This window comes from Cryptomeria japonica, chromosome 2 (genome assembly GCF_030272615.1).
Source record: "Cryptomeria japonica chromosome 2, Sugi_1.0, whole genome shotgun sequence".
Taxonomy (NCBI): domain Eukaryota; kingdom Viridiplantae; phylum Streptophyta; class Pinopsida; order Cupressales; family Cupressaceae; genus Cryptomeria; species Cryptomeria japonica.
In genome coordinates this window covers 148337132-148481310 of record NC_081406.1, presented here as the reverse complement: position 1 = coordinate 148481310, position 144179 = coordinate 148337132, and the positions used below count along the sequence as shown (strand labels likewise).

Sequence of the window (144179 nt, the reverse complement as noted above, 5' to 3'; positions counted from 1 at the left end):
CAGGACTTGGAGCTACTTGATGAGAAGCGACAAGCTGCATACAACCATCTCAAAGCCTATCAGCAGCGCATGAGTAGAAGCTACAATCACCGAGTTAGATCTCGTACATTTGAGGTAGGTGATCTTGTTCTATGAGAGAATCCTCGCAACCAACCAAACGGAGAACATCAGGGCAAGTTTGAATCAAACTGGCTGGGCCCATATGTTGTCACTGCTGTATTCGGGTCTGGGGCATATCAGTTGGCTACATTAGAAGGAGAACTGCTCGCAGATCCAATCAACAGCATGCACCTCAAATGGTTTTATACCTAAGCTATCCAGAGCATCAGGCTCCCCTGCATATCAGAAAATACCAAAAACATTCAGAAAATGTCCTGAAGAAATACAAAAACATTCAAAAAAAGTAAAGAAAAATCATGCATCCAAACGGTGAACAAACACTCCGGTGGCACCTTGGGTAAGTGCGATGGTGAAAACCTGGCAAACAGGCGCCACTCGTAAAGACAATGGCTCCAGTATCTTTCAGGCTCGTTGTGATCACATCCACTACATACACACATCCATCCGTCCAAACCATGGCTTGTTATTAATCTACAACAAAGATAGTACTTCATGCGTCTTGCATCCCACTTTTTCATAGTCATGTCTACACTTGGGGGCAATACCCTTAAAATCTAGATAATGGAAGTGGATTCTACATTACTGGTGATTCATTGGCAAAAACATTCAAAATGTCTCACAAAATCCAAAAACAATCAAAATGTCTCGCAAAATCCAAAAACATTCAAAACTATTCCACAAAATCCAAAAACAACGAAAAACCATCAAAAATCAAAACAAAAACATGGCAACACCTTGTACATACTCATCCATACATATACAAAACAAACATTGACACAATACTCACACGATGACCACTTATCAATCGACCAAAACAATCAACATCAACAATCCAAAACTGTCTTAAAAAAAAAGGGATGCATCCTTCCTTATCAAAACAAAGACAAAAGTGATGTTTTCTTTGACAAGAAAATTATGTTAAGATATCAAATACTTGGTTAATTTGTGAGTACAATTCATTTGTTTATCTGTATCGGGATCTCTCAGCATTGTGTTGTATTGTTTGCACATTATTTTCGATGAAGTTCTGGGGCATGTACTAATGGTGTCTACGTGGGAAGTTCACTAGGCTACGTGATCTTATGCCAAATGCAGTCATAGATCATTACGGCTTGCTGACTACAGCATATACCTCGACTGTATGAGCATGAACCATTACCAAGGATCCTTATTCTTTATTCTTTATGTATATATTGTTTGTTTGCAGGTACAATGCTCATTCTTTGGTTCCTCCCCATCCAAATTGGATAAAGGTTTCATTTTTTAGTACGGTATGCACTTGTCTCAGGATCTGATCAGCCTAAGATCAAGGAGGACGATCCAAGTCATGCATGAAAGGAGATAATCCTTGTCTGTTCCGCAAGCAATACTCTGGTCGACTTAACCCTTATATCAAGTCGTTTGTATTAACTTGCTATATAAAATCCATGTAAGGAATACTCAGGTCATCTTGAATCATTATGTCAAGATGCTTGTATTCTCTTCCAACATTTTAAAGCTCAATGATGAAAATAGAGCACTATGGATAGTCATTCCATCTCATCTGTTTATATCTTGCATTCCATTGCATATCACCCATCCATTCATTCATTCATATATAGGATTTACATGCAAAAGTGACCAATAAAGTTGGTCTTGGATACAATCATGACCAAGTACTCTGATACATCATCAATGCATCATGGCAAGTCTCAAAAAAAACCTTGCATTCCTCATGGTCATATCATCATTGCATTTAGGTGCATCTTGCATTAAGTCCATTCATGTCATTTCCAACTTAATATTGCATATAATTCATGTGTGATATTAGTTTTCATTAATCATTTGCATCATTGCATCAATCATAAATAATTAGATTCATTCATGGGATCAAAATTGTCTTTGATTATTTTAAATCATTTTTTAGGCATTCATTTAGTGTCAATTATCCATCATCATTTCATTATCCTTTATCATTTATCATTGCATACATTCATTTATAATTAAAACATTGCATTCATTCATCCAGTTATTAAAGTATTTTATTATGCTCATTTTAGGATTCATTTCACATCACATTCATTATGCTCTTTTTAATTGCATTAAGGTGCAGTTATTAAAAACCATAAGTTATAGTATCATCACATTATCATTCTTACTTAAAACATATTTAAGCATTTAGAATCATCAAATCCATTTGTTTCAAAACATTGGTTCATACCATTACATATATCCATTATACATACACATTCATTTAGGCATTATCATATCAACATTTGTACTTTACATTTTGTTTATCCATATTACATTCATCTACACACATCTAGATGCATACTCATACATAAAATCAATCATTCAACCATTGCATCATCACATAAATCATCGCATCATTATATTACAAAATAGGAAACACCAAAAATCCTGTTCATAAATCATCATCCGCATACATCATCATCATGGCATTACATACATAAAGCATTACATAAAAAAATCAAAAACATCATACACATATAAACCTGCATTCATATGTCAGTATCCCACATCATAAATCATCATAAAAACATGCATAAAAGAAACATCTCATCAAAATGCATACATATACACATATCCATCTAAGCAATCACTCATCATCCTGCATAAACATCCATACATAAATCAACTGCATATCATCCAAATATGGGATCTCCTCATATATCTCATCTCATATATCAGAGTACAATGAAGTCTACAAAATCGGCTACCAAGAGCCATCCAAGATACAGTCCAAAAAATAAACAATGATACAAATACATGTATGCATGAATGCTCTCTCAAATGCCGCTCTGGCCCGATGCTATCCCAACACCTCTACCTGCTCCACCATTGGTGCCTGCACCACCTGATCCATCTCTCCGTGGAGGCCTCATCGAACCCCCACTCCCTCCTACATCCCCTAATCTCTCCTGTCGTAGAGGACCCATCACACCCCCACTGCTCTGCACCCTCTGCGATCGCTCTGACCTGGCTTGCTGCATCTGAGAATAGCTAAGCGCTTGCTAGCTAACAAGCACAACCTGCTCATATAAACCCCACCAGTAGTCTATCTCTTCCTGTGCTCGTTGCATCGCCCTCATCACCTCCCCTGTAGGACCCTGTGCCCCTACTCCAACCCGGACTCTCTCCTGCAGCTCAACCAATCTCTCCACCGCAGTATCTCTCTCCCGCAGCACCACCGTCAGCTCTGACTCTCGTGCAAATAGCTGCACATCCCTAGCTGCCACCTCTGCCTCCAAATCCTCTATCCGCGTCTGCAAGCGTACAATAATGTGATCCCGCAGATCTCCAGTGGCTCCCTCCCCAATGTCCATCGCTGCCTCCCCTGCACCACCCTCTCCAGTAGTCCCCTCTCCTCTATCCATTGGGATCTCTCTCTCCATCCCTCTCCCACTTAGCTGAACTCCCCTCTGTACCAATGGTCCCTGTGATATCTGTAGAGGTAGTGCACCTCTCCCTCTCCGCTGCCTCTGCAACCCTAACCCACCTCCTCCTCCACCTCCTCCACCTCCTCCGCCACCTCCATCTCCTCCTCCTCCTCGACCTCCTGCCCTCCTCTGTCCCCGTCCCCGTCTCCTCTCATCCTCAAACGCTGGGATCGGCTCTGCTGGATCCGATATCTGTGGGATCGGGTGCGCCGCTCGATACTGTGTGTACTCATCTGTCACACCTGCATCAACGACCCTCAATCGTAGGTCCCATGGCCTCGCCTACAGTGTCTGAAACTCTGCCAGTGCCTGATCATAAGGTAGAACTGGACCCCATGCATACCTCTCCCGAATCACCCGCGCATACTCTCCAGATCCACTAGGCAGTCCCTGCTGCCGTTCGAACTGCCTCATTACTCGTCCAGGCACCTGTCTCTCCACATGATATGCAGTCCTCCCAATGAGGAATCGAGTCATAAACACATACGGTAGTGCCTCTGCATCATCATCCCATGGCTCACACTCCAAGTATGGCCGCCATATCACTGCATCTAAATCATCCAATGCTCGCCGCCACCACTCTAACTTCCCCAAGTGGGGCTGACTCATCATACCACTGTACATAAACATGTACGGCTGATCCACCACACGGAATCTAAGACTCACTGGTCGAGTCACTGGTAGGTGCTCCCATGCCCAAATATGTAGCAGTGTCATGCCCACCGCTAAGGAACCCCTCTCCCGGTAAACTACCTCATGAAGCTCCTGATACATGTGCGCCAGCACGCATGGCCCCCATGCAAATCAGGTCCCCTCGGTCATCATCATCTTGATAACCTGTCCCCATCCCACCGCCAAACTATGTGACCGCCTGTCTGGACACAAAAGACCTCCCACAATCCCTGACAAAACCGCTGGAAGAGGCTCATATAGTGCCGCTATATCCTCCCACGCGATCGACCCATCGTCAATATACACCTCCTCATCAAAAATCCTCTGACATGAAAGAGTCCTCCAGGATCTATCGTATGTAACCAGCTCCCCTCGAATCAGAATCCGAAGGATGCGCCACACGTCCTCCAAGGTCACGGTCATCTCCCCTTGTGCCAAATGAAAGGTGCACATCTCACTGTGCCACCGCTCTGCCAGTGCTGTGATCAATCCGTGATTCATACGATCACGGGCATGTGCATCACCTCGTATAAACCTGTCACAGCAATGCAGTCTATCTCAGCCTGTGTCAATCGATCCCATAACTCTTGTGTCGAGGGATGGCGCTCACGTAACTGCAACACGCGTAGCTCCTCCTGCACATGGACATTCATCAATCACCATCAATTGTTTTGTTTTCAAACTTTCTTAAGTTTAAACCTAGACTATCATCAAATACTTTGATTAAGTATCTTTGGGTCTCAACAGGTAAGCAATCATGGCCACCTAGACTTCAATGGACATTTATCCTAACAAATGACCTAAGTCTCAACAGGCTGCTATGGTTCAAAACAACTCCCACTTCACCTCACCCTCCATCAATCATAGGCATCGGGAGATTTTCTTCATCCAAACTGGGGCATCTTTTTTAAGATAAAAGCACTATTTAACCAACAAAAGCACTAGTTTTCAACAATAGCACTACAACCCTAACAAAAGCGCTCAATCAGCTATACAAAAGCGCTACAACTACAAACGCGCTAAAACAGCTATACAATAGCGCTACTTGAAATCAATAGTGCTCAATTAAGCCCTCCATAGCGCTAGAAGTGCAAAAGCGCTAAAACTTGCATACAATAGCGCTAATTAAGAACAACAGCACTCAAACAAGGGGACAATAGCGCTATTTCGGCACAATAGCGCTAGTTTATGGAGCAAAAACACCAAAACCAGAGTTCCAGCGCTCTTGCTCCGACTTGACTTGGACTCAGCTAAAAACTTAGCAAAAATGCCTAAAAGTTAAGTTTTCGAATTTGTGTACCGCTGGTCTGTAGTCATCTGGGCGCTGGAACCGACGGACTCGCTCGAATCTATGCTCGGCTATCGGTATCGACATCCTAGCAGCTACTCTCTCCTCCAAATGTCCCTATTAGAGCTCTGGTTTTCAAATGGTCGCGGTCACAAATGATCCTGTTTTCACCCATTTCACCCCATTTATACCCTTCGCCGTCACCGTAACTTCCCCCAGCTCATCACCATGGTCCCCGTGAACTTCCCGAGCCCCCCATTTCTCCATTCTTCCCCCATTTTCTTCTATTTTTCACCAATATAACCAACTTCTTCTCTTCTACCACCCTGCCAATTTTCATTCTTTTTCGAGAGATCGCCCGATTTTTCAAATTTTTCGGCCCATCTCTCAAAGGGGTATACCACCCATTAAATTTACATTTTATGGGGCATTTCTTCACACCAATTTTTCTTTCTTTGAAACGATGCGATAAACCGCACCATCTCAAAGAGGGGCAAATGTAGTCACACAAATCTGTCTATTTTAATTAAATGAATATTTTGTATTTATTTGATTAAAAATCCACTAGCCATCAGTTAATTAAATTAATATTTAATTAATTCATCCCCAAACATTCTTCTATTAATTAAATAATTTATTCAATTTATTTTAATTAATTCATCAAATCAAATTCCATTCAATTAAATAAATAAAAATCTATTTTTTTAATTAAAATCCCCCTTTTCCTCTTTTAAAATAAATTAATCAAAACATTTATTTAAATCATTATCCCCCCCCCCACTTGCATTTTCCTACAAATGCAACTTGCACACATTTATTGAAATAAATGAATTTTTATTTTAATAAAATCCTATTTTCCCTCACCCACCAAATCCATTTGCAAAATCTAATCCCCTTCTAGATTCTTCTAACCCCTTCCTAATTAGCCTAATCCATCCCCTAATTATTGTCACATTCCTAAGCAAAATGGAGTCACTTATCAAAGACTCCAAAAGTCTTTGAAAAGCATTTAATGTTTTGTGTGTTCAACAAATTAACCCCCAAAGTCTTCCAAGACCACTAATGGCTCTTACATGACCATTTATGGCTCTTACATTACCATTTATGGTTATTTCAAACTTGTCTCCCCAAACATTTATTGTTTTGACCATATTCATCCATTTCACATTTGCACAAGAGTTTATCCATTGGATAAAAGTTTTATTCTTGGAATAAAGAGTTTATTTATTCAACCAACCTTGACTTCAAATCCCAAAGTCATGTCAAGCATTTAATGCTTATTCCCTCTCCTCTCAACCTATCTCACATTGACACTTGTCATCGTGGGATTGGGTTGAAAGCCCTCACATGGATTTGAAATCATTCAATCCTGACCCTTGTTGAGATTACTCAATCTCAACCATCCATTGCTCCATTTTTCCTATAAATAGAGCCCATTTCTTCATAATCCAGATCCTGAAAACTTGTATGCATTTAAGCTATAGGCATTTTTAAAGAGCATTTTAGCATAATTATCTAATAGCTTGTCTTTTTGATAAAATCAATCATTTTAGCATCAATAGCATAGTATTAGCTTCTTTATTTACATTTAGAGCTATACTACAATCTCAATCCTCCATAAGCATCCATAGTGCAAAAAGCTGCTGAGAGCTACACTATTTTGGAACTCGGAGAGGAGAGGAACAAGGGAGAAGGAGCTAAGGCCATGCTAAGAGATAGTTGGAGATGTCTCATAATCTTTGCTTCTTTAGTTAGATATATTAGCATGTTTTTAGTGTCTCTCTTGGTATGCCTTTGTAGATTAGTTTTTGATTGACTAACACTAATGGTTTTGTGTCTTGTGTGTTATTTTATCATTGACTAACCTTGTGCCATTTTGCAGGGCATCATTTACTATAAAACTTTGTTTAGTGTTTAATTATATGTAACGTTGGAATTCAATTTTGTATAGCGTTAGGGTTAGGGTTATTGTTAAAGTCAATTATGAGATTTGAAATTTTGTTTTCGGTTAGGGTTACATTTGGTTATGGACCAGGGTTAAGATTTAGCTTGGTTTTGTGTTAGTGTTTAGTTTTATTTAGTCTTAACTTAGGTTAAGGGTTAGTGTTCAATTATGTTTAAAGTTATCTTTCAGTTTTGAATAGTTTAGGGTTGTGGTTAAATTTGGTTTAGTGTTAGTGTTACACTTTGTTATGGGTTAGGGTTAAGGTTAAAATTTAGTTTTAGTTTTAGTGTTTAGTTTGATTTAGTCTTAAATTACATTAAGGGTTAGCATTTAACTTGACTTAGTTTTAAATTATGTTTAAAGTTAGGATTCAATTTTGTATTGTTTTAGGGTCACAATTCAATTTGATTTAGTGTAAGGTTTAGTATTAATTGAATTTAAGATTCAATTAAATTTATAATTAACATTCAATTAATATTATAATTAGTTTTATAGTTTCAATAATAAAGGCAAAATGTATTTGTCATGGTAGTAACATATATCAAATTTATGAAATTTTTATATTATAATTGTATAAGGATAACTAAAATGAAGCTTTAAACGATTTAAATATTTTTCCATAGAGATTCAAAATAATTTGAAAAGAAAACTAAAACATATTAAATATTAATTTAATGACCTAAAAATTTGCTAATTAGATTGAAGAAAAACAATTTCTATAATTTGAAAACTTAAAAATTCATAGATATAATTGGTGGAAAAGCAATTGAATAATAACAATTTAATTGAAAATTGGGTGCAACTGATTGCAATAGTACTAGCCTAACAAGAAGTACTAATAATATATTCTAGGTATACTCTTTGTAGAAGATTTTACCATAGTAGTTTCACCATATTTTTCAAAGTTAAAAGATATGATATGTAAATAAGAATTCAAAACCTAAAAAATGTTTAACATATTAACAATACTCAAGGATGAAAAATAAGATTATATCTAAAAAGTGTAAAATCAAAATTTTTAATCTAAAACACTAATGATTATGGGAAACCCTAGGAAGAAACTAGATCTTGTAAGATTGAAGTGGCTCATCAGAATATAAGATTTGAAAACACAAGTGCAAAATAGAAACCTTGAAACTAATGTAAAGATGATTAAGATGGTTAAAAGATATAGTATATTAATAAACACACAAAATTCAAAATAAGAACATATTAATGATCTTTGAGATGTGAAATAAAAAAAATACAAATCTGAATAAATAAAGAAATATATTTTAGGTATACATTTTGTAGAAGATTTTACTCTAGTGGTTTCACCACTATTCTCAAAATTAAATGATATTATATGTAAACAAGTGCCACGTAGTGGCGAGTACTTGTTGTGTAGATTTGTAATAGTAATTGAACATGTTTTTTTTGCAAAGAATTAGCAAATAGAAGAAATTATTAATTTATATTGTATTAATTATAATCAATGAATAGGCAATCAATCAAACCAAAATTTTCATTATTCATCTAAGTAGTCATAATCAAAACATCTCCACAATATTATTATTGTATTTTCATTATTTATTTTTTTGATCGGTAATATATATGTTTATTATATTATGAAATAAAGCAGTATAGTAACATCAAAGGTTTTAAATATCAACCACCCTAACCACCTAAGCGAACCACCAAACCAACAAACCACCCATCAAAAACCAAAAATCAGTCCACCAACCAGAAACCCACCAAACCATCATCCCACACCCAAAATATAGTTAATCGAGCTCAAAAAATAGCTCATTACATCATTGCCATACAAAAAGTTAACTGGCAATACGAAGTTCAAATGACACTTCTAAAATAAACCATAAAACATGAAGTTTCCAATATTAACAAACTAAGAAAAAAAAAGAGGTACCCAGGGCCACAACCAAGTCATTCTCGTTCCGCCTCTACCACCTGCACAACCGCAATGCTTACTACATCAACCGTATCACCTCCTCCATCATTCGAGAGAATTGCCAAAGGCACATTTTTCTCTGCCAATTCCGCAAATAAACGCTTGGTCATTGGCCGCAACCTCCTTCCATCCACTTCCTCATCCCCTGCTTCTACCCATGCCTGCCTAATGACCTCTTCTAGCTCCATAATATGGACATACAACTTCAGAGCCTCCCATCCCCATTGTGCGTCTCTCAAAATCGAGCCTTCACTTCTTCTCTTCGTCTAAGGAAGGGAATGTGAATATGTTGACCCCTAAGTTCAACTAGTTGCTTCAGAATTCCTTCCGACATGTCAAAAACCCAACCCGACACTGCCCACTCCAACAAAGACTCCATATTCTCCAGGTATTTGAGTGGCACTATTGCCTGCATAACTCTCCAAACCTCTGTGCATGAGGAATCCAATTCAAGTCCCCACACCATTATAACATAATAGATGTCCACCCTTGTTCTATACCTATGGTCGATAACTGCCACCTCTTCTCCCAGAACCAATTGCAATGCATTCAAAAATAATGGCTCCTGTGACCTAAACATGGTCTTCAACTGTCTCTCCAAAATCGGCCCTCAAAATGTCAACGTCATTTTATTTGTTTTAAGCATGAAATTGGCTTCCATTACTCTTGCCAATCACAAAACTGCCTTTCTCTATCAAAAACCACTCTCGCAGTCCCTAGAGAGCTCCCACCATTTGCATTGAATGTGCATTATGTCTCATTATTTCTATTAATGAGTCTATCTCCGTCTTCATCGTCATTGTAGAGTTCATCGGTATTAATTTCCTGTATCAGCCGAACTTGCCTAGGCTCGTGAGCAGAGAATGAAAACATGCTCTTGCACACTTCAAATTTCTCAGTGGTACTATATGGTACAAGACATTTCAAAAATGCCATTGTGTTATGATGTCATCTTTATCCCACCACCTCATCACTCCTTTATCTAGTTCACATGCCATGTTTGATAAGGCATCGACTAAATCATTTCCACCCCTCCTAATGTGAGATATCCAAAAATCTTGAAAATTGTCCAATTTCGAACAAATCAAAGCTATAAATTTATTTAATCACCAGCTCGGGGTTACTCCTTTTATGATTGCATTCATCATAACCTTAGAATCTCCTTCCAAGTGCACCTTCGGGGTCTTCATGTTAACGACCAATTCAACGACAAATAATGTAGCCTGAACCTCTGCGTCATTATTAGTCTCATCTTGTAGTCTCTTCGCTCCCTTGAAAAGGATCGCCCCATTTTCATCCCACACAAAACATCCTGCCCCAGAAATACCCGAGTTGCCACTAGATGCCCCATCAAAATTTATCTTAACCCACCCCGGCTCCAGCTTAGATCTCTTCTCCTCCTCTTGCCTATGTACCCCACCTAAAGGATTAACCCTTGAAAACCCATGAACGGGTCTAAGTTGAATCAATGATCACCTTGATTGGATGAAGCTATCCGCCATGCTATACGGATGCTTCACAAAATTATGACTAACTATCGCCATTGCCACAACTTCTGAGATTGCCCTTTCTACTCTATCACATAATTTTTCTATCAATTCTTCTTTATCTTGAAAAAATTCTCCTGTTTCTTTCTTTCCATATTTCCCATATAACTATTGATGGTGACACAATCCAAATGTTGGAAAAGGTTGACTTCTTGTACTATGAGAACCAACTCCTAAATAGATAAAAAAAAATTTCTGGAAAAGGGATTTCCCACCCCAATTTGCTTAACATGAATTTCCACACTCCTTGAGCCAGTTCATAATGTAACAATAGATGTTCCAAGGATTCTTCAGAGTCTTTACATGGTACACACTGAAAAGGACCGTTGAAATCAAATCTTTGTTTTATGTCTCTCATCAATATTCTCCTTTTCAAAACTAACCATGAGAATACCCCTGGCTTTAGTAAACATTTGGAGCTCCAACATAGCTTGGATAGCAACTCGATATCAGTCTCTGCATTTTCAATAAGGTTGTATCCTACCTTGACCTAATAATTTCCAGATTTTGATCCACACCATTTTAAAACATCTTCTTTCAGACCAAGATGTGGCTTATATTCATCTAGGATTCTAATAAAAAGATTTTTCTGTTGGGCAGTTAATGACAACAATTCAACATCCTTCCAGTCCCATTCATCCACTTTGTTCTTTCTCACTTTAAACATATAATCCCCCACATTAGATCCCCAATGGGTTTCAACCACTTGTCTGATGTGAGCTACCTCTATTCGCAAGGACATGGTTGGTTTGCCCTCCCACAAATCAATCCAGAAGTTTTCTTTCTCTCCATTCCCCAACTGCCATGTAAGGTGCTCTGTAATCACCTTCCTACAAGACACTAGAAAGTTCCAAACCACCGACCCTCTCGGGGGATCCCTGACTGTAAATATTCTTTCCCTAACATTCGAATCCAAGTATTTATGTTTAAAGATTTGTACCCACTTCTAGTCTGGTTTTTCATACATTTGCCAAATTAATTTTGTTGCCATTGCTTCGTTCAAAAGACTCCAATTTCTTAAGCCTGCACCCCCTAATAGTTTTGGCTGGCATACCTTATCCCATGCAACCAATGGTATCTTATCTTGCTCACTCTTGTCGTTCAATAATTTTTTTCTCATAAACTAGTTAATGCTTTTAACAATTTTCTCTGGGACTTTTAAGCACATCATAGAATAAATAGGCACTAACTTTAACAACAATAATCTACCTACCAAAGTGAGTCGCTTTCTCTTCCAGCCTTCCAATTTATTTACATAGCTATCCATTAACCTATGCCACATACCCGTTCGATTAGCCCCCCCCAAAAGTGGGGTACCTAAGAATCTTCCTAGAAGATTCCCAACCTTAACACCCAAGATCCTAACAATCTCTCTCTACTTCCTCAGGTCCGCATTGAAAAAGAAAATATCTGATTTGGACCAATTCATCTGCTGACCAAATGTCATACATAAAGCATCTAATGTTTTTTTCATAATGTGAGCTTCACAAAGCAAGGCATCACCAAAAAGAATTGTATCATCAACAAATTGTTGATGAGTAACCAGGTCAACTCTCGCCGCAACATGTATCCCTTTCCATTGACCCTCACTCTACAAATTTTGAATGAATCTTCCCAAAACCTCTGCTAGAATAACGAGTAGAAAAGGAGATAATGGATCACCTTGTTGTAGGCCTCGGGACGTTTGAAAAAACCCTTGCTGACTACCATTTACCAATACCGATACCCACGAACCATCAATGCACGCTCTCACCTAATTAATCCAATGGGAGGAAAACCCGAACCTTTCTAGAAATCGGAAGAGAAATCTCCGATCTACCATATCATAATCCTTCCTAATCTCCAACTTAATCAACATCCGTTCTACCTTTTCTTTCCCGACTGTGTTAATGGCTTCATGAGTTATAATAATGCCTTCCACAATCGATCTTCCTAGAACAAATCCACCCTACTCTTCTGATATAATCAGCTTCAAAAGGGGTTTCAGTTTGTTCATGATAACTTTTGTGATCACTATGTACAACACATTACATAATGAGATTGGTCTAAAATCACCAAAGGAACCCAAACTCTCAACCTTATGAATCAAGGCTAAGAAGGTGCGATTAAGTTCTTTGGCAACCCGTGAGCTTTCTCTAGCTTCTTCCACAACCTTCCAAACATCAAGGCCGACCACATCCCAAAACTGTTGATAGAAGAAAGCAGGGAAACCATCTAGCCTCGGGGCCTTATCCCCCTCCATCAAAAAAACCACTTGTCTTATCTCTTCGACAAGGATTGGTCTGCATAGTGATTGGTTCTGGCTATCTAAGATGATGTGGGGAATATGCTCCAATAAGTGGTCTTGTTGTTGAATATTTAAACTTGGATCCTTTGTCAATAGTTCATTAAAAAACTCTACTGCTTCCTTATTAATATTATTTGCCTTAACCAGCACCACATTTGCCTTGCTCCTTATTGATGTCACTCTGTTCTAGGACCTTCTAACCTTCACCGAGTTGTGGAAGAACTTCATGTTTCTATCTCCTTCCTTTAGCCAAAATTCCCATGACTTTTGTTTCCAATACACCTCCTCTCCAGCTAAGATTTCATTATATCCAGATTTTAGGTTTTTCTCCTTGTTAAAGGTATCCATTGTCATGCCATGATCCATGATTTCTTTCTGAATTTCTTCCAATTTTGCCTCTATTTTATCTCTGTCCACGAAAATATTTCCAAACTTCATCCTATTTCATTCTTTTAATTTCCCTTTGAGGAACTGTAATTTCTTAAAGAACTGGAATGCCTTCGACCCATACACCATCGGTGCCTCCTCCCACCAGGATTTGATCAAATCTTTAAAACCATGCTAGCCAGATTTTCTCAAATTTAAAAGGACATCTGATCGGGATACAATCTAGACATACTAGAAATTCCATTGAAAAATGATCCGATGCAACAGTCGATTTGACCCCAACTTCAAAGATTGGCTCGGCTGGACCGGGAATACTAGGAGCACATTAAGCATCGGACATAGGAACTACAAATTCACACTTTCCACCGTCCCAGTAGCTTTCCCTCATCCCCTCCCGCTGGCCAAGAACGAGCGAGCAATCCACCACCTCCACACGTTCAAATGATTCGACTATTGCCGGCTCTCCCGCCTCTCTATCCCTACCACCTCTTTGTACCATTTAATGGTCTAAAAGCCCAATTTATGCCCAAAAAGAAATATCTGTCTAATTTATCAACAATATGATCACCCCCAAATCTATGATTGGACCAGGTAAAGGTTCATTTATTAGTTCTTACATCTCTCAGGCCATTCTCAGTTACAAAGTTTTGGAAGCCAACTTGTGAAGCAGTAAATCCCACTTCTCCTCGTTTCTTATCTGTCATGTCAAGAATTGCATCGAAATCTCCCCTAAGAATTACCAGCTCCTATGAAAAATTACTCATAATCAATGAAAGTTGTTTCCATATCTTCGATTGTAGATTAGCTTTCATCGATCCATACACATTAATGAGGAAGAAGTCACAATTGAGACTGCAAGAATGGATTTTACACAAAGTTGCCAAGCTTGAGTTTTAATGAGTTCCTCCACCTTGACAAGACAAGGAATCCATAGTATACCAAGTCCACCTGAAGAACCCACAATGCTTGAAAAAACCCTTGTCCATGATCACCACGCTCTCATCAAAACCTCTGCCTCCTCCAAGCTCATTTTTGTCTCCTGTAAACATACAAAATATGGTTTCATCTGTTCAAGACCACACTTGATCAGATGACGTTTGTCAGGGGCGTTACATCCCCTGCCATTCCAACTTATGAGTTTCATTTTTCTTCAAGAAGGGGTCCTCCCTTCCCTACTGTAAGTTTGCACTGTCCTTTGGCATTTCTTGCCATAGCAATTCAGATCCTATTTGGTTTCTGTTAGAGTATTCGGGTATTTACTTGATTAATTAAACATTATTTGTTTAATTATTTAAGTTCCCTTTATCTCTTTTGCACTTAAGCTAACTTTAGGTGCATATTGTAGTCACATAAATCTGTCCACTTAATTAAATGAATACTTAGTATTTATTTGATTATTTAACCATCAATCAATAATTAATTAAATTAATATTTAATTAATTCATCTTAACCCTCTTCTCCTATTAATTAAATAAATTATTCAATTTATTTGATTTAATTCACTTAACCAGATTCAGACCATTAATTAAATAAATAAATCATATTTGTTTAATTAAATCTTCTCTCACATTTAAATAAATTAATATTTATTTAAAATCCCCCAAAATCCCACCTCTCACATTTAAATAAATTAACATTTATTTAAATCACCTTTATCCTCCACCCATTTGCATTTTCCTACAAATGCAAGTTGCACAACTATTTTAAATAAATCATTTATTTAAATCACCTTTATCCTCCACCCACTTGCATTTTCCTACAAATGCAAGTTGCACAACTATTTTAAATAAATTATTCATTTAAAATCCTATTTATCCTCACCCACTTGAAACCTTTAATGGTTTCCCTTAAAGTCTTCAAACTTGATGGCTTTAAAGTCTTCAAACTTGATAGCTTCCTTCTATAGTCTTCTTAAGCCTTTAATGGTTTCCCTTAAAGTCTTCAAACTTGATGGCTTTAAAGTCTTCAAACTTAATGGCTTCCCTTAAAGTCTTCTTAAGACTTTAATGGTTTTCCTTAAAGTCTTCAAGCCTTTAATGGTTTCCCTCAAAGTCTTCAAGCATTTTAATGCTTTATCTTCCTTTTTCTCATTTAAATAAATTAATATTTATTTGAATATTTATCCAAATGCAAATTACACCATTTAATTGAAATAAATGATTTTATTTTAATTGAAAATACCAAAATTCCTCCCACTTGCATTTTCCTACAAAATCCACTTGCATGTCTAAACCTCTTCTAGATTCTTCTAAACCCTTCCTAATTAACCTAATCCATCCCCTAAATATTGTCACATTCCTAAGCAAATTGGAGTCACTTCTCAAAGACTCCAAAGTCTTTGAAAAGCAATTAATGATTTGTGTGTTCAACAAATTAGCCTCTAAAGTCTTCCAAACCACTTATGGCTCTTACATGACCATTAATGGTTAATTCCACTTGCACCCATGGTTAAGGACTTTGACCCCTAACTTAACCCTCATGTAACCCATGTGTCTCTTCAAAGCATTTATTTCTTTGACTAGGGTAACCATCATGTCCCCTCAAGCATTTAATGCTCCTTATCTCTCCTCTCAAGCCTCCTCATGGTGACACTTGTCAACATGGGATTGGGTTGAAAGTCTCACATGGATTGAATATCTTTCAATCCTAACCCTTGTTAAGATTGCTCAATCTTAACCCTTCATTTCCCCATTTATTCTATAAATAGAGCCCTTCTCCTCAAGCAAAGGAGAAAGCATTAGAGTATTGTTGTTATACTGCCATTAGCATAGAGCTTTCTCATAGCATCACTATCTACACTTGCATAGCATTTGCTTATCATATTCAACCATCTTGAATCTCCATATGGCATCCATGGCTAGTGCTAAAAGCTGAGAGCTACACTCATTTGGGACTTGGAGAGGAGAGGAACAAGGGAGGAGCAACTATGAGCATCTTGATTAGCTATTTTATTCTATGTTTATATGCTTTCTATTTCATGCTTAATATCTCTCTTGATATGCCTGTTTAGGATAATCTTTTGTTGCTAACACTAACGTTTGTTTCTTGTGCTCTTGTGTGTGTTGCCATCAAACAGATTTTCTAATCTTTTTTGCAGAGCATCACATATAATTAATTATTATGTGCAAACCTAGGTTTTCCCTTTTAAGGTTTCTTGACCTATTAAAGGTTGAGTTCTTTCTTTTCATTGAAAGAATCACATTACATATTTTTATGAATATTGAGCTCTCTCCTTTTGAGCATATTCTCTGTGTATTTATTTTTCTGTATTTGCTTCCTTGCTTCTCCTTGTAATAGGTTTTTCAGCTTGCAGAGATTATTTGGGGCTCCTGTGGTGTTGTATTTTCTCAACTCCTATATGGTATCAGAGCTTCAGATCTGCAACTACTTGTTCTTGTTTTGAGAATTTTTGCTTTGGAAGCAAATTTGGGGTTTCAGGAATTTTTTTTATGTACCTAGGGTTTGACCTTTTTTCTGAGCACTTTGGGCCTAAACGGACCTCACCATCATGCTCAGAAGGCCCGAAAACCCTTATGGTCATATAAAATTCGACCTATTTTGGTTCCTGAGCCTCTGGGAGTATTTTTCTCCAGATCCAGGCTGTATGGCCCTGACACGTAGTTTGAGACAAATTTTTTTCAAAAAATAGATAAATAAATAAAAATATTTTTCCTTTTTATGGCATGCAGGCCAGATTTTGATTTTTTATCAAAAATCTTTTTAAAAAATCAAAAAATAGGGTTTGGAATTTTTTTTTGTTTTTTGGAAAAGTTTTGTTGGGGCCCCCATGGTACGCAGGGTGCCATGGGGCCCCTGCCTTTTTGCAATCCTTGCGGGCATTGGTACGGCACCATCGCCATCTGTGTGGGCCCGGTCCCACCGTCGCCGGCCCTACGGCCTTTGGCACCCTGCCGCCTCCGGTTCCTTGCGCTATCGCTTCTCGGCAACCCTTCCTCCTCGCAACGGCTTCCTCTGCGCCACCGGCCTCCACACGTGCTCCTCCCAGTTCCTCCGTCGTTGCAGTCCCCGACCGCCGCTGCTCCTCGGCCGCCGCCCGTTCTGGTGCTCCACCGCCACCGCCGGAACCCGCCTCCCTGCGTCCCCGGCCGCCGCTCCACTCCCCGACCCGGCCATCCCGCCACCAGATTCCACTGCCCACCACCAGAAACAGCGACCGAGTCACCGAAGTGCCACCCGGCCGCCACCAGTGCTGGCCACCGGATTACCGCCCAGCCATTAGACTCTCTTTTTTTGCCTCTTTCGGGGGGGGTTGGGTTTTTTGGCCATATCTTGGGCATACAGAGTCATTTTTTCGAAAATGAATAGGCATTGGAAAGCTGGTTCTGAGCCCAACCTCATGGTGTTGGTAATTTTTTCCAATTTTTTTGTTTGACTATGTTTTTTTCCAGTCAAAGTGAGGTCTAGTTTTTGCACTCTGGGAGCCATAGAATGAGCATCTGACCTCTGTTTTTCGAAAAATTTATATTTTTGGAAAGCATGTGCTATGTACTTTCCAGATATATAAGTTTTATTTCTATATTCTGATCCATGCATATTTTATTCATTTTTTTGCTTTTCAACACTCTGGTGGATATCTTGGTTGTTTCAGGTCTTGGGATCTCTTCTCTGGGTAGGATGTTTCTATTTTGGTTCTCATTTCTATTTTCAGTCTTCTTATCATTGTAGCTTGTATTTATGCAAATGCACTGAGATAAAGTGCCATCATGCATTGTTTACTTGGGATCTTGCACATCTTGTGCCTTGTTGTACATGCACTATTGATAAAGTGCCATGAGGGGGTTGATGTTTGCCTTGTTTGCCATCTTCCTTTGTCCAATGAGTGTTCCTTCCATGACATTGACCTCATGATGTGTGTCAAGTGAGTGTTCCTTCCATGACACCATGTACTTTTCTTAGCACCTTTGATGTTCCTGGTTCTTAGTCATGCAGTTCTTCTTGGCTATTCTTTTCAGTGTTCCTGTCCCTCTCCCTCTTCCGCATTATGGGGAGGTTTGTCCTATTGGTTCTAATGCTTTCGTGGTTCGATTGATCAGCTCTTCAGGCTTTGGTGTTTTCATGCCATCTATATCTTCGAGTTCAGTGTTTGCCTTGTGATTCGAGTAGTGTCATTTGAGGGCACTCATGTAGATTATAGTCTTCTCTACCTGGTCATGTTCTATTTCAGTGGAGGTTCTTCAGATCAGCAGTTATTCTTCGACAGAGTTTCAGTGGTGTTCTTTTCCATCTCTTTTTGGAGTAGAGTTTTGTTCCCACGTGGTTTCCTCTATTTCTCCAGTTCATAGAGATTTCATTGTATTTGGGTACCTAATCAAGCCTTGTTGCCGGGACCCATCTTTATTGCTTTCAGTAGCTATTATAGGTTTTAGCTTCTCCCTAAGTCTAGCTTAAGGGGGGGTGTTAGAGTATTCGGGTATTTACTTGATTAATTAAATATTATTTGTTTAATTATTTAAGTTCCCTTTATCTCTTTTACACTTAAGCTAACTTTAGGTGCATATAATTAATTATTTTAATTAATTATTATGTGCAAACTTAGGTTTTCCCTTTTAGGGTTTCTTGACCTATTAAAGGTTGAGTTCTTTCTTTTCATTGAAAGAATCACATTACATATTTTTATGAATATTGAGCTCTCTCTTTTTGAGCATATTCTTTGTGTATTTGTTTTTCTATAGTTGCTTCCTTGCTTCTCCTTGTAACAAGTTTTTCAGCTTGCAGATATTATTTGGGCTCCTGTGGTGTTGTATTTTCTCAACTCCTATAGTTTCATACCTCTGGACTTCTTTTCCCCTAGGGAGGCTTTCGCAAGCTGAGAATCAGTTTGGTTGATAGTACAAATTTCTATAATATCTTCCTCATCAAAGGCTCCCCAATCATCCTCCTCATCATCCCAAATCGTGTCAACTGCCTCCTCTTCATAGACAACCCTTTCTTCATTATTCATGTTAGCACATTGAATCTATTCCGATTGGAAATCTTCTTTTGCACTTGGTATCTTCTGGGGTCCTGCCACTCCCACATCCAATATCTTCATAACCGCTTCAACTTTATTTAAAGCCTCTTCCACTAGGTTAACAACTTCAATCTGGTTTTCTATTTTATCGGCATCATTCGAGACTGCCATATATTCATTCCCTATTTTTGCTTCATTCTCCTTAGCAACTTGTACCATCATGGAAAGGGAAGCCCCATCATCTGAAATTTTTTACTACCTCTTCTCCTTCTCCTCATCCGCAAACTTCACCACTGTAACTTCCAATTAAGCATCTACTGACTTACCCTTAGGGCCAATCAGGCACACCTCCACCAAATGTCCTTCCTTGTTACACACATAATATATTTCCAGTTGATCTTCTATCTCGACCTGTTGTACCCAACATCTTGCATTTGTATTTATTTCTAACCAAAGGGAAATAAGGTTTCCACCCAATACATATTCTTGCACACGTACTGAATTTTTTTTTTTCTTCTGTAGACTCATCCGACTTGATATAGAACCCTAACTTATTCCCAATCATTTGGAAACTCTCTACATTCCAATACTCCCTTGGAAGGTTATAAAGTTGTAGCCAAATGGGTACTTCTTCCAGAGGGGCCTTGATAGGATTAAAGTTTGCCTCCCAGTCCCTGATATACAAACCTTGACCTCCCATGAAAAACGACCCATTATTTAAGACCCAGTTCTTATCCTTACTATTCTTTGTGATTACTAAGAAGAAGTCGTTAGGCATTGTCTTTATATCCACTTTGAAAGGCCATTTCTCCTCACACCATTTCTTAACACGGCTGAAAGCCGACCAATCCCCAATCCATTTCATAAAAAAACCCTTTTCTCTGGAGAATGGTACCGAATCATTCCAACTTTTGTTATCTAGAAAGAAAGATAATTTTTGAGCTTCCGATGGTTTAGGGTTTACCTTCCCCGAAGGCTCCATTCTTGGGATCTTATTTGGCCTCCATTCCTTTGCCCAGACCTTCTGTTAGTTCGATTTCTTGCCTGACTGGCTATTATTGCGATTCTTGAAGCTACTTTGGAAGTCGTTTTTGTATCTCTGAAAAATCCTTGCTCCATCCACCGCTTTCCTTTCTCCCCATAAATGGTACAAGAGCTTTGTTTTGATCATCCCAAACCCATTTAGGTTTTGTCCATGAACGAAAAACAAGATTTGCATGGTCCCTTAGCCAATCATTGGGTCTCAAATCCTTGAATTCTCTGGGTTGCAACCCTAACCTCTTGTGCGTCGCCATCTCTTTACATTTATTATCTTCATTATTATATTGTTATTAATTTATTATAATTATAGTATAATATTATTATATAATATATATAATATACTATATTATTGATAATATTATTTTATTATCCAATTTTTATATTATTAAATTATATGAAGATAACTAAAATAATATTATTAATTCATATTTTTTATATTATATATATGTTTATTTATATATAAAAAGCTTTAAAAGACACGGACTCTAAATAATTTGAAAAGAAAATTTAAACATTCTAAATATTATTTTATTGTACCTAAATTTTTTTCAAGAAATTTCATATATTGATTTGTATTCCTAACCTCTTTGAATCCTAATTTGAACTATAATTTTAATTTAACCCTAACTAAAAAATTTCTTTTATAACTTTAATTAAACACTAATTGAATCATAGTCCTAATCCTAATTGAACCCTACTCCTAATTAAACTCTAACACTAAACTAATTGAAAACTCTAACACTAAACTAATTGAATATAAATCTAACCCTAATTGAATTATAATCCGAACCCTAACTATAAATATAATTGAACTATAATTATAATGAATGTATTTGGTAATCTTTCTATTTTTAAGTTAGTTAATTTAATCTTAACTATAATATTTGTAAATATGTGTAATCTTATTGAATATTTGAGAATCTATTTTTTAAATTAACATTCAATTCGTATATATATATATATATATATATAAAGAAAGCCTAGAGATATAGAGGCTTTCAATTTTTAACTTAATAAAATTATTTTATTGAAACATTTATTAATTTACAAGTATAATAATTTATTTAAATATTAGAATTAGAATGTATAGTCCTTAAAATAAACTTTTAATAAATCATAATGAACACTCAAAAAATCATGATAAATTAAATTAAACTAAACTAAACCAAATTCAACCCCAATAACAAAGAAAATTGAACCCTACAAAAATTTGCATTCAAGATTAAGGGTTAGAATTCAACTAGGGTTAGGATTAAAGTTACAATTTTGGTTATGGTTCAATTTGATTTAGTGTTAGATCTAGTGTTCAATTTCATTTATAGTTAAAGCTCAATTTGGTTTATTGTTATGGTTAGGATTTCATATAAATAAGAGTTAGGCTTGGTATTAACACATTAATCCTACTTTAATAATGGTTACAATTGAATTAGGTTTAGTGTTTGATTATTTAACATTGGGATTCATTTTGTATAAGGATAGGGTTAGGATTATTGTTAAATTCAGTTATGGGTTAATTTTGTTTTGGGTTAGGGTTAAATTTGGTTATGGGTCGGGATTAAGATTTAGTTTGGTTTTGTGTAAGGTTTGGGTTCAATGAGCATTACTGTTAGGCAAAATATTATGTATAGATTATGTAACTTGACTTAGTTTTAAATTATTTTTTAAGTTAGTTCATTTAATCTTAACTATAATATCTGCAAATATGTGTAATCCTATTGATTACTAGTGAATCCAATTTTCTAAATTAACATTCAATTAGTATTATAATTAGTTTTATATTTTCAATAATAAAGGCAAAATTTATTTGTCATGGTAATATCATATATCAAATTTATGAAATTTTTATACTATCAAATTGCATGAGGATAACTAAAATAAAGATCTAAAAAATTTAAAGATTTACATAAAGATTCAAAATAAATTGGAAAAAAAACTAAAACATACTAAATATTATTTTAATGACCTAAAAATTTCCCTAAAAAACTCATTTAGAAAGTGGCGGGAAATTCAGTAATAAGATGCAAATTATTTGAGCCAATTAAATTGAAGAAAAATAATTTCTATAAATTGAAAACTTAAAAATCACCATCTAACTATTTAAAAATTAAAAAATAAACATCAAAAGAAAAAAAATCATTGATATAATTGACGGAAAAACAATTGAATAATAATGAGTTAATGAAAATTGGATGCAACTGATTGCAATAGTACTAGCCTAACGACAAGTACTAACAAGAAGTCAAAACAAAAAAATAAAAGAGAATATCTACACTGCTCAAGAATGAAAAGGAAGATTAGATCTGAAAATGAGATGTGAATTCAAAAAATGTATATCTAAAAATTAGAATGATTATGAAAAACTTAGGAATAAGCTAGATCATATAAGATTGAAATTAGATTTGAAATCAAATGTAAAATATAAACCCTAAAACTAATGTAAGGATGATTGAGATAATTAAAAGATATGATTTATAAATAAACATGTGAGTCCTAAATAAGAACTTATCAAAAATTACATCTAAAAAAAGATGTGACATTTAAAAAATACAAATCTAAAAGCACTAATGATGAGAAACCATAGGAAGAAACTAAGTCATGTAAGATTACATTTTATAGGTTTTGCACAAAAAGAACATGGATTTGGTAAGTTTCAGCAGTTTGAGATGTGACATTTAAAAAATACAAATCTAAAAACTCTAATGATGAGAAAACATAGGAAGAAACAAGTCATGTAAGATTAAATTTTATAGGTTTGGCACAAAAAGAATATAGATGGAGTGCACAAGCTTCACCAAATAAGAGAGCAAATTAGTATCAGAATTGTATATTTAATTCTATTATTCTTTGACTGTAGTGTACATTGTATTCTTGCATTGACCTTCCAACTACCTGCTAATAGCTTCATTCTTGTAGACTGCTTATAGCTATTGATCTGACTTTTGGGTAGTAACGATGCACACTGAATTAGTTATGTGCACAAAGGTCAAAATATACACATTTCAAAGTGTCGCTTGATACCTAACTAAAGATGTTCTAGTTCAACTCAAAATCCCTAGTACTTGTTGACAAATGTCCGAATAGTGGTGCACAAATGGGCCAATTATGAACAAAAAACTACAAAAAATGATCCGCTATTGATACAGAACAAATTTATTAATGATATTTTACTATGATGACTATTAAGAGGTCCACATGACACAAAGGTAACTGTTATTGAAACTATGTTATCTATTGGTACTCTTCCCCTACTACGAAACCATTTTTTTTTTTTGGGTGGGAATGTAGTCATAAAAATGGTCGGCATAAATGTTTTATTGAATACTAAGGTCTCCCACCAGCGACCTAGCCACTGCATATAAACTAAACAAACAATGACGTTAAGATTGAATGAGCAGATTATGAAATTTCCTCACCATTATTGAATTGAAGCTTTACCTGTGTAATCGCCATTACAGAGAGAGACATAAAGATGCAGTCAAGAAAGCGATCAGAAATGGACAATGCTGAAAACAATGGGAAGCAGAAGAGAAAACCATACTGAAAGATCCAAAAGATCTCAGATAAGAAAGATCAGGATGATCAGAAAAGAGAAACATTTATGACAGTTCTTCCAGAGGAGGTCATTCTTGAGATATTATCAAGAATTCCTCTTCACAGACATGCCCAATTCAAAGCAAATTGTCCCCAGTGGAGTAAAATCCTTTCGTCTTCTAGGACTCTGTTGCACAATACAGAGGAGTGCCTGGTTATAAATTATTGTGAAACCATTTCACTGTTGGACACCAGGTGAAAGAGATGGATCAATGGAGTTTTTTCAGTGTGTAAAATTGATTCATCTTCCCAACTCAAAGTTGTAGGAGGTGGTCTTTTAGTTTTCAACAGTACCCACAATGGAAGATTTCGAGTTGTGAATCCCTTGACTATGGAATTCAAGGATCTTCCAGACCCAATTCTGAACAGAAAATATGGGCTTTCATATTACATAAAAAGCAACAAATTTGATGTTGCAGTAGAGCTCAAAATCAATTTAAGAGAAAACACATATCAACTATTTGTTATTGGCAGATTTACTCACAACAAATTACATGTTTTGATTTACAGATCAGATCAATAGTCATGGGAAATCAAGAATCATCAAGGCAGAGTATCACTAGCTGAATTTTCTCGAGTTATAATTTGTAATCAAACAGTTTACTGCTTTCCCATTAATGGGCGGCGTTGGGCTTCCTGGGACTTCAATGGGGAAGAGAAATATTTCAGAATTCTTCAGCAATCGAAGTACTGACAGAGAGAATAGAGAATTCAATCTGGCTTAACACTCACTGTGACAGGATTTTTTTGTCACAAGGGTCGAATTATGAGCCTTTTGGTGAACTGGTACAGTGAATTGTTTATCATTCTTGAGTTGGATGATGCCAATAGGAAAATCTCTTGTTTATTGCCTCTTCAAAAGATTGTGCCAGACTCTTAGAGTATTTTCCCTGGTAAATCCTTGTGCAAGTATGTTCTGAGTTGTGACAGTAGTGATGGAGATTGTTTTTGGCTGGCGCCCAAAGGCAACCTTCCTATGATTTCAATCAATCTGGAGAATAATGGGCATTTTTATCTATGGCCATCTTTTCCATCCTACCACAACCATCAAGGTACTGTGGAAAGAACTTTCTTTACTTGCATTTGAAAGGAAACCAGGTAGCAGAATACAACTTCCTACACCAAATTATAGGAAGAGTGAATGCAAAAAAATTCTAAACTCTTTAGCAATTATAGATTCAGATGCACATCTAATTAAACAATAACAAATATTCAAAACTGAATAAACACATAACACAACATATACGTGGGAAAATCCTTTTGGTAAAAACCCCACACTCCAAAAGACAAACTCAATTGTATTATCATCAACAACAGCAGTTACAATACAATGCACAAAGCCAATGCTCTTTAGGAGTCTTCACACTATTAGAGGATTTAGGAGTAATTCCGGCAGCATAATGATGTCTCTCAAAATCTTCAACCTCTCATAAATAATAAGCCAAGGCATCACATATTTATAGAGCTCAACACAAAGTAGTAGGCTTCCATGGTTTCCAAAACCAACTTCAAAGCCTAAGAGGTTACTTGTGTCATAAACAATACAATTACCATTATCATGACATGTTGCACATGACATCCTTCCAAAGCACTAACGCCTACCTCATCCAAAATGGTCATCTTGTCCAATGTAATGCAAGTTCAACGCAACAATTCCCATAACTAGGAATAGGCACTTTCCTTACCTCACACCACTTGTCAAAAGTGAACTCCACCATAAATATTAACTGCTCAAATACAACTCCAATCCATAATAGAAAACACAAGCCAAGACTCTTTAGTCAACATAAGAAATTGTCAAATTAATTTCCACTCCAAACCTGAAATATATGACAACACCTTCCCAAAAATGTAGAATCTTCCAAGTGGACACCAAATTCCTAAAAAACAAGATCATGTCATATCATCACTGCCATGTAAGATGCCACCTCACCAAGAGGACCCACAAAGTGAATGGCAACTTATGAAATTAACAAATTAGAATAAACAATTATTAAATAACCAATGTTAGGACTCCAAGGTTGAGACACCTAATCCCAACAACATTGACTGCCATGGTCATTGGATTTCAAGCACCATGGCTTTACACCTAGCTTTAAAATTCTACCTATCAGGGATAACTTTAAGAAACCACCCCCGGGTAAAAGTGTAAAATCCTAGTGATTCAGACATTATTTTTGAGGGGAAATTTTCATATTGATGGCGAAATGTTTTTTCAAAGTAGGAAAAAAATTTATTTTGTATTGGCAATTTTTTTCTTGGGTACGAAAATTACATAAAATTCTGGCGAATAATACGTTGTTCTGTGGGGAAAATATATATTGTAGGAGGTGGATATTTTTTCGTTTAAAGGTACAAATATATAATTGTATGGGCGAAAATTTTTAGTCCGAAGGAAAAATTATTTAAGAGTATTGCCGATTTTTATCCACAGCTTGAAAATTATTTAATTTGTTTGGCTAATATTTTGTTATTTATGGAAAAATATACATTTTATTGGCAATTTCATGAATTCATTGCCATTAATAGATAAGGCACATTACATCACATTGAGTTCGGACTCTGCACGATGTATAGATAAGTGTGACCTCTTTGACACGTGAAGGGTGACACGTACCTAAAATTCATCAATGATTTTAAACCGTTCGATGATCATAGATCAATGACTAAAGTTTTATTTTGGCCCAAATTTCTGAAGAGAATGTAGTTAAACAGAAAGTGCCCAGAATGGAATTGGATTCAATAGACACGTATCAAATGTCACGGTCAATAATGTTGGTCATTTAATATAATTCTAATCACTAACTGCAATCCACTCTATCCCCATGACTTCCAATGTGGTACTTGGTACTAGTTTATAGTTGTTTCCAATTTCGCACTCTCATGCATTTATGGGAAAGATTTGCAGAGATATACGAAAAATTTAAAAAAATTTAAAGCAATTAATACGGTTAGAGAAGGTATTATTACAATCAAGAGCTTCAACTATCTATATACAATCTCTGCTTCTTTCATCTTCAATTAGCCTTTGGTAGATAAATCGTTGGAGCTTACGGTATTTAAATTCTGCCTTTAGTTTAGGTCTATAGGCTCAGGCTGTTTAATTTGGTAATCTGATTTCTCAAGATGGACACTCCTATCCGCTTGAGAAGCATTTCTGCGGAGGACCAGAGGGCCTTTTTGGGTTCCATTAGAGACCCAACCCTCCAATCAGTCTGCAAGGAAGTTGGGATGTTCACTAATGAGTCTGTGGGGATGGTGTTGAGTAGAGACTTTCTGCGTAACAAAAATAGACACCGTGTTAACATGGACGTTACGTCCTAGTTCTTGGCGTCTCTTCTGGCTCGGAGGAGACAAGGTGGATATGTTGATGTTGTTAAAGAAGGTGTTTAAAGAAGACTTCTTTGGAGATGACATTACTGTTATCGTCTTTGCAGAAGTAGTAGTGGGTATCCCTTGGGCAAATAAATTAACCAAGCTTCTCCTCCCTGACCAAACAATGTCAGTGGCCAGGCAACCGTTTCTTTTGAACCTAAATGCGAAGCAATTGACATGTCATAGGAAATGGATGTGGATTGGTAGGACTTTCTCCGGAAATGGTTCCTCTTGGACAACTTTCCAAACTACAGTTGGCTTGAAGAATTCTCTCAGCTTATAATGTCTGAAGAATTCTACGTGGAGGGAGGGCGAGATTCTTATGGTAAACCATGAATGTGTCCACTACCTGTGTGCTAGCCCTAACCTCCTATTAGTTTTATTTTTTTGGCTATGTCCTCGTAACCTCATAGGCTCACTCATTTTGGCTTTAAAGTTTTTGAGGGACTCAAGTCTCAGACATGTAAAAATTGTAAATTTCTGAAACATAAATATTAATGATAATTTTGTAAATTCCAGTTCATTTCAGTTTGCCTCTTATGGATATAAAAATACTTTCGCAAATGCTTTTTCCCTATGAGCTACGTTATTTCAATATTTTGTTAAACAATGGAAATAAATTTAATATTGTGATCTTTTTTATGTAATGTTTCTTCCTCTATATTTAATTTATAAAAAAAAAATCTAGTTCGTTCCATTAATTATTTGTACATTGATTATTGTTGATTATGATTTTATAAATATATAAAAAAAGAGGTTTATCTCACGAAAAACAAGTGAATTAAAAGTCCAACTTACTTGTTGTTGAAGTTTTGAACTAGTGCATGCAGAGGACCGATAAACATGTTTTGCAAACTTCTAACAGAAGACTTCCATAAACAATAAACATTTAATTAAGTATAGTTAAATTCTATATTTGCAATTGTATACTTAATTAAATCTAATAAGCTCTATTTCGACAAAAGTTGAAAATGATTAAAAAGTCTACTAGATTGAAAAATAGGAGATGTTGGACGCTTTCCTTTGTAAGATGTAGGAGGTGGTATTGCAACATATAATGGAGGAATATAAGGTGTAGGAAAGAGACCGGGTCCATCATGAGGAGGAGGAATATGTCTAGGATCTCTAGGCTTACTCAAAGATAAGATTATATCATTCTTCCATTTTTTATAAGATTGAAAAAGAGCATCACTTCGAGTCTTAAGAGGTTCAAATTGTTTAGGCTAAAAGTAATCAAGATTAACATCTCCATGCCTCACTGTGGGTTGGTACATGCTATGATTTATAGTTACGATTTTGTCATTATGAAGAAATTTGAGACATTTATGAACGGTAGATGGGATTGCTTTCATGGAAGAGAACCAAGGATGTCCCAACTTCGCACAAAATTGATCTGATGTAGGAATGATAGTAAAAATGACATCTAAGAACTTAGTACCAACCTTAACAAGAAGAGTAATAGAACCTATAGTAGGACAAGAGAAACCATTAAAGATCTTAACCACTAAATCAAATTTATTATATGTTACTTCATGCAATTGTAAAGTATAAAGATATTCTTAAGTTATTACATTCACCATACATGTTGGATCAATGAGAACCCCTTGTGAGAGTATGTCTTTGATCTTTGCAATGATATATAGTGGGCCATCAGGTGCTTCAATAGTCTCACTAGGATCAAAGGTAATGCATATTGCATAGGTCCTTAGGAGGTGTAGGTTTATCAATAAGATTCACCACATTATTAGACTCAAGGCCAAGGTCATTAGAAGAAAATTCAAGATTCTCAGACTCAATTAGAGAACAGGATTAGACTCAATTAGATCAACGACTTAGGGTGGATTTCGGCTTGAATGTGGGAAGTAAACACATTTGTGAGAATTTCATCTGGAATTGAACATTTTATATTTAATTAACTATAATTAAGTGTATAAAGCTCTATTTCAGGTGGAAGTTGAAAAGGATTAAAAAGACTTCAAAAACAGTCTGGAAAAGTGACTCGAGTCTGGTGACGTGTCTGAAAAATGGAAAAAGTCATGGGACCCATGATAACTGATAACATATACCATCGTTTGTTGGATGAACATAAATGAACGACTTAGGGTGGATTTCGGCTTGAATGTGGGAAGTAAACACATTTGTGAGAACTTCGCTCAGAATTGAACGTTTTAGATTTAATTAACTATAATTAAGTCTATAAAACTCTATTTCGGGCGGAAGTTGAAAATGATTAAAAAGACTTTAAAAACAGTCCAAAAAAGTGACTCGAGTGTGGTGACGTGCCTAAAAAATGGCAAAAGTCATGGAACCCACGACACCTGACAACAGATACCATCGTTCATTGGATGAGCACAGATCAATGACTTCGGGTGGATTTCGACACGAATGTGGGAAGTAAACACATTTGTGAGAACTTCGTCCGAAATTGAACGTTTTACATTTAATTAAATATAATTAGTCTATAAAGCTCTATTTCGGACCGAAGTTGAAAAGGATTAAAAAGACTTAAAAAACAGTCTAGAAAAGTGACTCGAGTGTGGTGACGTGCCGGAAAAATGGCAAAAGTCATGGGACCCACGGCAACTGACAACATATACCATCGTTCGTTGGATGAGCACAAATCAACGACTTAGGGTGGATTTCAGCCCGAATGTGGGAAGTAAACACATTTTTTAGAACTTGACTCGGAATTGAATGTTTTACATTTAATTATCTATAATGAAGCTCTATTTCGGGCAGAAGTTGAAAATAATTAAAAAGACTTAAAAAAAAGTCTGGAAAAGTGACTCATCACTCGAGTCTGGTGACGTGTTCACTGTCCTCAGAATTTAGGCTGAAGCAATGAATCTTTTGTCCTTCGGCGATGAATAGATATTAATAATAATTTATAAAATTACAAGAAGATTCTAGATATTTTTCTTTTTAGGTATTACTTTTGTCCTTTTCAATGTTTTCAAAATAAGTGACTCATAAATTATAATCGTATTTCATTTCATGGACAAACCAGTAAATCAAGGGAGATTCAGAAATGACTACTAGATTGAGGAATGCAAGTTGCAATAGAGTCTGTCTACGCCAATCTAGTGAAATAGAAATTTCGGGTAAAATCTAGAACACCTACATCCCTCATTTTTAATTTTTTTTAATCTCGTGGTTCAATTTGAGGGTTAGCATTTTTAGGCTTGTATCTAGCATTCTTTTGAATTATTAACAATAACATCGATGGGGAAACCGGGAAGCAGTAGTTCAACAGGAAGCCAAGTGAAAAAAAATAGACCTAACCGAATTGGTTAAAAAACTAGGTTATTACTGATGAATACCATGATAAAATTTACTATTTTCAACACAATGTTAAAACAAAGAACAAATAAAATCGCATTGTGGAATGTTGGATTGGGAAGCATGGTGTTACCTGAAGTATTCCCTTGCCCTGAATATGTCATGGTCTACGCCAAAAGTTATGATGAAGATAAAAAAGCAACTGTCAATAAAAATACAAAAGAGGAAATTCTATCCATAAACGTGGGAGGATTTGCTCATTTGTTGAACCTAGGGTTTGAAGCACAAAACCCAAATGTCCACATTGACCTAGGAAAGTTGGTAGAGAATTATGAGAGCCTCAATCCAAGTCGTAGAGATTCATTTATCAGAGCTCTAATAATGTGTGGTACTCTGTTGGATCTTAATCATAAGCCTCCCTATGATTTTAACATTTTTGTTCCATGGGTTCGGGATACTATTTCCTTGTTGACATTTTGCATGGGATTGGAAAATAATAGGGAAGTGGGTGCTAGCCTTCTTGAAATGGTTTTTAATATCTATTGTGTAAGTCAACCAGTAATTGTTGAACACGTTGTTCAATCCATGCAAAAACAATTACTAATGATAAAAAAAGGTTCCTGTAAGACATTTAGGTTCTCATCCTACTTGTGCTATCTCCTTCTATCCAAGTATCGTGCAATATTCGAGACCAACAATCTTCACATTGTGAACTATAAGATTGATGAGAAGACTCGGTTAAGAACAGAGTGTCCAACATATGAATTGACACTAAAGATAAGTATGCATGATAACCGAAAGAACTACAACCATTTTGTAGACTTCTTTTTGGCACCAATGTATAATGAAATTACAAGCACTCCAATGCCTAAATTTCCTATGTCTTGGAGAGATTGCATTCAACTCGGAAGTCAAATAAAATTGGCTAACTGGTTCTTCATGGAAGAATACACTGTGTTAAGGTTTTACGGATCAACTGGTAAAACCCTACATAGTTCCAATACATGTGACAGAGAGGGTATTTGCATTGGAATATGTACAACAGTTGGAGAGCACGGATAGGCACTTCCATGGTTAGCAAAAGAAGAACATATTTCCTTACTTGTCTTTCTCATGTGGAGGGTTCACATTTGAGAGAAAAGCATTCAATGTGGCACATGATTTTTTGACAGTTTTTAGCTTTGGTGATGAGGGTCTCTGGCAGTATGATCCAATCGATGTAGTTCAAGCAAGTCTTAAGAAAAATGGGAATTCTTCAACGTTATGTCAACATGACAGTAAACCATTGCTAGAAAAGCTTAGAAACATGTACTCCTCGGATGAGGTAAAAAAATAGATGGAGAAAATTTCCGCTGACAATAACATTTCAACAAAAGAAATGTCATCACAAATTATGGCATTGCACACATAGAGGACAATAGAGGAGGGCATCCAAAATATGGGGTCTTACAATTTCTACCCAAAATCTACTAATCCATCTAACAAATCTATTCCCAAAACAATTCTGCAAGAATGTGAAGACAATTATTGGAATCAAACCGAAATAAATGATTTTTGGACTATGAGGAAGAATCTCGGTGAACCAAAGACTAGTACATAATTTGAGTCCATCGATGAGGATGGAGATTTTAGCAAATTGTGGAATATGGAGCATCCCACAACATCATACATGATAGGAGTGAAGATGAAAATAAGTATGAGGTTGAACCCACTCCAACAACTACTACAGTCCCTAATATTAGGTGGAGTCAGTGAGTCCATGAAAGAAAAATATAGCAAAGGGGCAAGCATTGTGAAAAAAATGGGTTTTGAAGGTGGTGGTCTAGGTCCCAGAGGAGAAGGCATTTGGTATCCACTTGAGGTACAACTTCCACTAGATTCAAAATAAAAATATCATGTTAAACTAATCATTGGACTTGATTCTTCAGATTCATCATGAAAAGGTACTACTCATTACCCTTAGGGTCCACCTGAATTTGTTTCAGGTTTAAATCCACAACCACCACCACATCATGGTATTCCCATTGGTGGTGAATCAAGTGACACTGCCACTGCTAGGAAATCTGGGGATAATATTCCTATTAGTGTTTAGTCAAGTGCCACTGCAATTGGTGGGGTTGGCATGGGTACTACTACTGATACTATTTGTCTTGGTGTTGGACAAGTGCAACAAAAAAAGATCTCTCGCAAGAGGCCACTAGTGGTAGATACTCATACTATTCAAAATCCTATATCAAGTGCCACTGACACTACAAATCTATCATTTGCAGCTTCAAATCACACCCCTCAAAAGACTAAAAACTACACATGAAAGTGAAAGTGGGACAAGATCAGGAATGGTTGTTGGTAATCCTCCTAGTGCATTAGTTAAAACCACTGGCATAGGTGGAAATGGAGCCTCTACTATTTCACCTTTCAAATGAAGCCCAAATTTTTAATTTCGTGATTACTATGAAAAAATTGAACACGCAACAAATGTAAATAAAGAAAAAAAGAGAGCATTGCATAGGGTTGCCTTGACTGAAATTTTAGACAAACAACCTGCAAGGAACATGGTATTTCCAACATATGACCCACACAAAGATATGATGGAGCTCATGGTTGTTATGCCCCCAACCAAAGATAAAAATCCACCACACAGTCATATAGATCCCTCTGAATTTCAAGTTAGGACCCTCCAAATGAATTTTTTCAAAGTACAAAATGTGGACAAAATTAGTGTGTCAAAAAGGACTAACGAAGTGGTCTACACTTCATTGCTAAAAGTGGAGAGAGAAAAAAATAAACTGGAGAAACAAATAGAAAAGTTACAGGCAGACCTGACAAATGAAAAATCAAAGAGGAAAGCAACATATAACAAGTGCAATGATATACAAAAAAGGATTAAAAATTCAAGCTCTACAGTAGAAATTGTAGAGTAGGAAAAGATGGATGCATAATTGAAGGACCTGAGTAAAAAACTGGCTAAAAGCAGTAAAAAAATTGATGAGGAAAGAACCAGTTTTAAAAAATTATACAAAATTTATGAGTTTGTTTCTGCCGAAATAAGAAAAATACAAGACCTATTGGATCATGAGAAGGAAAAAGCAAAACATTTGGAAGAGGAAGTAGAGGAAGAAAGGAAAAAAATGTGCACAAATGAAAGAAGACCTGCACAATGCAAATGATAAAATTAAAACTTTGGAGGATAGATTGAAAGATAATATGAAAAACACAACGGAGTATATACAAGAAAATATTTGGGGGCAAATAAAGCAGAGGAGTGACAAGTTGTGTGAATGGTTTGAATTGAATGAAAATCTGAGATTAATTTATATGAAAATCAAAGGGCACATTGAGAAGAACATACATGTTTATTCAAAAGAGGATATGGCAAAACAAAATTTGCAAGTAGTCTACAGTATTAGTGACAACTATTTGGCATCCAAAGGAATTAACAGCCGCATTGATGCCATAGTTAAGACATCATCTATCCTTCAAAAATGTCAGAAACTAAGGAAACATCAGAAGTTATGGATAAATATGGCAAAAAGATATTGAAGCTACAAGAAAAGACAACTACTTTGATTAAAAATGGTTTGCCTAAGACCGTTGACCCATCAAATAAATTCATTGGAAAAGAAGCTTACAAAAAAAACATGGAGATAAAAATGAAGTCTAATTTAGACTTGCTTCCTAATAACACAACTCCCCAAAGCTTTCTGAAATTCATCCAACCACTTACAACTCTGAATGCGGTATTGGGTGAAACAACAATGTCAAGTCACTCTTCTAAATATAGATTGTTGACAAAGTTGTAGTTGAATTTTCATAGTTTAAAGAATATTGACCTTCCATCAGACGAAGAGTGTAGCACCCTACAAAAACTGGCACAAAAATCTTAAGAATCATAATATGTATTGCACAGTTTTCTGCTTTTACTCTTAATTTCAAGGTTTTATGTTTTTTTCTGTTTGGAATTTGGCATCGCTTGAAATAACTCTATTTTATGAACAGGAAAAAACCAGCACTCGTTATTGCTAATCCAGCCTATGAATCTATGATGCACAGTGCAAACCTTCAACCTATAAATTTGTATTCTCAAATTCTCCCAAGTTTTAACATTTCTGCATTTCTCTATTTCTGATTACTGGGTTTTGGGCACTAATATTATCTATATTTAATTTGTCATAACTTGAATTAATATTTAATTTTGAACTCTATTTTTTTAACAGGAGACATCAGACATGTAGCAGTTGTTGAATTGCTAATCCGTCCTATGATGGCCATGTAAATTTATGCTGAGTTTGTGATTTTGATGTCGAGTCTTCACATGTTGCAAATCGACCTGAAGTTGTTGTTTCTCCCTTGTTTCTATAAAAAGGAATTTAGGGTCATTTGCAAAGGGTTCTGAAACTTTGTATTGACTTTTGCATGGAGAATCGCACAGAGTGGTGTATTGAATGAATTGTATCATATGGCTATATTTTGAAAGAATTGATGAAAATATAAGTTCTCAACATGTCTAAATAAATATCTCTGTATCAATAAACACATTATGGTCTTTTATTATGCTATTTTAAATCTGGAAATAGAAAGTTGAAAATACAATTACAAATCAATATTAAATTCTAATTGCAAAAAGTTGACAGACTCATAAAATATCGTCAAGTTATGAACCATAATAATATGCTTTTGTAATATGAATGATGAGATACAGTAATAAGATTAATAAATACCAATCTCTTACAGTTGTCATTCATCCTCATCAAATTCAAATTTTTCTTGATTCTTGTATGTGTTTTCTTCACTCTGAGTCTGCATACCTTCGTTGAACTGCATCTCAATGCTACCAGTAGGTCCAGTACATGAGTCAATAGTCTCACTGTCACTTTGGTTTCAAGTGTTGCCCAAAGATCTTCTTTCACATTTGGACCTTCATATTTTCAGTGCCATATCGTAAGGAAAAGTGTGGACATCATACCTAGATGTATAAAGCCTCAAGCAATTTTCCAAATTTTTGTCTAGTTTGTTTCTTAGCTTTGATTTTAGGAACCCCAAAGCACTGAAAACTCTCTCATCTTCCACTGAACCCAATATCATGGTAAGACATAAATCAAAAAGCTTCAAATATTCTGACATTGAATCATGTAATGCTGCGTTCTCAACTATATATTTCCAAAGCCTTGTTATTGATCCCTCTTTGTGGGGGTTCTCCATTGTGCCATATTGTTCCTTCATAGTGTATGCAAAATAAGATGACTGCTCTCTAAGATGAGTTTCATCTAATATTCCATTTATAGTTACTCCATTCAATTCTTTGGATATGCAAAATTGTTTTATCAAAGTCAGTAGCTTACTTCGAAAATCAGCTACACTGTTGAGGCTCCAATATTGAGGAAACACAATAGACATGGCTTCGAGTAGGTTGTCAGGAGAGAATCTGCTTCTAATTTGTGAGGAAAGCTCATAGGCAATTTTCTTCACAGAAGTAGTTACAGACTCAACAATCTTGTCAAAATCTTCCCTTGTAACTCTTGCTAGTTGCTTCCTGGGGCACTTTCCTGGTTCCTCGAGGTCAATCACGACATAGAAGTGCATTGGTATCTCAACTCCCAGTACATTGGCACATACCTCCCATTTACACCAATTTGTAAAAAGTTATCAAGATTGTTCAAATATGTGAGTGTCAGCCACTTAACAAATTTTTCATCAGATAGTGTTGGTTGATTTCGATAGAGATTGCCAAGGGTCATGCATGTCATCTTACATAGTGTAACATATTATGCAATATACAGAGCTCTTTTTTGGGCAACCTTCATAATATTCCCCATTTCCTCTAGCATGGGCAGAAGAGTTGGTAAAGTTAAGAGTGTCTCTAGATTACTTAACCTTCGAAGAAGGTCAGGAAATTTTGGTTGCTCTCATTCGTCATGAGTTGTGTGAAATAGTCCAATCAAGGATGGATATTCTAAAAAAACTCGATTCGTTGGACCATCCAAAGAGATCCATTTGGTATCATTATCCTTGAGAAGCTTGTTCCCATCAATTAATCCATCAACAAAGTGTTGAAATTCCATAAATTGCTTGGGACTTTGACAAAAGTGTGAGTAGAGCTCTCTGATTAAAATTTCATTTTTTTTTACCGAAACATACTTGCTCACAATTCCAAAAGTTAGATTCATTCTGTGAGCCATGCAATTAATTGCAATAATGTACGGTGTAAATGAATTTTCAATCTTTGTACAAAGACCATTCTTGTGACCTTGCATTACTGAAACTCTATCTACTCCAACACACACCAATTTTTTGACAATTGTCATGTCATCCATACCTCCATATTCAATTAAAATTTTCTTTACTAGTTGAAATAATTTTTCCACTATCGCACTCTCCCATGAGGTTGGCGAGCATGATTCTATATAGTATAAACATGCATGCATACCCATGAAGTATTGTCTACTATCGTAACTTTGTCTAAAGAAAATGCAATAAAGTTTGACTCTCTTATTTTTTCCTTTACATCTTCTTTTTCAACCTCAGCAAGACAACTTGCCCATTCCCATCCATTGTTTATTGACCAATGTCTATTAGGATAGTTAGGAACTTTCAAAAAGTGTAATAAACCACTAATTGATGGGAAATTTGTCATAGCACGCCCTCTGCTCAAAATATAAAAAACAACGTTTAATTGAACAACTTTTCCCAATTGTTCTATTTGCATTGCTTTCCCAAAACTAGCTTCAATAGAACCTTTAACTTCAACAGGCTTCGTCTGTATTTTCTCATGAAAATAATAATCTTCGGCATTCCTCACATGCTTACATTCCTCCTTTGTTTTCCATCTTATCACTAATTTTTCAACTCCGTCTATCATTTGTTTTTCATAAACTTTACCCATATGCTTTTCTATGGTGTCAAATTTTAGCTGCAACCTAATTTCCTTATTATGTTTCCAACTACAAATCTTACACCTGCATTCTATTGGAGGCTTTCCTTCAATTGGATTCTCCACTGGTTCAATGAATGGATACTTTGATGCCCAATTAATTTGAAAATTCCTCACTGACATATCCCACTCCCGATTTTTTTTAATTGTGGTTGATCCTTTTTTGATCTACCTTTTCTTTTCCCCTTTCGTGCATTATCATCAATGACATTATCACCCAAGTCGATTATATCATTCCGGCTAACTTGGGCATCTACCTGATAATCTTCTTCAAGATCATCCTATCTGAGATATCAGGTTCGCCACCATCTTCAACATGAAGTGTAGGTTGTGAATTTTGTACTTGTAGTAGTGATGATGTACCTTCCTGATTTTCACCACAATCTTTTCCAAAGCCAAAGTACGAAGACAACATTTTGTGTTTTGTTGGCCTCTCATGGCCTTCCCCACAGTCAGGTTTCCTACCCTTCTTTCTGTTCGACATCTCCAACGAAATAAAGGCTGCCAAAAAAGTATCAATTTGTTGAAGAAGCAATAATAGACTATAAAGTATAATATATGTTTCATTGGCCCTACGACCTACAATCTAGATGTTTGCGGTTTGAATCTTCTGACTGACCACTTGGCACTGACGGGTCCCCATTGAATAAGAATGAACTCAACAATGCAAACAAATATAGATAAATTCAGAATAATATTATAACACTTCAAAAATATGATCGCTCACCTTTAGGTCACTAGCAATCGCCAATGTAGTCAACAACAATGATTTTCCTTGGTCTGAAACTTCACTATTGATTTGAATTCAAAGCCTAGAACCCACCAGATTGTGTAGAGATAGATCTGATCTTTGAATGTATTTATACCAATCCTTATATGGCGAATTCCACAGGAATTTTATATGGTATACAAATATTTGGTGAATCCCGAGTAACTATAACACGACTTATGTAATTTTTGAGGCAATTATGGGTCGTCCAAATAATTGGCAAATACAATATAGTTGGCGAAATTTGGGGTGATTGGAGACATGCATTAGCAAAATGTTGAGCGAATTGGGTCCTCTTGGCTAACAAATCTTCATATGTCTATAGGCGAATTATGGTCATCTATTAAGGCAACCTCAGAGAGCGTAGGCAAAAAAAATTAAATTTATCGTGTGTCCACCATATATTGTATTGGCAAAATCCTCTCATAGAAACATTTAATTACATAAAACATATTGCGGTCAGGTCATGAATTTGACGAAAATTGATAATGTTCTGGTGACATGGCCACCCCCGGTTGGTACAAAATATTTGCCATTTCCTAGGTTGCCGACGTGAAAAATTTGCCATTGGCGAATATTTGCTACTAAAGTAATCTCTAATACCTATGTCCTTAGAAATAGGGTAGTTATTGTGGAAGAGATTATAGTTTAAAGGAAATTCTGATATTTCTCTATGGATAAGGGAGATAAGACTTCTATAGTTCAATGTGATCATCATTTGGTTTCTGGATTAGTTTTTGTTTGTATAACGTTTTCAATCACACTTCATGATCTATTATCAGAATAAGAGAAGAAGAAAAAGCAAGAGATTTATAGATAGAATCACAAAGTTTTTTATGTATTGGATTGGATCAAATGGGGAGAGTTTTAGATAGTGGTGAGAGAGCATTAGGTTTCAAAATTCAAGAGATTTATAGGTAGAAGCATATATACTGTATATTTTTAATTTGGTTAGGGTTTTTTTAATTTATTGTAATAAAATTTATTTTGAATATATTTATATTTGATAATTATTTGTAATAGTGAAGATTTTCATTTAGTTTTATGTTTATTTTTATTAGAGTGTCTTGATATTATAACAAATGGTGTAGTTTTGTGTAAATTTAGATCCATTGTCTTGTCACCTACCTACTCCATACACATTCATATAGAGATATATCTTACCCCAATTATATGTTTGCACATTCTCATTCATCCACTTAATGCAAATGGTTACGCTAATAGTAAAATATACACTATATAATATATTGGACGATACAAATTGAAGAATGTGAGAATGAATAGATTGGAGGGTAGAGTGAATAGATTTGATTTTGATCATTGATAGTATAAACACATAATTCCATGTTGGTATTGTCATATTGATCAACCACATTTTTGTTCCAAGTTAATTTCATGGTCATGAGTTTGACCTTGAACCACAAAACATGACTCTTTCAAATTCAAATTGCCAATTCTCATCAAAACCTTTCCCTCACTAATTTTATTGTTATGTTGTCATGTTTTAAGTTATTCAATGCATTCATTTTAAACATCTTCTCTAAGCATTTCAAGGCATAGCATTCACATTACATGCTTCAATTGGAACACTAAAAGAATCTAGATATAGACAAGCATTCCAAGGAACATGTGCATGAGTAAAGAGTGCTATTATGTTTATCTTGTATACATTTTTGTGGTTTCCCCTAAGAGTACATATCCTCTTATGACACACTAACATCTCTACCATGCACTATTTCAAATAGTCTTGACTTATTGCAAGTCTAAGTCTCTATAATTAATTCAAAATCATTTTTTATTTTATTCCAAATAAACTACGCCATTTTAAATCAAATGGAATGAATACTATTTTTTAATAAAATAAACTTTAAATATAAAAATACAAGATAATAAACAAGGCATTTTCCAAATAAAATTTTAATATTACACATAAGCTAGAGATATTCCAAATAATCTGTAATAATTTTAAATAATTAAGATTTTAACAAGCAATTATGAGTAGTCTAGATTATATTTGGATGGTAGTCAAGGTTATATGGATGTGTTTCAAATAAAATGGTCATAATGCCATAATGAATCAATTCATTTCAATAAACTAGACTTGTTTATAACACATTTGTATTCACTTATGAGATTACCAAACGCATTTAACATTTATGTCACATAGAAAATATAATAATGTTAGGCTCTATGTGTATAGACCAAGTAATAGAAAAACATAGAAAATATAACAATGTTAAGCTCTGTGTATGGACTAAGTAATAGAAAAACATATGAGATTCCAAAGCTAATTCCTTATAGATTTTGGATACATTTCAATTAATTTCATCTTAAAAAGAAAAGAAAAGGAAATAAATAATTGTAATACTAATATTTTAGAAGGTGATGCATTAAGATTACGATTTTATATGTCCAAGGGGTTGAGCTTAATTGGTTAAAACACTAGGTTCTCACTGTGGAGACCCAAGTTCAATTCCCAATAGGGACATCTGAAGTGGAATTCTAAGCTACGACTCTTGGCCTTCCGTAGGATGGGGAAGGTCTTGGGGTCAATCTAATCAAACATAATAATAATAATAATAATTCAAAGATATATAATGGGGATGGGGCCTCCTACTGTGTCCCCACTAGTTCATAGCTCCAGTCAAAAGCTATTCAGGCTTCGGCCAATTACCGATAAAAATAAAAAAAAAACGATTACGATTTTATATGCATTGGTGAGATATGATAATACATGACCCAATAATTAATAAAAACGAAACTAAGAACATTAATAGTAATGTATAAGGTAAATAGTCATTCACAAATAATAATAGAATTACAAAATCTAACACATACATACAGTTAATTTGTTAATATCTCAAATTCATACACATATGCAAACTACAAAATACCACACACTCTAACATAAGCCAAGGTTTAAATTTAGCCTCAACAAATAATGAGATAAAAAAAAAAGAGGAAATTATAGATAAGGCTTACTGTTGAGAATGCACTTGTAATATTGAATCTCTTAAACAACAAGCAATAAACTCATATTTATAACATCTAATTCTAACATAAAGCCCAAATAGAACAAACAATGGATACCTTGTGATTGAATGCATGATTGATATATAGTTATAGGTGGATAACTGTGCCACATGGTTTGTATTAACATCTCCAGTTGATGTATGAGATCACCATCATTAAGTTTGTAGTGGAGTGTGGATTTGGATATATAATATATATTACATACTAAACATTGAGTAAAACCCTAAATGCTCCCTATAATGAGGAAATTCATTGGTGGGATGATTTATTTTATTAAATGGTTTTCATTGCTTCTCTTGCCTTAAATCCTTATCCATTAGTAGGGTTCGTTGAAAAAATTGCTTGAACTCTAGCCTATCACTTTTGTGTCTATCTCCTCAAAACATCTAGGGTGACACGATAATCCACTTAATCTACAATCAACATATATTAACATATTTGTACTAGGGAATTTTTAAAAAATTTGTGGGCCCATTGAGTATGTTCCTTTCGAATAATAACTTCTCATTGATGCACTAAATACTCATGATACAATAAAAGAAACTAGAACCCACCATGCTAACTGAGGAATGCTTAACCAATCTTGGAGCTCTTGACTACCTAATGATTTTATTTTGGGTCATGAAAACTCTCATGAATTATGTGATCAACTTATAAAAAAATTCTTGTTATGGATCAATTTATATATTTTGGATAGGATGAATCAATAATTTGGATACATAAAATATTTGAGAAAACTAGGATGCAATAAGGTTGTGTTTTACATAACTTATTTTCCATCTAGATAAAAAAAATGTAGAAACATCTTGTAAAAATAGGCAAGGTATGATGAGGTAGGAGAAACTACCCTTAACACAAATATTGAATGCCTCGAGAAAATATTAAATTCCTAGATAACTAAAAGTAAAAAACGAGACATGGTTTCTTTATAAGCTAACCTCTAGAGTGGCACCTAGGAAATAAGGACAACTAACGTAGGATAATGCAACCTAACTTAATATGCAAGGTAAGATCTAAGTAAACTTAACATGTGAATATCTTTCCACTAATAACTAGATAGGTAATAACCTCATTCACATTAACTAATATTAATGTGAAAGGGAGTGTCATTAGGATAGGTAATGAAAACACGAGAGAGAAGAATATTGTTGTCTTAGCTACATAACTTAAAATGTTTTAAACACTTCAAATTGAACTCACAAGATCACTTGACATAATAGAAATATGGAAAATAGAATCAACAAATACAAGAACATTAATAAAATTCAAAATATTTTTCTCCTTATGCTCTCTATCATCTCGATGATGGATCATGGAGTGTGATCCGAAACGTTGATGCAAAAATTCTTACACAATTGACTCCAGAAGCATACACTATCAATCGAATGGATTGAGGAAATTCACTGATATTGATTTGGTAACTTACTAAAAATACCAACATTTAATGAGGAGAAGCAACCAGAGAACTTACAAACACTCTTTATTTAATCAGCCACGTCATCAAATATGATGCCATGTTAGCCTGCATTTTGCTAAGGTGTCCAAAACAACCCAAAAAAAAGTGAGATTGATACTTGTCCAAATGTGAGACCAATACTTGTGCACTGATTTGGCATCACATGATTCATTGCTTTTCAACTCAATTATGGGTAGTCATCATCACAATAATAACTTTAAAGTCACAACTATTAATACAATGTTGTCAAAAATATTGAACATTAAATCAACTAATGTAAATAGTAAATCAACAAATGCTATTACACTCATTAGAACACGCTCAACATAATATCATAATATAATATCTAATAAATATATTTCTTACAAATTATCATTATGATTGACTCCTTGTCCATGTTATAAATGAACAAGTCGATCACCTAGATGAGCTCCTTGTCCATCTTCCAAGCGTTCTAGATTTATCATTCTGATTTGAACCATTAATAATTTTGATGACATCTAACAACAATAATTCTTAAAGTCAATCAGATCGCTATTGTTAACCTATTTTCTTGGCCACGTGTTCTCTGCCAATTCACATAACATTTGTCTTGTTCAAACATACCTACTATTGCTTTAAAAATTCTACGCTTTAAATGTTCATATTTAAGGTGGACTTGAATCATTTATAAATCACATAGGATAGGGACGAATAGGTCCGTCATTAAAATATATTAAAAATGTTCACCATTTTGGACATAATAGGGCAGGTATTTTGGACATCATAGGGCAGGTAAAGTATATACTAGAGTTATTGAGGCTTGGTAAATAGTTATAAATTTTAAGCCTTAGTCATTAAGACTTTTTTTTTTTTCAAAAGAAGGGGTAAGAAAACTCCATACTTTTTTTATGAGACTTTTAGGTTCCAAAAATTCTTTCTTTAGGTACCTAGTGCAAACATTGGGATCCATACATGAGAATTCTATTGGATAAGATATTATAAAATTCATGGGTTTGGATATTTTCTTGAATTTGTATTTTGATTTTACAATACAGTTACACACGAGATTTCTATTGGACAAGATATTATAAAATCTATGAGTTCGGATATTTTCTTGGATTTTTTTGGATTTTGATTTTGATTTTAAAATATAGTTACAAGTCAAGTGATTAGGTAGAATAGACAAGTCCTCTTGAGTTGTAATAATTCAAACTTGAAGTCTTTAAATATCAGATAAGATCTTACTTTTGAATTCAATTTTAGCGGGTTTGGATTTTGATTAATTGAACATTATAGTTGTCTTGGTTTTGGTAATTTAGACTACTTTAAAATATTCTTTTCATAAGATTATTTTTTTAATATATTGAATAAATGTAGATTATAGCAAAAAGTTGTAAAAAACAATTTACTCAAACATAATAGAATTTTTAAAAAAAATATAGCAATCATAAAGAAGACAACAACCAACAATGATGTCTTTATTGAGGTGAATACAAGATCAACATAGAGAATTTTGGAACAATTGAAAAGACAAAGGAAAGTATGAGAGGACCAACCAAAGCAAAGAGAACCAAAAGTAGTTGTTGAATTTGTAAAGAATACCTTAATCCATGTGCTATGCAAAGCCTCTTTTTTTCTCAAAAGTTGCTCCACTTAAATTTTGATTTTTTGAATTTATAAATCTATCTTTAAACTCTTCATGATCTATGAAGATGAGAAAATAAAGAAACAAAACCAAAAAAAAATTAGAGTAAAGCCTTAGAAATACAAACTCCTGGTGATCATTATGGATGTTGAACATAACTTTACATCTATTTAACCACAAATACAACAAAATAATATGCCTAACATCATCAACAATCACATTAGCATGTAGTTCGACCCCAAGTAAGGCCTCTTTCCAACTTAGTTGTGTTAAAAAATAGTAAGTCATTAAAATAGAGTTATGTTATTTTTTAACAAACATACATCCCCCAAAACTGATGCATCATGTTTTCATGTCTATGACAAAAAGAACAATTGGCATGCTTAGTCATAGTACACTTCAACCTATCCCAAATAGGTAGTTTGCAATGTAACATTTTCCAAGCCAATAATTGTGCATCTAAATTGATTTAAAATTGTTCTCCAAATTTGAGTGGTTAATATTGACCAAAACATTTTGCTAAATCTACAATTTTGTTAGAGTAAAGGTATTAGTTTACTTACTTAATTAAATCATATTGATTTAATAATTAAGTCACATTTTCTCTATTTCACTTAAGATAAATTTAGGAATATTAATAATTAATAATTAATTCATTATTAATTATTAATTATTTTTAAGAGTTTATGTTTTTTAGGTTTTGATCTCCTTTTATAAGGATCGATCCCTTTGCAATCCTTACCAATCTGATTATTATTATTGCATATTCTTGCTCTATTTTTTCAAAGCAATCTTTAAACTCTTCATGGTCTATGTCTGAAGCTGAGAAAATAAAGAAACAAAAAAAAAGGAAAAAAAAAGAGTAAACTTAGAAATACAAACTCATGTTGATCATTATGTATGTAGAACATAACTTTACATCTATTTAACCACAAATGCTACAAAATAATATGACTAACATCATCAACAATCACATTAGCATGTAGTTCGACCCCAAGTAAGGCCTCTTTCCAACTTAGTTGTGTTAAAATATGGTAAGCAAGTCATTAAAATAGAGTTCTGTTATTTTTTAACAAACATACATCCCCCAAAAATAATGCCTCATGTTTTCATGTCTATGATAAAAAGGACAATTGACATGGTGGGTCATAGTACACTTCAACCTATCCCAAATGGGTAGTTTGTAATGTATCATTTTCCAAGCCAATAATTGTGCATCTAAATTGATTTAAAATTGTTCTCCAAATTTGAGTGGTTAATATTGACCAAAACTTTTTGCTAAACATACAATTTTGTTAGAGTAAAGGTATTAGTTTACTTAATTAAATAAATCATATTGATTTAATAATTAAGTCACATTTTCTCTATTTCACTTAAGCTAAATTTAGGAATACTAATAATTAATTAATTATTAATTATTAATTGCTTTTTAGGGTTTATGTTTTTAGGTTTTGATCTCCTTTTATAAGGATTGATCCCTTTGCAATCCTTACCAATATGATTATTATTATTGCATATTCTTGCTCTGGTTTTTCAAAGCAATCTTTGTGTTTTGTGTGAATATTCCATTGTTGTGACGGGTTATTTGCATACAAGTGCTCACTGGGTTCTGTGAGGTTGTATTTCTCAACTTTAGCATGGTATCAAAGCTTCAAGCTTGAGGCTTTCCTGTTCTTCAGATTGGGAGATTCTACCTATAACAGGTCTTCTGTGCAATTTGGGTTGATTTGGACCTCACCATTGAATTCGACACGTGTCAAATAGTTAAGATTGACCTTTTGTTTGTCAAATTTTGATTCACGGGGCTAGATCTATAAGGGTTTGAAGATTCAGTTTTTTTTAAATCCAAGGGGAACCTATTTTTCAAAGCAATTTGGGCCCAAAAGGACCTCACGGTTGGCTTTAGAAGACCGATTCCACGAATTTTGATACATAATTCAATTACTTTGGGCATTGTTAACCTCTAAGGCAGAAAAAAATTATCTGTACGACCATACTACCTATGCACGCACTTTGAGAAAAAAAATTGGTTTTTATTTTTATTTTTTTCCTTTCTAGTTTTATTTTCTTCTTCCAGAAATTTTTTAAAAAAAATTATTATTAAAAAAAACCAATGAATTTTTTTTTATTTTAAAAGTTTTTTTTGGTGTTAAAAAAAGTTTATTAAAAACTTGTGAAAGGGGGAGCGTACCCCCTTCTACAGTATGTACAGACTGTAGCCATACGACCTGCAACAGGGCCAATGACTTTGTTGGGCCCCCCACCCATCGTTGGCGCCCTTTCCACGGCCCTCGCATGTTTCTAGCCAATGACCCCCGCATGTCTTCGGTCATTGTCGCTCGTTCTCCTACCCTCTTGCTCCGCCATATAGCTGCCATTGCACACTATCGCCTCCCTTTCAACAGTCACTTTTATGTCCGTCGCCCACCAGTTTCCAGTGATTGCCGATTTTTACTAGCGAAGATTTTTTTATCCGAACAAAGATTTTTTTTTGGTGGAAGAGGAATATTTGGCTAACATTAGCATGACATCAACGATACAAATAGTTGTGCATGACCCTCTTTGACCCTCTTTGTGCCCTAAAAGAGGGTTTTTTTTTTTGGCCATAACTTGGGCATACGATATCGTTTTTTGGCAAATGAGATATCGTCGAAAAGTTGGTTTCATCTACTTTCCAGATATGTGGGTTTCATCACTTGGTTTTGTTGTTGGCACATTCTACAACCATTTGAAGTTAGAGGTGTTGTTTTCAGTCCCGAGCTCGTAACTTTTCACCAGTTTCTCCATTTTTCGCGATTCCAACAACATTGAGATGGTGTTTCAGAGCTCTTCACATCCATCCATGCACTTTTTCTAGATTTTACTCCATGTACATTTTATTCAGGTTTTTGTGTGTTTCACACTCTAGTGAATTACTTAAACATATGAGCTTGTGGAAACACTCGTTTTTTGTTGTTCTTCATATATTTCTAGTCTTATACCTTTTTTTTACATTCTGAGCTTTCATTGTAAGCACTTATGATTTTGTAAATGCACTGAGATAAAGTGCCTCTGTATTGCACATGTATTATGGGATCTTCCACATCAGTTTTATGCTTTATTCTACTTGCACTATGATATAAAGTGACATTGGGGTTTGATGTTTGCCTTTGTTTGCCTTCATACCTTTCTCATGCATGTGTGCCTTGGTTTGCACACCCTTTGTATTTGCTTGTAATTTCATGTCTACACGGTTAGACGATCTTGGTTCTTCTTCATGTACTACATTATGGCTTTCAGATTGAGTGTACCTGTCATACCTCTCCCTTGTAAACATTATGGGGGGGTTTCTACTATTGGTGCAAATGCTTCCTTGGTTTCATATTGGAGTGAGTTATGTATTCAATATTTGTTCTTGTGTACTAGGTAGATGCAACGACTGGTTACCCATGCATTTCAGTGAGATGGAACACTTACCATATGGACACTCTTGCATTCCTATTTCTGGAGGCGACCTTCCATTTTTCACTTGATCAATTCTTCAGACTATTGGTACTTGTGCCATTTGTATCATCGAGTTCCAAATGTTTTGCCTATGTTTTCCATTTGATTCGGATTTGAGTAGTGTCATTGAGGACACTCATGCAGATTCATGTCTTCTTTATCCTGATCATCTTTTGTTCTAGAGGAGGCTCTTATTTTAGCATCATAGCAGTCATTTCGCAACAGAGTTATCTTCTTCATGCTTTAGTGATTCTTCATGCTCGTCTTTTGTTCCTATCTTTTGTAAAATTCTTGTTTGGAGGCTTCTTAGTCCTTCACTTGATCTTTTATCTCTTCTTGGAGAGGAGTTTTGTTCCCACAAGGTTTTCTCTTTTTTCTCCACTTTACAGAGATTTCATTGTACTTGGGTACCTCATCTAGCCTTGTTGTTGAGACCCATTTTTCACTTTCTAGCATCTAGTCCTTAGTTTTTTTAGCTTCTCCCTAACTTCATCTTAAGGGGGGGTGTTAGAGTAAAGGTATTAGTTTAATTAATTAATTAAATAATGTTGATTTAATAATTAAGTCACCTTTTCTCTATTTCACTTAAGCTAAATTTAGGATGCTAAACTTAACAATATTGATAATTAATTCATTATTAATTATTAATTGCTTTTTAGGGTTTATGTTTTTAGGTTTCGATATTCTTTTATAAGGATTGATCCCTTTGTAATCCTTACCAATCTAATTATTATTATTGCATATTCTTGCTTTGGTTTTTCAAAGCAATCTTTGTGTTTTGTGTGAATCTTCCATTGTTGTGACAAGTTATTTGCATATAAGTGTTCACTGGGTTTTGTGAGGTTGTATTTCTCAACTTTAACAAATTCGATTTGAAGTCTAGACAAAGCTTTAAGGGCAAGTTAGGAAACAACTCCAATTATATTTTTCTTTAATGGAAAATATAAAAGAAGCTAAGATGACAACCATAACCAATATTTGAAAATAATGTAATGCATAGGGGAATACACAATTTGATAGATAATTCTTATAGAACCAAAGATTGAACAAAGATTAAAAATTATTTGTATTTGTTGCTCAAACTAAATTGAGCTTTAAATATATGCAATAGTAACTAGCTCAAAGTGGAGAAGTCTATAAGAGGTGTCCAACATTACAAATTCCTTTTCTAAACAAAAAATATTGAATATTTTGAAAACTTTAAAGCAAGGGGCTGCTCTTGATACAAATTAATATTTATTCCACCAAATCGACAAAGTGAAAAAGTTGAACACATGTTGAAGAGAGGCTTCTCTCCATTTTAAGAAATGACTGATATGTTGCCAAGACTTCCAAACAAATTGAAGTGGAGGTGAATCTTTGATTAGGAAAAATGAAACATGAAGATTTTTTTCTATTTATCCCTAAATCTACCGTTTACCTTTGATAGGCAAGGTTAATTCTATTTCGTATGAGAATCTTTCATGGCTCTTCACCTTTGGCAACTCTAATAATTCATTTAGTAGTTAAACAAATTTGTTATGATTTTGGATAAATTAAGCCCGAACCACATTTACATTTATGTTGAAAGCAGTGAGTCCATGATGTGAAAATAAATCTTGTATTAGCATCCCATTTGGCCCAAAAAAACTATCAAATAGTTTTAATTAAGTCTTCATAGCTTTTTTTTGAGGACATCCAACAAGATGAGTAGTGAACATGTGCGATACAAAAAAATATTAGCAACTTGGATTTTATCAATCAAATAAAGTAATTTATTCCCCCAACTGAAAAGCTTATCCTTGACTTTGTTAAAATACGAATTCCACATATCGGAGAGAAAACCCACAATACCAAAGGGTATCCATACGTACCTCACAATATCCACATGTTTGATTTGATACCATTCCCCAAGAATCCATGGAGTAAAAGGACCTTCTTGAACCATTAAGAATTTAATTTTATCATTGGAAGTTTTTTATCCTAAAACAAAATAGTACAACTCCAATATATCCATTATATTGGAGAAATGTTTTTTAGAATTTTGTAAAAACTAATAATCTATCACCAACATTCTGAGAATTAATTACAACACCTTTATGTGTGATAAATATTCCTAATGTAAGCTTCATATTATTGACACTTTGAAGAAAAGAGCCCAAGACATCAGAGCTTTACTAGAACATATAGAGATATGAAGGTAAGAGACAACCTTGATGAACTACTAATTCTCTTTTCCCTTCCTAAAACTGTACTTCTAGGTTTTTAGGTCCCCCTTCCTAATTTTCAAGGTTCTCTATTTTTATTTTATTTTATTTTATTACATACTTTAGGTGTTACTATATCTGGATCATAATCATCCATTCAATTTATTTTCCACATTCCTTGCTCTCTCTATGTTTCTTGTACCTCTTTTCTTTATTCAAACCTTTTGTTTAATTATTTGTGGGAGAAGTGATAACTTCTTTCATTGTTTGCAAGATATTATATATCTATGTGTAATCGGGTCTATAAATTATAATATATTATAAAAGTTAGCTTTTATCATTATCTAAATTTGTGTTTTCCCCCTTTTTCTCCTACCTTATATAGTATGCTTTTACAATGGGGGCTAATGTCCAATAAAATAATTGCTTATGTAATCTCACCTCAATTGCAATCTAGTATTCAACATAGTATTGGATATGTTCCCCTGGGCTACTTATACCATCATATTCCTTAATAACATACCCCTTCTCTTCTTCCTATATATATCTTATTTTTATTAATATAGTTAGTGACATGTAAGTGTGAATCTTAGGTTTGTGGGCATGCCACTATCTTGCCACATTGCACATGATGCTATCATCTAATGCTTATCTCATGAGATCCTCTCTTTTAAAATTTATTTCCAATTTATTCACTTACCACAATAGGTCTCCTATCTTAGAGTATCAAGGTAACTTGATGACTCTCTTGGTTATGTAACAGAGTTTATGGGTTCGTGATATGTTTATTTCTTTTGTAGTAAGTTCTCTCACCTTTTCTGGTATATTATACACTTTTATCATATATTTCCATCCTTTATTTTCTCAATACTTCAGATTAGACACACACACACACACACACACACACATATCCTCTTTCTCGTATTTAAATCTCATTCAGTGGCTAGGATTCCACGACACCATCACTTTCAAAACTATAATCACTAATCATTGTAACAATCTCTCCCCTTGAGCTTGGATCTTCATTAGTTTCTACCTTAGGCATCTTCCTTAGTGAGTATAGATCCCTATGTTCATCTTCTTTATCTATGTTCTCCTCCTCTACCATCTTCTCAATGTATTTGTCACTCTTGTATAAAGGAGTAATTACCCCTATCCTCACCATGGAGTATTAATTCCTTTGTCTACAAGTCAAATATATCATTAAAATTCACAAATCATTATAAATACAGCTTGAGATGCTAAATACATCAAAGGGTTTTTTCATCTCTATTACCTCAATGTCTACCTTCCTTTTTAATTCATAATATATACACCTCTACATTTCTAAAAGTATCTATAGTACACCCTAATGTTTCTAAAATTATCTATAGTACACCCTTTAATGTTTCTAAAAGTATCTATAGTATACCCTATTGTTCCATCTACTAGTGCAATATTGGAGGGAGTATCATGTAAGATCAATTTGCTCAATTTCTCCTAATTTAATCTTGGAATGATGCTTGTGTCTACACTTAAATCTCCTAGTACATTTTTTATTCACTTATCTTGGGCACGTAATTTTTTTTTTTTTTTGGAACGATGCTTGCATCTACACTTAAATATCCTAGTACATATTTTTATTCACTTATCTTGGACACTTAACTCAATAATTTTTTTATTTTTTTCCAAATTTCTTGATCTCTTTATGTTTATTTAATTAATTGTGAGTTTCTTCATCTTCTTATAATATTTTCCTTTCCTTGCAAAAGTGGTTGTTTCCTTTAACAATAAGGCTTATTTTTGAGATAGATATATTTTGTGGTAGTCCTCTCTCTCTTTTTCTTCCTTAATAACTTTTTTTCAACTTTTCTATAACAAGGTGATGACTTCCTTTTGTGGGGTACTCCTTCACATACTCCTCTTCTAGGTATTCACTAACTAGTTCCCCCTTTGTAGTATATGTTTCTCCTCTAATAATTACAACCATTTTATCTTTTTATTATACTCTACAATATATTTCTTCTACAATTGTTCTTTTCTCTCTAAAGACTCCTTTGATTGATATTCCATTGTCAAAGAATTTCCTCCTATTTTATCTTGTCTTCCATCTCTATCATTTGATACATTCATGCATTTGAGGGGTTTTATTTTAGTATTCTTATAAACATTTTTACCCCTTTCACTATATTTGGCCTATAGGGTTCTTCACTTTTAGTAAGTGCTTAATCATTCTTGTAATATTATTGTATCCTTGGATAATCAAGAATGAATTGTGTGTAGAATCTTTAGAAAATATACATGTCTTATTTTTATCATTTCTATATCCATTGGCCATAGAATTCCCCACTTCACTATACTAATAACATGTTACATCTTCTTTTATCATTTTATCATTAGCCTCTATCTCTAGCATATCCTCATCTAGAATAATTTTAGTAACCTTTATCATCATAAGCATTCATATAATTATTATATGGTCTATCATTTGATATTTGGGTTTTCATTTGTATTTATTTATAACTAGTGGACTATTCCTCCATTGCACTTGTATATACCCATGATTTCACATGTGACAGTCTCTTTCTACCAAAAAACCTAGCCTTTTCCATCCCTCTATTGATGGGATAATTATCTTCACCCCTATGATTACTCTTGGTTTTATGCTCAGACTCATCCCCTAGTTAGAGTGATAAGGAAGGTAAATCACTAGTTTGATGGGCATGTCATTCTTTTTGTAATTCCCCACCTGGGAACCCAGAGAATAAACAACTAATAACACAATTTACCTAGCATATATATATATATAATGTTTAACTTAACACATAAATATCTATTCTATGTTCATTTTAAAACACCAAAAGAAAAGCATATATTATTAGTACGAAAACATATGCAAAACACGAAAAACTTGTTAACTTGCTAAACATCCATTGATACACATATTTATTACAACCTTTCCTTTTTGGAATAATATCTGAATGCGAGATTTTAGTGTGATCAAAATACTAAAATTGAAATAAAAAAGCTAACATACCAATGAAACTTTTGAGTACAAAGGCTAACTAATTTAAACTAGTTTAAACAAGTTAACTTCCCAAGATGTGTCTCATTGTTCTCTATCTCATAGAATCCCTCAAGTCAATGTTTTGCTCTCAGATCATTGAGCAAATGACTTAAGAATGACAACTCCAAGAATGAGTGATTAAATGATCTATGTGCATGAATGCATCTAAGATCTATATGATATGTTAATGATGATTAAGATATGATACTAAGCTATGATTATGATGAAGCTATGGTAAAGATATTAACAAACTCTGCTAACATGCTATACTAACATGGATATGCTATGATATGAAATGCTTCTAATAGCTAAAAATGTTATTGTAACAAAGAGAGGCTAAAATGCTTGATATAATTAGACTATAGTGTAGATACATAAAAACTTGGATATGGAGAATGAAGAAAGTGACTCCTATTTATAGAGAAAATAGGGAAATGGATAGTTAAGATTCAATAATCTTAACAAGGGCTAGGATTGAAAGTTACTCAAACCATGCTTACAATTTTCACCAATGAAATGGTGACAATTGTCAACAAGAGGTGGCTTGAGAGGAGATGTAAGAGGCATTAAATTCTTGAGAAGACATGGGGGTCACCCGAGGAGGGTGTGGTTAGGGTTAGGTTAGGGTTAACCAGTGGATAAAGCTTTTACCCAAAGGGTAAACTCTTGTGCAAGGGTTATTAAGATAACTAGGGTCAAAGCAATGAGTGCTTAATGAGACCCATGTGTTAGGTAAGGGTTGAGTTAGAGAGAAAGTCTCTAACCAAGGGGCAAGGTTGAGTTAACTATTAATGGTTTGGGAGACTTTGGAGATGAATTTGTAAGAGGCTTACAAATTTGGGGAACTCAACAAGTTAACTTGTTGAAGAAATAAAGTCTTTAATGCATTTAGAAGACTTTCTTCCAAATTTGGAGAAGTGACTTCCACAAATTTAGGGATGTGACATGATTAGAAGACTTAAGGCTAATTAGGGTGGTTAGAAGAATCTAGAAGGCTCTAGAAGAGGATTAATCATGCAAGTGGATTTGTTAGGATAATGCAAGTGGGAGGTATTTTGGATTTTAATTTTGAACTAAAATGATTTATTCCAAAAAGGATGACAACTTGCCTAATTTAAAGAAAATTTGATTCATTTAAATTGGAAGGAGATTTAATTAAATAAAGTGATTTATTTCATTAAAAGCTAGAAATTGGTTAGATGAATTTAATTAAATAAATTGAATAATTTATTTAATCAAATAGATGAAAGTAGAGGAATTAATTAAATATAATTTAATCAATAGAGGAATGTGGTTTTGATGAATTAAATAATTATTAAATATTTATTTAACTAGACGGTCATATTTATACGTCTACAATCAAAAGATGCCGGTGCCAAGATGTCCTCTTCCATTGATACACATATTTATTACAACCTTTTCCTTTTTAGAATAATATCAATAACTCTCAAGATTACAAATACAAATATGCAAATTACATGTCCTTTACATCATTCTAGAAGATACATTACAACTCATAATCGAGATACGAAGACACTGAAACATATTGAATATGTCCACTAAGCCATTCACATGCAAGTCTTCAAAAGTATTCCCAATGGGTGGAAAAAGCATCACCACCCAACCATGTGGTACCTGTAGGTCCACCCCTCGTGCTAGGAGATAGACACAAGGCCCCAAACAAATGGGCTAGGGAAAATAAACAAGACACACATACTTCCAAAAGATAGAAGATACCATAACACAATAAATGAAAGTATAGATAACATAGAAAACTATTAAAGGGCATCTAAAGAAACTCCTAGAGGGGTTTCACGTAAGACAAACACAATAGGCAACAAGGACACACAAAGGGAAGAGTGTCATCTCATAGTCTCAATAAATCATGCAGAACCATACATTCCTTTCATGAAGACAAGGTAATACACGATCTAGCTAGCTCAACATCTCATTAGATGGACATGCTTGCCAGCTCAACATCTCAACAGACGGACATGCTTGCCAGCTCAACATCTCAACAGACGGAAATGCCTTCCCAATCTCACCCTCTGCCTATATGAGCACACGAGGCATGAGTGGGCACATAATTATCTTGTTATTGTCACACATTGATAACTTTAAGAAACCCCCCCTCAAAGAAATATATAAAATATTGGCAAATTTTTATTTGTTTTGGATAAAAATAATAGTTTTTAATGACGAATGTTTCATTTTTTAAAAGAAATATATTAATTTCATTGGCAAATTTTTTTACTTCAAAATTTTTTGGTATAAAATATTGGGGAATATTAGAAAATAATACACATATGTATTAATTACTATTGCAAATAAATTCATTTAAAAAAATAAATTCTTATAGAAAAGTAGAGACCTAAGGTGGAAATCATTAATGAGTTTAAAGGGTAAACACTACTTTATTCAACTACTAGCATTAATTTAAATTAATCTAATAGCCCTCTTTGTATTTAGTCAAATAAAATGTACTTAAAATTTGTAATATTCATGGGGCCCAAAATTTTTTTATACCATTGCTTTCCATTGAGGCTAACAATTGAAAAGCAACTCAACCTCCACGAGCATTACAACTTGTAGGTACAATTTACCTCATGGAATGTAATGATGGTCATTACATTATATTTTCAATCAATGGTGGCAACTAAAGATTGTTGGTTGAACCCTAAAGTAACTAATAATTATGATGTATTATTGGTGAATTAATTTAATTTTTTACAATAAATTATAAATTTTTGGTGAATTTTATCCAACTACGTATCAAATATTTTGCCGAATCTTTGAGTTCAAAATTTTAATACAATAAATTCTCTGGCAATTTAAATAAGATTGAAATAAAATTTTGTAAAAATGTGGTGATTTAGGTCACCTTAAAACTTGAATTATTAGTCAAATTTTGATTTCCAAATTAAAAAAAATAGCCAATTGGCGAATATTAGCCACTAAAAAAAACACTGTTAGTGTGTAACCCAACCCAAAGTTTATTAATGTTATCACTTATTACTAAACTCACCTATGGGTTACCTTAGCAACCACTTCTAAGCCCCAACCCCCATAGTGAGACACTCCCCCTAAGTGTACCTAGCTAACATATCTCCTAAGGTTTAGGTAAAAAAAATCAATCCAAAAATAGATAAATCATCACAGACACAAAATTAGGCCCAGTTTACAAAAATAAATTATGACTTTCATGTAAACCCAAATCTTGCAAATAACAAATAGAACACAATCATAGATGATAAATATAATTCAATCAAATTGGCCCATTTCTCCCTAATAATCATTTAAAATCAAATTACATAAATCAAGAGTAAAATGAATACCTACTTGAAAACTTGTGAAAGAAAAAAAAGAGAGAAGAGAATGTTGATGATGAATTCTGAAACAAAAAATCTTCTCAAATCAGCAACCAAGTCTTCAAAACATTCAAGATCAAGAAATTTCAACCATTATTCGAAGTAAATCTGAAAACTGCAAATTCCTATCCTCCAATTTTCTCCCTAAGGACACAATAAAAATTCTTCTCCCAAAACTTCGAAAAGAAATAATAATAATAACCTCTAATCAATTCTCATAAAAACTAAATAAATAAAACACAATTTTATAAATAAAACACACAAAAAGCAAAAACCCTAATCCTAAAAATATTAAACTAGCAATTGCACCTTGGTGTGCAATGGGTACGCCGAATAGGTATGGAAGGTCAATTAGGGAAAAAAATGGTTTGTTATTTGCATGCATTTTTGTAGTACATGAGGTCAATTATTTGCATACATTTTTGTAGTACATGATGACAATTGAGGCAATTTAGAAAATAATGATGTTTGTACAACAAAGGTATCAATGGGGATAGATATAAAGAGGAAGAGATAGAGGGGAGGATAGTGTGTGTGTGTGTGTGTGTGTGTGTGTGTGTGTGTGAGAGAGAGAGAGAGAGAGAGAGAGAGAGAGAGAGAGAGAGAGAGAGAGAGAGAGAGAGAGAGAGAGAGAGAGAGAGGGGAAGATGGAGAAGGATATGTAGAGAATGAGAGGGATAGATAAAGAGGGACATGAGAGAGATAGATTGAAATAGAAGAGATAAATATATAGAGAGCCTAGAGAGATATAGTTATAGAGAGGAGGTAATGAGATAGAGATAGAGGGTGAGATGGAAGAGGAAATAGTGAGAGATAGAGCTAGAAAGGTAAAGATATATCAATATAGAGGTCTAGGGAGAGGGAAACATGTCTAGAGATACAAGGGGAGAGTGAGAGGGAGAGTGAGAGGGAGAGAGGAAAACATGTTTAGAGATACAAGAGGATATCGAAGAATAAATATTGAGATAAAGAGATAGAGATAGAGAGGTAAAGATATATAGAGAGGTAGAAATATCTAGAGAGAGAGAGAGAGAGAGAGAGAGAGAGAGAGAGAGAGAGAGAGAGAGAGAGAGAGAGAGAGAGAGAGAGAGAGAGAGAGTTGTGTTTTATGAATTTATTGTCATATTCCCTGAATTGGGGAAAATTCAGTTAGCAACAAGTTTATAAATTTTGGTGTTCCTTTCAAAAATATTAAGATAAATATTGTTAACTAAATCAAGCTTTGCACCTATTGAGATTAATTAGACAAACTATATTAGCTTATATTGTAGAGATTAATTAGATAGACTATATTAGCTTATATTTTATGTTTCATGTAATAAACAAACACAAATTTGAGCTCTAAATTTGTGGCATATGAAATTGATTGAAAATTGCCTTTTTCTCCTATGCAAACAAGAACATTTTGTTCTCTAGAGATATTTACAAAACTTTAGTTTTTATATGACAAGTTATGGATTGAGGGAATAGGAACTCAAACTTCCAAAACTTCAAATGAGATATTTGAGCTATGTTGTAGGTTTATCTAACTATTTCAATTGATCATCTTCTTATGTAATTGCCATTTATTATTGATACAAATGCTAATTCTAGATTTTAAGGATCTATGCTTGATTTATATTTTGGTTGGTGGTGATAAAGTGTAAATGAAAGTAAAAATTGGAGCTACATCAATTTAGTTGATTAAATCTTGGAAACATTTAGCCATATGACAGTTGATAGTCACACATTGTGTTTATATTCTATGTTTGTCTGAGTAGAGGCTTATCAAATTTGGTGTACCCAAGGAAGTTGTGGCACAACAACAAGTTGGATTGGTAGCATACTCCAAAGCTCCCATTTTTGCACAGGAAGGGAGAACACTGGCAAAGGTTGTTAAAATCTAGCTTTACAGCTGCCAAATGCATTTGCTTGAAAGTTTTTAACCAAATCCTTTTTTGTGCATATCCTACAACATTGCAAACCATGAGATCATATTTTTTTAAAGAATACTGTCATGTTTTGTCTATGCTTTGATGGATGTCCATACCCTATTTTTAAACTACCATTTTGACACAGGCAGGGAGGATGCTGGTAAAGGTTATGAAATTTGGATTTACACCTGCCAATTGCATTTTCTTGAAAGTTTCAAAAGCCTTTTCTACAAATCCATTATGTGCATATCGTGCAATCATGGCATTCCACGAGATCACATTTCTTTGAGGCATTTTGTCAAACAGCTTGCATGCCTTGTCGATGCTTCCACATTTTGCATACATCTACCGAAACATTTCTAACTATATCATCTAACAAAAGCTCCCCTTCCATTATGCTTTGGTTATTAATTTTGGCTAGCCTTAAACAACACACACTAAGCATTGACGCTTAGTGTGGGCCCCTCAAAATTCAACACCGTTTCCCCAAAATTGCAACCTCGTTTCCACATTCCGTTTACATACATAAAATTGTCAGACATATGTGTAGAAAATTAAGTGTCGAAACACTTTCCTTACTCTTTTTTATCTTTCTTCATTTTAATCACCCCAGAATAATGTATGCGAAAGAAAAATGTCCGTTAAATTTAGCTAAGTTTGAATTTAGTGTAAAATTGATTTGTTCGTGCAATTTTTTATTCTATTTTATGTTTATGTTTATTTTTTATTAACTTACATTTTTTATTTTCTCTACATAAAGACTATTTAATAACAATAATAGAATATGTTTTTGTATTAAATATATATATATATATATATATATATATATATATATATATATATATATATATATATATATATATATATATATATATATTTATAAATTTAATAATGATTAGAATAAATATTTTTAATTATATATTTTTCAAATATATATTATTTGTAATATCATTAATAAAAATAAATATTTTTAAAATTTAATAATAATTTAATTTTTATATAATTATATTTTATATCATAAGATATTAAAAATAATAATTAATAATATTCTTAACACTACAACTACTCCTTAATTGTATGTGTCTCTAAAATTTACTTCTAACTCTATAGCTAGTCCTAACAGTAACTCTAATTCTAGCCCTAAGCTCCACCATTACCTTAATCCAATGCTAAATAACCTTCATCCTAACCCTAGTTCCAATTGTACCCTAATTAAAATTTTATCCCTAATTATAATCATAATGCTAATTCTAATACTAACTCTAATTCTAACTCTAACTCTAATATTGTTAATATAATCCAAATTTTAATTTAGCCCAACCCTAAACCTACTATAACTTCAATCCTAATTTAGTGATAAAAAGTCAATTCCTAATTTAGTGATTTATTTAGTGATAAAAAGTCAATTCCTAATTTAGTGATTTATTTATTTCAAGATATATATATATATATATATATATATATATATATATATATATATATATATATATATATATATATATGGGGCTTCGGCTCTAGCTCACCCGGTCGTGGATCGCAACTTAAGGCGTGGGTATGCTCCCCATGGTCTTGAGTTCGAGTCCCCGGTTGTGTTAACTCTGTGTGTGTTGCTACCTTGTGAGTGGGTTGTGTGTTGCTACCTTGTGAGTGGGTTGTACACACTGGGGGATTAGTCTTGCTTCGGCAAGGACACCTCCAGATTCCACGATAGTGAATATAAAAATAATAATAATTATATTTATTTAAAATTTCTATTTCAATTTTTTATATACTATAGTAAAGTAAATATCAAAATAGATAATATTAATATTTTTAAAAAATAAACATATAATTTACAATTTATATACCATATTTATTATTTTGTAATTATATATACATTATAATATAATATAATAACTATTTAAATATTAAAAATAAACATTATTAGTCTTGATAATGTAAAAGTAAATAAAAACAAAAATTAAATAGTTCTTTTTAAAAAAAAAATCAATTAAAAATTAGTAGATAACAATAATAATAATAAATGTGGTCACATAACAAATACTTGATAAATAGGACTCTGTATTAAATGAAAAGATTGAAACCCAACTAAATGCCGTAAATAATTTTTGACAATGTCTGACAATTATCTCCATTCTTAACAGAAACAGAAATGGATTTATAATATTGCGGGGCCCACACAACGCTTAGTGCGTGATGTTTAAGCCATGCCATTAAATATTTGCCTTGTTCCAAATTATATTTAATTTGGGTATTATTAAATTTTTAATTGTCATTGGAGCAGTAAAAAGTTCAGGACGTGACGCATAGACTCATTCAAAGGAGCTTGGAGTTAATGCAGACTTTTCCTTAGTGAATAAAACTCAGACGTGACGCATTTCATTCGTTTCAAAGAATGTAAAGCCAATGAGCTGAGGAAAAATCAATGGACTAAACAGTTGCAATGGTCTTGCATTGGTTCTAATGAATTCTGAACCGTTGATTTTGCAATCCAGCCAAGGCATCTCAAATAAGAGACGCCTTCAGTGTAATAAATAATAAATATATATTAAATAATATTAAATAATAAATCACCAATTATAAATCTTCTATAAAAAGTTGACTCCTCCTCAACAATCGGAAAAAGAATAATTAAGTAAATAAATATTTAAAATATAATTATCCACAAAATGAGAAAACTAGTCTCCCCCTAGATCAAATAATTAGTTCCACCTCAGAGAAAAATAAATAAATAATAAAATATTCACTTACACAATAATAATAAACAATAAACAACAAACAATAAACAACAAACAATAAACAATAAACAATAAACAATAAACAATAAACAATAAACAATAAATCATTAATCATAAATCATTTATTAAATATTATCCAATATTAAAATATATTTATTAAATCAAAATTACATTTAAAGCCACAAAAATCATTAATTAATTCTTAATTTAATTTACAACACAAGCTATAATTAATATTAATAGTCACATATAATGCATCACACTCAAACAAATTATAAAATAGTGCCAACATCTAAACAAGACTCACCATTGACAATTGGGTAATCAAATATTGTTCGCATGACAAATTTGATAGGATAAAATGAAAATTAGATAATTATCCCTAAATTAGGACAATGGATAGGGTTAGGTATAATTTGGACCATGCACTATCTCTTTTTAGTAATTTGGAGTTGGACCATGCACTAGCTCCTTTTACCACCATTGAGAATTATAAAGACACGCTTAGGCCTGGGGTACCAGGTGGAGTCGATGTTTAGTACCTACATTCTTGCACAAAAAACATGTTGTACACACACACACACACATCTCTAATCCCAACTAATGATAGGAAGTCGTGACATCATATGAAGCTCATGAATGAGTAATACGAAATCATTCCTATCACCCTAAACCCCACAAGCAATACATAAAATCTCACATCATCAATAATCAAATGATATCATTAGAATATAGATTAACATCACACAATGCATCATAATGAATCATCAAAATATAATCCATGTCATAAGTATCTCAATTCAAACATCAATATCCAACTCAATGAAATATAACAATAGCCATGTCTTGAAATACATAGGCAACATAATATAGTCTAACGACAAGGATCACATGAATGTAATCATTCACATAGATCAGTGAAATGAACCACACAAAATGAATCAAACATAGTCCAATAAATCAAAGTAGCATGTGTCTGAAGTAAAACATGGAGGGGTACTACACTTTTCTTAATCCATAGAAAAAAATTAATCTCATTGGAGGTTCTTCAAATTATATTTTGACTATTGCAACTCTTCTGTTCCCCTCTCTCTCATTCTATCATTCAGATAAAATTTCATCTTCCATTTTTATTTATTTCTATTTTATTTTTTATCTTTTCTATTTTTTTCACTCTCTTCCCTTTCACTTTTCCTTTTTTAGGGTTACACTTTAGTTTTGGAGGTTAACTCCATCACCTTTGCATATGCACTAAAAATTCTACTATCCAAAGATGCTCTAATCCTAGGTAGTAGTATAGAGATAAAACCTTCCACTCTATTTTTGGGTTAGTGGATCTTTTAGTTGTCCAATCACTACTTTTAATATTTGATCAAACTCTTTTACGTTTTCTCCTTTGTTTTGTATTATATCACTCATTTTGTTAATGCTTTTTTAAGGGGCTTACGAGGATACAAAATCATATAAACTCCCCCTTTTATTTTTGTCCATTCTTTATTATGTTCAAGACATAGTTTTATGTACCACTAAAAGACTTCATCCCTGAGTGTTCCTACAAAGTCATACAACTTATTTTGATTCTCAGTTACTCCATTTTTTCTCCATGTGGATTCTAAGATGAATATATGTTTTATAGCTTCTTTAGTGCCCTTGTCAAAGGTTTATAGCTTAATATGGTTTTGTTACATTGTGTTAGTGATAGTACCTTTTATTTTTCATTATTTGGTGATATTTCTCCTTCAAAATATGTCATCTTAGTTTGTCCTTGATTCTTTAAGTTCATTCTCCTTGAAATATTTGGCACTCTCGCTATACTTAAAACTTATTGTTAGTTAACCAACTTTCTTACTCTACCTTTTTCTTAGGTAATTCAAAAATAAAGGATTCTTAGCCTAATAACTCTTCACACAAAAATACAAAATCTTTTCTCTTTGCCTCTTCCTTTATTCAAAATGGTCCAATAAATATATCCTTGGATGAAAATATTCTTAAGTGGCGTGGGTAATTACTCTTATTTGGGGGATCACCTCTTCAAGGATTCATTTTATTTTTATAGATCTAGTATTTGGTAATTTCTCATTTATTAATGGTATTTTGTTAAATAATATAGGTTTCTTTTATCATTCTTTGAGTTCTTCAATTATGTTGATGACTAATTAAACATGTTTCTTGAATCTTTTTTTTTCCGTTTCTTCTCTCTTTCTTGAAACTCCAAGTTTTTCATCATCTTTCCTTTTGTAACCCTAAACTTTTACTTCACACACTATATAAATATTCTACACTAAAGTTCAAAGGTTTCAATTTAGATATAGGGGTTACTAAAGCACCAAACCCTTTAACAATGGTGACCTTGATGTTTGCCAAATATGGTTCATAAGTAAAATATTTAAATGAGGGAGCAACCTTGCTTCATGATTTAGATAAGCACTCTTACTTCTAAGCCCTCCCTTGAATGACTCCTTATATTCATCACATTTATTTATCTGATATATTAGTTTAGTCAAATTTTATTCTTTTCTAAAATAGGTGATTATTTTCTCAAATTTTTTATTATAGTTGAGTGGTATTATATAGCCCTCTAATGGCGAAATCCCAAAACTCTTAACATTCTTAGTAGTAGCTCTTCTAGTGTGCTATGTACAAAGGCTTCCATCACCTTCTCTATTCTCTTGCAATATCTCTTTCATCTCTTTGATTTGTTTCAATTTTCTCACCTCTTCCATTGTTCAATTCATAAGCCATCTTAATTTATTAAAAAAATTCTTTTGCTCTCTTGTTGTCTCCTTTTACCAAAGGTGTTTTTGATTTTCTATTCCATTAGCCCTTTTATTCATCCGTAATGACTTAATCTAGGCCTACTTTAGTGGTTCAATATCTTTAGGATCCTCCTTTCCATTTTTCATCTTGTAGGTGCCTAATGCTTCTCATGAGCTACAATGTATAGTATGTTTTGTACTAAATAATTAATTATTCCTATAAATATCATCATTGCTTCCCAAGGTTCGTTCATATAAAATTTCCACCAACTACCTGGGTCTAGCAATGAAATTACATGCTAGACAAAAAGGGAACACAAACTATATTTTGAAGTCCTATTCTTTACTAATATTGTATTTATACCCTAATGTGACAGATAATAAGATTAGTGCGATGGATTGTGTCATACATAAATTGAATAAAATATTCATACATCCACAATATACAAATATCATATATCTCATGGGGATCACCTTGTAGTGTAGTGGTCATGTGGTTGCACTATTAATAGTACAACCAAGGTTCAAATCCCTTCTTGGCCCAAACAATGTTAATGCTGGTTTGGGCCCACCTTGGTGGACGTGCTGGAGGTTCATGGACGTAGAGAAGGAGACCGGTGGACATGTTAGATGTTGATATACGTGTTGGTGGATGTGGAGGAGGAGATTGGTGGACGTGCAAGAGGTTGGTGGACGTGGACGTGGAGATTGGTGGACGTATAGGAGGTTGGTGGGCGTGTTGTTGGTGGGAGTGGTGGTAAAAAAGAGTAGAGGTAGGGAGTGAAGAGAATAGATAAAGGAGATAGTTAGGAGAGAAGAGGTGGCGAGAGTAGGGTGAGAAATAGTGAATTAGGAATTTAGGAGGAATGTTGTTGGGTTGGGGAAGAGGTCCCCCTTGTGGCCTCTCCTGGTGCAGGCCAGGCTAAAAATACCTACGATTTAACAAGCAAAAAAAAATAAAAATCATATATCTCATATAAATAACCATATATCTCTATTATATCAACACACATTATATAATTTATCTCTCAATTCATCTCTCATATAATATTTTTATATATTAAAACAAAAAATTATATATATTCTCTTATCTCACTTTCCCTTTATTGTTGTGTCTCACTCTATCTTATATCTCTCCCTATACACTTTCTCTCTTATCTATGTAATGTCCCTCTTACTTCCATCTTATGTTGTATATTTTTATCATTTTCACGTGGAAAATATATGTGCAAGTTAGGTGTAGGGATGTATCACTCTTTATGCTCCTTCATTAGTATATTTTTTTGTAAGTATTGTGGACTAGCTATAGGTGCCACACTATTAGTCTTTATCTTGTAGTGACTAGCTTATTTGGTCTTGTTTGGGGACATGTTTGTATGTTATTAGCCTTTGGCACTCTCACAACTTTTCACCATTGGTCTCCATTATGCCATTCTTTTTTATTTTTAGCCTAATGGGAGTGGCATAACTTTGTCTTATCAACAAGGGTTATTAAAAATATAATCAAATGATGCTATCTTGACCTTCCCACACTTCACTTATGTTGCTTATTATTCTTTTTTCTCTATCATAGGAACAAACCTCTTTGAGAAGAATTATCCACAAAATTTATTTTATAGAATTACTTTCAATCCATATTATAGATAAAAAGTTTAATTTTTATTTAGAATGTCAGTAACAATGTGCCCAATTGTTTAAGAATATGTATGTTTCTTTATATTTTAAGTGAATAATTAGTCTAGATTATTTATAATCATGTAAATGAATGTGTCTAGTTTATTTGGAATAAATTTCTCTTCACTCTAGAAAAGGGGGCATAAGTCTAAATTATTTGAAATAACCCATTATTAAGATATTCTTAAATATTGCTAGATCTAATATATTAGAAAACTATGGAAAAAGATAAGGCAAATTAGGTGAAGGTGAAGAATAAAACAAATCTACAATCACAATAGTCTAGTGAGGGTTTGAACCCTAGTAGTACCACACTTGCAATCATAATGGCCTAGCGAGGGTTTGGACCTTGGTGATTACAACAACACCACCACTAGTTAACTAAAATACTGCATGATGAACCCCATTCTTACATATAATTATTATAATTTATTATATTTATTAAGTCCTTGACTCATCATCATATTTATTAAATCCTCAACTCATCATATTTATTAAATCCTTAGCTCAAGCAATTGATTAAATCCCCAACTCATCATATTTATTATATTTATTAAATCCTTAGCTCAAGCAATTGATACCATATATCATCATTAATTAATCAAAATTAGTTTTACCTATATATACATATTATTTATACCTATATGTGCTGTACATATTTTTATATATACTTATATATACACAATAAATCATCATTAATTAATCATAATTATTCTACAATCTTATTACACATTATCCTCTTCATGTGATCCAAAACACAAAAATTCACTAAGATTAGTTTGCCCTCCATAATTTCTTAACATTAATTTTAAGTGTTAATTATGATACAAGTTATCAAGTTGAACCATAAACAACCTTTCTCTCAAACCTTAATCTCTTACAAAGTATACTTGATGCTTTGCTTGCACATTTGGAAGTTATGTGACCTAGTCATTAAGAAATGGCTTTCAACGGTCATCAGCTTGTGTCCGTCACGTATTGAAAAACCCGTAAAAATAAAATAATAGGAAAAATATGGAGTGCAAAATGGACAATAAGTAGAAGACATCTAAACAAATAATGAAAAATACACTGTAAAAAACAAAAGATAATGTTTTTCCCACAGGAGAAAACATCTAAACCAACCATGAGCAGACAGAGTAGTTCGCTCCGCAGGTAAATCCAATAGATGAAACATGAAGAATGGTAGGTGCGAATATTTGCGAGAATATTTGAATGCTTTCCTATTAAGGAGATGCCAACACAATACCTCTGACTGTAGCTCCCCGATCCCATGTTACAGGTTGTCGTGTTTTAATTTGAAATTCAAAGGACGTCAGAAGTGGGGGGTGGGGGCGCATTTTTTGTTTAAACACGAAAACTGTTGATGCACACACAATTTGGAATATTCAAATGCATATACTCATATTTGCCGGCAATCATATGAGTTGTACTTATTTTTGTTATGCTTTGGATATCAATTGGGTCTGAGTGATTTAGATTCAGGAGAGCAAGAATTTACAGACCCGGTTGCTTAAATGTATTGAACCTGATTTGGGTATGAATGATTTTCATTTTGGAAAGCAAAGATGGACAGATTTGGTGATTACATAATCCAGGGTGTAGGTACAGTTGCAGGGCCCCTTCAGCCATTTGGGGGAGCAGTGGACATAATTGTGGTGGAACAACCAGATGGGAGCTTCAGAAGCACTCCATGGTATGTCAAGTTTGGCAAGGTTCTTGGTGTCATCAGGCGCACTGAGAAGATTGTGGATGTAGCTGTGAATGGCCAGGAGGCAAATTTTCATATGTATCTGAATCGCAGTGGACATGCCTACTTCTTGAATGAGGTTGAATCTATTCAAGAAGAACTAAATGCCCAAATAACAGGTGAGAGCAAATATGGAGTTTCCTTAAAATTATTTATCAGAGTGTTTACGCTGATATAGCGGGTCAATTGTAAGGAATAAGACAGAGTTGAGCAATCGTATAGCTAATAACATAAGGTTTTCATAGTCCAGGAGATTGATTAAAGAACTTTTGGAGAAAACTTATTAAAAACTTATTATTTAATTTTTTCTATCAACGTTTTGGATCAGGCTCCTGTCATCCATCACCACGATGAGAATGTAATGAAAACCTGCATAACTTTGGCTTGAGTGAGGAACTGGAAAAAATAGTAAAAATAGGGCCAATCACAACTGATTATACCTACTTTCTCAACAAACTAGAATTGATAGCAGAGAAGAATTTCTAAGAGTAAGCTGTTTTGAGCAACTATATACCAATCTTTCTTAATTGGGGAATTGGGAAAGTGGGAAAAATGAGATCTGATTACCAAATATTCCCTGTTTACGTCATTATTTTCCACACCCAAGGTTCAGGTTTACACAGTTTTACGGAGACCTCGTCCAAATGACTCTAATAAACATGCAATGCTGCGATTACAACGTCAAGACTCAAACTACAATGTTCCCAAATGCAACAAATTGTAAAATTTTGCAGTGATGAAATTTCAAACAATAAATTGAAATGAGCAACTACTTACCAAATTTTGGCTTAATTGGATAAGGAAAAATGGGAAAACTTAGGCTAATTACGTCAACTCACCTCCGCCTTCTTCAATGTTCTCCTGTGGAACACTTCAAGATGAAACTAATTACATCCCATTACTGCGATTTTCCTCGAAGTTCCCTGTTAAAATAAATTATAACGAGGCCGGTTACAACTGTTATATTGTACCTTCCTCGATGTTCCCTAGTTGAACAAATTAAAATGTTACCCATTTCAACAAATTCAAAAAGGATATTAGTGGTGACATATCCAAGATAAATGGGGCTTGGTGGTAAATGCGAGAACTCAGGGTATATTTAGAATGCCATGAATTCGCTGTTTTGAGTATGTTTAACTAAGCAGCATGAGTGCATATATGAGGTATTTTCTTTTTCTTTTTACAGGGCTATAATGTGTTGTAACTGTAAGTGCATATATGAGGTATTTTTATTTTCTTGTTTCAGCCCTAGAAAGTTTTGTAAGCACAAATATGAGGTATTTTGATTTTCTTGTAAGTGCACATATGAAGTATTTTATATTTCTCAATATAGTTAATGTACTGGTGTATCAGTAAAATCAGAGGCATTAAGAGTTTACGTGGTATGCCAATATGGTCAGAGGGCTGACAGTGTAGAAGGGATTGCATAAATAAGGAGCGGTAGTAAAAAATAATAATGGAAGTAATTTAAAGCATATGAACACTATTAGTATTATATGAATATGTTGTAGTAAGTGATCCTGTGTTTTACAGCAGATGCTATGGAAAATGTTCAACCGATTAAGGATGGCTTTCTGGCTATTAAGGCAACAAATGAAATTGCCAGGCTTTCAAGTGAGACTTGTTCTAAGGTTACTCCTGCAAATGACAATATTTCTATTTCTTGGAAGAGGAAGCTTGCAAGGAAACGTTTACGACAACTAAGAACAGTGATTGGATTAATGTTTAGGTACACTGCTCAGAGTTTTTCAAACCCCAAAAATAAAGGGAAAAGGACACCAGATAGGGTAGCCCTTTTGGAAATGGCAGAATTAGCTGCAGAGCTGTTGGAAAGAAAATGGTGTACAGGGTACTCCCAGGTGATGCAGCCCAAGAAACAAATGCTTGATGACGATGAAAAAGCTGGGGCACAATTTCAGAATAACAAAACCCAAACAGATGATTCAGAGGTGCTTTTGGTGAGTGCAGATGGTCATGTGACGGAGGTGCCAGTTTCTTCATTGGATGAACATTTAGATCAGACCCCTGCAATATCATCATTTCATGATCAAGTTATATTTACCAAGTCTGATCCTGATTCGTCTGCCCAATGTTTAAAAAGTTGCCCTTATGATAATATACTTGTAGATAATACAATTTACAATGATGGTCTTATAGAGAATTCTGATTCTCAATTTAAATTAAGCATATTTGAGAGTGTTTATGATATTCACGGGAACCAGGAGGAACAAAATGGAAACCTGGGAAATCTAAATCAAAAGAATGGTACCAAGAGGAAGGATCTTTATGACACGGTACCTTCTCTGCAGGAAGTGGGTGTGCATCATTTTCTTAAATCAAAAACAACAGAAATGGAGGTCACACAGTCAAAAGACATTGTGAATGGGTCTAAATTAGATTCATCACATGGCATTAAGTTCCGAGAAATTCAAATCCCCTCTAATTGTGTACCAGGAAGGCAGGAGCATGTGGTGACTAGTTCAATTTCCATGCAAGGGCATCACTCCTTCAATGCTGAAAGTACAGGTGTGGAAAAACATATCTGGCCTCTCCTTTGAATTTGTTTTTGTTTATCTCAAACAAATAAGTCCTGACATGAAAATCTATCCTTCTTAAAAGTAACTTTAAAATGTTCTGTTGCTACAGAAATTTCAGTTGCAAGTCTGGGAAATGGGAATGAAAGAGAAAACCCAAGTGATTGTATGCAACATGGCACTGGTATTATTGCAGCAAACTTTTACAACTTTATTTGAAATAGGTTGTAAAAATTAAAATGATATCCATGGTGAAATATCATGCTTTTTTATCCCTTGTTTGTTGCTTTGTTTTTACCTAGAAGGTCTCACTCTTGCTTCTACCTTGAATCATGCACATCATGTACGTTGTCTACCTTGTAGGAAAAAGCACTCCTCAGTGCAGTTTCTTACTATTGGAAGGGGTAGAAGCAACTGCTGCTGTTCAGGCCTTTGATCATGAGAATGTCTGCATGAGTGAGCTCAATTGTTCAGGGATAGGTAACTAGAAAAAATAAAGAATTCAAAATTGAACTCGGCATTTCTCTGTGACAGTATCACTTACAATTCTTGGATTGGCTGCATTTGGCTTTTATTCAGCAGATGAATTGGAAAGTGTAATTGCTGCAGATCACATTCAGGCATCTGAAAGTAAGAGGTATTTATTTGATTTAGAGTTGATTTTTGCAGGGGCCAAAAAGTTTCCCATTTCACTTGCAGAAGCCTAATGCTCATCAATGCAAGAACTCTACAATATCAATTTGAATGGATGCGTTGCTAGTTTAACCATAGGTAGTAGGCCTATTCACAAAGAACTGCTCTTACAGGCAACCTGGAAGACAGAAGGCGCAGACAAATACACCAACATCAGAGCAGTTGTCATCCCTGAATCTTAAAGGAGGTCCAAACATAATCACCTTCACTTTTGTATCAAGTGTATTTGGAAAACAGCAGGTTAGTAAGTTTTTGTTGACATGTAATAGTATTTTGGTATTAAATTTCACCATTTTACATGAAATGATAGTTTGATATTAAATTTGGACATTTTACTAGCCTCTTTAATATTGATAGATCTCTCACCTTGTGCAGGTTGAGGCTCGAATCTATTTGTGGAAGTGGAACACCCGAATTGTTATTTCAGATGTTGATGGAACTATTACCAAGTAAGCTCTAAAATTCAAATGAGTTGTTCGGACAGTAAATTCTAATTTACAAGGTTACAAGTACATCAATGTGTCATGGATTGCGTTTCAAGGGATTGGGTTATCAATAGGAGTTTGTAGAAACATTAAATTGTCTATGCTTGTTGAATACCGTGCTCAAATGGGGATGGGAGCAAGGGAAAGGGGAAAATAGTAGTTTGATGTTTATCAGAGTTGGCTGAAATTATAATAATATGTAACCTTTATTTAGTGAGGGGACACAACTATATAATAGGTAAGACTTTTGTGTTTGTTTTCTGTTTTAAAATTATGTTGTTACACTTTTGATTCACTTTTAAGGTATTTCATGTCATTTTGTTTTAATCTTAAGGTATGGTTAGTTCATCTGTTTAGGGTAGCTTGTCTAGCTCTACAGTCCGTTGGGTTGTTGGGTTCTCCTTGTGTGTAAGTGTGTTACTATCAACAAAACCAACTACAAGGTTTTTTGCCCTCCTAGAGGTTAGTTTTTTCTTCTTAACAAAGTGAATGAAGCTATAAATAGACTGGTTCTTCTCAACAGTAGAAGAACTAGAAATTTAGGATAGTAGACAAATGACTAGGGCCCATTCATAGTCCACAACAGATCGGATCCTTTTGTGCTGTAATCTCTTTATCTAGCTTTGTCTTTTTCAAATATCCTCTAAGAGTGGCAATTTTTGTCCATTAGGTACAGATGGTGTTGGCATTTGTAGAATCATATATTTTTCAAATAGCCTTCAAAAACCTCACCTTCATCTCAACATTTTGTATAGGGGTAACTCTACCAAGCCCTTGCATGTGCCACTTTGGGTTCATTACATAGACAACCATGTGCAAGGAAGTGTTGAACTTCCCCCATTTGTGATGAATGATTCGTTGATTATGTTCATTGCAGAATTGCACTGTGAGGTCTTTCTTTCATACAATGGCCTTCATTTGGAGAAGCATATTGTTAATGCGTTCATACATCTCTCCAAGTCTAGGTACATTGGTGTCCCCATAGCTAATGACTTTGAAGACTAGATTAATGATGGCAACAATGTATCTTGCTTAGCCCAATAAGTGTTATTCTTCATCACCTCCTTAACCCTCCTCCCTTACTTTGATTTAGAATTGAGCCACCGATTCCACTTTGTCGTCATGATTGTTAGTTTCAATGCCTTTTGCAACTCAAGCATCCCTCCAAGAGAATGAAGTACGACACATCTAATCTCTATAGGTATTACAAACTCGTTCTTGGAGAAGATCTGAAAGAGTGCAAGTGAAGTGTGGCAATTGTAGATAAACATATTGACATCATGAATAAAATGCTGTTGGCAAAGAAGAATTTTTCAATGGCATCGTCTAACTCATCCTTATTCTGCACATTGAATAACTTTTTCATTGGCATGCAGCATCATTGATGCTACTATGTTTTCCCTTAGGCTTCGTTGCCTCTTAACTAGATGGAAAAGTACAAAGTTATGGCTCTTGGGAAGTCCTAGTACTAGTGGGAGTAGGAACCCTCGATCGTAGTGTAGCATATACAAGTGTTTGGTCTTCACCACAATCCCACAATCTATTTATTTCAATTCTTTTTTCAAGTGACAATTGCTTACATATCTCTACACCTTTGCCTTGAACATGAAGGAGGTGGGTGTTGACTCTTGTAATGCCGCCTTGAGATTCAAGTTGATAGAAATAGCCTCTCCATAGCCTAGTGTTCCTTGTTGCCCCAAGTTTTGCTTGTAATTTGGTTTTAGATTGTCTTATAAGGGATGTCTTATTGAAGGGACCTTTGGCAAATTCTAATAATAAATTGGAAGGGAATTAAAATGTGCATCGTCAATAGAACTAGTTGCTTCACCCATTGGCTCTGACATCTATATTAGGAGTCTTAGATTCAACTCTCATAGGCTCTTGTTAACCCTCTTCACCTCTCATGCTGTGGTAGAACTCATAGTGGCATTTGCAAGAAATGAAGTCTTTGGTTACATGTCATAATGTCAATAAATTTTGATGGGCTCAAGACATAATGATTTATTTTTGTTCTTCTTACTTCAAGTTGCATGAAGCATAGAAGCACGTGATACACAAAAAATTCAAACCCTCATTCTTCAATGAAATCAAGTATTTAGTTCAACAAAGCCTTGTCAACAATTTCTTGTCTTCTCTTCCTACTCTACTTGCTAACTATCTATCTATTGATCTATTAACCATTACAAATGAGAAGGTTGAGCCTTATATAGGCATCCCAATTACAATGAACAACCAAGATTGATTTGGAATCAATGGCCGAGATTACATGATGAAACCCTAATTGGGATTAGTTATAACTAACTCCTCTTCGACCAATGAGAAAATTACATTGCTTAGGGCACGTCCTTTTTAGAATTCAGACCAATGAGAAATAGGGTTAGGTACATTGAACTCAGTGCCTTCCACATGGGTAGTTATCTTCCTCGTAGGATGAGTCAGGTACATTGAACATGGACATATCAAGGTGGCATCTTTTGATTAGTCGATGATGAATAGGTGCCACATCAGCTTGCACCTTGTAGATCATTACAAAGATGTCTTTGTGTTTCGAGCAATATCTCTTGATACTCAACATTTCAAATTGCTTGAAGTGATGATGATGGTTCTTATTCCCAAATTGCATCATCTTTGATGATCAAGTTTCTAACTTTGCTTAACTCTTTTGAAACTATTGTAATGTCCTTGATCGCACTTCACTTGTTGTCACTTGGAAATTCCCCTTTCGGTGATGCACTTCATCTTCATGTTTGGGAATTTTGGACTAGTCCTTTCCTTGATGATGTTTAATCCCTTGGAAGACATCCTTGATATGATTGAACTCCATGTAATAGCTGTGAAATCCTTTGTTGTACTGACCTTGATCTTTGATTTCCGAAGGAAATTCAAGATTGTTGTAACATCTTCCATTTGCAATGTAACTCTTGTTGCAATGTCTTGAACCTTCTTTGGAGTCCTTCCTTGAATGTGCTGAGCTTTTATCCTCCTCATATTGTAGTGCAATCCTTGAATGTTGTGACCTTCTCGAACACTTGAATTTTGATATTATCCTTTGTCTTACTTGCTCCATGTTGTGAAGTCCCTCAAAACCTGAAGAAAGAGAAACATTTGTGAATGAAATGCAAGACAAATAACATTGCATAAAATCATAATTCAATGAAATTTAGTTTCGTGAAACAAATTCATCCCTTAATTCATAAACTCCTTCCTTCCTCAAATTCACATTCTTCTTCTTCAATGCACTCAGAACCGCACTTGTATATTTGCTGATTGCACTACCTCTTTCTGAAATTCGCACCCTCCTCTTGAATTTGCACTGGTTCTTTGATCTTCCCTGGCTTAGAATTGAATTGATTTGATGGTGAAATAAATTGATTTTGCATCCTTCATATATAGGTGAGTTTTCTAGGGCTATGACTCTTCATTCTCTAGGCCGATCTGATATGTCATTTCAAACATTTCCTTCATCTTTCTTCCCTGGGGCAGTAATGAGATGTATGTTGCACTAGCGGGTTCCAAACATACACATGCACAAATTAACCTTGAGTGCATTTGAGAGGTGTGCATGCATAAATTTGATGTTGGGTGCATTTTACACTTGTGCTTGCACAAATTTAATCTTACCTTATTCCTCTTGACACTAGGCACATTTGGGATATAGTTGTGTACAAAGAAAGACTTGACTTGAGCGCACTTGAGGGGTTGTTGTGCACAAAACAATACATGAGCACATTTGACATATAGTTGTGCACAAATGTATGTTGGACTTTGAGAAACGCTGTGTACAAATGAGGCCGGATTTTAAGGGTCCCTATGTACAAAATTGGTCATGCTTTTCTCGTGTTTGTATTGTGAGGGTACATATTAGATGTTTGTTTGCACAACTTTGTACATGCTATAAAGGGGGTTGACTCTTGCCTTAGACAATTTTAGCATCATTTTTTCCTCTTGGGCGGAATTTTACACCCTACATGCACACCTCCTTTCTTGAGTGGGTTTCACATATATCCATGCACAAAACGTGTATAATCTTTGTTCATCAATTCCTTGTGAGAGTGCACTTGAGATAGGTCAATGCACAAACTTGAGTGCATGTACGTGGTGCAAGGGGGTCAATTCTTGACAGTCAAATTTTCATACTATTTCCCCCCACCTTTTTCTTGCACAAATATGGACTTGAAGTTCATGACCTTAAGGAATTACAAGCCAACTTACCACTTCTTGCTCTTATATCCATTCCTAATAAAAATCCTATGCACCTTGGCAACTATGATCAAATTGATAACATTAACAACCTTGACAAGATTTTGCAACATTTGGCAATATTGATAACTTAGCAATTTTGACAAGATTTTACAACTTCACCTTCACTCCTTGGCTCAGACATTTGTTCATGAATTCTGGACTTGACCACACTAAGGACAAGACTTTACAATCTTAAGACATACTAAAGGTTGCTCAACACCACTAACTTGGATCATCAAGACAAACCCTTCTCTCAAGCAGAGGTTAAAGACTAGGCTATTGCCAAGCTAAAGAAGATTTAAACAAAACACCTATCTGTTGATGTGTTTTTTATGCACATGCGAACACATAATAAAATACCAAGGTATCTTATCCTCTCTTGAACAAAATCTCTCGGATGCTGAAGATCTGCTTAAGGATCATTCGAGAAGACTCCAAGGTTCTTATATGTAGGGTCTTGTTAATGTGTATTTTACGCACATAACAATACAGAATAAATTACCAAGATAATTTACCCTCTCTTGAACAAAATCACCTCAGATGCTAAGAATGAGATCAACTAAAATGATTCTAAGGTTTCTACATGTCAGGTCTTGATGAGTGGGTAACTCAATGGTCGATGTGAATTGCTATGTTTCACTTGGGGACTTACGCAAATGTTTGGATTATCATGAATGATGCAGAATAGGTGTGCTGGCAACTTAAGATTTATCAATGTGGCTCTGGATTTACTTCTTACTAAAAAAAGGACAAAAGGAATAGGGTTCAGGAAATCTATTCTAAGCCTAAGAATGTAGGAAATGATGAATGGATCTAGTGGAATCAAACCAGGCAAGGTCTCACAATCAGGTATTGACACAAGCTTAGTGCAATCGTCTAAGGTATACTTAAAGATTTTCAGGCTATCACCATCAAACGTTGACACCATCCAAGTTGATGCTTGTCAAGGGACAAGTGATAGTTGAAGTTATGCTTACCCAAATTCCAGTTGACCACACAAGGCGCACTTACCAACGGCAAGAGGCTAGTGGTATGGATTAAGGATTCCACACAAATGAATACAACAAATCTTCCACTCAATCTAACATACATGAAAATAAATTCTAATCTAACTTGGAGGAATTGAGAACCATGAATGCAAATACAACACTTGAAGAGCAAAATCACCAACAATTGAACAATGATTAGGAAACAAATAGCTGTAGCATATACCAACAATTCTACAAAAACTCTCTCTTACAAATGAGAGACAAGTAGGTATATATAGAGTCTCTTACAAAATGGATGGCCAAGATTGATCCAAGATCAACGGCCGAGATCATGCCAACAAAACCCTAGAATTACCCTAATTAGGGTTACATAAAAAATGGTGCCACCAACATATGGCCCAATGAAAAGATACCTAGTCATCAAATAGAGAATCTTCTAGAAGATTCCTCCCTGCATCTCTTTCTCTTCTAGCATACTCCAAGAATCTAGCCAATACTGAATCTAACTCCTCCATGGAAATGCTAGGCAAGGTATCCTGTTGTAAATCAATCACATCCAGTGAGTCCGAGCAAGCATTCAAAGTATTCTCCCATTCTGGCACGAGCTTCTGTGAACTATGAACATGAATCAACAAAGAGACCAAGTCATCTATCTGACTCTTCTTCAAAGAGTCCAACTGGCAAAAATACATAAATTTCATCTTGTCTCTTAATTCGGCTAAGTGTAAACCACTAGCATCACTAACACCAACACCTAATAATTCCTCAATCGAGGCAAGGATCTTCATCTGAATGTCCTGAATTAATCCTTCCATCTCCATACAACTTGACTGGGCATTCTCATAAGTTGATTTTTTCACGGCTAATGAACAATACCAACCATGGAAATCGTATCTGTCTCCACTGTGCACAATGTTCTCGCTGACCAAGGTGGAATTAGGAATCTTCTTCAAAGCCTGGAGGCGTGGAATAGTCTTGTCTTGGATAGGCCGGAATTCTTCCCAAACTCCCTCCAAATACTGGATTTTGAATACGAGCCCTGTTGTCCTATCATATGCATGGACAAACTGAGTGAGGAAATCATCTGCCTGCTTTCTTGTGCTCTCAATCCACTTTTCCACCCCCGAGTGTGTACTTCTCACTACCTCATAGTGTGAATGTATTCCATGGTCAACTGCAATAGGGGAAATAAGGGTGGGATTTCCACGCCTTGTCCCTGCAATATACTCTTTAAGTCTGATATTCTCTTCTCTGTACCTTTCTTTCTCTGGAACCTCTCTGCCTAACCTTGCATCAATTGCCTTGTGGTTTTCACCAACCTCATGAAATTCCTGCTTTCTGGATGTACGATCAAGGGCAACTGAAGTGATATGGAAATCCATAGGAGTAGCAATGTTCGATGTCACGCCTGCAATAGGAACAACAATCTGCACAATCCGCATTCCTGTCTCTCTAGCTATGTGCGACAAAATCTCCGCTCTCTTGGGCTCCTTCTCCTTAGCACTCCTAGCTAGGTAGTTATCAATGTCGTCGATAGGCTGTACCTCTATCATTTGTTTACTTTTCTCCATACTTCTCATCAGCCATTCAGGAATAGCGGCCATCTCCATACCATCATTGAGACATATTTCTTGATCAAGTCCTCTCAATGCTGAGATAACATCATCATTATCATCAAGACTATTCCTGGTCCAATCATATACCTCATTTCCCAAACTTACTTCCAAAAGGACAGTAGGGGATTCCGGTTGATCATTATTATCATTCGGAGGTGCAGATGTTGCTGTGGCATGGAACTCCTGAATATTCTCTGGTAGTATCACTATGTTGGAACATTGTTGAGTCTCCTTGTTCTATTCTGTTACTTCAATCACTTCGATTGATGAGACACTGGGAGGGGGTGAAGGAATGATAAGTGGAGGAATGATAGTCTTCTGTTTCTTCTTCACCTCATCAATCTTCTTCCTTCTGGCCTTGACTTCTCCTGGCGTGTTCTTCCTTCTCTTGGGAGCTTGAGTCTCTTCGTCTGCATGAATCCTGACATCACTGATAGTCCTCTGATCATCCTCGGAAATAGACTCTTTCGGCTTCATCCTTTCATAAGTGAAGGGAACACCCATGTCAACTAACTTATTCATTTGTATATCTACCCATATGCGGAGAAATTCAAGACCTCTCTCATCAATATATTCAGGTCAATCTCTTCTGACTCTGACCAATTTGGCAATAGGATTGCCTTCTTCATTTCACTCTCATACCGTGGATGTGTATGATCTTTATCATCTAATACTTGATTAGGAATGAGGAAAAGTCCACACTTCCTCATGAAATCCACTGACATTCTGGACCACATTCTTCTCTTCACTGCTTGCTCGTCCATCAGGTTGGCCCAATAATCTTCTATGTCAATTTTGTGAGTGAACCTCTCTCCCATGATCCTTTCGACTTTCTTGTCTGGATCGAATCTTTCTCTCTTCTTATATGTAGCAAATCGATAGAATGCAAGCTCCTCACTCGCAGTGTTGGCAGCTATGGCGGATTGGCAAACCTCTGACGTCTTCCCAACTGAAATAGGGAATGTCATGCCTGTTCTGTGCTTCTCTCTCTGAATAACATCGAACTCTAGAAGCTGCCTGACCACTTCCAATAAGATCATTCTGTCGGTTGGATACCTAGGAAGTTTGTAGGGTTTAGATTGAAACCCATAAATTTTGAGGTATGTGAAAGTGGGAAACTGTATATACCATGATCCATACTTTTCTATTAACTCTGTTGCCTCCTTGGACAATCTTCTGTGGATTCTGCCTTGCAACATCCGTGTGATGTACATAGCGAATGCATCATTCACTCTCTTATAGTCTTCAATTCTATACATGCTTAGCTAGGGGTAGCATTCATGACTCTTGAACTGTCCTTGCCCATTCCTGACTTCACCTTTGCATATTAATCCTCCTTGGTCACATCCTTCATGTCCGTTCCACGTGGAATTCCGAACACCTCTGCAATAGCATCCTCAGCAAGGTAGGCGATGACAACACCCTTAGGAGTCTTGATCATTCTCGTGAGCGGATCGTAACATCGTGCACACTCTAGGATCAGCTCACTGCAATGTATGGACTGTGGGAATCCAGCGGCATGGAAAATGCCACTCTTCATAATGTTCGCATATGCTGGGGAAGGAACTTGATCTCCGACTCCTAACATCTGACGCTGCATCTGGTCGAAGTCTAGGAAATGCATGTTTGTATCAGTGATCTCCTTCCATTTGGATGAAATCCTGAGCTCTGGATAAAATCCAATCTCCAACATCTTCAATAATTCTTTCCTTTCCTTATATCCAGACTTTGACATCGCACCTGTACGAAGCTTGAAGTTAGACTTAGGAAAATAAATAATGCTCGTAATAAAATTCCTGACTTTCTAAAAATTTAGTTAATTTAGAGCATGGAGTCAGGAAAATAATCCATACACTTGGTAAATTTTAGCAATTATGTTCAAAGTGTGACGGCACTAAGGCATGGAAACTTTTCATAAAATTCATTGATACCTCCTTATGCTTAGAAAATATGCAAGCTAAAATGCAAAGGAGTATACCAGATTAATGATGACTAAGGAAAGGTGTGAAAGGTTGTGTTTTCACACAATGAATGTCTGAAGACACCTTCCGCAGTCAACAATGGAGGTCAACAATTTTGAAGACAACCTGAAAATCAGACTTTTAAAACATGTTGCAATCTTAAAAAATGTGCATAAACTCGATAAAAATCAGTTCTAATGATGAAAACAACCATATTCAGGAATATAAGTGTGGCTGGTAAAAATTTAATTTCTGAGGACAAGTCTAAAAATTGATTACTTCAGACTTACTAGCACCTTGCAAAGTAGTTAAAAATCCCTGAAAATGATGAAAAATGGCTAAGGAATCAGCTCCAAGCAAAATCGCCAAAATGGTTAGGTGGCTGGAAATAAAAATTTCTGAAGACAACCGCCTAACAATGGAGTTTTCAGACCTGCAACAGCGATAAGATGGTTCTGAAAATGCACAAAAAACTCCACAAAATACCTCCAAATGCATATTGCCTAAGTTAGAATTGGTTGGGCAATAAAAACTTAAGTCTGAAAATTAATGGTAGCCATTAATGGAGGTCAAATCTGAAGCAAACCTTAGATCTGAAGCGAATCAGCAGGCTGGAAATGATGGCAGCCACCAAGAATGCATGAAAATCACCAAAATGTGGCACAAAACACCTCTCCAAGCAAAATCGAAATTTTCCCAGCTATGGCGCCAATGTCAAATTCTGAAAATGTTGTTAATGGCAGCTTAGATCTGCAATAGCAAGGATGGCAGAAATCTAGAAAATCGCCCAAGTTGGGATTGGATACCCCAAACACAAGAAATCGCCTTCCTTAGCAAAATCGAATTTCACCCAAAAATTGCCATTTTTGCAAAAATCATGGCACTCGATCAACAATGGCAGCAAGGATATATGGCGCTCAGATGGAAAAAGAATGGAATGGCAATGGCAGCCAACAAAGTCTTCAATCACCTTACTTCAATCACTTAGCCAAAATTCGCCAACTTGGAGAAAAATCTCTCATTCATGGAGACACCTAGCAGATTTTAATAATAAAATAATGCTAAGGCTCCTCTTTTATACTTGCTTTCACCTCTTACTTTCACCACACAAGCAATGTGGGATAAAACACTTGCTTAAATACTTGCTTGGTGAAAACCTAACTTGCTTCTAGAAGGTTAAAATATTAAATGATTATTGCAAGTTATTAAATTTTTCTTTTAAAATTTTAAATAATCGTTAATCATTATTTAAAAGCAATTAAATGGGGCTTATTTATTAAAATATTGCAATTTAAATCAAAATTAAGCCTCTAGGGGAAAATCGACTTGGGTTGGGATTGAAAAATCCCTTTAAAAATCATTAAAATTGTCAAAAATTCCCCATAAGGGAAAATCGACCCTAGCTTGGATAAAAATCCATGCTCAAATTCATCAAAAATGCACACAAAACTCCCTAGGGGAAAATCGATGGTAGTCTGGATTGAAAAATTCACACTCCAAACTCACTTAACTTGGAAAAATACTCCCTGGTGGAATTTTGACCTCAGTCTGGATGAAAATCTGGACTTAAAACTCTTCAAAATACTCCCAGTGGAAAATCGATCTTTGTCTGGATGGAAATCTGGACAAAAATCCTTACAAAAATGCTCTCAGGGGAAAATCGACTTCTGTCTGGATGAAAATCCGGACAAAAATCTGCACTTAGTTGTCACAAATATCCTCGTGGAAAATCGACCCAGACATGGAGTCATCCTGAACATTGTCCACACTCCTGGTGGAAAATCGATGGCAGTCTGGATAAATCCTGACACTTAGCCAAATTTTAGCACTTCCAGGAGAAAATCGATCCAGGTATGGATAAATAGTGGGGGAAAATAGTAGCCAGTGTGGATTTTGAGTGGGGGAATGGGTTGGGTAGTTTGGAATGTGAGGGGAAAAGCACCTCTAGCATGGAATTTGACCCTCTAACCCTTGGAATATGGATTTCCCTTAGGATTTTATCATTTTAACCACTCAAAATCACTTTGAAACTTCAAATTTAGACTGGACTTGGGCAAATTTTCCAAAAACATGAGCAAAACGCTAGGAAAATATTGGACTAAAGTGCAAAACCAACTTAAATAATACTTTAGGAGCGAGAAAACAACTCCAAAAGGTCTGTGAATACCTTGGCACTTTAAAATCACTGATGCGCGTGTTTAAAAACACATTAATGCTCCAATGGTCAAACACTTAGACAAAACTTAGGATCATTAAAATATTAACTTTTGAAACTTGATCCTAACACTTCAAAACCCTAGACGGCACTAGGCATGATCAAAACTCCAAGATTCGGGCACGGGAAACGCAAAATTGCCCACTAAGCAACCAAAACCCTAACCTAACAACGCAGAAAGCCGACAAAGAGGGGGTTCCCGTTAGCAATGGGGCGATGTGTGAAAAGGTCACAACAGGTCTCTACGTGTGGATAAGCTCTGTTAGTGTGATGTGATTTTGCTGGAATCACAAGGGGACTTACATTTGAATGCCTGAATGCTTAATTAGCTGGAACTTGAGTCCTAACTACTCACTAGGAGATAAAGAAATATCAAAAGCATAGGGTTTAGAGAATCTATTCTAGGACCTAAAATGTAAGAATATAGATGAATGAGTATGTGGAGTCCTACTGAGCTAGGTCTCACCATCAAACTGAACAATTCAACACTAGCTCAGTGCAATCTTCTAAGGGACATTTTGAATATGTTCAAATCATTTCCATCAAACACTGATCACCATCCAAGTTAATGCATGAACAATGGACGTATAACAATTTGAAATTAAGCTCTTTAATGCTAGTTGACCACGCAAGGCGCACTTACAATCAGTAAGAGGCTAGTGGTATGGACTAGGCGAATTCCACACTAGTGCATTCAACAATTTTCTCCATTCAATCTAATTATCTGTCATCTAATGAAGATTCAACAAGAAACCATGCACATTGCAAAGGGACAACATATTTCACCATACCTTCAATGAAAGATGAAGTGTGTTTACAATTTTAGGCAACAATTTCTTGCCTTCTCTTATTCTACTCTAATTGCTATTCTATTCACTATTGACCATTAGCTATTCTAACCTTTATTAACTAACTATTAACCTTTACAAATGAAGAGCCAGAGCTTTATATAGAGAGCTCTTTACAATTCAATGGCTCTGATTGATTTACAATCAATGGCTAGGATTTCAGGATGAAAACCCTAATTAGGGTTTGTTATAACAAACTCCTTTAGCCAATGAGAAAATTACATTCAATGCTTGAGAACCAATAGGAAACAGGGGTAGGTACATCAGAGTTTGTGCCTTCATGTATAAGTGTGATTCACTGGATCTGGACATGCTGATGTGGACCTATCTGACTGGAGGAACAGTGACTGGGATGCCACCTTGTTCTACACTTGCTTAGTCAAGGAATGTCATATCTCTTGATATTCAATGTGATGATGATGAGAAGATAACTTTGATTAACTCTTCTGAAACTATCTGCTTCTTCAACGTACCCTTGCGCTGACCTTGGTTAATCCTCCTCCTTGATGTACCTGATGAAAGATGTACCTTTCCTTGACTCTCTTGTGCTTGATGAGGATTCTTCATGGTCAAGTCACTCCTCCTCTGGTAGCTCACCTCGCCTTGAAGTGTTTATAAGATCTTTCTTCTCTGCCATCTTGTGATTTCTTTATGTGATAGAATGAGGTCCTTGAAAATATCTTGCTCTATTGCTTGAACACTTGAAGTCTTTAACACTTTAGTCTTCTTCTCCGCACTTAAGGTGTCCTTGATGATGATGAGGTTTGAAGAAGTCATCCTTGTCCTGGCCTGATCTTCCTCCAACTTGATTTTGTTGATCTGGAAAACAAACAAAAATGGTGTTAAGTACACATAATATATTCATTCTAACATAGTATTCCTCACTTCAAACCATCAACAAGAAGGCACTAGAATCAACTTCGCTCTAGATCCTTTGGAAGGGTCAGGAGCAAGTTTTCTCACTTTTCAAATGAAAGCACTCTCAAATTCATAGTTCTTGGGATTGTTCGAACACGAGAATCACCTTTAAGAAGACCTTCAACACAAATTCATTAGCTAAACCCTCTCTCCCAAAGAATTTTGCTTTGGACTCTTTGGAAGGGTCAGGAGCGAATTTGCTCCTTTTGCTCAATTCTTCCTTCATAGACTTCATTTCTCATCCTTTTCTCATCAAAAAACAAGTCTTTTGCCTTTAAAAAAAACTTAGGAATGGGTTGGGTTCAAAGGTTTGAGCAAGGTACAAGGTCTCTTGAAGTTCGCTCTGGACCCTTTGGAAGGGTCAGGAGCGAATTTGCTCCTTTAGGCTCAATTCACACTCCTTTTCACTTAGCTTCATCTTGGACTTGACTTTGATCCTTTTCCTTCCATACTTAAGCCAATCTGGTCTCACTATTGCTCAAAATGACAACCATTAAATGACTTTGATGAAGAATTAGGTCTCCTCAAGGATTTCGCTTAGGTACCTTTGGAAGGTACATGACCCTTTGAGAAAATTTGCTCTGGACCCTTTGGAAGGGTCAGGAGCGAATTTTGCATTTTTGCACAAGTTCTTCACACTTTGTGACCACAACTCACTCAAATTCATGTCTAAGGATGCCTCTAAGTTCAATCAACCTCATTCAACGCTAAGCTTGATGTAAATTAGGAGCAAAAGGAGCTTTCAAGGGAATTCGCTCTGGACCCTTTGGAAGGGACAGGAGCGAAATTGCTATTTGTACTCAAACTCTCATCATTTCCTTCAACTTTGCTCTTAGACTTAGCTTTTGGGCCCTTCCTCCGTCTCAATCAAGTCCATTTGCCCTCAAAGCGATATCCACTCAATGCTTTTGGCGAGAAAATATGCCTTTCTAAGGATTTCGCTCTGGACCCTTTGGAAGGGTCAGGAGCGAATTTTGGCATTTTGCTCAAAACCCTCACACTTTCATCACTTCACTTTGTTGTACACATCAATTGTCTCTCTATCACGCCATAGGAACAAAGATTTTGACCCCAAACAAGGAGCAAATAGGCGTATAGAAAAATTCGCTCTGGACCCTTTGGAAGGGTCAGGAGTGAAATTCATATTTTCACTCAATTTTCACATCATTGCTCATGAATTTTAACAAGTTCAAACCTTTTAAGAGAGTTGAAGCAGAGACTCCTTCAAATTTTTATTGTAAGATGCATGTCTCACCTTGATTCGCTCCAGACCCTTAGCAAGGACAGGATCTATAATGAAATTCGCTCCCGACCCTTTGGAAGGGTCAAGAGCGAAATTGGCAATTTTCACTCAAATTTCTCATCCAATATTGTTGCAACTCATTCCAAGGGCATGGATCGATCAATATTCATTCAATCAAGGCATAGGAGTAAGGTTTATGGTCCAAAGTTAGGACCAAGGGAGGGTATTAGGAGAATTCGCTCTTGTCCCTTTGGAAGGGTTGGGAGCGAAATTCACAATCTAGCTCAAATTCCAAATTTTCCCATGATCCAAGTGCATTCGGCTAGGTTTCAATTCATTCTCAAGGCCTAGATAGATCATCCTCTCCTCAATCATGACTAGAAAGCAAGGTTTGTGGTCTAAACTAGGAGCAAGAGAAGAGTCTAAGGAAATTCGCTCTAGACCCTTTGGAAGGGTCAGGAGCGAATTTTGCAATAATGCTCAAATTCTTGACTTTTCTCCAAATTTCCAAATCTAAGATTGTCAAAGGCATCACCAAGGGTGAATTCAAGCTTATTTCTTCCCAATCCATGCCTTAAAGTGAAGGTTTTGTCCAAAATAGGAGGGCAAAGAGAGCTAAGGAAGATTTCGCTCTTGTACCCTTGAGAGGGACAGGAGCGAACTTGGTGTTCTAGCTCAGATTCTCCATTATCTTCAAGCCTTTGCGTTTGTTCAAGTCTCATTGATATGCTTCTCTAAGGGATAGGTAAGTGGATATTGCATCAAACAAGGCCCCGAGATAGAGTATTTCATCCAGTTTGGGAGGGAAGCTTTCTTTTGAAGAATTCGCTCCTGTATCTCTGGAAGGGTCAAGAGCGAATTTGGTTTTAGGGCTCAAAATCCTCTCATTTTCCTCATCTCACTGACATAGGTCTCAAAAGGCAAGACTCCTAACATGATACACTGACTTCCTCAAACTCAATCAAGACTCAACCCTAGAAGCAAGTCCTAGGCCCAACCAAGAGGAAGCTTTCAACATAGACCCTGATCTGGACCACCTACTGATCCACTTGAGCCTAAGAAGACCATCCTATCCCAACGAGCTCTCTAGAAACTCTCCAATGCAAAGATCAATAGCCAAGAACCCAAAAGACTAAGCCAAGAAAACTAACTCTAGAAAGCAAAAAGTAGGGGTCCCCATTTGCAATGGGGCGATGTGTGAAAACGTCACAACAGGTTGTAGATTTCTTATCACATATTTTGTAAATCCTATAGCTCCATTATCTTGTGGCAAAAACCAACCTTATAGCTGATTGTGCAACCTCTGCTTGGTTATTACTTGGATTAATAGACTGGGTGGGTTTGGCTACAACATAGAAAAATATTTTTATTGGGGCATTTCATTGAGTTTTAAGGTTTCATTCTATAAACTTTAGAAGTGTGTCCTTTGTTAGCCGCATTATTGTATACGGGAATACGAATAGTTAATTAAGTCATAATTGAGTTTGTTGTTAGTTGGCACCCGAGGGGTAGCAGTTGCGATGCGGCGGTTGGCGCTCGCACCCCCTCGGTATCTTTATATACTCCTCATTGTAACTTGTAAAGGACACGAATTATGAATAGAATAACATATCTGATACTTGTTTGATATCTATGGCATTGTTCTGCATTACGTACTTCCTGCTTTAAGTATTCACCCGAGAGGGCAAACATTTGGCGCCGTTGCCTAGACGTACTCGGGAACGGAAGACACGGATGGCGCACAGACACAATGGGCCTACCTGTTGTTGAAATAAACCCAGAGGCCGACGATGCACGAACAAAACTTTACACAGGAGAAGACAGGGCAACGCGAGAATTTTCAATTTTGCTCCAGGTAGCCATTCAGACCTACGTCCGACGAGAGGCGGCGGAGGCAAAAATCCCACCAAGTGTCGTGTGGACAGCGCTGGAGGTTAGCCCGACAGTAAACCGGTTGATGAACCACCTCCCCCGGTTGCTTGCACAGGCATCGCTGGCACAACAGGCCCGCCTGGAGGAGATTGCCCAGGAAGAGCGACGACAACAAATCCTGCAATGCTACGAAGAGAACAGCCGACGGGAAACGGAACGAGATGGCACTAGGCCAGGAGGAAATTGAACCTTGTAATAATCCCGACACATTGCTGATATAAATTGTGGCCGAAAGGCAAAATAAAAATAAAAATAATAAAAGTTTTTTTGTGTACATGGCGTGTGTTTGCTGTGTATGGAAGTGACTTATGCCCAATAGACTAAATAAGGACAAAAATAAAAAAGATACAGAGTGACGAATGTGAAGTGGCACAAATCGTGTTGAATCTCAAACAACAGATAGAACGAAGGCGTAGGCTAAGGCAGCTTGCCGAAGGACGACCGGCCGAGGGGTTGCCCGAAGGGAACCCAGGAGGTGTCACGGAGGTTGCGGAGGCAGAGATAGACGGAGAGAATTACACTATCGTAGGGTTGCCCGAAGGGAATGGAGGAGGAGTCACGGAGGGTGCCGAAGGAGAACTCTACAGTTCGCCAGAATACCACCGTAGGGTAAGAAGTCGGGAAGAGTTGGTGGAACAAACAAGGCGAAGTCTAAACCTGATCGACACTACTAGATACTTGCTAAAGAATTTGTCCATTTTGGAGGACAACCGTAGGGAGACAGCGGAAGGTGACGGTACGACCGAAGGTGCCGAGGGAGCACAAGGGTACCGTACGAGAGGCAATTTGTTCGGTTTGGTGTCAGCAACTTTTTTCGGAGGACCCACGAGTGGAGGTTTAGTTGCAAGAGGTGGAGGATCGTCAGGTACAAGCACACAAGGAATTAGAGGAGCGAGACCCAGCGGTGGGATGGCGAGTAAACAAAAATTGCCAAAGTTCACAGGGGAGGGCAAGGAAGACCCCTTACGACACTGCCGTACATGTGAAACCATTTGGTCCGCCAACGGAGTAACAGACCAGGATGACTGGGTATAGCAGTTCCCAGCCACGTTACGAGGAGTTGCCATAGATTGGTACTCCAATGTGGACAAGCAAAAAGTGGCCACATGGGCCAATCTACAGAAGGAATTCACGGGGGAGTTTTGGTTGCTCCGTGATGACAATGAAATTGTAACGGAGATATACAGTACCAAACAAGGTACCAAGGAGACAGTACGGGCATACAATCGTGTTGTGACCGTTTCACACATCGCCCCATTAAAATGGGGACCCCTCTTTTTGCTTTTGTTTTTGCCTGTTCTTCTCTCTGCTTTTAGGATTTTGAGTAAGTGGGTGAGTCGTCTGGACTAGGGTTAAGTCTTAGGAGTTTCCTGTTGATATTTTCAGGCCGAAGTCCAGTCTATTTTTGAAAGATTATTAAGCATCCTCCCGAAGATTGCAATTTTGAAATAGCTTGAGTCTGTCAGGAAGTCAAGTATGTCTCAGGATGGGTCCAGTTAAGATTTTGAGGGCAATTTCAAGTTAGGTCTAAGGGTTAGCATTTTAATGATGGAATTATACATTTTGTCTGGGCAAACTCTAACCAAATTTTGGAAGCAAGGTAACCGATTCCTGGACTTGAAGACGACCTAACCCTGCATGATGAAGTGATCTGAAGACTTAATTTTTGGTATTTTGGCTTATAAGGGCAAAATAGCTCTTGTCCCTCTCTCAGGGACCAGGGCGAAAGTGATATTTTATGCATCTTGGTTATTGACTTGTTTCAATTGTTTTATGCAGGGTTGCCAGGGGATGTGATCGAGCGTGAATTGAAGATTTTGAAGATTTTGAAGACTCAAAAACGACAAGTTTTAAAAGTTTAAGACCAAATCGCTCCTGTCCTTCACTGAAGGACCAGGGCGAAATGGTTTTCTTAGATCATTTTGGGCCTTGGTTGATCGAACTGAAGCGTCAAGGACGCAATGAAGGATGAAATGAGCATAAAGGAGTATCCAGGCTTCGTCTTTGGCAACGAAAGATTGAACTTTGGGCCTAGCAAGACAAGTTCGCTCCTGTCCCTCACCCAGGGACCAGAGCGATTTTCCTCAAAACACACCTTCTTGGACGTTTTTGGATTTGGGCTCTTGTTCATAGCTTGCAAAATGATGATATCTTTCCCAGCAAAGGAAATTTGAGATGAAAATTATGAAGATTTGACCCTAAGGACCAAAATCGCTCCTGTCCCTCATTGAAGGACCGGAGCTTGTTTTTCAAAGTTGCACTGTTCTTACAGGACCAAGACAATTTTTTGATTGGAAGAGATCAAGGAGGGCATGTTTTGTCCATTGAATATAATTTGAGTAGTCGACAAGCAAGGAAATATACCCAGTTGCAAAAGGGCGCTCCTGTCCCTTGCTGAAGGTCCAAAGCGATTTTCTAAAAAGTGCAAATTTCTTACAAGGACGAAGTAGTTTTGTGATTGAAACGAATGAAAGAGGGTATTTTTAGCCCGTTGAAGATAGTTTGGAAGCCTAACAAAGGACAAGTAAGCTCATAGTTGCAAACTCGCTCCTGTCCCTCACTGAAGGACCGGAGCTTGAATTCCAAGTTTGCCTTATCATTGCAAGATTTAAATGATTTCGCGATTTGAAAAGGACAAGGAAAGTGTGTTTTGCTCATTGAATATAACTTGAATGGACCACAATGGAGAAAATCGATCCAAATTGGCTAAGGCGCTCCTGTCCCTCTCTCAGGGACCAAGGCGATTTTTAAAGGAAGCTTCTGTCCCTCACCCAGGGACCAGAGCGATTTTCCCTCAAGGCAAGTTTTTGGCAAAGGTGAAGCAAGTTTTACGTTTGGGATGAGTAAAGGAAGGCATAATCGCTCTATTGAAGATAATTTTGAAAGATTGCAAAACACAAGTGGAGTCCAAATTGGCCAGGGCGCTCCTGTCCCTCTCCCAGGGACCAAGGCGAAAAATGCATTATCAAGTCTTCACTTCCAAATTTAGTCGAATCCAGGCCAAGGCACATGATGAAGATGATATTTGGAATATTTCAAAGAAGAACAAAGTTGCAAAGACCATAAAAACTTGATGAAATTGGCTAAGGCGCTCCTGTCCCTCACCAAGGGACCAAAGTGAAATCTTCAAATTTGCCTTATTGCCTAACATTTTGGAGTGTTACTTTCGTTTGCAAGACTCAAGATGGATTAAGGAACAATGTTTTACGCCTTGAAGATATTTAGATATTGATATGATTAAGGATTTGTGCCATGGACTAAAGATCGCTCCTGTCCTTCACTGAAGGACCAGGGCGATTTCTATAGAATCAATCATTCCTTTCCTAAACCACGTCAAGGCGAGATGATGCAAAGTGAGAAATGTCTTTAGGAAGGCGATGAACAAGGAGTTAACCTCAAGAATCGACAAATTTAAGCTCAAAAGCAAAAGATCGCTCCTGTCCTTCACTTAAGGACCAGGGCGAATATCCTTGGAAGAGCTCATTTGGTATTGGAGAAACAAGTTTGGCATGCATAGAACAAACAAGGAAGATCATTGATTGCCCTGCAACATGAATTGGCGATTGGAAAAGACAAGAACCAAGAGCAAAGGGTGGGATCGCTCCTGTCCCTCACCAAGGGACTAGGGCGAAAATGTTTTAAGATACACTCCTTCCAAAGATGGAATAAATCAAACTCAAGATTCCAAGCGAAAAGGCCATTCTGGACATCCAGGATAAAACTTTGAATGCGAAAAGCAAGAAATGCAAGGCCAAAGATAAAAGGGCGCTCTTGTCCCTCTCCCAGGGACCAGAGCGATGTTATTGATGTCCCAAATATCTCCCATGCTTAGGCGCCAAATTTTTTGAATTGCATTAAATGCTAAATCCGCTAAAACTTTGGAATATTTTTTTTTAATTAAAATGGGCATTTAATGAGTTCGCATAAGGCATTTAATAATTAATTTAGCCTTTTAAAAAATCGAAATTTTAATTGCAAAGGCATTTAAATTAATTATTATTAAAACTAAATGAAAGGAGTGCGCTTGGGGTGTTATTTTAATATTTTTATAAAGGTTGGCCTCCTCTTTTATTTAATTTTTATTTATTTTAGGCTTATTTTCCAAGTCGGCCTATGGGAATTGCAATGCATGAGCGCCTATATAAGAAAGGTATTTTGAAGCATTTTATTCCATCATTCAATCATTGTTTAAATACGATTTGGAGAAGCAATAGAGGGAGCGAAATCTCATCCAAGGAGAAGTGCGAATTTTGAACCAAGGAGTGCGAATTTTGTTAGAGGTGGGGCGAGCTTTCCTCAAGGCGTTGAAGACCCACAAGGTGGTGAAGTTGATGAAGGAGGCGCATTTGCTAGAAGACTTCGATCTTCATTTTGCCTAGCGAATTTCTTATTTTTTGCATCTTTTTTTAGAGCTAGTTCTCAAAGAGAGGTATGGCAAAATCTCCCTTGTTCAAATTTTGAAATTTTGAATTTCCAATTGCATAATCGTATTTAGGAAATGATAATTCAAAGAATTATCATGAAGTTTCCTAAATTTAAAGCTTAAATCCAATCTATATTTCTACGTTCCAAGGTATATTGCTCATTATGAAATGTTGTGTAGGTGTCAAGATGGCGACCCCGAAGACAGGAGCATCCACTAGTCGTCCGGCCCTCATGAAGGAAGATCAAAGGAATGAAGAAATGGAGACCAAGATCGTGTCAAAATGGAGCAACATTGGAGATACCAACTTGGGAAACTTCAGTGTGAAGAAGTTTCGAGAGGTCCCTTACATTGGAAAGCCATCACCTGTCGCACAGGAGAATAATTGAAAGTGGCATTATCAAGGCGGCCGGCTTCCCTCCAGCAATCCAGTGCCATGAGCTGATGATCGAGTGTGCCCGCCATTATGACCCACAGGCAAGATCGATCGTGTCCAAGGAAGGAAACACTTTGGCTTATCTTTCAGATGAGGCTATCAGTGAAGCTCTCCATCTACCAGAGCATAAAGATATGATTTACAAAAGCTTGGAAGGAGCTAGATCCATGTACGAAGATGATCCAGACACTTGCTTGAGCATCATCAACAAGAATTGGTTACTCAAAAGTCGTCCTCACCTGAGCAAGATTCCCAACACACCACATAGGATTGACTTTCAGGAGGAGTACAGAGATTTGATAACTTTACTCAATCGAGTTACAGGGGCTCCTCAAGCCTTCTATTTTGAGAAGTGGATGTTCTTCTTCATCCAAGTGATAGTTCAAGGAAAAGGAACAATTCATTGGGCTAGAATTATTAGCCATTGCTTGGACGTGCAGTTGAGAAGACTGAAGGCTACTAAATCCTTCCACATGAGCTCGTACATCATGTATGCCTTGATCAGGAGTTTTGAATATGCAGGACTACCTCACAGAGGAGTGATTGGATGAGGACCTGGAGAAGTCAGAGTTTGTGACTCTTATGTTCATTTGCATCATCCACCAGGAAGCAACTACAAGTTAGTCAATGATACCTTCACGATGAACATCACCAGGACATTGCAAGGTGGGATTCACAACCGGATATCTCAAGATGCACAAGAGCTTGTAAAAAGGTATGGTGCTTGGTTTATCCAATTTCAGAAGTTTACATATATTAGAGTTCATGGGTGTCCTTCACCTCCCTATATGTTGCCAAAATATCCGACAGACCGGATAGTACTACTTGAGGTGACTAGGCAGTTGGCAGCTTATGCGAAGGCATTCAAACACAGGCATGGAAATGGGATTCCTGTACCTATCGTACTAGGGAATTCAGTTGAGGTATGTCCTAATGCTCCAGCTTTAGATGATGCAGAAAGAGAGTTGGCCTTATATTCATTTTCATTCTTTTCATTGAGGGAGAATTTTGATCCTTATGGGTATATAGAAGAGACAGTTGGTAGAAAATACAAGCATGAATGTCAGGTAGAGGACTTTTGGATGAATCTCTCAGATGATTTAGAAGTGAAAAGAAAAATGCATTCTAGATTGCCTTTGGATTTCGTCAGGAAATGCAAAGTTTACAGAGTGGCCGATCAAGCTCAGGATAGTGGCAGGCACCTCCAGTCCTCTTATGATAGAGAGGACAAGGCAGTAATGATAGATTGGAATGAACCTGAGGTTGTGGACTTAAAAACTTTGATGGGCCTAGTTTTGTCCTGTACTCGCAGATGGGTTGATGTGCAACATCAAAAGTTGAGAGAGCAAAACATACCTATGACTTTTACTTTGGAGGAAAGGTCGGTAGAGGGAGGAGCAAGCGCAAGTGAAGGCCATCCTCATCCTAGACGCACAAGCGAAGGCAATCCTCACCCCAGAAGCGTAAGTGAAGGCAATCCTCATCCTAGAGGTGCGAAGAGGAAGGAAAGACCTGAGAAAAGAGAATCTTCCAAGAGGAAGCAAGAGGCCAATCGAGATCGCTCATCCGGCACATCTTCTCGACAAGAGAAAAGGACACTTGAAGTAGAGGAATCTATGGAATCAATGGTTCAGAATGATAAACATGAAGAAGGACAGGCATCTCAACGTTCATCAAGTCAATCTCCCCAGGTCAATGAGCTACATGAAGACAAGAATGATGATGAAGCGACGTCTCCTCTCCGGAAAGAAGAGCCACTACCTAAAGAAATACAAGTTAGAGAGACAAGGTCCGCCATTCCAGATTGGTTGAAGGAGAGACTAACAAGGGTAATTGTGATTGAGGATGAAGATAATGTAATTGATTTAGATAGCCTTGTTGGAAATTCTCAGGGAGTAACAGAAAAGAAGAAGGCCACCAAAATGTCCAAGATGATCAGAGATGAGACAGGGTCCAGGAAGTTGCAGATAGCTACACCGGCAGTGGACAAGTACGAGGGTGAAATCCTTGCAGAAGAATATGATGTAGAAACCGTTGAGCTTGGTCCACTCACCACCGAGCAGGCATTGGATGAGGCAACTGATTCATTTGAGGCGCTTAAAGATAAACTTAAGGAAGAAATGGAAAAGAATAGAAAACTTGAGAGAGAGGTCGGTGCTTGGAGAGGCTACTTTAGCCACCTCAGTCAGCCTTTGGGACGTCAAGATCCAACAGTATCTCCTGTGCAAGCACTTCCCCTTGAATCAGTTGGTGAAGCAGAGAAAGTTAAGAGCTTGGTCTAGCTTATGAGCTCTTGGATTGACAAATCCCATACAGTTGCCATTGAGTTTGCAACAAGAATGATGCAGACCATTCATCGGGCTATCCAGGTCCTTGAGATCATCCACAACCTAATGATAACGGTAGCCGCCTTTGCTCATACTAAAGATGTTATCATTCCTATTCTTCAAGTAATCAGGCAAACACCAAGGAAGATCTTAGCACAAGAAAAAATAATGGATGGAGGAGTTCATAATTTACTCCAGTGGTCAACCTTACTCCAGATGAAGGAACTTCTTTTCGAGGACACCATCGCCAAATGCAATCAAGTGGAGGAGGTCATCCATCCAATCCAGGACAGGGTGTTTGGGGTTTTATGTACTATTCTTGGCAGAAGGATCGAAGTTGAGACAGATGTGGATCTTCGAGAGTTGGAAGAAAGGGTCAAGGTCATCTTTTGCAAAGATGAGAATGTTATTACAGATGAACAAAGAGATCAAATGTTTTCTGCTATGCTCCTGCTTGAGAAAATCAAGGAACTCGAACCTGAATGGGACGCAGCTCTTCTCAAGGCCTTTGATCAGATTATTCACTTGGAGGAACGAATGAGGAATCTTCTCGAGATTCCTATTGCTGAGATTGAGGGAATCGTGTCCAGATTCATTGCATATGCTAAAAAGGAGCATTGGAAAGGAAATAAGGTTCTAGAAGAGAGGTTGTTATAGATGACATGGCACCTTAATTATCATTGGTCTATGTTTCCTAGGTTTTTGTGCCAAATTAAATATTTGGCTATGCATTTAATATTGTTCAATAAAAAGGGAACTTTTGTAATAAAACCCTAATTAGGGTTTAGGTGTCAAAATCTCAGCCATTGATCTTCTTTTGATCTGGGCCGTTCATTGTAATTGAGGATGCTATATATACCCTCATTCATTTTCATTTTGTAATTAGAAATAGTGAGCAATAAGAAATAGTTAGGAGTTTAGAGCTTTGGAGAGAAGAAAAGTTATTTTGTAGCAAGATTGAGTTTTGAAGAAAGAATTTCAAGCAATTGTTGTCTATTTTGGCTTTGAGATCAATAAAATATTGAAGTTATGGTGTTTTATTGCAATTCTTGTGGCTATCTTCATGGTTGTTTGTTTTCTTGAATCATTCTCAGTCGAAGTAGTATTTAAGTTTGAAGGACTAAGTGTTGGGCTTGATTTTGGTGAGATTCACGTTCCAAACCACTAGCTTCTTACTGATTGTAGGAACGCCTTGTGTGGTCAACTGGAGAGACTTGAATTACTTAAACCTTCAATCGTCATTGGGCTTTGGATATGTGCCTTTGTGGTAGTGTCCATGATCCTTGATGAATTGAAAAATCATTTGTTACCTTAGAAGATCGCATCAATTTCAGTTGGGTTGTTATTTCATGGCAATATTGAAATTGGTAGAATCTTACCAAGTCTAGCCCACATTGAGTCATTCTTAGGATTAGATTAGAATTTATCCCTTGCAAACCCTACCTTTGATCTTTTTTGAGAACTTGTTAGTTTTAGGCAATCTTGTTCCTACAGCTCGGAGGACGTAAGGCCCCTTGATGAAACAGCATTCACAACGACCACTGGTGCTTATCCACACGTAGAGACCCTACATAAAAGAACATTGGAGTCACCCTGATTGATCCTTTCTTGCGACATCTTCAACAATCAGAGACTTTATTCAAGAGAGGATAAGGTACCCTTGGGTATTTTATTCTGTGTATGATTGTGTACAAAATACACGTCAACAAGTCGGAGGCTGAAAGAACTCTTGGGTAAAATGGAAAGCCAACCCGCAGATGGATTGAAGAAACGATGGTTCGTTGAAGGGTTGAAATCCTCCCTACGGAGGAAGATGAAAATTGTACCCCCGACGTCATATGACGACGCTTATAATAGGGCGATGGACCTGGAGAGTGAACACAAAACATCAAGGAAAAAGAAAAGTAATAAATATTCATCTGACGATGATGAAGATTCTGACGGGGAAAGCAGTAGTGGTGGCGAATCGAGTAAAAAGGTACATGCACTCCAAAAGGACATGGAACGAATGTTGAAAGAATTCAAAGCCATGAAAGGGAGTACAAGTAAGACGGAAGAAAATGAAGTGTGGTGTACCGACTGCAGGAGTGACGGACACACCAAGGGGTCCTGTCCCAAGAAGGCTTTCTGCGACATTTGTCAGATTGCAGGACATTTGACAAAGGAATGTCCCTACAATATGAAAACCAGGAGCCAACAAGTTCTCTTCACGCAAGAGTAGCCAGCCGTCGGAACTTCGCAAACTAACACAACGGCATCATCTGGAGGATATCGGGACAACAGACGTAGCGGCGGAAGGAATAGCAACAATAACAATAACGGAAGCCGTATCCAGTATGACACCAAGGGCGGGCCAATTATCCAATGTAGGGCCTGTAATCAGTGGGGGCACTGCGCCCGTGATTGGACGAAGGAAGCCACCCCTCAGCACCTCTGCCGTTGGTGTGGGCCAGGTGACCATGAGGACGCAAATTGCCTGCAGGCAGGGGTTAATCTCCTCAACATTGAGAAGGTTGAGAAGACTGGTGAGAAAGAAGTACTGGTGATCACCCGCGCCCAGACGAAATGGTGTGTGCGCTTGGCGTGTGGTTGGCATGTGCGGTGACCACCGCACGGTGGCATCCACCGCCGGTGGCCCCACCGCACATGCCACCCACACGCCAAGCGCACACAACCATAGCGCAGCCGCACAGAGACACACAACTGCAGCCGACACCAACCTGCACGAGTCTGTGCCGATTATGGGAACGGTTTTTATTTTTTTGGAGAAACGAGAAAACAAAACAAAGGGGGTTATAAAAGCAGAATTGAAGAAGTAATCTGTACTAATGGATACAAACAGGAACAAGGCAGATTGGCGAAAGCGGTTGCAGTCGTTGGAAGACAAGTTGCAGGGAGGGCAAAAAGGAACCAGTGTAGACACAGGCAAACGGATTCTACCATTTGGGGTGCGCATTGCAGGTAGTCTCGATATGAGCACCAGTCAAAAAAGCAAGAGGCATCATCCCAAACCTTTGGCGACAAAGGACAAAGATGAAATAACGACAGATAATATTATGTTCGAGGGTTTGAATGGAATCAACTGTCGGAACTGGTGGGCAAAGACACCTCCGGATGATTTAATAAAGAAGAGCCTTCGCCAGGCACAAGTACACTGGGCGGTCCAGATGCTAGTTTTTTCGATAAAAGACTTTGAGGTGGTTTTGCTTGCCATGATTGGCAGCTATGACAGACATCGCCACCAATCGGTATTTGATTACCAACATCAGCGGATAATAGTATCATTCACGGCAGGTGAGTTCACTAGGGTATTTGGCATACTAGGGATAAAAGGAAAGAAGATAGACACCTCCCAGAAAATATCCCCCGAGAATCGTGCTACACTGCTCCAGCTGATGTTGTGGGATAACCTTACCTAGGCCGAAAAAGATAGCCTCAAAAGTGTAGGCAAGAGTCGGGGAGTGAAGAAACAATTTTTCGCCAAGGGAGTATGGCGATGCCTATTGTCCGTGGTGAAGAGTCGCCTCACAGGTGTCACCCGCGCGTCGGACATAGCCATTGCACAGATAGTGCTGATAAACGGGCTGCACAATGGAGTGGTATATGACTGGGCATCACTATTGGCGGATAGGATGGACGAGTTCATGACGCTGCAATACAAGAAGTTCTACATGCCACATCACGCCATTGGATTATTTCTGGACGCAGTCCGCACATAGATCAACCCGGGTCACAGCCATTGGAGCCACAGGGCCGTGTTGCACCAGACCAGCCGCCCATATTCTACTAGTCACACTTAGACGTCTTGGCACATGGCACGAAGGCACGTTTGGGCACAAAACGGAAGAAGGCCGCCATGTCCGATACGGAGTCCGACACAGAAGAGTCTGAGGTTGAGGATGCAAACAGTGGCAGGGAGGAATCCGCAGACACCTCCCAGGTAAGCGGAGGGAGTTTCCAATTGATAGGGAGAAGGGGCGACCAGTTGCCTGAAGAAGGGGTAGTGGAGTCTGCAGGTACAGTAGGGTCTACTGTAGCATCGGAGGTGCAGGTCCACTTTACACCAGCCCGCTTACCAGAGACTTGTCAGTTGGTGGTGTCGTGGTCCTTCGGGACAGTGAGTGTAGTTACCACGGTACCAGTTCCTAGTTTCGGGCAGCCTCGGGCGACGATAGCCATGACACCACCACGGGTGGAGACCTTGGCGAGTGCAGAGGCTTCCATGGTGCACGAGGTACCGGATGTGGTAGGACAAAATGTGCCAGGGTTACCTGGATATATGCAGGAGGCAATGACGACAGCAGGCACTCTTCATGATGACCTCACTAGCTGGTTGAGCCGTTACCAAATGGCACCCATGGCATTGGGAGAGGCCACTCTATCCCCAGGGCGGACCACGTATTCCTTGGATGTCATTGGTCTCGAGGAAGGGAGTTCCCCGAGCAGCAGGGCAGTTCAGAGGGTTGCTTCACCCCCGGTGGTGGTAGTAACCAGTCCGTACAGAGCAGAGGAAGTGCCAGTGGGAAGTCAGCAGGGTACAGAGTTGGAGCAGTTTATTACTAAGATGACTTTGGGAGCACAGCGGCTTGTGTCATCTGCCACGCTCCAGGCCGATGCGACCATGGTTGAGCGGATGGAAGGGTTGTTGACCTTTGCCTGCACGGGATGCCAAGCTGAGTTTGAGAGGTGTTTTGAGCGTGCCGGGTGGCCGGACACGGAGAGCCTAGCAATGCTGGAGGCTTGGCGCCTCACTGAGGGGGTTGGCGAGACCCGGATGCAGTCGTTGGTGAGAGAGGTAGAGCAGGCTTTCCGGGAAGGTTATCTGGAGCTTCGGAGGTCACAACAGATGGCAACTACAGTTGAGGCTTTGAGGGTGGCAGCAGTCACAGCTCGGGAGGAGCTTGCTACCAGGTTTCACGAGCTAGAGGTTACCATGGCACGGAACCAGGCAGCGGTGGACAATTTAGTGGCCGAGAAGTCTGCCTTGCTGATACAGTTGGAGGAGGAGAGGTCCTCGAGGGAGCTGTTGGAGACTCGGTTGGTTAGTGCCGTGGAAAATGTGGACAAGAAGGATAAGGAGGTGCTCGAGGCAGCCTACATGGTCAAGACTGCTATGGAGTGGCAGATGGTCACGGAACGGGATCTCAAGAGGAGGACGGAGCAGGTGTATGAGCTCCGTGGGCGCTTGGCGTCCACTACTACACCACCACCGGCGCCTTCTTCATCAGGGACGCCTTCTGCACTTAGTTTTTTTCTTCTTCTGGATTTTGCGAGCTCCATGTATTCTCCATTTTGTTGTAAGTCACTTGGAGACGACTTTTCTTTTTGGGGGGGATGATGTTAGCCGCATTATTGTATACGGGAATACGAATAGTTAATTAAGTCGTAATTGAGTTTGTTGTTAGTTGGCACCCGAGGGGTGGCAATTGCGATGCGGCGGTTGGCGCTCGCACCCCCTCGATATCTTTATATACTCCTCATTGTAACTTGTACAAGACACAAATTATGAATAGAATAGCATATCTGATACTTGTCTGATATCTATGGCATTGTTCTGCATTACGTACTTCCTGCTTTAAGTATTCACCCGAGAGGGCAAACATCCTTCAAAGGTGATGACTGAGCCCATGCCTTTAGCTGCCAAGATCAAGATTATAAAGTGCTTTCTTCTACTCATGGCCATTAATCATCTTTTTGGCTACTTCCATGACAACTTTGATTAGTTATCCAAACATTTTAGAGATTTCTTTGGTAAAATGTTAGTGGCACCAAAGTTTCCCATTAATAGTTTGGTATTTCTAGTGTCTCCCTAGAGATGGAGGAGGTGTGGTGTAATGTCCCCTTATAGTGTCTCCCTAGAGATGTGTTGATGTGTTTTTTATGCACATGCGAACACAGAATAAAATACCATAAGTATCTTATCCTCTCTTGAACAAAGATATTCGAATGCTGAAGATTTACCCTAGGATCAGTCGAAATAACTCCAAGGTTCTGGTATGTAGGGTCTCTATGTGTGGATAAGCTCTGCGGTTTGATGTGATTATGCTGGAATTACAAGGGGACTTACATTCGAATGCCTGAACGCTTGATTTGCTGGAACTTAAGTCCTATCTACTAGCTGGGAGATAAAGAAATGGCAAAAGATACAGGGTTTAGAGAGTCTACTCTAAGACCTAAAATGCAAGAAAATAGATGAATGACTAGGTAGAGTCCTACTGGGCTAGGTCTCACCATCAGATTGAACAATTCGACACCAGCTCAGTGCAATCTTCTAAGAGACGTTTTGGATATGTTCAAATCATTTCTATCAAACACTGATCACCATCCAAGTTAATGCATGAACAATGGACGTATAACAATTTGAAATTAAGCTCTTTAATGCCAGTTGACCATGCAGGGCACACTTACAATTAGTAAGAGGCTAGTGGTATTGACTAAAGGATTCCCCACAAATGCATTCAACCAATTCCTCCATTCAATCTAATTTATTTATCATCTAACATGAGGATCCAACAAGAAACCATGCACATTGTAAAGAAACAACTCACTTCACCATAACTTCAATGAAAATAGAGTTTATTTACAACTTAGGCAACAATTTCTGCCTTCTCCTACTTTATTCTAACTTCTATTCTATTCTCTTTAGACTATCTATTGACTATTGACTATTCTTCTTTACAAATGAAGAGCCAGAGCTTTATATAGAGAGCTCTTTACATTTCAACGACTCATATCAATTTGAGATCAATGGCCAAGAGTTTACAATGAAAACCCTAATTAGGGTTTGTTACAACAAACTCTCCTTAGCCAATGAGAAAATTACATTCCATGAATGTGGACCAATAGATGCCAGGGGTAGGTACATTGGAGTTTGTGCCATCGTGCATAAGTGTGGTTCATCGAATCTGGTCATTCTGATGTGGAACATTCTAATTGGAAGAATAGTGACTGGGATGTTTTGGGATGACCTTGGTTGATCTTCCATCGTCCTTGATGTACTTGATGAACCTTTCCTCCTTGACTCTCTTGTGTTTGATGAAGCTTCCTCTTTGATCTTGTATAGTGGTGGTAGGAAGTCATGGTCAAGTCACTCCTTCTCTGGTAGCTCATGTCGCCTCGAAATGTTTGTATGATCTCTCTTTTGACATCTTGTGATTTCTCCATGTGATTGAATGAGGACCTTGAGGATAGCTTGCTCTATTGCTTGAACACTTGAAGTCTTTCAACTTAGAAGCACTTTGAGTCTTCTTCCACGCATTTGAAGTGTCCTTGATGATGATGAAGCTTGAAGAGATCCTCTATGTCCTTGCCTGATCTCCCTCCAACTTGATCTTGTTGATCTGTAAAACAATCAAAAGATAGTGTTAAGTACTTGATAATATGATATATTCGTGGCATTTCTCACTCCAAACTATCAACAAGAAAACACTTAAATTAATTTTGCTTGAAGTTGGGAGGAGAGGGCACACTTTTTGAGCAATTTGCTCCTGTACCTTTGGAAGGGACACGAGCGATTCTAAGAAATGCATCAAGTTTAGACAGAAATTGATCAAGGCTTGCTCAATTCATATGATTTTTAGGAGACAAATGATGTTGCAAGGTTTACATTATCCTTAAAGATACTTCCAAGACGTTTCTTTTATGATTTTATGCAAGGTACTTTCTCTCAACACAATGCGCTCTTGTACCTTTGGAAGGTACATGCCTCTAGGAAATTCGTTCCTGTCCTTTGGCAAGGTACATCAGTGAATTGGCCTTCTTAGCTCAACTCATGCTTGAACTTGATCCTAATTGCTTTGCTCCTTGATTTTCAACCCCTCTTCTAACCAATTTGACCTTTAAAAGGGTTTAGCTTAGGTTCCATAGCAAGGTATAGGGCTTTTCAGGAGAATTCGCTCCTGTACCTTTGGAAGGTACATGAGTGAAATCCTCATTTGCACTCAAACTTCCATCACTTCCTCAAATTTGCTGGCTCAATCTTCATGTTTGTGCATGTTCAAAGGTGTGGTCAAGATGATACCTTGTTAGACAAAACCTTAAATCAAGAATTTGATCCAACCAAAGGGCAAGGCACATGCTATAGTAAAATTCGCTCTTGTACCTTTGGAAGGTACATGAGCGAACTAGGGGATGTTCTTAGCTTTCTCACCTCTTTGATGAAAGCGCACTTAATCCTTGAGATTTGTATGAAGCTTAGAATGTAGCAAAGCTTAGGTCACCTTCAAGGAGGTTCTCAACACAATTTCATTAGCAAAACACTCTCTTCAAGAAATTTCACTCCTATACCCTTGGAAGGGACATGAGCGAATTCCTTCCTTGGCTCATTTCATACTTCTTTTCCTTTCGAATCACCTTAAACTTGACTTTCAAATCCTTCTTTCACCACAATCAAGTCAATTTGCTTCCATTATTGCTCAAAATGAGATTAGTTTGATGGCTTAGGTGAGGAATGAAGTCCTTTTAAGAATTTCGCTCCTGTACCCTTGGAGGGGACATGAGCGAATTAGGAGCATTAGGCTTGGATTTGAATCAAACACTCACTTTTCACCCTTTCTCACATTGCTATCACCTTGAATCATGCTTAGAAGTCACCTTAAGCTTTGCTTGCTTAAAATTTGGGGTCAAACATCTAGTCTTGACAAATTCGCTTGTGTACCTTTGGAAGGTACATGACTCCTAGTGAAATTCGCTCCTGTCCCTTTGAGAGGTACACGAGCGAATTTGGCAAAATTTCACAAATTCTTTACATTTTCATCATCAACTTCATTTCAACTCACTTTCAAAGGCATACATGAATCAATTCGCTTTCAATCAAGGCCTAGGAACATAATTTTGACCCAAGTAAGAAGCAAGAACGGAAGTCTAGGAAAATTCGCTGTTGTTCTCCTGAGATGTACAAGAGCGAAAATGATAGGCTCTAAGACTTCTCTAAGGACAAGGTCAAGGTAGGAAGTTGTTTGACAAGTTAGTCTTTTCGTCAAGATTCATATATGGAATATAACATTTAAGTCAGGATGTTTGAGAGTGGTTTCGGACCTCCAGGAGTTATAATGCAAAATCTAGTTTTTGGAGGATCCTTCAAATTTCCAGACTTAGTCAAATTTCAGGACACTTCAGGATCAAGATGACATTCTAGACTTCTAAAGCGAGTTTGCTCTGACCTTGATGTAAGGGACAAGACTTAGGAGGACACTATGCATTCAACCAAGGTTTAATTTAGCAACTTGAAGTGTGACCGAATAGTACATAAAAACCCTAGGAATGATCTAAATAACCCCTAATCACCCAACTGACTTGACTTCCACTCCACCTTGAGGAGATCCACCTGTCTTGATGACCTTTGAGAAACTCAAACCCTTCAATGCAAAGGCTAAGACACAAAACGACCAACAACAAAACCAAAAGAGCTAACCCTAGAAAGCAAAAAGTGGGGATCCCCATTTGCGATGGGGCGATGTGTGAATACCTCACAACAAGATGGAGGAGGTGTGCTGTAATGTCCCCTTATTTTATAACTTATGAAAGAGGGACATTTAACATGCAAAGATCAATTGCAAGAGACTTCTTTCCTTCAAGTCTCAAATATCACTATGGACTATACTATATGATACCACTTATGAACTTATGTAATTGATAAGATATAGATAATGATAATGTTATTTCAAGAACACTATATATATATTAAATCACTTTGTAGGATAGTTCTTATTATATGACTAATATGAATATCACTGCTATCTCTGATTGGGGAATTAGATATATGCTAGATGAATCGATCTTATATGTTTGCCCTTAGTGCAATAAGATGATTTTTGCTATGTCTGATATGACTGGTTGGAGTATGCAAGATGATCTTGATGTTCAATAGCTTTCTCTGATTTGACAATGTAAGATATGCTTTAAGATTGTCTATAATTGCTTATAGTGATTGAATTGCTATTTCTGATATGATCCTTCAATGTATGCAATGTATGTGATGTCAATATCGCTTAAAGAGATATGTTGCTGTTTCAGATGTGGAATTATATTCTTGCAACAAGTTCTGACGCTGTTTCTGATATGTCTGATCAATCCTTGCAACAATGGTGCTGTCTCTGATCTTACTTTGTATGTATGCAACCGGTTAATGTTAATAAGGCAATCACTCAATAGAGCCTATCCAATATGGATACAAAGAAGAATGATAGATGGAATGTGTTAGATCTTGCTCTTATACCTCTCAAACCGAAAGGATGGCATCCTTTGGAATTTGATGAGACACCTCTCTTCATAATCAAACTTCTTCATAACCATCAGTTTGCTTGATCAAGGAATATTGATTTATCATAATCGCTGCTATCTTAGGGCATAATAATAGTTCTTGCAATCGCTACCTTTGTTACTATAATTTGTGTCTTTTCATAACCCAATCATTGATGATATAGATTATCATAATTGCTGTATATAATCCTTAACAATGTCGATTATCCTTGTGTTGTTGCTAACCAACAGTTAGTTAAATCAATATTATTGTTGACAATATAGTTAAGAGGTGTCATGCTGTTTTATCCTTAATTGAACATACTGTTACCATCAATGAGTATGGCTAGTTAATTGATCAGCAATTCCTTTCTATATCAATAATGCTGATTTGTCACACTTAACCAATCATAGTCCACATGTATTGCTACATATAAGTATTGTCTTTTAATTGTATCACCTGTTTGTCTCGGATATCAAACTTGATTTATATATGTAGACTGATTCATATCAATGACAATCATCTTCATCTTGGATCTTGACTCATCCTCATATCTCTTAATACCAATAAGGAAAATCAACTTATTTATAAGACTTCATGATTTTCCTGATACAGTACTACTTGCGATGTATAACTTACTATAACTACCTTCTACTCTCTGTAGGTGCTCAAGGTCTGCCACTCCTTGACAATATAAGTATTTATTGCTATTATATTATTAGTGCAAAGATGGGGACATCACATGTGGGCATCATTGAAATTCAATGACATGGGCTAAGCATGTGAAATAAGTGTTTTGGGCCCTTGAAGGAACAAAGTCTTGGAAAACTTTACTCAAACAAATGGTATAGCATCTTACCTTATGGAAAATTCTCTAGAAAGGTTGTGGTTTGAAAATTCTTATTCTTACTCTTGTTAGTGTAACCGAGATGCATCTCTGGGGTTTTATAGGTGTCCTCTTGAATGAGATTGCCTGTGGGCAACATGATGGGGACAAATGTGGGTGGGGATGAAACATCCCCATTCTTGTGTCTAATTCCTGTCAAGATTTGACAAACTTTGTAATGTAACATGTTTGGAAATCTTGGCAAGTGGTCAAACCTTGACTCCAACAGGGTGGAGATAACATTTGGTTTTGATCCTTATTTCAATCGGCACTTGCTTTGGTGGTCAGCAATTCTCAGTGATCAGAGTTGGAACACTTGATTGAAATTCAAAACTGTTCCCTCCATATACTGACATAAACTCTTTCTTAGACTGCTATGCCAGGTTGACCAATGATAACATGCATGGGAAACAAATGCCGCCTTTTACAGTAGTGAGATAATTCAGCATTAATGTAACGGACAAATATATAACAGCAATAAACAATATTAACAGAAATGAACAATGAGTAACTGCCAGTTTAAAGTGATGAGATATTGGATCCATCTATGTCAAATAAATTCTTATAGATCAATTTTTTGCTAAAATATCAGATATTGCTTTTGGTTCTAGCAAATGTTGTCTTGATAGCAAAGATCAATAAAAGTCATAAAATACATTTTGAAGTGTCTTTATTGCTATTTTATTGAATGCAGATCAGATGTACTGGGTCATGTCATGCCTTGGGTTGGAAAGGATTGGTCACACCTAGGGGTAGCACGCCTTTTTTCTGCTATCAAGGTAGTGGCATTCTACCTCGTTGAAATGTTATTAGTATTGCTTACTTTTATTCATAAAAAAACATTTAGAGAGAGGCATGGGTTAATAATATACTTCCAATTTAACTTTTCTATTTTTCTTGTGAGTACCACATGCACTTGTGTTTGTTTGAAGCAACCAATTCCTGTAAACATTGGCAGCAATCTTGGCTTCAACATAATTATTTTGAAATAGCATGTTTTAGTCCTTCCATATCACATATATCAAGATTCTAGCCTTTACTCACTTTCTTCTTCTTCTTCTTCTTCTTCTTCTTCATTTTCACTCTTTTCTATTTCCTTTTCACCTAAAATATGTGGATTTTATAACTTTGATGACATGCTTGTAAAACTCAAAGTGAAATTTAATACGTGCAAACCATTGCAGAAGATGGTAGAAGACAAAAACAAAATTAATAATCACTTAATAATCTATTCTCCAAGCACACTAATGATCTGTTCTTGTCACTTAAATGCTTACAATCATCATCTAGGCACCTATTCCCATTGCTTCTGCTACCAAAAGACATGCCTGAATTTGTTTGGCATGCCATTTACTGAGCATCGGCACTTAACACTGACTTGGGTGTGTTCTCCTCTGTCCTCTCAGTCACTCAAAACCTGTCATTTAATGTGTCAGGTGTGCTATCTTTGATCAGCTCTGTCACTTATATGTTTGGTAAACTAGCCCATATGTGCTGGATGTTCTTATCTGCCACTTAAAATTTGTTTCCACATTCTTAAGGTGCCTTGACCATTCATGCATGCCACCTAAAAGACCTCCTGTGCACACATCTTGTGAATTTTTTGTCACTTAAAGATATGATGGGCCCCTTTCAAGCATGCCTTCTGCCCTCTGCTGCCACTGAAAATTGTCAAGGTGCATATGTGAGCTGTCTATGTCATTCAAATTTCAAATAATGTTCAGACTTGCTAGGTACACATCCCTGCTACATCAGCCACTAAAAGACCTGAATGAAGGCAACTAGGTGCCTCTATATGCTCTTTTATCACCTAAAACTCTGACCTTTGTCTCCTTGCATAATGCTTCTGCTCTGGAATGCTGCTACGCAGAAGGAATGAGGAATGGAAAAAATGTTTGAGTCATCTAAATACATAGTCATCACTTTGTTTTGAAAAAGAAAAAGAAGGAACACAGTTCGGCCCAATTTATGTCATAAAAGCAGGTATTGCTGTAACTTACAAGCTGATCTCTCTTCCCTGCATAACTGCCTGTTCAAAACTCATGAAAAATAAACATAGCCTGAAGTGGGACTGGCAACAAGGGCACAACATGAAAGTCAACTTTAGTTAATCAATTTGATGAACAGTCATGACAAGACATGCACAAAAAAGGTCACACTATGAAAAGTTTCGTAACAGGGAAACACATAACAAACTTAAAGCTGATATTAAAACATAAACCATATAAAAATTCTTGCTTGAGTCAAAGAAAAGGCTATCTAAAAGGGAGAGTGATTTCACAATTTACTAATTCAAATTGAAGTAAAAAGTGTCAAATAAGCTAAGTTGTAAACTTACTAGCTCGATTTATCAAAAATCATGAATACTTTTTTAAAAATTTAGACAATGAACATGAAATAGGATTTAGTACCAATTATAAAGCTATGGATTTATCTGTCTCTGTATAATTATGATTGTAAGAGTTACATTATTCACTGAAAATATCATGTTTTACACATTACTTACATTACTGAATTTCTGTTTTAGTGAACACCATCTGCACTTTAAGAGCCAGAATATCATATGTCTCTTGTTTCTAAAACACATTTTCTAATATTTCCAATTTTCTAATAAAGGGTACTAAATATTTTACAATTCTTGTAGCAAATCTTATGGCAAGTATAGATGTACAAGATTTAATGGTCTGTTTTATTAAGCATTGTATCTTGGTGAATTCACTCTCTCCAAGATTAATTTTTGTGTCATGAGGAAAGTTTGATATAAGCATGGATTATAGAAGGATGTCAGAGGAATGAAGGTCCTAAGCATAAATGATCGTGACATATTGTTCTCCAAATTTTAACTCTTCGCAATGGTAGTAAATTCCTTTGTATTGCATGGCCGTCCTTAAATATTTTGTTGATCTAATATGTTCATATGATTTACAATTTGTTTGGAGTCATCTTCATGACCCTCTCTAAAATTTCATCATAATGAAGTGACATTTGAAACAATATTGCTTATGCAAATTATAGACGGAAATTAACAACAGGTAACTTGCACTCTACTGATATAAAGTACTTTGCAGGATAATGGCTACCAGTTGCTATTCTTGAGTGCACGTGCAATTTCTCAGGCACATGGGACAAGACAGTTTCTTCTTAATTTGAAGCAGGTAGTACTTTTGGAATGAAGCTAATTATCATGTATTATTTATCCAAGTTGTTGAAAAGTCCAAGGGCTATGCCTGTATTGAATTTTTTGAAGTTGATAAATGATAAATCATTAAGTAGATATAATTGAGGATTCTTGTTCATGGAAGCATATTGCAGGAGGGTGAGACTTTACCAGATGGTCCAATTGTGATTTCTCCTGATGGACTATTTCCTTCTTTGTATCGAGAAGGTAACTATTCTTTTTCTGGAAATTCTTGGATGTGGTCCATCTGAATTGATGATTCTTGTTACCGTGCTCCATAATACAAGCAGCCATTCAGTATGTAATAATGCAGTTCTCCTTTTGTGAATGATCATGACATATTACTCAATTAGATATTGTCTTAATAAATAATGGTGATTTACTATGACATAGAAAGAGTGTATAGATAAGATGTTTGAATTGTTGAAACATTCTTACACTGTACATGGATGCTTATCACCAAACTCAATGTGTCTAGTCTCCAATTGTAGAATCCCGCATTTATGCTATTAGAAAATAATTTGTTTAGGGTGGTTACAATGACTAGCTATAGGTATTGAAGGCTTATAATGGAAAATGCCAATAATTTTGTTCATATACATTCTCAGGTAAATATCTTAAAAGTTTCAGATTTAACCAGTATCAGAGGCTTGAAAATGCTGTTTACAAATGTTTTCTGCAGACATTGCCATGTAATCCCAGTTTGCTTTAAGTTCTAAATATGTCATTTGAGCATAATTATAACAAGTAACAATCCTCAAGTTGTATTAAAAAAATTCATCCACTTTTTTTTGGTTATAAATTTAATTAGTGTTCATTCAGTTGTATACTCAGATAATTATCTGTCCATATGGGACAGGCATTTATCCAAACAGGTATAATATACTGCCCCCAGAATGTTTAACCAAAAATTTGCAACTTTTCACAGTTTTATTATGCATGTCAAACAGTTTGCATCTCATATAGTTTTGGCATATTTATATAAAAAGTCTTGACAATTATGTTTACAATTTCCAGAAATTATTCATAACAATTTCTTTACAGATTTGTTGAATATACATTTAAATAATATTTGAATTATGAATACATATATAACTGAAATGCTGATATTTATTATTTATCAGAAGGTACAAATTATGTGTGTGTGTGTGTGTGTGTATAAATAAGGAGATATGATGTAGTCAAGATCGATCTTCAAACGATCGTTGACCCTTACCTCTCAGGACTTCTGGATGAGAATGTGGAAGATGCATCATCCCTAGCTCTTGTTGCTGGTGTTGCACCTGGTGCTACCCTCGCGATCGTCCCTCTTTGGGCTCGTATATATATATATATATACTGAACTCTAAAAATATTGCTGGCAGTCTAAACAATTTCTACCTCAGTTCCTTATACCCCTTCACATCTATATGACACCCACTAGGAAGGTATGGTAGACTTTGCACATGGTACAAGTTACACAGCTCCAAGCATAGAAAAACAATCTTTAGGATGTACAGCCAACTAAATATAAGTGGCGAATCCCTTTTTGGCATACTGCATTGACTTCCTTTGTCTTCCCATCAGATGTGCTGAAGTTTATCAATTCCTTTGAAAGCTATACTGAGTAATCTTAAGGCTTAAATGCCTTTCTTTATGCCCTGATTCCTCTAATTAGGGTGTACGGGGCATCCCAAGATGTACGACAACAAGACAGATGTGTTGGCTTAAGAGCTCACCAATGACAGCATTGAAACTTCCAAAGGCATATAGTCTTAATGATACAACACTCTTGTTGGTACGGCTGGTTACAATACTCAAAAGAAAACAAATATTTATATTTTATTATTATTTATTTCCTTTCCGCACACACAACACTTGAAACTTCTGATCTTTCACTGTTCACACACACTACAATGACAAATTTATTTTTGGAACAAAACTTCAATAAATTTGTTCTCGTAAATTCTGTGAATCTGAAAGATATAAGAATCTGATTTGAAACCTCTATTTCTCCATTTCTGCACAAATTGTGACTGAATGAATCAAGCCATATTGGTTAGGGAAGAACTTTCATACACAAAATCAATCTTCACTATAGGGTTTTTGTCCTAAGGATGTTGTTGAACAAACCCAATCAACCTCCACAATTGGGATTCCAATAAAATGTCGAATGCCAGGAATGCCCAAATGAGTCTCCTCATCTTCCTTTTATTATCCTCTGTAGAACTTTTCACCCAAATTTGAAATATTAAAACTCATTTCTTGTGTAAAGGACCCCTTATCTCTCCTAGGTGTCCACTTTTGAAACACTTTATCACCTGTTTAAAAGACATTTCACTTAAGCAGTCACTTGATAAAAACATAACATGAGAAACTTCAGTATATGTTTAAATTATTTTATCTGAGTCACGGAAAGCATTGAAATGACTTTGGAAATAAATTGAAGATGTGGAATGAAGATTTGAGCCAATTTGGTGACTTACTGAAATAGACTGTTTCTCCAAACTTCTTGGAGAAGCCACCAAAAGTCAAAATTCATTTCTGAAAGTGTCATATTGATCCATTTTGCTAATTTAGCTCATTGCTAAAAACAGCAACCTTGAAATACTAAATTTGTGCTCGCCAAGAACTTTGGAGTCCCCAATCCCTTACCAATTAGCTTATGGGATCTTGGAAAAAGGCTAATTTTCTATCAACTGAATAAGCTTGAATTGGGGACATTACAACTATGGCCTTTGTTTGAAACCACCAAACAAGCTAGGAGGGTTTTCGTCTCCAAAACCAATAATTTTGAGATGGTTTTTGTCCTCGAGAAATTTGAAGAACATAGTTTCTCTTAGCACATAAGCAAATATCAATTCATGTTTAACCCTTCAAATGAGCTTTCAACCTCCTTTTATAACTTTTTGGAGGAAAATAATAATAATACAAAATAATAATTCTTGTTTTCCTTCCACAAACATTTTTTTGAAAATAATGATTCATCTTATGCAAGAAAGACCTCCTTGTTCCTTGTGCCTAGGTGTCCCCTAGGAGGCACTACAACACATTTTTAATGGATAATTACACTTAGTTGTCTTTGTAATATTTTCACCTTTAAACAAATTAAGTAATAATTATTTAATATTTCAATAATTTCCCGAAGTTGTAGATAACATCAAAATGAAACAAATATGAAATTTTCATCATACCAAATTGTCAAATGAAGAGTTAGGACGATGATATGAAGCAACTAGGTGACATTCTAAAAATAGTAAACTTCTCCAAGAAGTTTGCTGAGCTCCCAAAGGTTGGAAATCAGCTCTGAAGTATCAAGAGGTTCACCACAACCAATTGAACTCACTTTCATGAACAACACCTTTGCTAGACTAATCCTTTGTTCTCCAAGAAGTTTAGAGTTCTCCCTTACCAATTATTCCATGGGAAACTCGGAAAATACTAATAGGCTAATAATCCACAAGCTGATCATGTTCAAGAAGGGACATTACAATTTCAAAGAAATAAGAATGAATTTAATCCAATTGCCACATGAAGTAGTAGTAAAGAAAGCCATACAAATTTTCAAAAGAAATTCAAAAGGAAAATTACCAAAAGAAGAGGCAATTGAGTTCTTTGAACAGGTTATTTTCAATGTATCTATTCAAGGAACCAAAATAATTTTGAGGATAATCTGAAATGTATTTCAGTTGACTATTTAATAATGTATTCCATTTTCCAATAAATTGCATATTCATGCAATAATTGTATTGAAATAAATTGCATATCCATCAAATAGTTGTAAATTATCAAAAGGCTCTCCTATGCCAACATCTTTGCTAGACTAAAGCTATGCTCTCCAAGAACTTTGGAGTTCTCCCTTACCAATAAACCTATGGGAAAACTGGGAAAGTATGGTAATTTTCCACAAGCTAATCATGCTCAAGAAGGGGACATTGCAATGTCTACAAAATGAGTTTGATCTGGCTGCCACATGAAGCAGAGGTAAAGATAGCCATACAAACATTTGAAAAAAAATTCAAAATGAAAATCACCAAAAGAAAAGACAATTGAGTTATTTGAACAGGTTATTTTCAATGTATATATTCATGGAAGCAAAATTAATTTTGAATCTATCTGAAAAGTGTTTCAGTTGACTATTTAATAATGTATTCTATTTTCCAATAAATTGTATTTGCATATTCATGCTATAATTGTATTGAAATAAATTGCATGTCCATCAAATAGTTGTAGATTTTTAATAAAAAGGTGCATTGGCACTTGAAAAGTTAATAGTGAATTGCCTTACTCTTGGTGCAAGATTTATTGTTCAATTTTGAGTGAATGGTCAAAATTTGTTATGTTATATGCAATTCTCTACCATTCAAATTGATTTTAGTAGTTTTACATGAAGATTTAAAGTTTGATAGAAGTTAGTGGTGGATTCATAATCTGTACAGAATAGTTAATTTCTCTTTACTTTACAATTCGATGTTCAAACTGTAGAACTAGTGGCAATTATTTAAACATTCAACTTTGTGTTTCGTGAGCATTAATTTTTTATCTTTGCAATCTAATCAGAATTAATGCAAGTTAGTTTTCATTTTAAAAAGTGGTAAATTTTTTTTGCATGAGGATAAATTCTCTCTTCCCTTAGATTCAGTGCAATGGATAAAACTATTATATTTCATTTTTATTTTTCTGCAGCATGTTTAAGACCCTAAATTAATATTTGTAATACTATAAATTCTGTTAATAGTTTGAATTGTTTTAAACTTTTAAGAATAAGGAAGCTTCCCCTAAGAATTTGAAGAGAGGTTCCATGGTTTCAAAACACTCTGAGAACTTGCAAATTATTTGTTATTTGAGTAAATTTCCCATTAACTTGCCTAGCCAAGTTTTTCCGAGCTGATGAATTTGCACTTTTTATCAATTTGTAGACATTTGCTTAGTTTTTGCCGAAATTCCTAGCTCTGAGTCAAAATTGGGTCTGCCAAGTGGCAAGTCTTTCCACCTCCCCCAAAAGAATAAATCCAAATAGTGACAAGGCCAAGCTAAAAAATGTTTTTTGTCCACAATATTGCCGCCCTAAATAGCTACCTAAAAAATCACATCTTAAAAGTATCATGTTCACTTTGTATGCATCAAATTTAGGCTTTTGCCCTCAGATACCGGTTCTCCCCTATTTTGGCTGGGTCCTGGTCCTGGTCCGTGCCCGGTCCTGGTCCTGGTCCGGTTCGCTCTGGGTCCCACCCGGGTCCTGCCCAGGCGGCTGGGTTCCCTGTGGGTCCTGCCATGCAGGACCCACAGGGAACCCAACCGCCTGGGCAGGACCCGGGTGGGACCCAGGGCGAACCCAGGAGGACCCGGGTGAACCCAGGAGGACCCGGGTGAACCCAGGAGGACCCGAGTGAACCCAAGCCCGTGGGTTCCCAAAAACGGGGCCCACGGGTTAGCAAGCATTTAAAAACAATAAAAAAACAATATTTTTAATCTTCTAATTACATCTAAACCCTAATCCGCCCCTCTATGATGCATTTCATGCAATTATGGATTTATGATTTATTGATTTATGATTTATCTGTTATCATCTATGTATCATTGTATGGGAAAGTTACATTGTATGTTTGATGTTTCATATTTGTATGTTTGAACTGTGAACATATATAATTTTGATGTTTGAAGTTTGAACACATATATATATATATATTAAAAAAAATTAAAATATATATATATATGTACGGACGAACCCGTACCCGTACCCAAAAAATTTATTTTTTTGCCGAATCCGCGAACCCGTACCCGAATCCGAACCCGAATCCGAACTGGAACCGGTAACTTAGCTTTTGCCATATTGTTGCAATATGATATGTTTTAGAACATAATGGAAAATACAATATGATTACAATTACATTGGAAACCACTATATGATTAATATGTTTCCTATTTTTTGTTTGCAGTGATACGAAGAACTCCTCACGAGTTCAAAATTGCATGCCTTAAGGTAATTGTTCATTGTCTAAAATCATGTTTGTTGATTTTGATACTATGGCATTATGAATAAAAAAAAAGAATGTTAAACATTGACTCTTTTTGTCTTGTAAAATTTATTCTCTTTTGATTTGATATTATGATATTCATAAAGAAAAATAAATAATTTTGAAACTTTCATTACTGTTATAAATTTATCTTTGACATCAACTTCAGTTGTTTATCTCTTTCATACTTCATTTTTCTGTAGATAAATGTGTCATCAAACATTTAAGTGTAGCTTGATTTATTCTATTTTGCAGTAATATATGGGAATGTGTATCCAACCAGTATGTGGGCACACATTCAACCTACTTTTAGAACATATATTATGAGGCAAGGGAGCGCATGAGGTATCTTCAAAAGAAACCAGAGGCTGTAGTCCGGTTCAAAATCAGGACCAACCATTATTTAGTGTTAAGGTCCAAATGCGCTCACACATTTAACTTGATTGGTGAAGATCCATGTAAGACACCATTAAGACAAGACACCACCAATAGGAGAAGAGGGACAATTGTTAAGGTTATTATCTTTTTATCCCCTCAGTTTAATCCCATTCAACGGAAACCTATGTTGCCGCTTTGGGTGTGGTGGTTTATGGCTCTGTTCAGCTGTACAATATTTTACTTCACTAAATTCATTATTTTATCTTTAAATTAATATATTTTGTTTCTTATTTATATTTTTATATATTATAATAATATACCTACTTCTGTATTTTTATATAAATGGATATAAAATATCTTTCTTGTTTTACGGATATATTTATTATTTTTTAAAATCTATGTGGGGTCATATGTTTGTTTCTCAAACAACTTTGCAATGCTGATAAACCATAGTAACATTACTCAAGATTGGGATTGATTCGGTAGACCAAAAGTATAAAGTAATTTAATTAATTGGGATAAACTTGAAAGGAGAAAAAATGTTACTTTTCCATCTAGCATAAGCCCAAAATAATTTTTAGTTTTTGCCTTCTAAAACTTGAGTTTTGTTTTGGGGATGGCAGGTCAAAGGACAACACCCTTATTAAGGTCCATGCCCAATTCCCTTGTTGTGTGCCTTGGTGGGGTCAATAGTTGGAGCCTTTGCCACCAAGCTCAAATTAGGGTGTTTGAGACCACATGACCTTCATGGTTCATAATGTCATGGTGATTGTATATTCAATAATGAAAACAAAGGTTACATATATAGGTAATTACATTACAATGTTTCTAAACGAAACAAACGTAAACAAAAGTCGGAAATAGAAACAACCTGAACTAACCAAGATGACCATTAGAGAAACATTACATTATTTTAATACCCTCCCTTAATGTTCATTGATCTAACTACCCTACAAAAGACAATCCGAAGGTCTTTTGGTCACAAATGCATAGAAGGCTGTCCCCTTCTCTTTAGAACGCTTTGTGACATGAGTTTGTTGCTAAGAACCTCCTTGATGCTGCAAAACTTCTGGAAATGACCAAGATAACCAAAATCCTTCCAACCTGATGTTGGGAAACAAAATTGTCCCTCCTTGTAGCCAAAAATCATATAACCGTCTTGTAGAGAAAGATCCCATGATTTTGTGTGAAAAAATCGTGCAAAAAATGAAAAAAACAACCATGATTTTTAGGAGAAAATTAGGCAAAACCTAGATATAATTTTTGAGGAAATAATTATTCAAAATCCAAAAAAAAACCACATTTTTTTGGAAAAACATGAAAAACCCAGAATATAGAAGTCTCAGCACGTTAAGAGGATCCATGAAAACCTAGGTCGTAGAAATTCACAGAGAAACCAAAGTTGCCATGAATTAAACCCTATTTGTGGATTTGAGGTGCGCAAATACATCGCAATTTGTTGCAAATTGTAGCTCTTGTGTGTTTGCAAAAATCCCAAAATGCAAGCTAAAACCTCTAAACCCGTCGCCAAACTTTTGGCTTGTCAAAAACAGTTGAGTGAATTGATGCGGAAAATGCCCTAGGTCACATGAGTTGAAATCACGCCCAAAATCTGTCTTCACATTGTAGGAAAAAGGGGCTTCCTACAAAACACAGGTAAAAACAAAACGCTGCACAACAAAAAACGAATCAGATTGTGCCAAAAACAAACAAAAAACAAGTTGGGTTGGGCCCAAAAAACACAATAGAATGCAGGTTGTGTAGAAAAAACCGTTGCAAAAACCGGCCGTGATTTTTCAAAATGGCACCAAATACCTTCATAAAACCCTTAAAAAAATGCAAGGACTACATTTTTTTTTCATAAAAAGCAATTAAATTTTTTTTTGGAAAAACTTTCTAGGTAGAGGCCTCAATTTTTTTTTAAAAATTTCGCCAAACCTCAAAGGACCCCATCGACCTGCTTTGATACCATGTAATGGTGATTGTAAATTCAATAATGAAGACAAAGGTTACATATATAGGTAATTACATTACGATGTTTCTAAACGAAACAAACGTAAACAAAAGCCGAAAATAGAAACTACCTAAACTAACTAAGATGACCATTAGAGAAACATTGCATTATTTGAATACATAATATTTTTTATATTTTTATTGCTTTTAGCCAGGCTTCAAGAATCTAGACTCCAAATCCTTGAAAAAATATGTTGAATCCATAGAGCAATAATTAGATCTTAACCGTGTTTTTGACTTTTAAGGATTTAGAAATTTATATATATGTTTGAATTTAAGGGTATCTATACACCTGAGTATGACCCTATGTCTTGGTGTGTCTAGTGAGTTTGGTAAAAACTTTCCAATACTTGTAACTAAGTCTATATGCCTCAGCTTGGGACTATGTATTTGTTGAGTAGTTAACGATTCTTGTAACATTGGAGCTGCATCCTAATTGGTGCCTCTATTTATCTAAGTGTTGGTTTGAGAATCATTTTCCATATTGAAAACTGAATGGACTTTGTTGGTTTCATAACTTTGGTTCATTTTCATTTGTAAGTTGTATCCACATGAAACCAAACCAAACAATGTGATTTTTTCTTAAAATCTGACAACATATGCACAACAGGCACTACTCCTTGATACGACCCTATGATGCAACATGGAATATGTGATGGTCATCGTATGCCATGAGCCATTTGCATTGAACTGGTACCTCAATCAAACTTTTTCCTTTTGTCCCCATTGGAAACCCTTTTGTTTACCCCTCTTCTCTTCTTGTTTCCACATGATCCATTTTGGATTAGATACCTGCACAATATTATGGATCTTGAATTCAGTAGTTAATTAAGTCCATGGGCCAATTTTTGGAATCTTGGTAAGACTTTGTGAGGCCTACATCATCTTTATGTTTAATTGTTCTTTCCCTTTAGTTTAGGAGATACTTGTTGGAATGGTTGTTACTTGTAACCATGCAATCTCTTTTTTGAAATTTTTACTCATGTCTTTTTCAACTTGTTTCTTCATATTATTTTCAATTTTGTCTTTGTTTTTCAAAAGTTTGAGGATTTTGTGTCTTTAGCATATGACCTGCAAATTCTTGAACTTGATATTGGGGAAGGTAGTGTTGTGACGTTTTCACACATCGCCCCATTCCAGATGGGGACCCCCTACTTTTTAGGCCCTCGTGGTCTTTTGTTTTGGTTTTTGGGGTCTTTTGGTGGCAGCCTCGTCAGTCTCTCCGCTTTGCAAGTATTCGGGGGTCAAATTAATTAAATTTGCTTTTTGTTTGAGTGAATTTGGTGAAGTCTAGGGCCTGTTTCCTCAATTTTAGGGTTTTTGTCTTTAGTCCTAGATTTTAGGGGTTTTTGTTAGGGTTTTGAAAAAAATGAACATATCACGGGAATCATGACCCCTCAAGGAACCTCCCAGTAAAATTTGAGCCAAAACGGAGCAACTTTCTATTTTTAGAAAGTTCCTATTTTTTAGGGATTTTACTGAGTCTCAGAATGTCTTCATTTTGTCAAAAAAAAAAACTTACTAGTTTTAGTAATTTCTATTTTTAGTAAGTTTCTATATTTAGTAAGTGCTTCCCTGACCTATTTTGTCCAAACCCTAACATTTTGAAACACTTACTATTTGAGAAAATCTATTTTTGATAGGTTGAAAACACTGAAAACTGAGCATCCCTGAGACATTGAAGACCGAACGTTCCTGAAGATCATTTCTAAATCTGGAAGAGTCAGAAGGCAGACAAGTGTGATCAAAATTTGGCTAAGTATGGGAACTAGTCCAAGGATGGAAAGCTCGAAAATTAATCTAAGTCTGGAAATTCACATTAGTCCACAAATGTCATCTTGATCTGGAAATGGCTTGAAATTTGACTAAGACTGAAAATTTAAAAGATCTTCTAAACCTAGAATTTGCATTATAATTCCTAGAGATCTGAAACCACTCTCAAACATCCTGCCAATATATATGAAATATAACTTATACTCTAAGTTACCGGTTCTTGTGGTTTTGGCTTGGGTCCAGGTCCTGGTTTGTGCCAGGTCCTGGTCCGGCCCGGGTTCGACCTGGGTTCCACGCGGGTCCTTCCCGGGTGGCCGGGTTCCCTGTGGGTCCTGCATCGCAAGACCCATAGGGAACCCGACCACCTGGGAAGGACCCGGGTGGAACCCAGGTCGAACCCAAGAGGACCCGGGTGAATCCAGGAGGACCCAGGTGAATCCAGGAGGACCCAGGTGAACCCAGGCCCGTGGGTTCCCAAAAACGAGGCCCACGGGTCAAAAAACAATAAAAAATTATTTTTGTATGGATTGTATATATTGAAAATATATATAATATGTGTATATATATAAATTTATAATTAATATATGTATAAATGTACGGACGAACCCGTACCCGTACCCAAGAAAAAAATAATTGCCGAACCTGGGAATCTATACCCGAATCCGAACCCGAACCGGTAACTTATACTTAAATGTTATATTTCATATATGTTCTGATGAAGAGAATGAGATCGACTCGGTAGAAATCATCAAATTCCTCCACAAGCATGGAAATCCGCCCAAGCAAGGATGAATGCGCTAAAGTTGAGATGCCTTGGAATTTCAAAAACCTTCAAAGTTCCATGCACAATGCAAAATTGTGCCCTATACCTAAGAAGGGTGCTAAACTCACATCCCCATGGAGAAATGGAAGAAGTGCAAGATTCCAAGACTAAGGCAAAATTCTGCCCTAGGCCTAGGAGAGGTGCCAAAATGAAGAATGCATGGAGAGACGAAAAATCATGAATTCCTCCTTGTCAAAATCCGCCCCAATCTAGAGTAAGGCGCCCAAATGGAATGCTCTTGGAATGATGAAGAAAAGGAGAAATTCCTCCTTGGAAAATAGCGCCCGCCAAGTAGAATAGGCGCCAAAATGTAGTATGCATGGAGGGATAGAAAAATTGTGAATTCCTTGGCCTAGGTAAAATTCCGCCCTAGCACTGTGGAGGGCACCAAAAAAGTCAAGTAGCAAGGAAAATTTGGAAGTCATTGAATTCCTTGACCAAAGGGAAATAGCGCCCTAGGGAAGGAGGCGCCAAAGGGAGGTAATGAAGAAGAAAGTTAAAAATCATGAATTCCTCCCTCAATGCAGAATACCGCCCAAAGTGTCAGGAGGGCACCAAACAGAGGTATCCATGGAGAGCAAGAATTTTATCCATCAAAGTCAAAATTCTATACCCAGTTAGGAAAATTGAAAATTCTTCCAAGGCTTGGAAATGATGAATTCCACCATGAAGAGTGAATTCCACGCCTAAGTTGGAAAACTGAAGATTGTCTAAGAAATGAAAATCCAAGGGTCAAGGAGGAATGGCAAAGCAGAAATCCCCTCGGGTATTTTTCAGAAAAATCCATTTTTAGACACCAAATCTCATTTGAATTTCAAAAATTTTGCAAATTTGGATTCGTATGAGAATTTTCTCTCTCAAGGACCAAAACCCTAATTTTGTGGAAGATCCCTAAAAAATAGGAGAGGGTGGAAAATTGTTGAAAATCTCTTCCAGATCTTCCAAAGCAAGGCAAGTAAAAAATAGGAGAGGGTGGAAAATTGTTGAAAATCTCTTCCAGATCTTCCAGAGCAAGGCAAGTTCAAAAAACTTCAAGAAAATGCTTCCAGAGTCGGGAATTCTCCCTCCTAAAGTTTTCTCTCTCCAGGGGTTTCTCGCCAAGTGGCAGCCAAGTCAACGCATATTGAATTAATGGCAAGTTCCTTTTGCATGCGGCCGTCATGTCCAAGAGATGATGGTGCATTTATGGCTTCGTGGTGGTGCACTTATTACAAGAATATTTTGACCAAGTGGTGGATCGGTTGATGCATGTTGAATGCATGAAGAATCTTTTTGTATCCAGCCGCCATATTAATGATTTTATGACAGATTCCTGCCGCATGTAGCCGTCGCATGGAGAATGATGGGCATTTATTTCTTGCATGGGAATATTCATGGTATTTTGGGCAAATTTGATGTAATGGAGTGCATTTAATGCACAAATGGATGCTATTCTGGGATTGTTTGAATTCTTTTTATATGGGCTTAGTGGGCATTAATTGCTGATTCCCACCTTGTTGCATCTTGAGTGGAGAATCGTTTGGGGAACCCTAGTTAGGGTTTTGCAACGCCTGAGGCCTATATAAAGGGGTGACCCCCCTCATTTGTACAGGAGGGAGACTTGTATGAAATTGTTGCAATAACTTTTTGAGATAATAACAGTGAAACATTGTTCTCTGATGGTGTCCACTTAAGTTATTTTTCAAAACTTGCATGGTTTCACCTTCGTCACTTAGAGTAGAATTTTATTTTCTGAGTTGTTAGATAAAGTGCTTTGATTTCAATGGAGAATGTAATGGTGTTTGATGAATTTCCATGGTTCATACTTTTTGCATCTTGCTGATTGTAAGTTGCAGTGTAAAGTTAGCCCGAGCCACTAAACTTGTGCTAAGTTCGGTTATGGACAGTTGTTTGGATTGCGCCGTTTTGGGTATTCAAATGCACTTTCTCGATTTGAAAATGCTTCAACATCCTCAGAAGATTGCACCGGTTCTTGCAGGGTTGTAGTTAAACTTGGCGAAACAGAGCTTGGTTTATTTGGAATTTGTCCACCAAAGCATTAACTGTTGATATCACTACCCTTAGGAGTAGATTTAGGCCTTTCTAACCCTTTCCCCCTTATTTTCAGTTCATTTCAGTTCGTTCAAAGCAAAAGCATCACCAAACTGCTATAATTGATGATGAAGTTCCACGCCACATCAAAGAAGTGAAAGAATGATTTAATCGTAAGTCCCCTTGGATTACCAACAATCACATCCGTCAACTGAGTCACGTCCATTGCATGAAGGAACCTTGGAGTTAGCCGTTTGAACTTTCCGCAATCTTAGCATATGGTTAAACTTTGATCAAGAGAGAGTGAAGTGACCATTGGTAACTTTATTCTGTGTTCGACATAGTCATAAAAAACATGTCAACAGGTAGCTCTTGATATGAAATGGGTTTTATGTAAATATGGCATTGAATGCACCATCATGGAAAATAGAAGTATGCCATATTATACCTCCATTCTTCAGCTGTTATCCATCTATACCATTTTTCTTCATTATTAGTAACATAGGTCTATAGATGCCCTTCTAACCTTGGTAGAATGTATAGAGATGAGAAAATTATCTATAATACCATCCAATTAGCATAGCTTTAAATCTACCAAGATATAAACAGAAAATAAGATAGATTATTTCCAATAAATCCCGTAACACTCATTGAATGAATAGATACATGCAATCCAAAGATCATCCAAAAATGTTGGCTACTTCAACTTGGGTTTCCGGCATTTCTTTGGCTTCACATACTCATTATTGGTGTTATTTTAATTAGTCATTTTAGTGATTTAATTGATTATGCACATCTTTATATTAAAAAAATAAAATTATGATTTTTAATGTTAGGCTTAGATGAGTGTTGATGTGTATTTTGTACACGACCAAACACAGAATAAAATACCTAAAGGTACCTTATCCTCTCTTGAATAAAGCTCCCGAATGCTGAAGATATCGCAGAAGGATCAATCGGAGAAGCTTCAAGGTTCATTATGTAGGTCTACTCATGGATAAGCTCTTTGTGGTATGATGTGATTTTGCTGGAATCACAAGGGGACTTACACTCGATGACATGAACGTCTGATTTGCTGGAATCACAAGATTTCACTGGCCTAGATTTTGAAAAAAAGGAAAAAGGATGAGGGCGAGGAAAGGATCTAATTCTGACACTAAGAATGTAGGAGCAATGAATAACCTTTGGTGAAATTCTAACTAAGTCTTGTTTTGACATCCCAGGACCATCTCCACAAGGTTAGTGCGATCTTCAGAGGAAAGCTTTATGATGTTCAGATCATCGCTATAAGCATAGACACCATCAGGTTGATGCATATCAGTGAAGAAGCGACAATTGAAGTTAAGCTTAAGCTGAATGATTCCATTTGACTACACAAGGCAAGTCTGCAATCAACAAACTGCTAGTAGTATGGACATACAAATTTCACCATCAATCAAACACATTTCCTCCACTCATCTAATAACATGAAATCAAATCTGAGAAGTATAAAGACCATGCAAATTGTTGAATCGACCCATAGATTTCACCATTTCTTCAATGAAGTTTTACAAGTCTTTTACAACATCATCTTGGCAACAATCTTTGCCTTCTCTTGCTATTCTACTCTAATTGCTATTCTATCAATTGACTATTCACTATTAGCTAACTATTCACCTACTATCAACTATTGACTAACTATTAGCCTTTACAAATGAGGAGCCAGGGCTTATATAGCGCCCTCAATACAATTCAATGGCTCAGATCAATTTGAGATCAATGGCCGAGATTTTACGATGAAAATCCTAATTAGGGTTTGTTACAACAAACTCAATTCTGGCCAATGAAATAATTGCATTATTTGGACACATGTCTTCTCTGGAATATTCGACCAATGGAGAACCAGGGTAGGTACATTGAAGTTTGTGCCATCTCCCATGAGTCAAGTACATTGAATCTGGACACGCTGAGGTGGACCAATCCGATTGGAGGAGTGATGACTGGGATGCCACCTTGTCTGACACTTGTAACTTGGTAGATATTCAATTTGATGTTGCTGAGAAGCTAGCTTTAATTAACTCTTCTGAAACTGTCTGCTTCTTCAACGAACCCTTGCTTTAACTTCCTTTGTCTTCGATGTCCAGGATGGATGGTGTACCTTTCCTTCGAATGCTGGACTGGAAGAGGTCGTCCTTGATGATGCTGGACCAGAGAAGGCCGTCCTTGATGATGCTGGGCTGGAGAAGGTCATCCTTGTTGATGCTGGACTGGAGAAGGTCGTCCTTGTTGATGCCGGACTGGAGAAGGTTGTCCTTGCTCTGGCCTGGTCTTCTTTCATCTGCAAGACAAACCAAAAGATGATTAAGGACACATAATAAATTTATTTCAACATAGCATTTTCTACCTTAAATCATCAACAAGAAGATGTTAAAATGAAGTTTGCTCAATATTCTCCCCAGGGACAGGCCCTATAAGGATTTCGCCCTGGACCCTCTGGAAGGGTCAAGAGCGAATTTTGCATTCCTGGCTCAAATTGTTCTCACTTTGCAACCGTACTTGCTTAGATACATGCCCAAGGACGTCCTCATTCAAAACCAACACCAAGCTTGATGTAAATTTGAGGCAAAAATGGAGGTTTTAAGAATTTCACTCTGGACCCTCTGGAAGGGTCAGGAGTGAAATTCAAGCTTTAGGTCTTAATTCCTCATCTCCTTCACTTCAATTCATCCTACAGGGCAAAGAAACATCATTTCAACCTCAACTATGCCTTAGGACTCAAAGTCTTGACTTGACACAAGGAGAAAATAGGGATTTTGATGAATTTCGCTCTGGACCCTTTGGAAGGGTCAGGAGCGAATTTCACTTTTGTAGCTCCCTTCTTCATCATTTCATCTTGAATTCTCCTCACAAGGCAAGGAAATACTTCTCTTCTTTCATCCAACCCAAGATTAACTTGATTTTGCAAGGCAAAATAGGTGATTGAAGGATTTTCGCCTTGGACCCTTTGGAAGGGTCAGGAGCGATTTTCCTCCTCTGACCTAAAATCATCATTTTTGGAGACAACCATCAACTCAAGGGCAATCACAAGGGCATCTTTTACCTTGGTCTAAGCATAGCTTAGCAAAAATTTGAAAGGAATAGGTAGATTTTGGGATTTTCGCTTTGGACCCTTTGGAAGGGTCAGGAGTGAAAATCTTGTTTTAGGGCTACTTTTCCATCCTTTCAACTTCAAATTACCTCCAAGACTTAGAACACCTTGCCTCACTCCTCTCTAGGTCATAAAATCAAAATCTTGACTTGATTTGCAAGGAAAAAGGGATGATCTTAAGAATTTCGCTTTGGACCCTTTGGAAGGGTCAGGAGCGAAATTCTCATTTGGCTTCAAAATTCGCGTTCTTGGCGACCAAAATCCATTCTAAGGCAATCCAAATGACTTGTCTCACCCTTGTCCAAGTTTAACTTTGCTAAAATTTTGGAGGAAAAGATGTTTTTTAGGATTTTTGCTCTGGACCCTTTGGAAGGGTCAGGAGCGAAAATCACTTTTAGGCTCAATTCCTTCATCTTTCATGGTTTCTAGCAACTTAAAGTCACTCTCAGGGGCAACTTCTCCTTGATTTTACCTTATCCCACACTTGATCTAGCAAAAAATTGATAGCAAAGAGAGGTTTTGAGAAAATTCGCTCTGGACCCTTTGGAAGGGTCAGGAGCGAAATTCTCATTCTTGACCAAAAATCATCATTTTTTCAACTTGAAACTTCTTTGCAAGGTAGAATTTCATCTTTCATTGCCCTAGGAACAAGGTTTCATGTCCAAGAAAGGTCAAAAAGTAGGCTTATAAGGAATTTCGCTCTGGACCCTTTGGAAGGGTTAGGAGCGAAATTTCCTTTCCTGGCTAAAATCCTTCATTTTCATAACTTCCAAGCATCCCCAAGGATTCCAACATGTCAATTCTTTCCTTCAACATGCCTTGGTCATCAAAATTGGGTCAAACAAGGAAGGAAATGCCTCTTAGAGAGATTTTTGCTCTGGACCCTTTGGAAGGGTCAGGGGCGAAAATCTTGACTTGGACTAGATTCTTCATTTTTTCAATTCAAAACATCTTCAAGAGGCAAAGACAAGCTATCTCCCTTCCATTCAATTCATAAAAGACCAAGAACTTGACCTTCTTCAATGCAAAGCTAAGAGTTTTTAGGAATTTCGCTTTGGACCCTTTGGAAGGGTCAGCAGCGAAATTTCCTTTTTGGTCCAAAATCCTTCATTTTTCAATGCTTTCAAACATTTCAAAGGCAACAAGAATGTCCAACTTTCCTTCCAAGATACCCTGCAAATCAAAATTTAGTCAAACTTAGGAGGAAATGAGCTTCAAGAAGATTTTCGCTCTGGACCCTTTGGAAGGGTCAGGAGCGAAAATCTCATTCCAGGCTAGATTTCTCACTTTTCAAACTTCAAATCACCTCATAAGGCAAAATTAGATCATTTTCCACATTAGGAACAAGGTTTCTAGTCCATTCAAGGCAACAAATAAGGTTTATGATGAATTTCGCTTTGGACCAATTGGAAGGGTTAGGAGCGAAATTCTCCTTTAGGCTAAAATCTTGCTCTTCAAAATCATCCAACTCCATCTCAAGGCAAGAACATACCAATTCATTCCCCAACATGCCCTAGAAACCAACACTTAGCCAAAATTGGGAAGGAAAAATGGGCTACAAAGATTTTCGCTCTGGACCCTTTGGAAGGGTCAAGAGCGAAAATCATGTTTTGGGCTTGATCCCTGACTTTTCCAACTCTCACCCTCTTTGGGAGGCAAACAAAGATCCTTCCTTATGCATCTCCACCTTGGTCCTGACTTTGGCTAAAGGAAAAATGAGTGTTTTCAAGAATTTTGCTCTGGACCCTTTGGAAGGGTCAGGAGCGAAATTCTCATCCTTGACTAAAATCTTTACCTCATCCACCTTTACTCACCTCCCAAGGTTAGAACATTCACATACACCTCCACACATGCCTCAAAAACTAGGAATTTGGTCTTGACAAGTGATAAATTGAGGTGTATAAGGATTTTCGCTCTGGACCCTTTGGAAGGGTCAGGAGCGAAAATCACAATCTTGGCCAAAATCCCACCTTGGTTCACTCCATTCTCCATCAAACTTGATCACATCAACTTCCTTCTTTTACTATCAAGATATTCCATCACCCAACTTGGTCTAGGCAAGGTCCAATTGGGTTTTCAGGGCCAAGGAAGGCAAGACAGGGAGATTTCGCTCTAGGCCCTTTGGAAGGGTCAGGAGCGAAATTCTCATTTTTGGCTAGCTTTCATCATCTTGAGGTCCAAAAATTCCTCTTCAAGGCAAATATGCACCAAAACCTACCAAATCATGCCTTAGAAGCTCCTAACTTGGTCAAGCTAAGAAGCACAATAGAGGAAATATGAATTTCGCTCTGGACCCTTTGGAAGGGTCAGGAGCGAAATTCACCTTTTGAGCCAATTTTTCACATATTTCCTCCTCCTCACACCTTGGACAAACTTCATTAGGCCTCCTTTCCTCATGATCATGCAAATTTCTCCTTTAGGTTGACATATAGCTCCAGTTTTTGTGGAAAATAGGGTTTTACATGAATTTCGCTCTGGACCCTTTGGAAGGGTCAGGAGCGAAATTCCCATTCTAGGCTCAATTCACCTTCAAACTGGCTTGAATTTGTCCTAGGCTAGATCTTTGATTCATCCCTTCCATTCCTTAACCAAATTTGCTCAACCACTCACTGACTTCCTCGAACTCAAACGGGACACCACCAGCAAAACCAAGCCTAAGGAAGACCTTGAAAAAATGCCCTTAACTTGGAGCATCGATTGACTCACCCTCTCTCAAGCAGAGCCTGCTATCCAGTGATCCTCCTGACAACACTCACCATGCAAAAGATAACAATCTAAAACCAAAAAGACCTAGAAAACAAACCCTAGAGAGCAAAAAGCAGGGGTCCCCATTTGCAATGGGGCGATGTGTGAATACGTCACAACAATGAGGAAGAATTATCATTGTCAGCCATGTAAATTGTTTTGCTATTGAGTTACAAGGTAAGCTTAGCTTGAGAGAATTTGCTATTTTTGGCAGCTTCTCTCATTTAAACTTGTCATTCACTTTTAAAAGGATATTTACTCTTAAGGGTTAATGTGTATGGGATGCAGATTGTATTCTACTTTATTGATCTTGTACAATTTTTTGTGGTGAAGCTTTGTACCAACACTATAGTGTTTTCCAAGTTATTTTGACAAATGTTTTGATACCATGTGCTTATTTAGAGTTATGACAGTCCAAATACGCATTGACAAATGATCAAACCATCTTAGTGTCCGTTTTGTCATATATCTTATATTGATGTCTTCATAATATAGATTGTATCTCATAGGGTTGAAAAACCTTAAGTGCTGTGCCCATATGCATAGCAAATGGGTGGCCATCTACTGCAACTACTCTTGATAGCACCATAGATCTGTGCAAAAGGAAATGATTTTATCACCTACGATGGTAAATAGAAGTCCAAGACTCCTTAGCTTGAAATAAGTTAAGGGAAAAAAGGAAAAAAATAATTACATTGGGGTGAAAAGCTAGCATAATTGATCAAGGTGTTAGTTGAACATAGAACTCTCTTTGGTGCGAACTAGGCCTATTGGTGGTTAAAAGTGTATTTTCACTAACTCTAGAAGGAAAACTCAGTTTTAAGCTTGGGGCATGTCGACCTAAGAGGAATGAGCTTAGACTCAAAATCAGGTAGTGGATAATTAAGGATCAATTCATATGTGAGGGAAGCTCCTTTTCACTTTAGGCTTTGCTAAACCTAGGAGGGTGTTCCTATAGGTCATCGTCATGACAATTAAAGATAGATACAAAATAATATAGCTCTGCCCCTAGCAACCATTCCTAATTTATATATGAAGCCCAATCGACTGTCACCAAGCTCATAACATATTTGTTGCTGCAACTAGACTCGCAAGAGTTCAATTATGTAGATCAAAGAAAGTTTGCACATGCAACTAAAGATGTGAAATGCATTTATATACATATGCATGAATTAGAAATATCTTTAAAAATAGTTCCATATGCATTAAGGAGGTCATTACAAGAGTCTTGCAATGTTTTATAATACCATCACATTAACTAATATTGAAAGCAATCAAACCAGGAAATGCAGTTAGAGAGATCTTGTGCCATACTAACACAATATCTTGAAATATCCCAGCTGGCCATGGATGCGTCCAACCAAATCCTCTTTGCTTGACTACACCTTCCTATGATTTGCACCATGGATTCCCTTACAAAATATTGACATGCAATGATTGATTCCTTAGAACAAATTTAGTCTATCTTGTACAAAAATGGCTCAATGACCAACCCCTTTTGGCATCTTAGAAACATGCATATATATAATTTGCAGATGCCTCCTAGCTTCGAGGATCTGAGCACATGTAAAATAGCAGGACACCTCAGTCCAAGCACAATTCAGCTCAACGCATAGTTGCAAACAATAAAATTAGAACTTTCACTAACAAGGAAATCCTTCTTGGATCAAATTTTAGTACAAGGGAGTATGGAAGACGAATTCCAAATAATGCAAGTAGTTAGTTCAGCTCACAAGTCTACATGGTAGTTGTACTCCACCCTACACTCTACCTCTCATCTTTAATTCAATGCAATCTTCCATATATCCATTGTGGTAGATATTTTGGGATATATATTGAGTTTCATACAAATGGATTACATAGCTTGAAGAGGGGAAGCAAAGTGATTCTGTAAGCCCATAATTTGTGAAAGTGCACACGTGCAAAGATTACTAAACATAATTTAGGTAGGACCTACACCCTTGGTATCTAGGACATCAATACTAGACCTGCAAGTCATCCTATAAATTGTAAATTGAATCATTGTTTGCCTCTGAGGGCCAAACTACATTCTACTAAAAAGCCTTGTACTGCAAAGATGAATGTAGTTTGTGCTCAATCAATTCAACCATGCTCAAATATAAACCCATGCCTTCTAAGAATGGATATAACCTTTGCAAGTAATGATCTTATCGTTGTCCAACTAAAAGAATGAACTAAGCGTTGGTTGTGATGGGAACAAATGCCCAATCTGTACACATTCATGGCTTGAGAAATATGTGTGCAAAACCTTGCATACAGTACTTATAGTTGAGTTGCCCTCACATGAAAACCAATTGCTAAATGACATGCCATTAGGCTTAGAGGCATCCCTAGGATCTTCGTTTGTCCACTTGTGTATATGTTTTTTCCATCAATTCCCCATTGCATAGTAAACCCTACTAGATAGAGTCGTACTTCATTGAAATACTCAAGCAAGAAGCCTTTGTTAACATGTTTTAGTTGCCTTGAAGATCAATGGTCAATATTGAATGGCCATTGATATCAATAGCAGGTGCATGCCTACCAAAGTTAAGATGTGCACCAAATTATTGCATGTTGGGGCAAGTTTACTTGCTGACAAATGAATTCTAGATGTGTAGCTCCACCTATCATCTATTGTAAGTGCCTTTTGAAAAGTTGTCAAGCCTGTTGATTATGAACACTGGGCTTGCCACCTTGCAGCCATGTGGTGCCATGCCACTCGTTCTTGCCAACATAGACCTACTTTGATGATCACAATTGGTCCTTAGGACCAATAGGCATTAAACGTGTGTTCTTAGATGGATACCACAAGTGCTTATTGGCATTAGAAATATTATGGACTTAATAGAAACATAAGGCTACGGATGATACCATGAATGGATGATGTGATCCATGTGGCATATTGCCATTAATTCAAATGGCAATATGACCTGTCTGCATTGCTAATACAAGACTGATGAGTTGTTGCCACTTCCCTACATGGACACCTCAAAAAGTCTTGCACTTGCAAATAAAGCATGTTGGGGCTTTCCACCCATGTTACCTAGGAGACATATGGAACAAATGAGTGGGCAATGCAAGCATCCATGTCACCACCTTTGGGCCAATAGATAAAGGCCACCTAAGCCCTGTAAGCACAAGAGATCCAGTTTGCATACATTAGCATTGTAGCTAAAAAGAGCACATCTTGCAACAATATTACTGATGTATGTGAAGAGGGGGAGAGGGCTGATAGCAGCTGCATTGTGGCTAAAATAAAACTGTAAGGTAGAAGTTTTCCTACAGGGCTTAGTTTAATTGTCATTGAACGGAAAACCACAATGCATTGCTAACATATTATGCAAACCAACCACACCTAGACAAGTGGTGAAGTACATAGGGATGAACAACTAACATAAAAGGTTCTAATTACGTACATGCTTTTAGTGATGGGTGTCACCAGTAGTTGCAAGTCAATAACAAAAAGGAACGAAGTCATGTAGCAAATGCAAAAGCAATGCTTAGCAAGCAATGGCTGGTAAAACCGTAAAACAATAGCAAGCCAAGACCCATGATTGCTTGGCAACGAGCACTAGAAGGGTAACATTCAAATAAAATTCAGAGCACATGTAATGCAATATGAATGTTGGTGTCAAACTTAAACACAGAGGACCGAACAAGAGATATTGGGAAAACACAAAAGACCATGATGAACAAGATTTCAAAACTCAAACTAAAGAAAAGGTATATATGAACAACACAAAGGTCCTCACACAGATATAGGGGAATCATTTAGATCTCTGTAAGTCAGTTACAATGGGGTCCGTTGATTTAACATGAAACAAGAATTAAGGGGCCATGGCATTCACATAGGTTTATAATCTATTAAATCCAACAAACTAATTAAATAGGGCCAAGACAATGCATAAAGACTAAAAGCCAAAATAAAATCCTAATTGTGCAAATTGGTTATAAGTGTAGGGTCACTGAGGCAACATAGGAAGGGTTACAATTTGTCAATTTTTTAATTAAGTGCTAACATTGGCTTTGGTTGGGGACATATATGTCTTGTGGATGCAGTGAGAACTAATGTAAACATCCAGGGTAGACTGAAAGGACATGGGACAATTTAAAACATACTCTAACACACAAAGCACAAGACAAAACAGAAGGAATTCTAAACACCAAGTACAATATAAAACACGGACAAAACATCCACATGCAACTGAGGACATGGAAGTATAGACTGGAAACTCAATTTTGATGAATAGCTGCATCTGTCACAAGGCAATATACTGCAGGTTAAACCCTGCATGGAATTCCCATGGCCCATGGCCACAAGGAAACTTGAATGCACAAATTGCCCTTGTCAAAGATTGCATTTTCAGCTGAGCACTTCTTCATTGGTCTTAAAGATCAAAATTGATCTTGATGTCTATGATCTTAATCAAATATCGTACTACAATGCATATATGAATCACAATATTTGATCTGGGCTGTTTCCCTCTTGACGATGAAGCTCCCATACATTGTGATTTATAAGTGGACAGTTTAACCACCAAGTATTGATACAGAGAAAAATGAAATGGATCATATTCCGCACATTCAATGTCTTCCTGGTGGCTAATTTCTGAAGGAAAACAAAGGTCAAACTTGAAAGTCATGTTCACAAGCTTCAGAAAAGCATACCTGACTGCAGATTTGATCTGAATACAAGGTTTCCTAAAACTTACGAAAACTTCCATATTCAAGTATATTCTCTAAATGAACAGCATCATTGATTGTCAAGATGATTCAAACTTTGCAACTCCTTTTCCTCTAATCTCGAACTCAGGTCCCATGTAAAGCATTCAAATTCAGGGCTGGCACTATCATCTTCAACAATAACATCATGACTTTCATGGAAATGGAAAGTCTCATATTCAACAGTGCACACACCAGGTTCTAAAAATCTTGGAAGCCAGAATTCATCTTTCTTGTAAAAATGGATACTCTTATAAATCTTTTGAGTCAGCAAAGTAACTCAAACTATCACTAACATCATCAATATCAAATGTAAATGACTGTGAAGAACCTAGTTTTTAACATTGACTCTGTTGTTCTACACTCATTACAACTTGTTGAATAGATGCTTTCGTTGGCTTTTTAGAAGTCTCTTCATTTTTTATTCAACTTCAGTCTCTTCTATAGCATGCTCTTCATGAGGTAGCTAGCATGCTTCAAACCAAAGAAATTAGTTGTCATACACAGCTGCTTGGCCTTTAGCATCACCAACTTCAATAGCCATTCCCTGAAACTGAATATTTGCATCCACATATTCATTAACAAAAACATTTCGGAATGTATGATCATTGATTATCCATCTTTGCTTCCCTTGAAAACAAATATTTGGCATATTTTGTATTGGCACCAACATCCATAGATATTTTCTCAGATTGAAGATTCAACTCAATTGACTAGTTAGCAACATCGTTTGTGGATGTCAAATTTAAAACCTTAGATGCTTCTCTAATTTCATCAATAAGGCCAACCAGTGGCAAGCTTGGTGGAGGCTTGCAGATTTCAGCTCTTTTAAAAGAAGACTCAATTCAGGATCAAGTGCCTCACAATACAAGCTTTCACAAATTGATAGCTCAGGTCTCATTTTCTTAAGGATTTCTGCGATGGTATCAACATATCTAATATTAAATACAAAAAAAGTCATTCTCACATCTTGGAATATTGAAAATTTCTTAGATTGACAATCTAGATTCTATTTCATTTCTAAGCCACTCAATAAAAGCTGATGTATGATCATCCCAAGAAGAAAAATAATAGTTTGGGAAACCATTTAACCAATCCATAGCATAACCACTTAAAGCATTAACAAATAGTCACTCTCAACCACACATCCTTAGTCTCAATCTCAAAATCATTCGTAAAATCAGCAAAAGCTAGGATATGCATATCATCTTTTGCTGAATCATGCCCATCAAATTTTGGTAGCTGAGTCCAAGATAAATCAGTTTTTCTATTCTTATCATCACAAAGGGGTATTCTGGGAGGTTGAACCTTCTGGGCATGTGCGGTACCAAGTTGAACTTTTGGCTGAAAAGATCTTGCTCAAGTACTTTAATTATCTGCATAAGATCAGAAAGATCATGCATAGACACAAGTGAGTGTCTATTTGGATAAGAAAAATCTTCACAATCTTAGCATAATAGGGAACATATTGACTAGAACACTCTTGTCCCTCATATTCATCATAGTAAGACAAGGTAGACAGAGTATTAAAAGAAGATTAATTACAAGACTGCGTCCATCTGATATTCATTTTACCATTTTCCCAAAGTATACATGCATTCAAGCAATTTACCATGGCAAGTTCATTGCAAGTTCCGGAGACTCTGTTTTTGACCAGTTTGAATTTTTTCTGTCATCTCACACAGAGGTATTTTGTGATATGATATTCCATGAACTGAGGACCTCTTAAGCAAACCCAAAGAAACCCAAGGTATGAAATGACATGTTTTTTCTATTTATTCTATCTTTACTACAACTATATGAATACTGATTTTGAAGCTAGAGTAAGTTCACCCATGGCTGGAAGAATGTTATTACATTTTTATCAACCCATCCTATTGGTTTAATTATAATACATAGAAAAAAAGATAAGGCACACATGGTCAAATTTGATCTGCAAAATGAGGCACTGAAGCTGGAAGAATCACATGAGTTTTAGAAATCTGCATGCTTGACTGCTGTATATACTGAACAACATTTGGAAAATAATTTTAGGGGACAACTTTTAAGAGCCACATTAGCACTAACGTTAGAGGCAGTTAATCATTTAACAAGATTATAAGAAAGAATCTTTTGAGTATCAATTGCCATGAAAACTATGCATGTCCATTACCAGATTAGGCTAACCATCATCAGAAGTAGTAGGTTATTACTGATGGTGATCGTTCAACATAGGATCTTCTTCAGTGTTCGCTGAACTCAAGCAAAGAGTTTTTGGTAATTTGTTTCTCTTGCTCCCATTCAGGGATAAAGTGTTGCACCCTCTAGTCAAGATAGGAGGCAGCACCCTTGTGCACCTCCGTGGCTCTGAAAAGTGCCAAATATAGCGATCCATGACAACTTTGATTTTTGCATCTTTTATTAGTGTTTTGCAGCATAAGCCACTAGTCTTTGCTAAACTCTAATACAAACATCTTACCTGGGAGGTCTTATTTTCTCATGGTTAGACATAATGTTTGAAGGGAACAACATTATATGTACTGAAATGTTTATGGTCTGTCCATTTTTCATTTTACCCATTATAGTTGGATTTTTTTTTTTTAAATTTTTTAAGGTCTTTGAAATAAATAGTTTTGATCTTTACTTATGGCTTTTAGTGATCCGTCTCTTATAGGGTTGGAGTTATATATTGGCTGCCACATACAACTGTTAGCTATTATAGTCCCATTGGCCTACATTGGCCATCTGTGAAGATTAGTTAATATCTTTTTTGCTTTCTACGAAGTCATCTAAAGAACAGTAATTCTCCATTTTTATATCTTAATGGTTATAGCCACTGGTTTTGCAATACTTTCTTATGTCATCATTAGTTATTTTTGTCAGTACTTTTTTAGAGGGTGTCATTGATTTCCGGTCTCTTTTCCTGTCTTATCATGTATGTACTGTCAATTACAGGGTATAACATGTATTGTAAACACTTTATTTTACAGGATATAAAAGCTTTATTTCCTTCTGATAGCAACCCATTCTATGCCGGCTTTGGGAATAGAATTACTGATGAGATAAGTTATTTAAAAGTTGGAGTACCAAAAGGAAAAGTCTTTACCATTAATCCCAAGGTACTATAACTAAACTTTTGCATGCTGGTTTCTCCAAGAAATAAAATCGTTCATTTCAAAATTCATGATATAGAGGATGCTGATTTCTGACATGGACAGGGAGAGGTGGCTGTAAATCATTTTGTGGATGTCAAATCATATACTTCACTTCATAACTTTGTAGATCGCATGTTTCCATCTATGCCTTCATCTCAACATGTAAGTCATTTTTTTAGACAATTGACTGCTGTTTTTCCCAGTTGCATTGTTAGGCAGAAGTTAACTTTCCTCTTTGCTGTTAATGAAACTCAGGAGGACTTCAATACGTGGAACTACTGGAAAGTGCCTCTCCTGAGTATAGAAGATTAGTTGTCACAGTGGCTGGCCATATTTATTGTACAAATAGCTTGTAGTTTAGCTCTTCATTAATCGATGACTTTTAATAAAATTGTAATATATATATTTAGAACACATGCTCTCCATATTCATGTAACGATTAAGTATCTAATGAATAAATTGTCATGTCAGTTACTCTTGCATTCATCGCCTTCATTTTCATGGTAGGGTAGTTTTCACAAGAATAATTTCAATTTTGTATATATTTGTTGTCTTCTATGATGCCTGTTATAAACCAATTACATAACACCAAATGACTGAGGATGATAACATAATACTTGTAAAAGTTACTTACAATAACAGAAAACTTAACATTAAGAGAGGATCCTACTCAAATACATGGCTTCATATGAGAGGTCTTGTTGCCATCGTTTTAGCCTTTTCAATGCTCCTTCACCTTGTTTTTTGAATGGAATAGTGCTAGGGTGGATTTATAAAGGTAAAAGGAACTTCATAGATCACTTCCAAGCAAGATTTAATTTGTTGTAATAGATCCATGTTTTGTTCATCTTATTACCCGTGTTATTAATGGGTGTTCTTATATGATTTATGTCATGTAGACTGCTGTCCGTTCACACACACACACATAACCCCACAATGTCCATAATGATAGTGTGGTACTTTTAATTTCAAAAAGAAGACAAAATCGTGCCACTTCTAAATTTAATGGAATAATGTAATACATTTCTATTATTATTCTTATTCCTATTTTATCTTGTTTAAATATAAATCCAAAACTGGTATCATTTCATGCTTCCTTTGCAATGCCCATTAATGATAATTGATTTGAGAGACCCTAAATGGGGCATATTGCATGATTTTGTGCCTTTTGTTGTTGCATTAATTCTCCCTTTCATGTTTTGGTCACTTGCCCAAGTTGAAAAACCTAAAATTGCCTAAATATGGAAGTTGTCGCAGTTTTGGGGGTATCCATTCTTTCATACCTTTTCTTAGCTCCCTTGACTTTGAAGTCCGAAACTTAAAAATGCCTAAGTCTTGTTCTATCAGACCGTTGTTGTTTCCTGGTGCAGGAGCACCTAGTTGGTCATATGCTTCTTTTTGGCCATTATGAATTGTTTCAAGTTTCATATCATGTCAAGATGGAATAAGGTCATGAAAGACCATTCTTTATGTAATAAGGGTCCTTGAGACCATTATGTAATGTTTGAGTCCAATTGTGGTCATGTTGTCACAAATTGTCATTATAGGGTGGAAGTGTATTAAGGCATCAAATGGGGTCTTCCACCATGTATGAAGGATATTTGGGCCTCTTTGAATTTATTCACAATGGTAGTAAGTCATAAAGGTCCTATTTTGGGTTTCGAGTCAAGTTGTTTCAAAGTTGTCAACATTGACAAAAGTTGTCAATACAATTTTTGTTGCAAAAAGTGTATTAAGGGTGGTTTGATGTTAGTTAGTATTCAAATGTTTATTATGGATGTTGGAGGGATGGAGGAACCTATATATGTCTCTATTTCATCGACCAAAGGGTCGGTTGGATGATGTAAGGAAGCACAAACAAAACAATTTGAAGTTTTAGCCTGCAATTTCCTTGTTTTTTTTTCAGACGCTACAATCGGTTATACTGTATTTTCCTTTGTGAAAGCATTCTCTCCATTATTGGATACTGGTTGGATGTGAAAGGGGCACCCCTCCATTTTGCTTTTGGTTTCATTCTGTTTCGTTCATTTTTGACAAAGATATAATAGTTTTTGTAAAAACTGTCAATACCCTAGATTAGGGTAACCTGAGACAATCTAAAATGGATTTGGAGTCATATCCACGTTGAAGAATTCATGTCAAAGCGTGGAATGACCCTTGTAAACATGTATTTTGTTTTCCTTTTCAATGCAGGGTTCCATGATGAAGATGGCATGTGCAAAATGGTGCAAAGTGCTGGTTTCTTTGTGTCTCAGACTGAAAGACAATGCATTGATGGAGTTTGGGTGGTGTGTGTGCAAAGTTGGATTCCCAAAGGCTAGAGGAAGGTAGTGTGGGGTGTGGGGTTAGTGCAGACCCTTCCCAAGGCATTGTGGCCTTTGGTTGATCAGAAACATTCATCATTATATGACTGTCCTCAAACTGTGCATATGACTGTCCTAATGAACTAGTGGACTGAGATTTTGAGAATGTGATGTAATGAATAGGATTGATGTGTGGAGGAATTTTGGGAAATGTGAGTGAGGGTCCTCAGTAACCTTTGAAGGTTTTAGAAAGCCCTAGAGAGAGGAGATGACTCAAACTAATATGACTGTCCTAAGTGCTTGTGGCTGTCACAGTGAATCAGTGATACAGCAGTAGGTTTTCCTATGGCCTTTAGGGTGGATGGGAGGGCGAAGAATAGAGGTTTGTCTATGATGAAGAGTCTCCACAAGGGTGTCATGAAATCCCTTGGGTTGGTGTATATCTACTTGGCAATGCAATTTGTGCCTATGGACAAGTTGGAGCTCTAATAGGAAGATTGTCTTGTGTAAGTGGAGTTTCAAGGGTTTGGTGTGGTCGAGATGTTTGAGAGTCTTAAATTGGCCTTGAGCAAGTTAGTTGAGCCTAGTCTAGTGAGTTCCAATGGTTGGACAAGGGTGGGAGGCATAAATTCACTTTTGGGGGTGTTGAAGCCTTATGAGCACCTAATAGCTTCGTGAGGGCTCTTGAGAGTTCGTGAAGAGTAGTCACCTATTTGAGTAGGTGAGTTGGGAGAAAGATCTCCCCAATTTGTGGTCATCCTTTGAGTTTGTTGGTTTGCTCTACATCATTTCCTTTACATTCATGCCTCCTTGAAGCATCCCCTATCCCCTACATCTAAACAATGATGGGGGACAATCCTACGTCCATTGCATGCTTCTTATCCCCGATCATCGTTTTGAAGCCATTGAATCAAAACAATGATCAGGGACAATCCTAAGTCCATTGCATGCTTCTTGTCCCAGATCATCGTTTTGAAGCTATTGAATCAACTATCCTACGAGTTTAGATCAAGGTGTGATCCTCACAATTCAACAAATAATCCAAGGGTGTTCATGATCATTGCTTGTTCCTTACTAGATTTAAATATTAAAAGATCGTGGGAAGTGAGTTTTAGTTCTTTGATTTCTTCTAAGTTAGTCTTGTGGTTATAGGTTAGTTCCGTGTGCTAGACCATTTTTTGTAGGCATAGAGATCAGGTTGTAGGTGTAGATTTGAACCCAAACATTACAAAATCAGTTCATAGATTCCAAGACAATTGTTTGATCAAGACCCTAGAAATTTGTGAACTGATTCCAAGACAATTGTTTGATCAAGACCCTAGAAATTTAACATCATGGCACCTTCAACATCCTTTTGCCATCTTTGAAATCTAGCAAAGTATTGGAATTAATTTATGCAAATGATTTTGTAAGCATGTAATTTTGAACTAAAGCAAGAGGAAATAAAAAATAAAATTAACTTCCTAATTTAAATTTCTTGCAAACCTCAAAGGTGAGCTTGAACCAATGCAAGTGCTATTAAATGGAAACTTCATTACTTGTGAGAATGAGTTCAACGAAATGCTAATGGATTGTAATATGGTTGCTCAAGAATAATCTTTGTACCATGTACTTACCAAAGTTGGTAGATAGATTTTTTAGGAGCTTGCAATTAAATTTTTAACTTTTGAGAGGGAAGATAAATGTTGTATTTTCATTTGAAATATTTACAGTGAAAATTGATGGAGAAGATCTTCCTAAATTATATGAGACATGATGAATGATTAAACTTTGAGTGGTTTTAGGTGGATGGTAAGTATTTATGTTAATTTTTTGAATGATTATGAGTGTTAGGATTCCCGCAGATACTAAATTTCTTATCTTAAAACATGCAGAACATATTATAACAGTGTACTGCTATGCAAGAAATAATGCAATAAACAGAATTAAGAACATCCACATGAAAAACACACCATGACACAAGGATTTAACGAGGAAACCCGGCGTGGGAAAAACCTCGGTGGGATTTGTGATCCACAATACCCACTTACTGGCCAATAAGAGAATATTACTTACAATAGGGGCCTGCACATGTAGGAAGGCCAACTGCCTAGAGCTCACTGCTCAAATGGGAAGTCTCACTGACTTACAATGTAGATAATACAAATCCAGTATCTTGTACTGCTTTACAATAGCATCTATAATGCTTGATTCGGTACCGGTTGCTGCTCTGCTTCTTACATAAACCCTTTATCCTATATTTCGCATAATAGGTCTTCCTTAATATTTCGCATATGTTACTTACATAACCTTATTCATTTCTTCCTTACAAAATGTCTACAATGATCTCTTTTATATATAAGAGTCATTTTACAACATGCCAAGTCAGCTTACAAAGTTTTTACAATAATAAACAAAATATAATATAACAAAATCCTGTCGGCCTCTATGCTGGTATACTTCCTTTCTCTGTGCCGGTGCCAGTGACTGAGTGTCGGTGCAGAGTCTGATCATTGATGCCGGTGCACTAACTTGCCGGTGTAATGCCTTGCCGGTGCCATAGGATTGTAAGGTTGCCATCAATGACAAAACCTTCAATCATATACAATGTCTCATTGGAGTGTGCATATGCCAACAATGAGAAATAAATATTTTGAACTACAACCATATTAATCAATATTGAATATTTTTGTTGTGAAATGGAGAGTGAAGATTGAATGATTAGATGGATGGATGAGATTTGAAGAAATGGACAATGGGATAAAATGGGGGAAAATAATTTACTTGTCCATTTAATTAAATTATAAATATGAGATTGAAACTAGACTAGTTAATTAAAATATAATTAATTAGTGAAATGAGGATTTAATTAAATAAAATATTTTATTAATGACTTCAGATGATATTAACATGTAGCGTTGTTGAATTTAGTCAATCATCGCAATGTTGTTAAGAATGATCTTATAATATGTCATTAGAAGTGATGAAGGATTTTATGTGTCTACATTTTGGTACCTCTTCATAATATAATTTTAACTTAAAAGGAAATACTAACATTTTTAAGAAAATAAATTTAGATACCATGATAGGATGATTGTGGTGAAAAGTTGTCCTAGGTGATTTAACAAAGTGGATAGGGATGCCTCATTTGGAGAGTAGGTGAGTTGGAGGAACTTGAGTGAACTCTTAAAAAAGAGAGGTAAAAATGGAAGAGGTAAAGACAAAATTACAATGACAAAGAGAGGAAATGTCAAAAAAAAAAAGGCGGGGGGGGGGCGGGGGGGGGGGGCATGGTAAGGGCGAGCTTTTGTGGATGAGCATGACAGTTAAGTGAATATGAGAACATGGAATCAATGAATATAAATAAAGGTATAAAAATGTAAATGAAAAGTGTCGTTGGTGATTTATGAGTGAGTTCATTTTTCCATAACATGGCGTGCTTGAATTTTCTAACAAGTAGATGAAAATGTCCGTTGCATTGTCAAGTCTCGCCCGAACCAATTTGAATTTTGTGATGCTCGTTGCGCTGTCAACTCTTGCCCAAACCTATTCGAAATCACCTATGCTAGTGGTTTCTGCTATGGGTGACACCGTGGATACTGGTGCGATGGCTGCTTCATTTAGTGTAGCTGCCTCTAGTCTAAAACATTCCGCTGCTATGGATGCTGGAGCTGTGGTTACTCTTTTTGGTGTCATTGCCCCTGTTGTTGACGGTGATCCTATTGTGGGTGCTAAGGTCCATCCCAGACCTTCTTCTTTTGTTGGTGGGTGAAGATTTGCTCGCTTGGCTAGATCTCTGGCTCATCCCCCCAAGGGGATTCATCCCCTTCCTTGTGCCAAGACTTCCCCTGTGGTGGTTTGTGGCCAAGAGGTTACGGAAAATGTTGATTTCTACCAATGTTGTGCATTGGTTTGTAGATTAGCTGGGTTTTGGCCTTCTCATCCATACCTCCATCGCTGGGTGAGTGATTCCTAGAAGCCTTTGGTTACTCATAGCATTGGGATTTTTCCTTGTGCTAAAGGCTTTTTCATTACTCCCTTTGCTTCTTCTCATAGTCATGATTTGGTGCTGGGAAAGTTGCGGGCTTGGGGAGTTCACTCTCTCTTTGCCAAACCCTAGACAATTTCTCTTAACCCTCTTACCGAACCACTTATGGTATGGGTTCGCCTTCCTAATCTTACCCTTCATTTTTGGAAGAATTCTTGTTACAAGGCTATTGGCAACTCTATTGACCGATTTTTAAAGGTTGATGATTCCACGTCGACCATGGGTCATTCTACCTTTGCCTGCATTTTAATAGATATTGATATCTCTATGCCTCTTCCTAGGGATGTGATTCTTATGGTTTGGGATAGGCCATGGAATTAATCGTTGGATTATGAGGGCCTCCCCTTTCGCCGTTGGAGATGATTCTCAATGGGTCACTTAGCTTGAGATTGCTCTATCTCATGTCACAGAGGTGTTGCTACTTGGTGGAAGGATGCTACTGCTGATTACTTGACTGTTAAAGCTTTTGATTTTGATTTTGATGACTCCTCTCATGATAAGGTTGTGCCTCTAACTACTGTTAAATATTTTGCTAACCCTTTCATCACTATTGATGTTGCCTCCTTTGTCCTTGTGGATCTTGCACTTGCTACTCCTGTTTTGCAACATTGTTCTACTCTTGGTGATTTTTCTCTAGATGGTGTTTTGCAACAGTCTGTTGACCCTGTTTTGCAACAATGTTCTGCTCTTGGTGGTTCTGCAATAGTTTGTTGCTATTGCAAACAGATACTCTGGGGGGACCTCCCTACATGATTCTTCTTTCGATGTCCATAATAGTATTGCCAAGACTGTTGTTTGTTGCATACGGAAGGGGAAGTTCCCCCTACCCCCCCAAACCCCTCCTTGTCAAGTTTTAGGTGTTTCTCCCCACTCTTGAGTTGGGTTTTGGGTTGTTGCTGGTTTGGTAGACTTTTAACAATAGAATTTTAGCCCGCTGTTAAAGGCTCGTCTAACCTTACTTTGTTTTGGGTCTACACCCTTGTTTTATCGTCTTTCTTTACCACCTACGGGATAAAGGGCCAACACCCTTGTTTTTCTGCTTGTCTTAATAAAAAACATGGTGTGCTTGAGGTGATGATGAGTATATGCTAGTGATGATATTCATAATAAAATTCATATGCATTAAAAAACCTAAAATTGTTATAGCATAGGACAAGATGCATCATGATATGAGGGACCATGCTAGCATGATGTCTTATGCATGAATGATTGACTCATGCATACAACAAAAAATGTAAATAGTAGATATGATCAACACACATATCCTCAAGAGACATCATGATATAATGGGTTGTGATGACTTAAAGTATGTTGTGGATCAAAAATAAAAAAACATAAATAAATCAATATGCAAACAAATAAGAATATACACATAAAGTTGGAAACCAAGTTATAGATTATTGTGGTATCGCATAGTGATGCCAAATTTAGGAACAATATGTCCCATTTAATGATATGTGCAATTCTAAACAAGGGTTTAATCAAGAGGAAAAGGTAAGAATCTATGTGGCTTGAGTGATTGTGTGTGCAATAAGGTAAATTTTTTTCCTAAGTTTTGGATGGAAAGACTTATAAGGTGTGTGCATTTATGCATGTTGGCTACTAGGGATATGGTGATACTAGGGTACATGTCATAATGTCAAAAGTTTTTATTGAGGATAACCAATGTGCTTATCTAACACGAGTCAAGATGCGAGGCAAGCCCTAACAAAAGCCAAAATGTGATATGCATGGATGCACACAACAAAAATTAGGATAGAAGATACGAATGAAACTATGTGGAATAAATGGGGTGGACAATACTTTATTTTTTCTCCATGTGCAAAGGATGCCTTTGCATGATGGAAACTTAGTGTTTATAGATGATAATGACATATAGGTTTTTATCATGGTACTTTCCCAAAGTAACATAGACATGATTTTCATTAGAAAGAAGTTTATCTCTTTACCATTTTGCTTTCATTTTTTTTGTGATTATATAACCTTTTGATGATTTCGGCATAAAAAACATATATGGTGAGCTAATGTAGTTGACTAGCATGCTCTTATTCATTTGTTGCTTCTGGATTCGATTGTGTAAGCCAATTTTTATATCAACATTTCGAATCACACTCTGTGATTTATCATCAAGATGAAGAAGAACTCTAAGGAGATGAAAGATAATGAGTTGCAGATTTGAGGAAGAAAAAAAAGATGGAGGGAAGGAAAGGGCACGAAGAACAAGGAAGAAAAATAAAAACTAAACAAATAACCAATAGAAATTAGCTAAAATATCATAAGGTACTAAAAGAAGAAAAGATACAAACAGTCTAAAAAAATA

General features: G+C 36.4%; 1 protein-coding gene across 4 annotated transcripts; it reads left to right on the top strand.

Annotated features, from left to right (window-relative positions):
• Window positions 1–66987: 66987 nt before the first annotated feature.
• On the top strand, window positions 66988–136011 carry LOC131071387 (phosphatidate phosphatase PAH2). 4 transcript variants are annotated; one of them, XM_059216471.1, is made up of 14 exons: window positions 66991–67737; window positions 69152–70144; window positions 70265–70336; window positions 70516–70632; window positions 70735–70789; window positions 70959–71085; window positions 71221–71294; window positions 106301–106385; window positions 108675–108761; window positions 108919–108991; window positions 114703–114746; window positions 135365–135493; window positions 135593–135691; window positions 135785–136011. In XM_059216471.1, the coding sequence occupies exons 1-14, from the start codon at window positions 67437–67439 to the stop codon at window positions 135839–135841; spliced, it is 2313 nt and encodes a 770-aa protein (XP_059072454.1). In that variant the 5' UTR covers window positions 66991–67436; the 3' UTR covers window positions 135842–136011. The 4 variants fall into 4 exon arrangements, 3 of the variants coding, with proteins under 3 accessions (XP_059072454.1, XP_059072455.1, XP_059072453.1); XM_059216472.1 differs by having other exon boundaries at window positions 66992–67737; window positions 69155–70144; window positions 70732–70789; XM_059216470.1 differs by having other exon boundaries at window positions 66992–67737; window positions 70732–70789.
• Window positions 136012–144179: the final 8168 nt, after the last annotated feature.

Bases quoted from the DNA above. Each gene is read 5' to 3' on its own strand.
- LOC131071387 (XM_059216470.1), top strand. From the start codon at position 67,437: ATGGACAGATTTGGTGATTACATAATCCAGGGTGTAGGTACAGTTGCA. The intron at 71,086-71,220 runs GTTAGTAAGTTT...CACCTTGTGCAG, and splicing joins GTGTATTTGGAAAACAGCAG to GTTGAGGCTCGAATCTATTT. The intron at 71,295-106,300 runs GTAAGCTCTAAA...TATTGAATGCAG, and splicing joins GTTGATGGAACTATTACCAA to ATCAGATGTACTGGGTCATG.